The 144,179-nt window shown below is 42.1% G+C and overlaps 6 long non-coding RNA genes across 16 annotated transcripts; 2 read left to right on the forward strand and 4 right to left on the reverse strand.

Annotated features, from left to right (window-relative positions):
• Positions 1–2,224: 2,224 nt before the first annotated feature.
• Positions 2,225–11,522, reverse strand: LOC308471379. 2 transcript variants are annotated; one of them, XR_013982934.1, is made up of 3 exons: positions 10,416–11,522; positions 4,548–4,696; positions 2,225–3,803 (listed from the first exon to the last, which is right to left on the reverse strand). It is a non-coding gene; the product is annotated as an uncharacterized lncRNA (long non-coding RNA). The 2 variants fall into 2 exon arrangements; XR_013982935.1 differs by lacking the exon at positions 10,416–11,522 and adding an exon at positions 4,934–5,116.
• Positions 5,904–67,926, forward strand: LOC308471363. Its single transcript, XR_013982917.1, has 4 exons — positions 5,904–6,000; positions 65,026–65,066; positions 65,455–65,490; positions 67,479–67,926. It is a non-coding gene; the product is annotated as an uncharacterized lncRNA (long non-coding RNA).
• On the reverse strand, positions 16,489–22,160 carry LOC308471370. Its single transcript, XR_013982926.1, has 3 exons — positions 22,005–22,160; positions 19,818–20,055; positions 16,489–17,834 (listed from the first exon to the last, which is right to left on the reverse strand). It is a non-coding gene; the product is annotated as an uncharacterized lncRNA (long non-coding RNA).
• LOC308471360 lies at positions 49,108–59,863 on the reverse strand. The gene is made up of 5 exons (XR_013982915.1): positions 59,283–59,863; positions 56,708–56,901; positions 51,163–51,384; positions 50,586–50,750; positions 49,108–49,415 (listed from the first exon to the last, which is right to left on the reverse strand). It is a non-coding gene; the product is annotated as an uncharacterized lncRNA (long non-coding RNA).
• LOC308471358 lies at positions 66,100–77,015 on the reverse strand. Of its 10 annotated transcripts, XR_013982901.1 has the most exons (5): positions 73,341–74,091; positions 72,565–72,691; positions 70,676–71,005; positions 69,253–70,098; positions 66,100–67,915 (listed from the first exon to the last, which is right to left on the reverse strand). It is a non-coding gene; the product is annotated as an uncharacterized lncRNA (long non-coding RNA). The 10 variants fall into 10 exon arrangements; XR_013982902.1 differs by lacking the exons at positions 66,100–67,915; positions 73,341–74,091 and adding an exon at positions 75,231–77,015 and having other exon boundaries at positions 68,459–70,098; XR_013982903.1 differs by lacking the exons at positions 66,100–67,915; positions 73,341–74,091 and adding an exon at positions 74,625–74,670 and having other exon boundaries at positions 68,459–70,098.
• LOC308471371 lies at positions 74,681–77,223 on the forward strand. Its single transcript, XR_013982927.1, has 2 exons — positions 74,681–74,892; positions 77,022–77,223. It is a non-coding gene; the product is annotated as an uncharacterized lncRNA (long non-coding RNA).
• The last annotated feature ends 66,956 nt before the right edge of the window (positions 77,224–144,179 follow it).

Raw genomic sequence — 144,179 nt, forward strand, 5'->3', positions numbered from 1 at the left:
ATGACAAATGATGCACTTTAAAGATCAATTACTCTAGATTGGGCCAATAGTTGTTTTGCCATCAAAATATAAATCAAACTCATGGTGAGTAATGCAGCCTCAATGTTCGTCCAGATAGTGCCATGATCTTTGAGAAATTGGTAGCACTGACTCTAGTTGAAAGAGACCAGTGAAAATATTTGACAGGTGGCAACTGAGTCTAAGGTCATAAAATATGTGGCACCCTGAGCATGAGATAAGCCAGCTGCTCCACACTCAACTTTCCCTTCTAGTACATCTGTTCTTCTTTTGTGGCCAATGCCTAGGCAATGTGGAGGAAGGCAGTTGGGGAGTGTAGATCTTACAAGAGAGGGCTCACCCACAGGGTCTTTGACCAAATAGAATGTAAGCATTTATCAGGTGCATTTTCATAATTATCGCCTTGGTAATTATTCTCCCAACAACAAAAACATTGCATGACCATGATGTAGTTGTCCCTTATTTGTTCTTTCAACACAGTATTTGCTTCTCTTGTGGAATTAGATGTGTTTGTGTGTGTGTAAGAGAAAAGTCAATGCATACTGTGCCAGCAAGAGAGATCCATACATGGAATGAGATGAACTTTCATGATTTGCATATCCTTTGATGGTTGAAGAGGTACTTGTGCAAACTCATTCTGCGTGCATGATTTATTTGAAATTAGAGTCCAGCAGATTGACCAGGAGATACAATCTATTTAGTTCTTATGTTAGCAATATCCACAAGGTGGAATTCTTATATCAATCTTGTAATGTTCCACGTGAAGATGCTTTTAAGAATTCTGGCGTTCCTTGTATGCAGGTTACAGACGAAAGACTTAGAAGTTTAGTTTTGTTCCACCCAGCATCAAGTACTATGCATGTCCACCCTCTGAATGACACTGCTGATTGGGAATGGGGAACAAACAGGGAGAGGGATTGATGCAAAGCCCACCAAGGTCTTGGGTGCTGCTATGTATGCATCCTGAATACTTGAGCATCCCATGTGGCCATTGGACTTCCTACGAAGCCTAAGCATCTTGGATGTGTGGGATTTGCCAAACGTGTACAGGAGCATCTGAAGTAGGGTGGCCACTTACACATCAACAAAAAGGGCAAAAGACACAATTGCATGTGGTAATTTTTATGTACTAGAGGTGCAAATTTAGAAATAATTTCTATAATTTACATATAGCCACAATACATCTCACTAGCTCAGCCTGGGTGCTTGATCAGTCTGCTAATGTTCATTGTCAGCTTTAAAGCCCCTGTTCTCCTTTCCGAGGAATCTTTTCTTCAGATTGGACTTAGACTAGGTAGCCCATCAAACAGAAGACTCATTTGAACAGAGGACTAACAGCCCTTCAAATCAGAAGCCTGGCATCTGTGATATACAGCATGTGGCCATCCTAAACAGACGCCCTTCTTGGCTGGTCCATGTGCAGCAAGGAAGAGGGAGAAGACTTTGTTTGATCTCAGAGGAGTAGAATGCTCAAGGAGATATTTAGGGACCCTTTTCCGGATGTGCAGATTTTACACAAAATACGAAAAAGGGAGGAATATAAAAGACCCTCAGATGTGAAGGAAAGATCCAAATGAATCTGGAATCTTGAAAATCTCCAGAGTTGACACAAATCAGTAGTGCTGAGAAGGCTTAAGCACGAATTTGGCAGAGAATGAATTTGCATCACCCAAGTGGTTTGCAGCATTCTTTCCACAGATATTTATTACACCTTCACTCTACCCTGTTGGCATTCCAATGTGTTAAAAACAAACAAACAAACAAACAAACTACTAAACTTCACCAAAGTATGATATAGCACTCCTCTTACAAATCATTCATGTCATTTATATTTTGAGTTCAATAATATAATAGGCTTGATTTGCTCCTTTTTAATGCTGCAAATCAACATTCTTGATGAATATTTATTTATTCTCTTCACAAACTTTAATAAATCCTGTGATTAATCCATTAGTTTGAGCTGGCCTTTGCCTCACTTTCACACCTCACTAGGCATATTTTCATTTTTCATTTTTCTTTCTCTTGTCTCTTCTGATGTGCCACAAACACACTATGTGACATTCATACTGAGCAGGGGTCTAAATAATATGGACCAACTGGGCAATTCGCTCTTCAGTATATTTTAGAAATTAAATAATGCACAAGTGCACATATTTGTGTGCATCTATGTCTTTTGCAGTGATCCTAGATTTGTTTGCCATGCATTTACAGTTTTGCTAGGCATTTGTAAAAGATAGTTTTCTCAAGATCAAAGGGAACAGAAAGGAATAAAAACTTCCAGAAAAAAGATGTATGATTACAAACTGCCCTTTACTATACTTTCAGATCACCTCATCAAGAAAAAACAGAATCACTTGTGTAGTCCCTGAGTACCTATATGCGTCTAACTTCCTCTGATTAATCATAATCAGGATTATTGATTTCAAAGGAAAAGGAGGAGGGGGGAAATCACAAGATCCAGTAGCATGTTACCGGTCAACATGTGAGGCCTACAGCAAAATGTTTCATACCAAGCTGTGCCCATGTGCATATGTTGTTGAAGTGAATGATATCTCTAGACCTAAGATGCACACAAAGAAACATACAGTCAAGTAAGCATGCCTATGATTGGCTGGGTCCATCTTCTTCTCTTTCTCCTTATTTTGACATTTATTTGCCACCTGTGCATGGGCATGGAAATCAGGGGACTCTGGGGCACCCAACCTAGTTATTAACTTAGGGTCACAATATTTATTTTTTTATTTGTGTTAGGACAGGCTTCCTCAGACTCGGCCCTCCAGATGTTTTGAGACTACAGTTCCCATCATCCCTGACCACTGGTCTTGCTAGCTAGGGATCATGGGAGTTGTAGGCCAAAAACATCTGGAGGGCTGAGTTTGAGGAAGCCTGTGTTAGGATAACAAAAAGCAGCAGACCTTTATTTCATTTTTAGGAAATCAACTTTCAATTTCTTGTTATTTTATTCAAAAAAATTACACACACAGAAACACCATTGCTACAGTAGACCAGGATACCTCATATTGGCTGGTGTTGTTGCTGCTGTTGCTGTTGCTGTGTGTTTGTTTCATTTACTCTTGGCCTGGGTGCTTAACGCTGTGACAATCCGCAATTCAATGTAATGCGTTGGGTGTGCCATATCATCTGTCAAGACTTATCTTCTCAAGCCACATTTCTACCCATGCCTGTCCAGGACAAGTGCCTTCTTCCTGGGACAAGGGAGGCAGCCTGGCTGCCCATGGTCCTCCTGCAGCTCACATCCATGTGGCCTGTGCATGCAGGGCAGCCAAATGATGCTCTGTTGAGATGCCCTGTTGAGATGCCACCATTCTGTTTCCCTCTGGTGTGTTCTCCACGGCAACATTGTGGGGCTGAGAGAAGAGGTTCCCAGAAGAGAACGATCCATGGTCAGTGGGAATCCAGCATTGTCAGTGCAAAACAGAAAAGCTGCTTTCATCACTTCCCCCTGACATGCTCTGTATCTCACTATTGCCTCTACCAAGACTGAATGGAAGATAACCACAGCCCTGCCCCACGGGCCCAGATCATGATCCTGCAACAAACTGAGGTACCCACTTCAGGTATTGAAACTGGGGGAGTTTCACTTTGGGAAGCAGAGTGAGGTATCCATTTCAGGTGTCCATTATAGGGGAGGCATTCTTGCTGAACTTGGGAGAGGTTTTTATAATATTATGAATTCCAGCTGACCTTGATATTCCCCCGAATCTGCTGATACTTCTCTCTTGTTCATGGGCGGTGCTATTTTGGTTACATCAGCAATTCTCTCCCTGCAGATTGAAAACAGGAGGGATTATTTTTACTGCAGAAATCTGGTTGACAATCGCATACAAATACCACAAGCACAGTCTCTGGGATTGTTTTTATTGCTTTCCCACTTGTTAGTTGCTGGGCTCCTTTAGGAAGAAGTTGTTGTTGTTGTTTAGTCGTTTAGTCGTGTCCGACTCTTTGCGTGGGGTATTAATTAATTAATTAATACTCAGGCTAGAGCCCAGAGTCACAGTAGCCTAGAAAGCTGATGGGTATTCTAGAGTGCCTGGTGTTAGTACAAGCTTGTTCAAGCATCTTTTCCAGGAATGGAAGATTGGGAAGAGAGCAATTGGTAACTAGCTGCTACAGTTTTAAGGCAATCCAGGAACCTGACTTTCCTGAATGAGGAATTAATAACTGAGCAAGCATCCAATTTCTCCTGATCTGCCTACACTATGAGCATGCAACTGTTTCATCCTTCTCCTTACATAACATAACATAAAAATGTATTGATGTTATAGTTTATTAACTTTGTGGGTCGTGCTATGTAAAACAGCTTTTTGGTTGCTTTTAGGCTTTTGAAGGACTTTACAGTTTAGTTCTTCCTTATAATGAGGAATAACATTTATCTTTTAATCATGCTCTGTATGTTAAAAAGAAACGAAAAAACCCTTTAAACCGGCTCCTTACACAGTGTTTGTTTGCAGGCTTCACACCCACATCTATGAAACAATGACAGCCGTTTGAAGAAAAAAGCAGCATACTTTTTTATCTTGTGTAGGAGTCTTCCACAGGTAATTGGAGAATTTCCAAATGTTTCTGTATTGTGACTTTGCAGCAGATCCACCACTTATTTGTGGGTGCTATACTTCAGAGTCCCTAATCAACAGTTGTTAGGGTGGCCACTTGCACGCTGTCAAAAAAAAGAGAACAAAAGAGGGCACAGAATGACAGCTCGTATGTGCTGATTTATCCAGATGGATGCAAATTTACAAATAACTGCTATAATTTTAAAAGAGAAGAAATACAATGCATTTCACCATACTGGCAGAGGCTGTAGCCTGGTGACCTGCGAGCCAGTTCAGTCTGCGGTCCAGGTGCTGTTAAGAGGAAACTTTAAGGCCCTGTTCTCCCTCTGTATGGCTCTTACCTTTAACAGACGTGCCAATGGGGTGGCACAGGCAAGGCAGAGTAGCGTGTCTCTTTTCCTGTTGGCGAGTGTCACTGCTGTTTACAGAGAGGGGAAAGTGGAAGGTGCAGTGAGCTGGGTGGGACAAAGGAGCAGCACATTGTCTCTTTCGTGCCAGCACCACACTGAACTCTGCACTCTTCACCCCTCCCTCATCTGTTTCCACATAGGAGTTGCAGAGGAAAGGGGGAAATTGGCAAAAGTCGTTCTCTCATCCTGCTGCATTCACAAAACCCTTCACTGGATCAAAGAGTGGTGGAAGGACAGTGCTGGATATAGTCCAATATTACTCTGATCTTTTCTCCTTTGCTGCTGTTGGGGATGACAAAGACTCTCCTCCCTGGAAGAGAGGGGAGTGGTTGTGGGCGGGAGCCCGAGCACCACCCCTAGCAGGGGGCGGTTGCCCCCTGCCTCCACCTCACCTGGCTGGCGCCCACGCCCCCTCTGCAGGCATCCAACCAGGTGCCTCAGAGGGGGCGTGTTCAGCAGCCTTATGCTGCGGTGCCAGCCTCTCCCTGGCCTCATTCTTCGCCGTCGTCGCCTTATTGGCTCGGGTGGCGGTTAGGCATTGGAATAATGTGTTGTGGTGTGTCGAAGGGCTAGGTGTGGCCATCGCCTATGCCTTCAATTTTTGGGTATTCCGTTAAAGGAATCTGGCGGTCGTGTGTTCTGTCCGATGCCTGCTTGGCGGGAGGCCATGGCACGACCCTCGGTGACATCAGGGGGGAGCCTATAGTTGGATTAGCATCAACAGGCTCCACCTACTGGTGAATAAACCCACGTGTTTTAGAGATCCAATGCCTAAGCCAATACCTTTTCACTGCTGTAATCAATAAAGTTGTGGCCTTTCCATGCCCATTAACCTTATATCACGTGTCCTTGTGTATTCATTTCACATCGCGGGGGTCGGGTCCTCGAACCACAAGTGACACCAGAACCTTACAACAAAATAACAAGTCTCTGTATTCCTGTTCCCCATCTAAACTGGTGATTCCATCCAGAACATATTGGCCAGTGATTTTGTAGAGGTAAGGATATTTTGCTTGTTAAAATGAACGTAGGCCTCATATTGCTCATATTGGACTTTTATTCTATAACCAGCAAAATGATTGTTGTTCAGATAGGCTGCAGTTACTTTCTGTTATGAAAGTCAATGGAAATCTGCTGTCCTGGTGCTAAGTGTTGAGGGACAACTTTAAGGCTCCTGCTAGTCGGACCAGGCAGCCTGTCAAGTAGACTTTCAAATAGAGGACTGTCTTCATGTACTTTGGCCTTAGGTTCCCTGAATCAAGCCCCAACAAGGAAGTGAAATAGGGAAGGAACAATCTCTATGGAGCAGGTTCTTTGCAGAAATGAGTGGAGGAGACAAGGCATCTGTTCTCCTCACAGAGCTGAAGTTCTCAGAATGGTTTAACAATAAGTCCCTCTTCCCAGGGAACTCTGGAAATTGTAGGTCTGTGGGGATAATGGGGGTCTTTTAACAACTTGCAGAACCCTTAACAAACTGCTGCTCCCATGATTCTTTGCAGGAAGCCATGACTGTTTAAAGTGGTATAATACTGCTTCAAGTGTATAGTGCAGATGGAGTCTAAGCCAGCAACTATTTTTCGCACGTATGATGCTTTGCAACTTGAAAATTCTTTTAAGTCATAAGAAATGTGTGATAATTTTCCAAGTGTCGTCTCTAATCTTTTGGTTTTTGTTTTAGCCTGGTACTATCACAATCTGAAGCCTTGTTCATATAGCACTATCTTACTTTTACTAGGGTGATGATTATGTGAGGGATACAATTCTATGAATCTATGACTGCTTCCTGAGTTAAGTATTGTTTCCTGTTCACCTGCTCAGCAAAGTTCCTACCTAGCTTCCTGCTTGTGCAGAATCCCTTTTCCAAATGCTTATCCAGACATAAGCATGTGACAATAAAAACCTGTTCCCTTGGTAACTGTGTCAGTTTTGCTCTACCCGCAACACCTTTTAATTGCCTAACTGGCATGGGTGCTATCGTTTTCTCCTTAACTCTATAAATAGAGAGGGTCTTTAAAATTGCTTAAAATGGTAGGCTGCTCAGAAAATGTTGTAGCAATGTTGGAAACATTTCTCCAATGTAATTTTTCTGCCACTCAGTCCTCCTGTGGACATAGTCAGGAGTAGCTTAATTCATTGCCGCCACCAACATTTATAAATAGACCAATGCAGCAAGTGCCATCATTATCTAGCAGGTGCACTGCAATTCAGGGAATGTTTAAAAATACTCAAGAGGCATTTTAAAGAGAGACTCTGTGTACATTTCCATTCAGGAGCCATTTTAAACTTCTGGGGTGCAACCATGCAAATTATAATGGAAAAGCGGGAGAAACTTGGAGGGGCAGGTGTGAGATGATGGTAGATTGATGAAGATAAAGGTGGAAGGGTGGGAATGTGAACAGAGAGGATGGGGAAATGTGTACAGAGAAGACAGGAAGGTGATCTCCACACCAAACTCCTGAAGCTTATATGATTAACAAATTAATTCACTCCCTAAAGGTAAAGGTAAAGGGACCCCTGACCATTAGGTTCAGTCGTGGCCGACTCTGGGGTTGCGGCGCTCATCTCACTTTATTGGCCGAGGGAGCCAGTGTACAGCTTCCAGGTCATGTGGCCAGCATGACTAGGCCGCTTCTGGTGAACCAGAGCAGTGCATGGAAACGCTGTTTACCTTCCTGCCGGAGTGGTACTTATTTATCTATGTGCACTTTGACGTGCTTTTGAATTGCTAGGTTGGCAGGAGCTGGGACCGAGCAACAGGAGCTCACCCTGTCACAGGGATTCGAACCGCCGACCTTCTGATCGGCAAGTCCTAGGGTCTGTGGTTTAACCCACAGCGCCACCTGCATCCCTAATTCACTCCCTACATAGCCCTAATACCACCAGTTTACAGGCAACTCCCCATTTATGTACATTCTATTTACACATGACTGGGCACATGCATGGTGCCCGGTACCTGGAAATGTGAGCACCTGGTCAGCCAAGCCCCAAAGGAAAGCACAGCTTCCTCAGTTGAGATGTGGGAAAGCTTCTTCCTACAGGCAACTCCCCATTCTATGCCATTTCACTAATGCTTGTGGGGGTTCATAACGTAGCCCCCATGTAATTGGGGAGTTACCTGTGAAGTGTAGGTGGATTCAGGCATGACCCAAGACTGAGATTCAGCTCAGAAAGGATTTATTGGAACATCAGGAACAAGAACAAGAATGACAAACAGGGGCACTTGGCCCAGTTTATATACCTTAAGCCGGCCCAGACAAAACACACACACTGTCTGCAATAGGTTGCCTTAATGCTGCAATTAGCGAATCACAACACTGGCCCTATATCAGCAGGGATTGGCAGCCTGCCAGCTACTAACAATGTCGCTAGAGGGTCATAACAGCCCGTATAGTGTAAGCAACCGACAAGCTAATATACTCAAACTTCAGTAACTTTTCCGTTATTTCCTAAAATTTATACACTGCATGGTTGTAAAAGGCCTCAAAGCAGTATCTGTGTAAATGAACACCATACATGTAACATGAGTACTGCACAGAAAATAAATAAATAATATTATATTTTATTACTTCACTGACTTTACTCACAGGACTTGCATATGTGTTATACGTGTAACTTATAACAGTTATAAGAACTGGCAAAAGAGCTTCTTCTGTAATGGTGAAATAAAAAATTTCCACATTGAGGATATGTTTGAAATCTATTTGTAGACTAAAGCTCACACATCTTTCCATGGGTAATATCCCTTGGTTCTCACTTTGCACATTGCAGTGGAAGTGCAAGTCATCCACATATCCTGATATGTGCAGCTTTACAGCAGTAACGAAATATGAACTCTATGGATGTTTAGAAGCCAGTATATAGCACTAGTGGTTCTACTTAGTATCTTTGTTCTGCAGCCTAGTGAATCCAATAGGAAATATTTAAAGAAAACCTGGAAAGTTGCCCATTCATGAGCAGTTCTACCTTTGCCTGTTGGGACTCTTTGGTTGCAATCCTATGCACACTTAAAGTCACTTCTAGGAGCATAGGATTGCACTGTTTTGAGGAGCTCAATCTGCAGATGCTCTATTTGCCAAGGGAGCTTCAGTGATAATGTACAACTGCACAAATATAAGGGGGAAAGGTATATACTGTAGATAAAGGTTCACATTTGTTTTTCTTTAACAAGGCAGCTGAACTGCAAAATGTTGAAAGGATCACTGGCTTTTGCCCCTTGGGAAGAGGAGGTATTCAATTACAATCCACTGTTTTCTAAATGGGCATTACTCCGACCCTTTCCTACCATGGATCAGCAAATTTAACAATTAACTCTAGCATGGCAGCATTCCAATTGGGTTAAATACAAAGGTCACTGCACTGTGGGTTAAAGGTAAATGAAGTTATAATTGGCTCTAATTGGTGTTCCCATAAGCTTCACTTGATAAAATAGAAAATGGCCTTCTGAAACCAGAGAAAACTGAAAAAAGATCTTTCTTGAAGCCAAAACTGGAGTCAAGAAGAAAAGTATAAGAGAAACACATAAACACACATAGTTATACCAAATTTTACAAACAAAGAAAAAATGATTAACACAAATAGCATACGGTAGAAATATCAGCTTGGTATTACACTCTTTGGAAATAGATTAGAACTTGAATTGCAAATGGACTCCTTGAGTCCAACCTTTTGCATGTTTCTACAACTGTTCCAGCATCTTCATGTCATGCTTGCAGACATCTTTATAACACAGAGTTAGTGCGCCAACAGGCCTGGTACCTGAAGCCAGCTCCCTGTAAATCACATCCTTAGGGATCCTGCCATCTTCCATTCTGTGTATATGAAAAAGCCAACATAGATGTCACTAAGACAAAGTGTGAACATGCTGGGGATGTGTGCTTGGAAAAGTACATCTTTCTTTGAGACTCTGTCCTGCCGTGTGGTGCCCAAAATCTTCCTGAGACATATGGAAGGCATCGAGGCATCGCTCCTGATGGTTATAAGTTGTTCATGACTCACTTCCATAAAGCAGCGTGTTCAACACACAAGCCTGGGGGACCTTCATCTTAGTGTTGCCATTGCCATAGCTGCCCTGCCAATACATTTGTCCAGCTCAGCATCAGAGAGGTTGCTGGTTATGGTGTCCATGTGCATTCACACTGAGATTTGTGTGTATCTATATGAAGGCAAACGGCATCCCAGATGGCAAGACTGATGAGTGAATCATTATTGTATGTCTTTCAACTATGGTGTGAAGATGGAAGAAATGCTAGCTCACCCCATGAGGGAAAAATCTTCTGCATCTCCATCCTGTTTTAGAGTTGTTGCTGTTTTGAAAATAATATTCATTTGTGCTATATATTTTTATATTCTGCATTCTTCTACCCACCCACTACAAGAACAATGCAATGGGATAAAAAAAAATCCCTGTACTTACAAGAAGCAGACAAGTTACAGTCCTTACATTAAGAGTGGGGAAACTTTTGCAACCTGAGAGCCACATTCTCTTCTAGGTAACCTTCCAGGCATCACATGACAGTGGCGGGCAAGGCCAAAGGCCAAAGTAGGCTCCTCAGATACCCTCCTGATAAGTGTAGAAAGTCTCCATTAGATTATTTAAAGACACACACAAAAAGGGCCGATCAAATGGGGTGAACTTAGATGAGTCTTCAGTGGGAAGATAAAATTAGGAACTGGCATATTTGTTGGTTAAAATCCACAGAAAGGGCTGCCAGTCTGTACTGTTGAAACACTATATTTCTGAAAATGACTGAGTGGAAATTGAAACTCTTTCCTGCCAGATATCAAGCTTTGTGTTGAGCTAGTGTACTGCAGTCCTCCTGAATCGATGAACTTGTATTGGCCTGCAATTATGGAAAGAACAATGTATCTGTAGCTATTGTCTTAGCAATAGTTTGGCAATTCTAAAGTTAGTAAAGGCACAATTGCAAACAATTCCAGGAGAAAGAAAAATGGGAGACATTTTTAAAAGCCAATATGACTGCACAACAGGCATAACAAGGAACTACACACACACACACACACACACACACACACACACATTTAAGAAAAGGAAGGAAGGAGAACTTGCCAAAGTCCAATATAGATGAGCAGCGCAGACTTCTGGGACCATGTCAGGAAAGCTAATCAGGATCATGCTGAGAGCAACAAAAGCATCTTTTTCAGATATGTTCAGAAGAAGAGGAAGGAAATGATAGGCTCACTGTTCAATAATTAATGTGCAATTTTAATGTATGACAAAGAAAGGCAGAACTGCTTAATTCCTGTTTTTGCCCCTTCTCCTGAAAAGGGAACTGTGGTCAAATCCACACTATACAGTTAAAGCAGTTTCTTTGAGGGAAGCCGCCATGACTACGCTTTCTTGAAGGATACACTGTACCCTTTTTTGTATTCATTTACTCCAAAAGCCTGTCCTCCACTGATTTAAAAGCCAATAAGGTGTTCTTTGGGTTAAATGTCTATTAGGGGGGGGAAACATACTACATTATTATCATATCAGTATCAACCGCCTCAGCTTTAGAGTGCAAAATTACCGGCTGTGCAAGTGCATTCACAGGTGCAGTAAAGACAAGCTGTGTTGTCTTCGGAGATTTAATTGCTAAAGAGGGGCTGAACTCCCAAGCACGGCAACTCTAGCAACTTACATTTACATTTTCTTTTTAATCAAGCACTTTCCAAAAGGAAAGGAAAGAAATTGGGTGCAAAACGAGGATACCGATTTGCCAAACACAAGGGCACTTCCACATACAGTATCTGAAAGGCAGTATAGAGTGAGTTGTGAGGCAACGTGGGCAACCCCCACATCCCCAGACGCCTGCCTGCTCAAAGCACATGGGATAGAGTTCTATGCATGTTTCAACGCACATGCATAGAGTTCTTCCACATCAGGAAGGAATTTGATTGGGCCAGGATCCCTCCTCATCTGTGTTCTATGCACACACAGGCTTAACTCCTCCTTGCTCTCTCAGAACACACAAATGTCAGAGGAGTTTGGCTGCCAGTACAACCCATTTATCCCTTCTTTCATTGCATGGATGGGATTAGGTGAACTACACTATGAAACAGAGATTGCCCCTTATAAATAGGGATAGTTGACATGTGACTCCTCTTTGGCCACATACACACCATACATTTAAAACACTATTATTCTTATTTTCCATATAATTTCTATTGAAGTTTTAAAATTACAAGAAAATGGAAAAAAAAAAAATTGCAGAAGGAAAATAAGAAAGAGAAAACAGAGATAAGATACCAGGGGTGGGGGAACACACTGCAGCCCCAATGCAGACATGGAACATGAGTACAGCAGAATTTTATTGAGGTTGAACAAATACTTGTAGATATTTGGAAAAGAAAATACCACAGTAATTACCAATCTGTTGGATGCAAGGTGGGTCAAACAAAAATGTTACTCTTAATTCCCTTGCTTTCTTATTATGTGAAGACCATCTAAATAGAGATATAATAAGAATAAAATTTAAGATATATTAAAAGAGCATGGGTGTGCTGTATCTTCTTGGCTGTATTTTCCTCTAGCTCATACTTCAGCATAAGCTGGATAAAATATCCATCTTTATTAATAAATGATATGAAATTGAACCATCTTTTTTTACTAGACCCCCACAGAGACTTTCAGTTTGAGGGAATATGGGTCTCCTAACAACTCTCAGCACCGCTGACAAACTTCACTTCCTGTAATTCTTGTGGGGGAGCTTTGTCTGTTTAAAGAGGTATGAATGTGACCTTTCTCTTGTCCTATTTCCAACTTGGGCTATTGCTGATGCAGAGCAGATCCTAAAGGAAAGTCCTTTCCTAAGCTTGGTAGAGTGCCACTGAAACATTGGATAAAACTCCATTCCAAATCCTTCATAAACGTATTAAACCCAAGATAAAGCTAATTGGGTACATTGTCTGAAACTCTTGATTCTTGTTCCTAGCCATTCTTCAGGTTCAAAGGCACATATTGATTCTGCCTGATCTCAAAAGTTAACAAAATTACGGTAAAAAGCAATGATACCAAGTTAGTGTGATACTAGAATTCAATTTCTTCACTTTATCCTGCCCACTAATCAGCAAAAACTTTATTTTTTGCCTGAATGACTTTTCAAGGCTAAGAATTAAGAACATAAACTTTCTTCCATCATTGCCTATGGCAAAAACATTGCAGGGTTTATGAACTGAAATCTTTGCAAGCAATATATATGGAGCAATGATTGGTATATTGGATCTGCTGTAGCCGTTTACTCAAAGCATGGGTCAGAAACCACACAATGTATTTTTCTCATGCTGTGTATGTTTTAGGCACAACTCATTCTGGTACCCTTTCCCCCTCAAATTCTACAAATCTATCTACATCTACATCTATGTAAGACTCAGGAACTAACTTCAGAAGCTCTGTAACTGAGCTCTGCCTGTCATTGGCTCAGGCTTCAGCTCCTAATGGCTTCCATTCTTCCATGCTACCAGTTCCAATGGGCATTAGCTACTACTGTGTCTCTGAATATCAGTTTCTGGAGAATGAAAGTGGGGAGAGTGGTTTCGCACTCATGTCCAGCTTGTGGGCTTCCCATGGGCATCTGGTTGGCCACTGTGAAAATGGGATGCTGGACGTAGAGTGGATGAGCCTCTGGTCTGATCCAGCAGTGCTCATTATGCATTCAAAAGGAGTGATTCTGTTCTAAAGCAGAACTGGTCCAACTGAAGAAGGTTGAAACAAAAAGTTGCTTGGTTAGATAGTCCCCTAGTCAAGGGCAATCAATGAGATTTGTGCAAAACAAGGAGTTAAAAATTAGTTACATGTATCACCTGGCTTGCTTGCTCCACTGCATCCAACTATTATTGATTATTTTTGCAAACGAATGTACCACTTGAGTAAAATAGTGCCTGCACCATCAAGCTCATTTCTATGTGATCTGTCACTGAAAATGGCCAAGATCATGCCTATTCAAAATCTGATTTTCATAATGAGGCAAAGCTCTGAGTAATTCTAGTTTTGCATGGTACTTCCTTGGGGATTCAAAATGACCGTCTGTAATCCCCACCCCTTTATAGAATAGGAAAGTCCCCCCCTCTCAGAGGTTTCTGGAGTTTCACAGTCCCCCCCCCCTTTTCTGACACCAGCATTTTGTGGTCTTTTCCTCCCCCACATTTCACACGATGTGACATTCCTGCCTGAAATACAAACTGAACTCAGCAGATCGTTTTGGACATGGGCTGGCACCAAGCATATTGGCAACACTGACAACGAGGGGTAAACTTAATAGGGAAAGACTTTCAATGACTTCCCTAAATATGTATCTTTTATACAGACAAAATGAAGAGGAGACAGAAAATAATAGTGTGATGGCAAAACATCCCCAGGCACATAAAAAGCAAGCTCTGTGCTTGCTCAACTATGTCAGTGTGGAAATGTTTATAAGAAGGGGGACAATAACAGCCTACATCATGCTCTTGGCATTTTGGACATGCTCTAAACCCGGTGGAGGTTGGTGCCCATTGGAACTAGTAGGGAGGGAGGCAGGGAGCCCAACAGTAGGGGGTGCCAAAACCAATGACAGGCAGAGCCAACAAATTCTAGTCTTGCTCCCAACCTCTTCCCTGCTGAGTTCTAGAAGGGGCAGTGCTGAGGCTGAGGAGCAGGAGGAAGCTGACAGCCAATTCACCCCCTAGACTGGTTGTAAGGTTGGTATCCACCAAATTTTACTCAGGAGTAGGCCAGGGCTTTTTTCACTCCCTCTGTGTGTGTACTCAAAAGGGCACTTTAACCATGCAAACTGGTGTTGTTAATCTTCATTTTATTTATTTAAATAAATAACACATTGAAACGTATTTTAATAGTAAATTATTGTATCTTAAAACACCTGTCATTTAACATGTAATTAAAAATGTCCATGACATTTCCCCCCCTTTTACAAAATTCCAATCAGCATAAATCTCTGCAACAGGCTGGCATTGTCCCCTGTCCCTGTCTAAAAGAATGGGGACAATGGCAGGCCAGGGATCATAATAGGCTGCACCAATCCCATTTAGGGCTATTTTAGCTCAGCTTAGCTTAGTTTAGCTTATTTTAGTTTATATTTCTATACCACTTTATATTTTTACCAAAAAAAATCTCCAAGTGGTTTACAACACATTAAAACATCAAATAAAACAATCCAGAACACAATATTATTGAAGGGAGTCAAATAAGTATGCATTCAAAGTAACATACTTAACAAGAAAATAAAATATTATCAAAACCATAGAACATATCTGCTGCTGCTAATCCTGCCAATGGTGGTTCGTGTTGGCCGGTGGCTATGGAAATTCAGGCTCAACAACCTGGACCAGCAGTAAGCGACAGCCAAAATGGCCTCTGGCCTCTTCAGCAGCCTCAGCTTCTGTTGCTGGTCCTTCCAGGCCAGACAGAAAAAGGCCTTCAAGACTGTGAGCGGGTCTTCCAGGACTCATAGTCAAGATGGCTTGTATTACCAAGTCACCTGGTGTTTGCTGGTACAGAACTTAAGTCCTGCCTTTAGGTGCTCAAATGTTTAGCTGTTTTTACCAGTTTGTGCTGTTGTACTGGTTCATGTGTCACCCATTATAAGTTTATGCAGAGACACAGTTCTTTCAGTTTGCAACCAGTGTGGTGAAAGAACTGCGACTGCTGCCATAAGTTTTTGCACTGTGCCAGAAATTATGAGCAACAGCTGGCGAAGATGCACAGATATTGAACATCCTAAATCACTCCTGTGTGGAAGATGGGGCACTTCAGAAATTATTTACTATTGCTCATATGCTTCCTTCCTTAGTTAGATTTAAAGGTGCTAACATAAATTTCCAGACCAAAGGGAAGATATTGTTCCCCTCCCCCAGCTTGTTGACTTCTACATATTTTTTATAGAATGTACAATAAGGTGGAGAGCTTTTAAGTGGATTAGGACCCAGGAGACCAGGATTTAATTTGCCATGAAACTCATGGAGAGATCCTGGGTCAATCGCTGTCTCTCAGCCTAACTAGAGGGTTGATGTAAAGAGAACATGGTGAGAGGAAGAGCCACGAGTGCCACAATGAGCTTCTTGGAAGCAAGGAATTTAATCTAATAGTGAATGCCTAATATATCCAGACTAATTGGTTTTGTCCCTTGGTTTTGCCTACCTCATAGCAATTGTCACAACTTTTGCAGTTTAGGCTTTGGATACATTTTAGTCTTTGGTGGAGTTTCTGCCTGCCCTTCCAGACTGCAGGAGTATCCCATTAAAGTTGCTCCTGTCCAGGCACCCAGGCAGGGGCAAAGGCCATAGCATTCCTCAAGGCAGCAGTCCCATGAAGGCTTTCCTCCTTGTCCTAGCACCCTTTTGCCCTGGGCTGACCCCGAAAAGGGATACCCCAGCAGGTGGGCTACTGGTTCAATAGTTATACTCAATGCCTATGTAAAACCTCTACATTTGTAATCAATAAATCTGTGGTCTGATTTGACCCAGAGTAATGTTGTCCTAAACTAAGATGGCCACTGGTCCCATCACCTCCTGGGGAAGAAATGGAGGCACTGAGAGATTTTACTTTCTTGGGCTCCATGATCACTGCAGATGGTGACAGCCGTCACGAAATTAAAAGATGCCTGCTTCTTGGGGAAAAAGCGATGACAAACCTAGACAGCATCTTAAAAAGTAGAGACATCACCTTGCCGACAAAGGTCCATATAGTTAAAGCTATGGTTTTCCCAGTAGTGATGTTTGGAAGTGAGAGCTGGACCATAAAGAAGGCTGATCGCCAAAGAATTGATGCTTTTGAACTATGGTGCTGGAGGAGACTCTTGAGAGTCCCATGGACTGCAAGAAGATCAAACCTATCCATTCTGAAGGAAATCAGCCCTGAGTGCTCACTGGAAGGACAGATTCTGAAGCTGAGGCTCCAATACTTTAGCCACCTCATGAGAAGAAAAGACTCCCTGGAAAAGACCCTGATGTTGGGAAAAATTGATGGCACAAGGAGAAGGGGACGGCAGAGGACAAGATGGTTGGACAGTATTCTCGAAGCTACCAGCATGAGTTTGACCAAACTGCGGGAGGCAGTGTAAGACAGGAGTGCCTGGCGTGCTCTGGTCCATGGGGTCACGAAGAGTTGGACATGACTAAACGACTAAACAACAACAACAAATGTCCTGTCTGGGAGTCAGACATCAGGAGCGGGAGTGCCTGACCCATGCAAGTTCCTATCAGAACAAAATATAATCTAACATTTAAGAGTTGGGAGGGCTATGCTGGCTGAGGCCATGTCCCACTGAACTCAGTGTGGCCAAAGTCTGAGCAGACATACATAGGATTGCATGGCTGAGAATTCATTTTTCAGCTTTAATTGGCTCAGTTTAGATGCTTCCACACTACACCATTTGAATGCTGGTTTTTCCATTAGTGATTGTCTCTGCTGCCAAGGCATGCATCTCATTCATCTGATGCCAGGAATTGCTGCAGAAGCCCTGCAGCTCTGGAGGGTAAAGATGAATTTGTCCTAAATGTCATATCTGGGTTTCATGAAATGTGCACTTCTGTGTTAAGGGAATAACGGAATGGCATGACAATGCAATGATGTATGCAGAGAGAGCTCTGTTTCTGCCCAGGGATTTTGAATAAGTGTGCTTGCATCACCCATATATCGTATTAGCAATAAAAAAAGACTACCAATATACATCTCAAATTGAGACCTTGAGTAATCAAAGTGAGAGGATTTCCTGAGCCTTCATTTGGGAACTTCTTCAGTTAACGTGCTTCTGGGGCGACTGTGTAATTGGTTGACATTTACAAATTGATGTGGGTTTCTGTTGTAAGGCTTGAGTGGCCTGAGATCCTTCAGTACCTGTGTAAGCAAACAGAAACATTAAGATGACCTTGACCTCCCAATTGGAGGGAAGCAGGAGAGACCTTTATTGCTGGCATTTGTGCTCACGCTGGGCAACAGCAACTCCTGATGTGAAAAGATCACACTGAACGTTTGCTGAGGTAAGCATATGTAGAAAGTTTGTGCATCTTAGTTCATAGCTGCCTTCCTTGGCCTTGATCTGGAGCTGATGTTTGATCATTGCAGCAGGGCTGAGCATCGCGCAGAAGAGGAAGAAAGTGATCAGAGAGGGAAGATCACAGGATTGGGCTGCAGAGCTGCTATATTTGCATTGTGTGTAAAATGGCTGCTGAAGGACACCAGCAGCTTCTCTTCGAGCAGTGATTGATGTATGTTAACAGAGGACCAGCCAATCACACTAGAGGTACCTTCAAAGCTCAAACAAATAAATCCGCCCATGCCCTTTCACAAATGAGCCTCCCAGCTTTTCTTTTTAAAAAAATATGTGTTATGTCTCTCCATGGCAATGATATCTGCGATCAACTTGACAGAGTGACAAGGAAGGAATAAATGTCACCCAAATGGGCCTTTGTTTATGTATTACGACAGCTGAAAACATGTGCTGAATATTGGAGCAAGCATGAGCATGGATTTTTGCATCATGAGCTCTGGCCTCAGCTAAAATAACCTGGGTGGGGGATCACACTGTTGGATGCAGGAGTATTCAGCTTTTATTTTCTTTTTTTAGTTTACAGCAGGCATAGGCAAACTTGGCCCTCCAGATGTTTTGAAACTACAATTCCCATCATCCCTGACCACTGTTAGCTAGGGATGATGAGAGTTGTAGGTCCCAAAACATCTGGAGGGCCAAGTTTGCCTATGCCTGATTTGCAGAATGAAGCTATGGGCTTTAATGTCTGACTCTATAGCAGAGCTCATGAAACAGCTTGCAACCTGTTGTCATGATTTTTTGTGGGGATAAATGCTCACCCACCATTATTTTTCCATCTCTGTACCATAGCTTTCAGGCTGAACACTAAACCAGCTATATTCTACCAAGAGTAGACCCACTGGAATTAATGGACCCAAGTTAGGTAAATGTAAAGGGACCCCTGACCATTAGGTCCAGTCGTGACCGACTCTGGGGTTGCGGTGCTCATCTTGCTTTATTGGCCGAGGGAGCTGGTGTACTCTGGCGAACCAGAGCAGCACACGGAAACGCCATTTACCTTTCCGCCGGAGTGGTACCTATTTATCTACTTGCACTTTGATGTGCTTTTGAACTGCTAGGTTGGCAGGAGCTGGGACCGAGCAACGGGAGCTCACCCTGTCACGGGGATTCGAACTGCTGACCTTCTGATCGGCACCCACGTCCCAGACCCAAGTTAGTTTTGTCCATTAATTTCAGTAGTATGAACAACCGGCATGCCATATGGAAATCTTTGGCACATGCTTATTTTAATGTTGGGTACATATCTCAACCAGCATTAAATTTGGTAATATACAGAGAAGACGGTGATTAGAAACAATACCAGTAGGTGTGTGGGAGACGTTTGAGAAATTCATGGGATGAGCATTGGCTCACCAAATATGACAGATAATGTGATAGAAGGCAGGAATTTATTTCGTTTCATTTATAGATCACTTCCTGTGAAGCATCCCAAAGCAACTTCACAAAATAATAATAATATATATATATATATATATGTGTGTGTGTGTGTGTGTGTGTGTGTGTATACACACACACACACACACACACACACACACACACACAATTCCATATATAACAACAGTTAAAACAACTGCATATATTAAAAATCATGAAAAACCATAACATATACTGTATGAAAAAAATTTCAAATCTAATACAGATGCAGAGTGGGATAAAAATCAGGTGCTCCTTGAAAATAGCTGCATTGTACTCAAAGTAAAATGCAGCGCTCAAAGAGAATCACTCTTAAAATAGTTTAAACCTTCACTTTCAGCACATTAATAACTTACCATCACTGTCAGGGTTGTCTCATTCATCATGCTGAGTTGTGAAAAGATGCAGTTGTCAATGTGTTAAATTTCACAGGGATCTTCCAGATTTTGGGGAGGCAGAGTGAAGAAGAGGGAAGGCTCAAACCTGGTAGTGTTAGAACTCTTCCTGGAACATCAACGCAGATCCTTCTAATATATGCAGAGTCCATTGCCCTCCCTTCTCATGAACTCCATTCTATGTCCACAAACCTGGGATCTGAAGGAATGCCAAAAGGTTTGACTTTTACAGACTTGCAACTTGACATTTCTGTTGGTGCCACCGAGGGACTACACAAGCCATGTCCTACCGTTTATAAAAATGAAATGAAATAAATCACAGACAACTTGCAGAATCCATGAAATAGCCTTGCCCAATTTTTGACACCCACAAGTGGAGCAGCAAATTTCAGAGTCAAAGCACATTTGTACTGTAACGCAGCTGAAAAGATTGAGCCAACGACATGGTCTGAGATGCAATGTTTAAAGGCCTGCCCAGATTAGAATACAAGAAAACAGCAGTCAGTTAAATGAGGTTTTATATTTATACATTGGTGGGTAAAGTAAAAACGGGTGGGAAAGTGCACAAACTTGAGAGGATGAGCACAGGCCAGGCTTGCAACCCTTCTCACACTCTGCATTTCAATCACAGAGGCTGGGATTTGAACAGGTGGAACCCACCTGTCAATCATGTGACACCATGATTACAACATCAACAGTTATGTAAAATTGCAGTTGGCCCATAGGGTGGGACCCAAAAAGGTTCTCCATCCCTGGTCTAATGGGTTAGTATGTAGAGGTGAGGTCTAGAGGGCAGCTGGCTGGCTGGTGGGACAGGTTTTTGGTGAGGTTGGTGAGCAATGCAAGCTTGGGCAGAACCCGGAGTGAATACATAAATGGCAGGTAGTTCATTTCTGAAATGGATGTTTTGCAACATGTAAAAGAGAAATAACTGAGCCAGGAATGAAATGTTCTTGTAGGCATGCAGCATGGGAGGAGCTGTTCAACAGTGAAGCAGATGACCTCTGAAGGTGGCAAATTCTCCTTCCTTGGAGGTTTTTAAGCAGAGGTTGGATGGCCATCTAGCAGGGATTATTTAATGGCAATTCCTACATGGCAAGGGGTTGGACTAGATGGCCCTTGGGGTCCCTTCAAACCCTACAATTCTACGTTTCTATGACTTCCGGGAGCATGGCTACCTTATTTCAGCTGATGACTATTCAACCAAAATCGTATGTTTTATGTTTATAGCACCTTGCCTGTGAAATGGATACACTGGGATGACCCACTTTGGGACAGGTCCACCAATATGAACTATTCCTTTTGTAGAAGAAAAGGAGACAAGTTTGGTGCAAGTGTCAAACATGGGTCAGACGCACTCTTCCAAATCATCTAAAACTTACACAGTTTCACCGTTTACATCCCAAACTCTCCACGACGTAGTTAAAGAGGACAGCTTCAGTGTATGTTCTTCCTAGGATATATGCTGCTTTTCATCTTATCCACGCAAGGTAAAAACTAGATCAGTGCCCCCATGTGTCAGTGGTCAAACAGGAGCACGTGCACAGCTACAGACTCCTGTAGAATATTTGCACTTGCTGTTCAAGCTCTGGGCCATCTCTTTGTCAATGCTCTGGTGACAACCCATGCTTTCCTCCTTATATTTTGACAGCGAAGGGCATAATCACTCTGTTTTAGCATAGCCAATAAGGTTAGCATTTCAAAGAGAATATTTACATTGTTATCAAGACAATCAATTATGTAAGAAAGGAGAGGGGAAGAGAGATAGACAGCCATGGCTGAGCCCTTCCTTTGTGCTGCTGCAGTCTTCAAGCTTTAGTGCCTTAAGTTTTCTGTAAAGGGGCCAGCACTTCTAAAAATGAAGATGGAAAGGATAAGCCTCCATGATTGCTCTAAAGGGCCCAGAGGACAATACCAGACTGTTGTGTTCTCTCATAGCTGGCTGTTTGATTCTGACTCATTCTGCTCTTTTCCCTGTGGAGGCAAGTTTGACAGCTCAGCCGTTCCTATCAGCAGGAGGACAAGGCTCTGGAAAAAGAAATCCATAACTGTATACAATTATCTTCTCTTTCATCCTTGCTCATCTCTTGCTTTAGTTTACACAAGTTTTGTTAAACCTCCATCTATTTTCTGAAATTATTTGCTTACTATTTTTTTGTGGGGAACTACTCCAGCTGAATCTTTCCTTCCAACAGATCCGAGAAGACTTGCAATTTAACAATGTATGCATGCTCCATTAGGGTTTTGCCAAATGCAAGAGATCTTTTGGATTCAGCAGCAATGACACCACCAGTGGAGAGAAGTTCAGTGCTTCTATTAAGTAATACAGAATTCAAAACAGAGATACAGTCATTAAGTAGAATAACATAACATAAGCAAGATAAGATACTTCCCCCATTTGATTATCAGGAGCTCCAGGAAATAACAACAGAATGACTCCAGCTGACCAGCACACAGAACTCTGTCAGTCTGGGGCTTCAGTGAAGTCTGAAAGTCAGACACTGTCTGAGAGATTTTTATCTTTCAGACCCTTAGTGACAACTTGCTGTCCTGATACCTAAATTCCTCCCACCTGTTCCACAAATCATTCTTGGGATGGAGTGAGGGATGTTACATAACCTGTCAGGTAGGTAAAATCCTCCCAACACTTATCCCTGAAACACGAACAGTAAATCAAGACAATAAAGCAAACAAAAACCCCTCAACAGTCCTAAAGGGTATAGCCAATAAGCAAGGAGTAATAATGGTACAGACCACTTAAGCTATTTCTCTGAAATACAAAGTTCTTCTGCAATGGGTCTCTCCCATAATTACCAAAATATTTCACTAGGGCAATATCATATCACTTTGCTTGATAGAAGTACCTCAGTGAACAGCCACCATATCCTTAGCAGCTGGTGTGGTGGTGCCTTGGGTGGACTTTGTTGCAAACCTAGCTTCCCAACATGTCACTACCAGTTACTGAGTGGAAGGGGGCAACAGGGAGCTCAGCACAGTGCCGGCACAGCATTAACTGGTTCCATTGTTGTTGTATCAGTTGGTGTGCAACGTTTGGAAGCCAGGTCAGCCATGCAGCCATGTACTGCCATGACAGCTGTTCTTGTCCTATAACAAGACATGGCAGCTGTTTTTTGTTAAAACAGTTCTATAACAAATAAATCCCAGTGAGTTAAATGCTAAGGGTATGCATAAGACCGCAGCATATGTGTTTAAATGCTGGAAAATATGCATTATTCTTTCATTTTTAAAATAATATTCACTCTGCTCTATTTCTGTCCTCTGAAATGTAGCTAAATAATATTGAAAGCTGTCTGGTTAAGATTCAGGCTGAAATCTCAGCTAGGCCTAATTGCATTGGTTTCAAGGTAAAGGATCATTCATACAGTGTCAGGACTTTTAAAACAGGAAGGGGAAACTCAGGACGGCAGCCCAAAGCAGCCGCCCAGCCTTCTGTGTCTGCTCCTCAGGATACACTTCTGGCTCTAGGTCTTCTGCCTTGCCAGCCCTGTTCCACACTATGAGAGTGTTTTCCTGGCTGGAATGTGTCCTTGAACTTTTGATTGCCTGGATGCAGGATAGAGAGGGTGTGTGTGTGTGTATGTTTGTGTGTATACAAACTAATCTGCTCTGAAAAGGTAAAATTTACATTAATTACTCCACCCGCTTGGCCTCTGGTCCTGTCCACCACCTGCATGTGGCCCCTGAAAGCTTGCACAGAACGGAATGTGGCCCTCGGACTGAAAAATACCCCCCAATTCCTTTTTTTTAAATCATAATGATGGAGGACTCTTTCTGGCAGACTGCTATCAGGCCATGTCTACCTGGAGTAGATCTGAAGCCAGGACACAAAGAGTAAAGTAAGCCAAGAGTATAAGTGCCCACTATTACCATGTAGACACAAGTTCTTGAGCCTGATCATTCTTTTCCAGTCGAAACTTACAGCTCTTATATATTATTTGCCTCGTATTTTAAAAAACATTTAAAACCTTCTCTGTGACTAATGTACTTCCATATGCCAAGGATTAAAGAGTCATTTGGTGCAATACAATTGGTCTCTGCTGCATTCCAATTAATCTTTTATAACTAATTCTTCTTTGGGTTTAAAGATTTGCATTAGCTTGGATCATGTTTAAGGTTTTGCAGGTAGCTTGCTCTAATATATAGGCCATCATCTCAATTTGTTTTACTGGATCAACAAGTCATATTTCCAATATGTTTATATATTGTTTCATTTGGCTTTCCTCTGTAAAAACCACTCAGTGAGATTTTGCAGTCACTGAAATTCCAGTGCCTTTTTATTTTTTAAGGATGAAGTGTGATTTAGATTGACAAATAATTTCAGGTGGGAAAGCTTGTGTAATTTCTGAGTGGAGCACCACACTTTAAACTTTAATTCTTCAGAAACAGGTGCCGGTATCAAAGAGCAAATCTGTAATGGGGTCATCTAAAAAGCATTGCAACAGCAGATATGACTAAGAATCTTGCTCTTCTGTTATTATCTTACCAAGCCAACTATTCTTATTATTTTTCTGCGGTCTTCACATTTGATTGCCTAGTTGAAAACTGAACACTGAAGACACAAGTAAAATATTCTGACCTCTCTATTGACTGCTTGACTGCTCTTTCAAAGTCATTGATTATTTTGACAGGAAAATTAACACTGGGTTTCCTTTCATATCTCATAAGTTAGGTACCTTGTAAAAATTACTCTTCTGCTATGAACCGATGGGAAAGTGGTCTTTCTGATACTACGGCTAAGTTTTAAAAGGTACCTAAGACAGTTTGATTTTCAGTGCCCTGACCACCAGCTTTACCTCTGGAATGGATTTTTTAGAAACATAATTTTTTTTCTATTTGCATTAATAATATGTATTCATTTTTGGTAGCAGTTTCAAAAATTATGAAAAGCTAATGAGCACTCCCATTCTTTTGCACCTAGCTTCTGAATATGTAAATGATTAAACCAGGCCTATGGAACTTGTGCCCCACCATGATGAATACAGCTTGCCAGTCCTGTATCCCAAGCCATCAGAGCTGGACAAGAATCCTGTTTTTGCCACTTGACTAAAACTGTAAAGATGGGAAGCGAGATTGTCAAGCATAGCCAGGATGTGTAGCTGGTGGAGTGTTGCAATTTGTGCAGGCCTGTTATAAAAGTATTTACATTCACCGGTCTATGAAGGCTCTGGTACACAGAACTCTGTGTTGTGTGAAAAGATCTGTTGAAGACTGATGGAAATATGAAACTGCCATTCCACTCTGAGCCTTTCAGCACTAATTCTCTAAACAAGAAGGCAGCAGATAATACATGTGGTAAACTGTATCCATTTCATCATCAACTAAATGTAGTCCACACAAAAAATGTCTTCAAGCTTAAAAAGACTTTAGCAGCTTTTTACACACCCTCTGAAAACTAAATATGATATAAGGTATATATAAATGCTATTTTGCTATCATAATGCTAGTCCATGTTTAGATTTATGGTTGCAATCCAGAATGTATAGGTGATTATTGGGACAATTGTGCCCTAGACGCAGCCAGACCCATTTGAGTCAATGGAAATGTTGCCTCTCTTTTGAGAACGGATAGAATATGAAACCAGCTCATTTTGACAAGAGGTGGAAACTGAAAAGTGAAGTTGGTTTTAATTGCATTCTCATGTAGTTTTCAAGTGGGTAATCTTTCATATTCATGATTAAATACCTTTGCACTCAGGTCTACAGACAAGTCAATTAAATATATATAACAAAATATGGTAAGGTCAGGAAGACATGGGAAGCATAAAAAGAAAAATACATTTATGAGATAAATATTTTAAAAGAAGATAGATGCTTTTTTTCCCTCTTTTAGACACAGTGACACTTCAGCAGACAGGATAGATAGAAAGCAATGATTTTTAAAACAACAACAGGTATAAATGGATTTTAAATATTTTATTGGACTTCTTTTGGGGGGCAAATCAGTTATATTACCCATCCCTTTAAAATGACCTGGTTTAAAATCACATTTTAATACAAACTAACTAGTTAAAGTCTTCCCCTTCAAATTTTATTAAAATCTAATCCATAACTAGCAGGCATAATGGGAAAAGGAGGCATTTTTTTTTGCAGATTTTGGTTTGGTACTGTAGGCTCCCAGGGTCCTCATAAAATCTGGAGACCTGGAGGAACAACAGGCAACACAGAAGACAGGGGCATGGCTTGGGGGGGGCAGGGGGACTGTAGTCCCAGGTACACGATTTTAAGGGGGCATGAACCAGGCACCCCCACGCAGGGATAACCATCCTGCCCTGCCTGCTGTTGGGGGGTCTCTAAGTTCCCTTAAACATGCAGGGACAATATAAAGTTATATGCATTATCAAATTTGTATTTTCCCAAACAATATGCAAACTGAAACATAGCTGTCCTTCAAAACTCACAATCTGAATTTTGTGACACAGTTCTCCAACTGAACAACAAATGCTTACACTGAACAAAAATGTTTATATTAGGGGGAAGAGTGCATTAAAATGTCTATATCAGTGAAAATAACAAGCAAAAATGCTTGCAAAAATGTGTACAATTTGGCAAAACTGCATAAAAATGCATTTATTAAGAGAAGTTCACACTAAAATGCTGAAGAATATTCCTGACAGTTTGTTTGTTTGTTTTGCAAATTGCTGCAGAAATGTGGACAACATAATTTAAGTTTGGGAGGGAAATGAGAAACAGAGAACTGACATAGGCAGATCCTTCCATTTCTAGTTAAGACAGCAGGCTTTTGGGCAGAAGGATGCTTCCATTTCACGATGTCGTGAAAATTGTATTTTTAAAAGTTTACCAAATCTACTACTTGTTCCTTAATTATTAATTAAGTCAGCTAGCTAATTGTTCTCAGAGACACTGCTAAGTTAATAACATTAGAAAACAAAATTTCAAAGTCCGGGATTTGATTGATAGCTTATTTTTGAAAAAAATATATTTATTATTGTAGATTTTTGAGACTCTGGGCTTGGATCGATGTTGCTGTTGTTATATATGGAATATTGATGCACTAAATTTACCCCATAGCAACAAAAGCTCCCATTTGAGGTTCTCAATAACTAGGAGTGTTTAGAAAAACCTATTTATCATCTCTCATTCTTGTGAAGCAACTTTGCAATAGTTGGTAAATTTCCACAGGAAAGGCCAATTGAAATCACATTAATCCAGATGCTTGGAATTATAAATGGTGAATCCAATTCCTGCAGTGAAAGGGATGTGTATTCACACACAGTCCCTATCAGTTCAAGGCTTCATTCTGAGTGATTTCCAATGCAATTCGTTCCAGACCAAAGAGTTTAAGGCCAGAAGCAAATGTCTTTTAAATTTTGTTTGATTAATGTCCCTTGCAAAACTATTTGTCACCTCCACAGGCATCCACATGTTTTTCTTGTAGGCACATTTTCTCTGTAGTGTATTTGGAAAGAGCTGGTGCCAGTCAAGCCATTTCCCACAAATGCTGTTAGGCCGTTATGTGACTACCATTCAGCATGTTACTTTGTTTAACCGGAATTAAATGTCAGACTTCTAGATAATGTAGGTTTTCCTTTTATTTTAAAAATTTAACTAACTCTGATATATTACAGCAGGGAGTCCTGATTTAATTGGACTACTTTTCTCCAAAGGAAAGTCAAAAATTAACAAGGTTATATGAGACTTTTCAAAATCAACTCCCTATTTTCCCAATTACCCATTTTCTTCTTGAAGTTTGTCAAAAGATGCTTCCTGTCCAATATATGTTTCATGGAAAGAAACAAGCCAAACTGCCAATCATATTGGATACTAGGGGCTGCATACTTGCTTATGCTGTTCTCCAACTCCACCTGCTCCCCAGTCCCCCTATGGCAGGCATCCCCAAACTCGGCCCTCCAGATGTTTTGGGACTACAACTCCCATCATCCCTGACCACTGGCCCTGTTAGCTAGGGATGATGGGAGTTGTAGTCCCAAAACATCTGGAGGGCCGAGTTTGGGGATGCCTGCCCTATAGTAACACCATAAGCCTTTCCCTTCCCACTACTAAGCCTCCTTTTCGCCTTTCCAACCCCATGTCTGAAACTCCTTCTCGCTTCTATTCTGCAGCCCCCTTGCACCTTCGTATTCAGTTTCACCCCAATTTCTATGCATGTTCCTCCCCCATCTTTTTATGCCATCTTCCCATGCACACAGACATCGTAAGTTCCTGGATATTTCTCACCTCACACATTGCAACACCTAAGCTCCCTTTTCACCTTCCCCCAATTCTGAAACACCCACTCTTTCTTATTTTGCAGTTCCCTTTCTATTTCTGTTTTTATCTTCAGTCCCCTTCCCACCCCTCCTCTTCTTCTTTTCCCGCTGCATCAAGAAAGCCAGCATAATCCTAGCTCACACCACCCCTCCTCCCAGCTCCCTCTGTTATCACTATGATATCCCCACCCCTTCCTTTTCATACAAACATGGAGATCTCTCTGCCTCCCACAGCCCCCTTCAGGAAGCCCACTTTAATCCCACTCCCCACACTTCCACCAGCCGTGTGGTCTGTGCAGAAACATGTGTGTCCCAAGAGGTAGCCTTCAAGAGAGCTATTCAGCCAAAAGACAGTGGGGTTGCTGATTGCCTGAGCCAACAGAGCTTACTGGACTAGAGTGAAGACCACAGCAGAAGTCCTTCTAGAAGCATGAGAAATTCAACCGTGAAGGCTGCACATTGAGTCCTCAGAACCTACTTGATGAGCGTTCCCTGGTAGAAGTGGTTGAGGGAAATTGGCTATAGGGTTTAAATTGACAGAGGAACTGACTCTCTCACATCTCCTTAAAAGAAACAGTTACCTCAAAGTGTAACTATTATCAACAGTCACCAAGTGAAGTTCAGTGGTAACTAAGTGAAAGTCAACAATCAAACGTCACCATCTGTTTATAAGAACAATTATTTTAAAATAAAATATAATTGATTTTGTTCTCACTTCAAAGTGGAATCTATGCTGTTTTGCCCCATGCTTATCCATAGCTCCAAGTAGGTAAATTGAGGCATAAAATTGATGATAATAATAATAATTATAATAATAATAATAATAATTTATTATTTGTACCCCGCCCATCTGGCTGGGTTTCCCCAGCCACTCTGGGCGGCTTCCATAGAAACCAAAGATACACTAAAATATCACAGATTAAAAACTTCCCTGAACAGGGCTGCTTAAGATGTCTTCTGAATGTCAGGTAGTTATTTATCGCTTTGACATCTGATGGGAGGGCGTTCCACAGGGCAGGCGCCACTACCGAGAAGGCCCTCTGCCTGGTTCCCTGTAGCTTTGCTTCTCGCAATGAGGGAACCGCCAGAAGGCCCTCGGCGCTGGACCTCAGTGTCCGGGCACAACGATGGGGGTGGAGACGCTCCTTCAGGTATACTGGGCCGAGGCCGTTTAGGGCTTTAAAGGTCAACACCAGCACTTTGAATTGTGCTCAGAAACGTACTGGGAGCCAATGTAGGTCTTTCAAGACTGGTGTTATGTGGTCTCGGCAGCCGCCCCCAGTCACCAGTCTAGCTGTCGCATTCTGGATTAGTTGTAGTTTCTGAGTCACCTTCAAAGGTAGCCCCATGTACAGCGCATTGCAGTAGTCCAAGCGGGAGATAACTAGAGCATGCACCACTCTGGCGAGACAGTCCGCGGGCAGGTAGGGTCTCAGCCTGCGTACCAGGTGGAGTTGGTAGACAGCTGCCCTGGATACAGAATTGACCTGCACCTCCATGGACAGCTGTGAGTCCAAAATGACTCCCAGGCTGCGTACCTGGTCCTTCAGGGGCACAGTTACCCTATTCAGGACCAGGGAGTCCTCCACACCAGCCCGCCCCCTGTCCCCCAAAAACAGTACTTCTGTCTTGTAGGGTTCAACTTCAATCCATTAGCCGCCATCCATCCTCCAACCGCCTCCAGGCACTCACACAGGACCTTCACCGCCTTCACTGGTTCTGATTTGAAGGAGAGGTAGAGCTGGGTATCATCTGCATATTGATGGACACCCAGTCCAAACCCCCTGATGATCTCTCCCAGCGGCTTCATATAGATGTTAAAAAGCATGGGGGAGAGGACGGAACCCTGAGGCACCCCACAAGTGAGGGCTCAGGGGTCTGAACACTCATCCCCCACCACCACTTTCTGAACACGGCCCAGGAGGAAGGAGCGAAACTGCTGTATAACAGTGCCCCCAGCTCCCAGCCATCTAGATTCAATCTAGATCTGGCATCTAGATTCATAGGGGCAGAAGGAAAAGGATTTTAAGAGAGGTTATAGCTTTAGGAAAGATGCAAACACTGCTTTACAAGACACCCCTCCATAAATAATAGCAAAATAAATAGTTAATGAAGGACAGGTGGGGTCACCAAAATGTGGTAGCAATGGGGTGGGATGACCACAGATTTGGGTGGAATCAGATTCTCCACATATTGCAACTCCCATCAGCCAACCTGTGCAATAATCAGGGCTGATTGTAGTTGTAGTCCAACAATAGATGAGCGATGACAGATTAGCCCCCCTGCTTTACAGTAGACTGATTTGCATCGTATTGTCACAATCTTCACTGATTAGTTTCCCCATGCCTGCCTTTTGCCTGCTGTGACTGACCAGGGATGTGGTCAGTGTGAAAGTCTGTTTCTGTTACCAGTGGATATGAGACATCCTAAAAAAAAGTACTAATCCCATCTGTTGCTCTTTCTTTTCTTTCTTCATTTCCCCAAAAGCAAAATAAGGCACATGGTTGAACCTCAGAGCCAAGCCAGTACGTGACTGACTCCATTTTGAAATAACCTGAGACAAAGTGTTTTTGGAACTTAGGTAACTTTATGGGACTCTGCTAGCAATAGCACCTTAGCCAATCAGTGCAGAAAGTCAATTTTGGCAAAATAAGCTTGCACTTATTTTTTGTCTGCCCTTTTTTTCCTCTAGAAACTGCTTCTGTACCGATAGGAATTATCTCTCTTTGGGTGTCAGAGTGTTGAAGCCGCATTTGAAGATAAGAGCCTGCCTTAGACTGCACAGTCAGTTAGACTCTTTCTTGAAAGGACTTCATGACCAAAGTGGCAAAGTTGAAGGAAAGGACAATGTAGTCCTAATCCTTAAAGCAGTTTTTCCCCACCCTGTGTGTTTATTTGGGGGCATCAATATTGGCCATAACAAATATGGTGGTGGAAGATCACCATTGTCCCTTTAAATTTATTGTTATTATTGTTATCTTAAGAGGAATGGCTGTGAGAGCAAATGCAGAACATTAGGAAACGCTGCTGTTTGGCTCTGTGCCTAACACATTGGGAGTGGAGGTAGAACATGGCCATTGTGGCTAGTAGGCACTGATAGTCTTATTCTCCAAATTTTCCCCATCCTCTTTTAAAGCTCCTTTCAAAGCCCATTAGCTGTTCCTGACACCTTGCCTATGCAAATCTTTGTGCTGCAACTGAGTGGTGGTCCTCCCCAGCAGTGAAATTAAAATATAAGGCAGTGCCATATGTTCCTTAAGAATAATTACCACAAATTATGCATGTGATTTAAGCACCACTACTCTGTCTCTCTTCTGACCAAATCAGCACCATCATCATCAACCTGGGTTACCACTGATAAACAAATATTGAAATAAAATCCCTGTCCATCTGATGATTACAGATCAGGAGGAATATCTTGGTAAAACCCTACGGCTCCATTTGCTATTAGCAGAGAACAGTGCTCACCCAATATATCTCCGTTATTCATTTCCATGGTAATTGAGGTGTTGTGTATTTGTTTAACGTTTGTTTAGTGGCAATAAAATTAAAACTCACATAACTGCTAACTAATTGGGAAGAAACAGTGAAATGGAAATTAAGGTTTTAAAAAAGGTGTTCCTTTACCTACCCACCAAAGTTTGAATCTTTCTTTCTTTCTTTTTTATAAAACCTGCCATGGACTATTTTTTCATGCTCTTGAGCTAATGAATAGGGAGCGCTGAGGAAGATCAAGCTCTGCCATAAAATAATGAGGTTGTTTCATCCAAGAAGGCACTCTCCCCCCCCCCCAGAAGCTGCTGTCTACCTCCTGCTATGTGATGTATGGAGCAAAGCTGGCACTGGTGCTACGCTGAGAAGCAGAAGAAATGAAATTGTTTTAATCTTGTGGACCATTCCTTTTAATCATCTCCTCATCTCTTTCCCTTTTGTCAGACAGGACTTAAACTGGGGGTAATTTGTTTGGTTGGCTTATCTGCATCGTAAGCTAACCTAGCAAGCACAAGACAAATGTCCCATAAAACAGCTGGATTCGTCTTAGCTTTGAAAGTCTACACCCCCATTTTATGCAGTAAACGTTCCCTGCTCTTACTGCCTACTTTGTTTGTGGACATTGATCACAAGGCAAGGAGAGCCTTCTTCCGTGGCTTTCCATAGCATTTTTAAAAACAAAAAATGGCAACCTTTGGCCGTATTAGTGGTGCATCATTATGCACAGTGCTGAGAAAGTGTATACAGTGAGGTTTTTCACCTGCTGTCATAGTACTAGAACCCAGGGTCATTCGATGAAGCTGAATGGTGGGAGATTTATAATAGATCAAGAATTTCTGCTAGAATTGTGTTGCTTCCCAGTGTGATGTACTGTGGAGGTGGCAAAAAGGGTCTGGCCCAAGGGCTTCAATCACCCTTTACTCACTTTCTAGGGGTCACAAGCCAGTGTGACCACCCACACTCTTGCAAACACCCATATGCATACATCACCCCTCCAGACTCCTCGAACAGTATGATAACCAGGGCTTTTTTTCAGCTGGAACCCACCAGAACTCAGTTCTGGCACCTCTCAGGTGGGCTCCATTGCCATTCTAAGAGAACAAAGAAGAGTTTTGGCACCTGTTTCCCCAGAAAAATAACACTGTTGATAACTAAGGAAGGGATAATTTGCATCCAAATCAGGGTTCTGGCTGGGCCATCTACCTCACTATGTATAATTTAGTATATATAATCCCCCCCTTTTGCTATGAAAACCAGTGGGGTCTGGGGGGCAGCCAAATTTGCCTGGGGACATAGCTGTCAACTTTCCCCTTTTTAAAGGGAAATCCCCTTATTCCGAATAGGATTCCATGCAAGAAAAGGGGAAAGTTTACAGCTATGCTTGGGGATCTGAATTGACCCCTTGGGCCAGGGTTAGCCACCCCTGTTAAATAAGAATGGCTGTAAAGACAGCACTAATCACCAGAGAGTAGCATCAATGAAGCTTCATGGCCCATCTCAGCAGAAGATGAAATTGCAAAGATTTATGTAAGAATTAGGTGCCATGTGCATTTTGAATGGAGCAATATATCAGTGACAGAATTTGTACAAATTCTTCTGCAAGTCTAAATTGAAGTGATATTCTGTGGTGAATTTTTGATCAGAAAGGAGTTTCAACACCATGTCAGGCATTTGAAAACATATCCTGATGTTATGGATCATTCAAGTAGCTGAGAAATTTCACTATCTATACCTTTCCTTCCATACAGTGGTACCTCGGGTTAAGTACTTAATTTGTTCCAAAGGTCTGTACTTAACCTGAAACTGTTCTTAACCTGAAGCACCACTTTAGCTAATGGGGCCTCCTGCTGCTGCCGCGCTGCCAGAGCATGATTTCTGTTCTCATCCTGAAGCAAAGTGCTTAACCTGAAGCACTATTTCTGGGTTAGCGGAGTCTGTAACCTGAAGCGTATGTAACCTGAAGCTTATGTAACCCGAGGTACCACTGTATTTTGAATACAGACGTAAAAGCATCTTGAAGAATGAATAGCGTGACACTGAGGAAAGGTCACATAGTGAGCTTCATGGCCAAGTGGGGATTTGAACCCTGGTTTTTCCAGGTCTTAAGTCTGGCACCTTAACTATGACACCACATTGCCTCTAGATGTTGTTCTTTATATTCATGCCTATACAGTTTTTCAAATGGAACACACACAGGTGATGCTTAATTTTGAGAGGGAAAGTATCTTTTTTTGTTTTACATGTTACAAAGATGTCAGGTAAAAATTCAGGACTGTGCTGCATTTGAACACAGTTGTTTTCGTGGTTTTCAAAATGCACAGAGATACAGAATCATTTCATCTCTTCAAGCAACAGTCTCTTGTCCCTTTTTGCCTTGTGTTACACACACACACGCACACACACGCACACACACATTATTCTATACATCCTATCTATACATTATTATTTTCCTCCTATTGGCTATCTTTTCCTCTCTCCGGGATGATTCTATTCAGACACCAACACAATGAAGTCTCTTGTACCAAGTGTTATCAGAGATAGCTTGCTGAGCTGTATAGATAATCATTGCTCAATAGAACACTCCCAAATAACAAGGGGAAATAGACTTTTGTGGTTAAAACTCAAGCCAAAGGGTTGGGGGGGGGGTCTTGGCTAGTTTTGTCAGTAATTTACAGTGTGATTTTATGCGAGGGTTTTCAATCTCAAACGAGCCTCCAAAATATTCTTTCATGGGAACCTGGAAACAAAGTTTTATGGTTTTTGTTAAAGTCAAACTATTCACATTTATTAACTTAATTAGTTAAACTTAATTAAACTTTTTGTTTGAAATGCTCCTGTTCAGAGAGTCTCTTCCAGACAGTCTACTTTATTCTCCCTCAGCAATCAGTTGCCATTCTGTGTCCACTGAACATGCTCACTCCTCCCAGAGCTGTGTTTGGGCTTCTCTTAGTCCCCTTCCCCCGCTGTACTTGGGGTTCCTGCGAGCCTCTAATATTTGCCTTGTGTGTATGGGTGGTGCTTTCTTCAGCCCGAACATTGCAGCGACCGATGCCAATAGACACCGGCACACTTAGGGATCTGCAGAGTCTGCGCAGTTCACGTGACAGACCTCAGCAACTCAGCATTTTGGCTAATCTACTTTATTTACATATAAACACACATGGAGTACTGCAACATGGCTCCCTCTCTAGCATCAGACAGCAAAGAGAAAAAGAACAAAGGACAATAGTCCCACTTCATGGAACACAGTAACACAAACATCCTGTCTCCGTCACTTCCCACTTTGTGGAGTCAAAACATACACCGTCATGTGAAAGACAACAATCCAATGACTACAATCATGGAGCAGGAATTCTAACATCGGGACCCAGTGGCTTGCCATCCCTTTGTCCCTTGCCAGTCCCACCTGCCATCCTAGCTCCAAGTCACCCCATACCAACCTTGCCTCCAGCCTCAGCACTGCCTCCTGCATTGTCAACACCTGTCCTTCCATCAGTTTCTACAGATGAGCCTCTGCCCACACAGGAGACATGATACACTCTGGCTGGATCTGAGCTGCCACCTTCTCCATCGCCTAGGACAAAGAGACACCAACACTGGTGCAAAACACAGCTCAAGCCCCACCCATCTGGAGGAGTTTGCCCAATGCAAACAAACACCACAGAAACCTAGGAGTCGTGTCACTTGGCAGATCCATGTCATAACCTGCTTAGCCACTTGTTGAAAATTTGACCCTTTCTTTGCTTATGTACTGCACTAATCTGAGCATTTAACGTTCTGGCAGAAAACCTAATCAGAGTTCAAGTTTTTCATCAAGTAGGCGCTAGGACAGCACCCATTTGTCACATCTACTGCATTTTGGATCTCATTCGAGATGCTCTTCGTGCATTTTTAAATCCTTAATGGACTACGCCCTGCATGACTTTGGAAACACTGCTTCCTATATAACACTGTGCATAGGACTGCTAACTTAGGAATGACCCACAGCAAGTATTTGGCAAATATTTATTAAAAATCAGAGGCACAGATAATTTCCCGTGGAAGATTGCTAAGAGGTCCTGTCAACACACTTCTGTGTTAAAATCAAGAACGTTCAAAGACATTTCTAGCAGTGAGTTCAAGGAGAAAGTCAGAGGACATTAAGCCCTTTGTGGCTTAGGGTCCTCATATTTACGGGACCGCCTCTCCTGGTATGTCCCACAGAAGACCTTAAGGTACATGAATAGTCAGACTATTCTCCACCAGGGCCAGGGCCTTCTCAGTGATGGCTCCGACCTGGTGGAATGCTCTGTCCTATGAGACTAGGGCCCTGCAGGATTTAACCTCCTTCCACAGGGCCCGTAAAACAGAGCTATTCCGCCTGGCTTTCAATTTGAATTTAGCCTGATCTTTTATTCCCCTCTCCCCTTTTTATGAAGATTACCTGCTCTGGGACCCCACAGCTAATTCTCCCCTGGCCTCCTCGCTGGCCCAAATAGGACTAATTTAGCCAGCTAGCCCTGGTGACCATCTAATGTTTATTGGATGGATTTCCCCCCCCCCCCAATTGATTTTTGAACTTTGAATTTATTGTTATTCATGCTTTTATACTGTTTTTTATGCTGTTTTTTGTTGTATCACAATTAAGTGTTTTAAATTTGTTGTTGGCCTTCCTGAGCCCGGTTTTCTGAACCGGGGAGGGTGGGGTATAAATAAAAATTTATTATTATTATTATTATTTATAGGGAAGAGGAATGTGGAAAGAGGAAAGGAAGCACACAGACCTGAAGGAAACATGGAAGATTTACATCCTCAGTTCTCTTTCATAGTAGAAAAACATAAAATAAAGCTAAACGTTCCCTCAGTTTTCTTAAAATGTGCCTGCCATTTGTATTAAGATACATTTTTAATGAGGCATGAAAATACATCTTGCCTGAGCTGTTTTCCTGTTTATACAAAGGAATGCTTTATCAGCACTTTCCTGGCTATGCATAAAACATTGACTTGAGAGCACACTAGGTATACGGTTTCAAACAACCAAGAAGTGTATTTGGGTCCACTTGGGAAATTTCATTTTGTACAAATAGGGTTTTTTAAAAAAAACAGAAAAGAAAAAGGGGGGGGGGAGAAAAAGAAAAGAAAGAAATGTTGATGCATTAGCCTGGAACAGGCTGTGTGAAACATTATCCATGGTACTGATAGTGAAAAAAGAGAAATTCAAATACTGGAACTGAATGGTAGTACCAATAGTATTAGTTTGAAAACGGCATTTTTGAAAAGCAATAATAAGTTTATTTATGGTGCTCTGAGGAGAGAGTCACTCAATTCCTTGGATCAATACAGTCTGGGGAAATAGTTATAAAATGTCAATGTGGCACCACAAAGGAAATATCCATGAAGCTCCTCTGTCTTTCTCCCCCACCTCATGGATGGGCACCTAAGTGATGGATGAGCCCTTCAGCGTACTGAAACAAATTGTTTTGATCCTTCCATTTTACTGAAAATATTCTTTGTCCTTCATGGTGTGTCTTGATTCCTTCTGTGCCCCATTTGATTGATTCAGAGACCATCCCCACCACCCACAATTGGCTTTATTTGCTTTTGAAGATGATGTCACATGACCCAATTGGACTGGCCTTGTGGACATGTGTAATGGCCTCCTGTTCAGTTTGTGATTTCCTGAAAGCCTTAGGTCACCCACAGTTCTAATCCAGAAGGAATGGCACAAAATGAGTAATTGACAGGGAAAACTGGTGCTGTACTGAAATCTGCATCATAATTTATCAAGTTTTCTTCCCCTATAAAAATAATAATATAAAAACTGCTTCATCTGCCAGATTAGTCAGCTTCTGTACATGGAATTGGCAGGGGGAAGGATCTCAGCTGCCTCAGGTAGCAAAATCTCCTGGGCCAGCCCTAGTAATGCTCAGGCAAAGAGACAGTGTGCTCCCCTTTTAACCCCAATGGCTTTATGCATTTGGTATCTGATTTCTAAAAAGAACATCCAGTTCAGAACAAAATACTGTGTTATTCAAAAACTCTCTGCCATCCTTTCAACCACCCACAGTTTGCTAAGCTACATCCTCCAGGTCCACCTCAGTAAAAGCATAGGCAGAAAGGATATACAGTTTGCATTTTCTCGTATAGAATCCCTCCGCTTAATGTGGAATCTGTTGTTCACAGGGGATACCTTAGAAAACATTAATATCACACTAATAGCTTTGAAAAGGCAATATGTAAGAAAGGGAGGGGTAATATATTCTTGGCTAAATAGCTATTATCTTTTAACTGTTGAAAATAGTATAAAAAGACCAGTGATATTACAGTGGTACCTCAGGTTAAGTACTTAATTCGTTCTAGAGGTTCATACTTAACCTGAAACTGTTCTTAACCTGAAGCACCACTTTAGCTAATTGGGCCTCCTGCTGCTGCCATGCCGCCGGAGCACGATTTCTGTTCTCATCCTGAAGCAAAGTTCTTAACCTGAAGCACTATTTCTGGGTTAGCGGAGTCTGTAACCTGAAGCATATGTAACCTGAGGTACCACTGTACTAAAGTTTGTCATAACTTCTCATAAACAAGCTTTTCTGCTTTGGTGTTAAACCAGCATGTTGTTTGTCTATGTACAAGAATGTATATAAGGAGCAAACTACATGTACAATGGCACCCTGTCAGTTTTTTGCTGTTGAGAGAAGCTTTCATTTTGAGCAATGGTGGTGTATGTACTTACCGTACGCCTGCTGTTTGACTTACCTGGATTATGTTCCCAAGTTACTTTTCACCCTGTGGTGTTCCCAATGCACAAAAAATTACTGGTATTCACTTCCTGGTTCTGGTTACCTACATAATTCATTTAGAAATGGGGGATATTTTAATATCTGTAAATGAGGTAGTTTAATATAATTTTACATAAATGATATTGTGCCTAGACTTGGTGATGGGACGGATGAGTGCTAATACACTGACTCTGAATCCTAGCAGTGCTAATACACTGACTCTGAATCCTAGCAGTGCTAATACACTGACTCTGAATCCTAGCAAGATGGAGGCACTGTGGATGAGCAGTTCCCAGGTCCAGCTAACTAATCAATCGTCTACTTTGGATTGGGCTATATTCCCACTGAAGGGACAGGTTTGTAGTCCAGCAGTGCTCCTGGATCCATCTGTTACCAAAGGCCCAGGTGACCTCATTGGCTGTGAGTACTTTTTACCAGAATCAGCTGGTAAGACAGCTGTAGCCATTTCTGGACCGGGATATTCTGACTGCTATCATTCATGCACTGGTAACTTCTAAACTGGATTCCTGCAGTGCACTCTGTGTGGGGCTACCCTTGAGTTTAACTCAGAAGCTGCAGCTAGTGCAAAATGTGGAGGCTCGACTGTTCACTGGGACAAGATATCATCAATGCACTATCACATTGTTGAATGAGTTGCACTGGCTACCACTTAGCTGCCTACTTGCACAATGAAACTCCTATTGTGCAATGAGACTTATAGTTTCTAGTCTCCCCTCACTCCAGCCCCTGCACATCCCCTGAGTTGTGAAAGTGAACCGTCAAAGCATATCAAATCCAAATGTTCTTAAAAGAGTATTGGCAAATCGTAATACATAAATCCAACACATCTACCTCCAAAATTATATACAACATGCAAATTTATCTAAAAGAATTGCTGGTTTTTCTAAATATGTAACTGTGATTTTTGGCAACAGTGCAGATGAGGAGCAGCCTCATATTTATGTACATTTTTAAAGCAGTGAAGAGAGATATTTTGAAAAAGAAAGAAAGAGGTGGCTGGCTAATCTTCAATTAGCCTTTCTTTTCTCGGCAAAGTTGCTTAATAGAGACTGTTCAGCTCAGTTCCAAATATAAAATTGTATATATCTATACACACACACGCATACACACCCGGAGGATAGTATTTAGTTATATTCAGTGAGTCCAGAGAATCTAAGAAATGAGGCAGCAAATTCTGGCTAGTGTATATTTACAGCAACACAAGGAAATTGAAGACTAGTGTTATTTAAAGGCTCTCAATTTAAAGAACATCCTTTCCAAAGCAATTCTCTAACTCAAAGATGCACAGCTGTAATTTCCATGCCATTCATTGCTACTGCTCTTTGAACCAGATAGGGAGGCAGTTTGTTCATATTATTTAGCCAGCTGGTGCAGGTGTGGTGGCAAAAAAAGTTGGTGGAAGGCATGAATGGCAGATCAGAAGAAAAACCCATGTCTCTAAATGGGATATTCTGAGTTTTAATTATTCCAGTAAGAAGCAGCCATCAGCCAACAAAACAGATGGCAGTCTTACTGCCCACTAGATTTAAAAATATCTCTGGGGATTTGAAACAATGAGCAGGCTTTCTGCAATTAATCTAGCAACTAAGGATTGTATCTGGAGCACTAATTAAAAGCCTAGCTTTGAATAAATGAGTTTTCTAAAAAGGAAGCCTGGGTTCTGAAATTGTGTTAACTTTTTGTCTCCTAATAGAGATTATATTATAAACAATTTGCCAGAGAAAGTGGTGGAGTTCTGTTTCACTTTTTAAAATCATCTTTAATGAGCAATGTAGCAACTTTTGAGCATTCAGTCCTTTGGGATTAAACAAATGGCCCTGACATTGCTTATCAAAAATTTCCAGTTTCCATAACACAATTAATAAATAATGTTAAACCCAGGGTTATGGCATAACTCCAGGGCTATGGGGTTTGACCAGATGACCCTTAGGGTCCCTTGCAACTCTTACAATTCTCTTACAAATAATAGTAATAATAAATCATACTGGAACAGGACAGCCCTATTTTCATTGGAGAAATGTTGAAGGGTATGCAATTACTGTTTCAAGAGCATAAGGATTTCTGCATGTGCAGCGGAACTTCTTCTCATGTGCCAATGTGTCACATGTTCTCTCCTAGTTTGCCCCAGAGGATTGTGGGAACACCGAGAACAGATTTAGGGGACAAGCAGGAGGAAGAGAGGGGGAAGAATGTTCTGTTGCTCAAGCAGAGATCCCTGAGCTGACAGAACACTTGTGGAATGCTATGTTGGATACAATTCATGGCAGTCAATATGGTTGCCTCTATATGATTTTGGACTACAACTTCCATCAGCCCCAGTCACCTGTAGTACAGCAATAACTGGAGGCCACCCCCTTGGCTACCTTTGGTCTACACCAGGCATGGCCAAACTTGGCCCTCCAGCTATTTTGGGATTACAATTCCCATCATCCCTGTCCCCTGGTCCTGTTAGCTAGGAATGGTGGGAGCTGTAGTCCCAAAACAGCTGGAGGGCCAAGTTTGGCCATGCCTGGTGTACACTAACAGTGACTCTCAGAGTTTGGGGTAAGGGGCTTTGTCAACCCCACCTGCAGATATGAGGGTTTGTATCAGGGACATTTTGCATACAAATCACCATCTCTTTCATTGACCTACAACTTTTCCCACTAAAAGAATTTGAAAAGGCAATCTTCATTCAATCTACCAGCCAAAGTGTAATGCAATTAGTATTCTTGGATCAAAGAACACTACAGTAAAGTGCAGACCTTAAGTATAATGAGTAGCAAATCATATAATTGTATAATCTGCTAGCTGTCGATTGCAAGTTCAGGGCAGGTGACAATTCTCTATACCTCCAATCCTCATAGCACTCACTGCTATTACAATGTTATGATACAAAAGTGAAACAGAAAGGTGGTGATTGATCACCCAAAGCCATGTTGCGACGGCTGTGTGCAAATCTGAAGCCAAATCTCCAAAGACCTGCTCCGCACTCTACCAGAGGCAGATGTTTTGTGGTAAAATGCCTGCACCATTCTACATAGCAAAAACACAAAAATGCTGGAACTCCTAATTAATTTTGAGGCTGCAAATATTTAGCAAAACATTTGAGCTCTGCAGTGGCAGCCTTTTGAATGTTCATCATCACTGTTCGCTGAAATCTGTTATCAGGATTGGGTGACATTTTGCTGAAAATGTTTTGGCAGCCACTATCCTTGCTATATCATTCCCCATCAACAGCAATCTTTGCAGTAACAGAGATGATACTCACAAAAAAAGCATCCTTTTCACTGCTGTGTGCTATGTTTCTGACTTACCATTCCCAAACTGTGATAAAGCAAACATTTATGTAACCAGCACATTTTGCCCATGCGTCTATTGTGCTTTGTACCCATTCTTCTTGACCGCCTAAGGAAGTAAGCACTAGGCAGCCTCCAGTTACAAGCAATAACGCAGGTCACAACCACACCCAATTCTGAAAGCATCATTAGACCACTGCGGGCCTTTAAAACACATAATGCCTCTGTGCATAGGTGCCAGTTGCGCAGAACATGAACTGAACATTAAAAAACAAGCATTATAAAACCATCACAAACAACAACAAAGAACATTTCCATACCACACACTTAAAGCAGTACTAATAAAAAGGTAAAGGTAAAGGATCCTTGGATGGTTAAGTCCAGTCAAACTTGACTATGGGGTGCAAACAGTTTTCTGGGTCATGTGGACAGCATGACTAAACCGCTTCTGGCACAAGAGGACATCATGATGAGTGCCAGCGTGCATGGAAACCTATTTATCTACAGTGGTACCTCAGGTTACATACGCTTACATACGCTTCAGGTTACAGACTCCACTAACCCAGAAATATTACCTCGGGTTTAGAACTTTGCTTCAGGATGTGAACAGAAATTGTGCTCCAGTGGCGCAGCGGCAGCAGGAGGCTCCATTAGCTAAAGTGGTACCTCAGGTTAAGAACAGTTTCAGCTTAAGAACGGACCTCCGGAACGAATTAAGTACTTAACCCGAGGTACCACTGTACTTGCACTGGTGTGCTTTTGAGCTGCTAGGTTGGCAGAAGCTGGGACAGAGTAACAAGAGTTCATCCCATCATGGGGATTCGAACTGCTAACTTTCCGATCGGCAAGCCCAAGAGGCTCTGTGGTTTAGATCCCAGTGCCACCCACTCCCTATACCACTTTAAGAGCCACTTTAAGAGCCAAAGACTCCCGAGAAGTGAAGGTTGTTAAGGGTGTTGTTAAGGGACCCCTTATTTCCCTGACAGAACTACAGTTCCCAGAGTGGTTTAACAGTCAGTCCTTCTTCTCAGCTCCCAACATCTTAACAAGCCTTAGTTCCCAGGATTCTTTGGGGGAAATTATGATTGTTTCAAATGGGATCATAGTGCATCAAATGTATGGTGGAGATGTGACCTCAGATCATGTACAAAATATATATAATTGAGTCATTTGATGGGTTCCCCCACCCTCAACACATCTACAAGTACTGTCCTTTGTTGTTATTTGTGTTTGTCTGTTAACAGCAGATGCTCAAATCATGTTCTTTGCAACTGTCCCCTGTGAGCGGAGTGACTAGCAGTGTGGCATATGTGCATATTTCTTTCTTTTCTTTTTTCTTTGGTCAAGTCAGTTTCAGAATAGCTAGCATACCAAAATCTTCCACCCTCTACAATGAAAGAGTATCTTTATTTTTTTTTTTAAGAAAAAAAATCATGTAGTATATGAAAGATCTATAAGGTCGAGGGAAATTTTTTTTGATGGAAGCAGCTATTTTGGGGGGGAATAGTAAAAGAAGTCACTAAAATGTAGGGAAAGAGGAAAATGAAATTAATAATCCATTCTAAAGAAATTATTATTTCAAAACACAGCTGAATAATTCATTGTTGAGACAAGAATGAAATGCTGAATATATTGACACGCACATGTTGAAACTCTAACTTCAGAGATCCTTGTAAAATGAATGGAAATTAAGTACATAGGGACATTGGCTGTGTTCTCATACAATGCTAAACCATGCTAGCTACATGATATGTTAAGCATCACAACCCAATCTATAGCTTACTGGGACCATGCAATTATGCTGGTTATTGGGGGGCTGCTAATGGGTGCTCTGCTTCTCTCTAGTCCTATTTTTGTTCCTCTGCTGAACAGATCTGAGCCAAGTTTGGTTTAGCATGTCATCAAAAGCCAAGCTCTTAGCTAAGCTGTCTCATCACCAACCACAATCTGTAGCCAGTATGAGAAAGCTCATCTCTCAAAATTACCATAGTTCGACTTACCATGCTGCGTGAACCAGGCCTTTGTAAAATGTCTGAAAATAAGCTTTGCTTTCTAAATAAATCTCATTTTAACTGCTGTAATTAAATGGTACTTGTTATGAATAAAATACCCCCCGAAAGGGAAAAGAAAAGGCATGCTTCCTGCCATCATCAAAGGCTTATTATATAAGAACCTACAGTATTAGTCACTTGCAGTCTGAAATAGCAAGCTTAACAAGGAGAGAAAGCCATCTATTTTAAAGTAGTCTCCTGATAAGAGAATATTCTTCCTTATTCAGAGGTTCCTTGTTTGGAAATCATGGTCACTGTGATAAATTTGAATGAAAGCAACCTAAACCTACTGAAAGATAAACTTTCATTATTGAAATATACTTGGAGTCCTGCAGTGATTTCATGCTCTTTATTGCAGCTTGTAAAACAGTGATTGAATTCCCCCCCCAAAAAAACCTCAAGCCTTTATATACATCATTTGCACAATGAGTCCCATCTGATTGGCTGATTCTGCTTCCCTCCTGGAGCCTGATTGGTCTTCTCCTGCAGGCCAATCAGTTGTTGCATTCTACGATCCTATCAGCCTAATAGGCTGATTAACTTTCTCCTGAAGCGTGATTGGTCTTCTCCTGCAAGCATTCTAAGATCCTACCTGCCTATTGTTCCAGGATCCAAGCTTAGTACATAACAGTTATGAATGATTGTTCCATTGTTCCATAAATAATCAACTTTCTGTGTTTTGTACCGCAAACATTTGGAAGAGATGGAGGGAGGAGCTAGCTGGTTGTCAGGAATTGCACAAAGGTGCTTGGGACAAGTCCCACCCTTTCAGTTAAGCCCCACCCTTACCTTATGACATCAGGTGTAGGGTGAGTGAACATGGCTTTCCCAAAACTGCTTCATTTGCCAAAGGGGAGAGTCTTGGTGGGCCAAAAATTTCTAACAAACCAGAGGTTCCTCACCCCTAATTTACAGTAGAAATGGGGGGAGGAGGAATCACCTCAGGCTCAGAATAGAGCTGAAGGCTACTTGCCTTATCTCAGCCTCACCCCGCTCACCATACCCCCCTCCACGTCTTTCCTCCTTTTCTTCCTAATGTAATACTAATGTCTCAGCAAAGGAAATTGATCTGTAGAAAACGTAATTTGAAAAAAGAGACATTGTGCATACTTTTGTAAACCAAGAAATCTTTAATAAAAATATATTTAAAAAATAAGAAAGAAACAGGACAACGTGTAAAAGAAAGATCAGGACAGTTAAAAACAAATACCTTTCACTCTATAAGACTAAAAAGTAAGGGGAAATATCTGTGCATCTTATGGAGAGAATGCAGCGGACGGCAGAAGGATCCCTCGGCTGCTGCTGCAGTCATGAGCTGAGGGATGCCTCCACAGCCAGAGCCATGGCTCCTGTCCACCGCTCGCTGGCTTTACAGTGAGGCGGGAGGAGGGATGGACGGGGCTGCCATCCGTCCCTCCTTCCGGCTCATTGTAAAGCCAGCAAGAGCCACTGCCGCTAAAACTCTCTGCGCAGCTCTCGCTTTAAAGCAACAGCCGTGCAGAGCGTGCCTGCGGCTCTTGCTGGCTTTACAATGAGCTGGAAGGAGGGACGGATGGCAGCCCCATTTGAAAGTGACTTTGTGCAGGTAGCTTGCAGCAGGATCAAGCCCAACACCACCCCCTCCCCAGTGCTGCCACCTCCACCCCACAACACCCACCCCACCACACAGGTCCAGGTCCCCACCCTATTCCTGCCCCTGCACTGCTTCCAGCCCCATCACCGCAATGGTACCCACACCTGTGGCTGTGCTGGCTGCCACCACAACACAGCAATGAGGCTGTGTGAGGAATGTGGGCGATGCCTCAGTGGGGCTGGCAGCAGTATAAAGACAGGGGAGGGGAGAGGCTCAGATCCACTGCCTGAATCAAGTGTCTTCGCTTCTGCCCTTGCCTCTGACCCCTGCACTGTATGTTTTAAGACCCACCCTACACTTGTGATTGTAATCCGGCTCATTGTGAAGCCAGTAAAGCAAGAGCTGCTGACACGCTCTGCACAGATCGTGCTTTACACGTGTGTAATTCAAGCAAAGGGAGAGCCGCTTACACGGCTCCTGCCCCGGCGCTCCTCCTCCTCTTTTTGCTCTGGTTCCGGCGTCGACTCGGAGGTGAGGCAAGGCAGCTGCCCGCCACAGGAACACACAAATGTGAGCTCTCCCTCTCTCTTCAGAATATTGTTTTTCTTGTTTTCCTCCTCTAAAAACTAGGTGTGTCTTATGGTCCTGTGCATCTTATGGAGCGAAAAATACGGTGGTTTAATATAAATTAGAGTTAAGTGATATTAGCTGAAACACAAAATATTATGTAAAGAAGCTGACAAATGTTACACCATTCGCTATAAAATTACCCATTATGTATTTTATCTGCAAACTATTAAGTCCAGTTTTTTTATTCAGCAGAAATTGCGTTATAGCCGCCTTTCAATTTATTTACCAAAATTAGAAACTTTATTCGATATCTGTGTCTTTAAGCATTTAAATAAATTATGTTGGCTCAACAAAAATGGAGTCTGTTAAATGCTTTGCAGTCTAATACCGTTGCCAGGAATTCAGTCAGATTGAAATATTTGCTGCTATCTTGGTTTGATTATTTAAGAAGAGAACTGGAATTGATTCAAGTTCAATAGAATGACTAGACAGCAGGAACTACAATAATCTAGTAGCAAAACTGGAGGATTGATGTAACTGATCAGATAATAACAGGATTGCAGAGAGAAAAAGCCCTCAAGTGATTAGCCAGCAGGAGATTGGACTAAAAGGGCAATTGAGCTTGCAGCAGTAGGAAGTGGGCAGCTCATTCATTGGAAAATGTGAAACAAAGATATTGAAGGAAGCTGCAGTACCAATATCCAGAAGTGGGGAGGGGGGGATTTCTCTGAGGAAGGCTCAGGCAGGATATAGAACAATTAGATACCAAGAACCACTCAATGGAAGAAGGTGGAAGAAGGTTGAAACCGGAGATGTAAAAGTTAAGAAAAGCATCAAAAGCAATAGAAATAAACAGAAAGCAAAGCACATAAAGGCAATTGAAAAGCTGCAATATTTGAGTGGTGAGAGTATTAATCAGACCTGTATGTATGGGAGCTTTTGAATAAAGACTTAAGTTTACCATACATAGGTCTATGCAAATACCTAGGACAAGATCCAACATCACACAGGTTGTCTGTGGGGCAAGTGGGGCACACACCACAACTGAATACCACTCATATAGGACTGCAGTTTATTTTATTCATCCATCCATTCATTCATTCATTCAACTGATGGATTTGTTATTTCTTCAACCAGTTCAACTAAGATTTTAATTGATGAACTGATGGGAGTCAGTCTTAACTTGTGAAGTTTCTAAGTTTCAGAATGGTGTGTGTGTGTGTTCAGAAAAGTCACTTCCTCCTTATCTGAACCAAAATTCTTTTGAATATTGCCTAAGTGTCAGGTCCTACCAGTGCTTAGTCTCCAGACCTTTTCAGAAGAAGAGGAATAGGGTCCTGCAGTGGCCCTCAGCACTGAAGGAGACCTGATTAACATCCTCTCTGGAACAGCCAAAGGCTGTTCCCTGTCTCCAGTGACTCTCCATTCTGGACTATTGCCTGGCAGTATCCCCACCCTTCTCCCTAAACCTTGGGATTTCAGAAGGTCAGATCTTGCTTGTCAACCCAAGCGCCCTTCTCCAACCAGCCTGCTCAGGAAGAGAAGCCAAGGCCCAGCCACACACTCTGGATCTGGAAGGGAATCCCCACATCTTCAAAGAAAATGGAGACTCTCAAATTCTACCAGTTCACCAGTGAATCCCACATCCAGTGCTTTTCTTTGTCCCCTGACCTTCCTGATGAAATGTGGGGAGGGGGAGGCAAGAAGGCTTCTGTGGGGAGTAAGGACTGGGAAAATGCTCTTGTACAAATAGAACTCTTCTCGCACTTCTCTGGGCCCAGTTCTGTGTACGTGGAACATCTGCCCAAGGACTTTTCTTTGAACTTAGGTGCAGTTTTAGAGGCTGATGGTTTATTAATATAGAATTATTTAGTAGAATTATCATAAGCCACCTGGTGAATGTATATGTAGTACAGTGCACAGATTCTGAAGATGATGATGATAATGTGTGTGTGTTTGTATGTGTGTGTGTGTGTGTGTGTGTGAGAGAGAGAGAGAGAGAGAGAGAGAGAGAGAGAGAGAATAACAACATTGATGACAAAAGGTGTGTTTTGGTATCAATAAAGAATAATATGACTGCATGAAAAGGTTAACAGGTTAGACAGACAAGACAGGCTACCTTGCTAAATATACTGAGCTTCCCTATTTATTTATTTGTTTTGCTGTCAAGTTAAAAGTTTTTTATTTACAAAGAGCTTTTAACACTCTTGAGTTTCAGATTTAAAATGTGATTGCCAGCCACTGAATTTGGTGTTGTTTTCTGACCTTTTCTTTACTGTATGAAAATATATCCTTTATGAATTGTACATTGTTTTTAATAGATAAGCAACTTACCTCACATACAAAAAAAGAGAGCAAAGAAAGAGCAAAAGAACCAAAGAAAGAAGCTTAATTTTTTAGACCTGAGAATAAAGCAGCCAAAGGTCCTGATTAGAATGCAGCAGAGCTAGACTGCAAGAGAGAGGGGGCAGGGTGGCGAGAGAGAATGTACTGTAAGAATAAAGAATGGGAAAGGGCAATCAATTATATTCTGACAGGAGCCAATCAAGGGTGATGGCTGAGCAGTTAGCCTGGTAAAACGGCTGTAAAAAGGACTACTAATTGCACAAACAGCTTATCCAAAAGTGACAAGCACAGAAGGTGGAACAGCTGATTGGACAATGCTAACAATGAATTAATCAGTCAAATGACTGATCAGAGATCAGTTCACTTGGACAGGGCCTGATAAAAGAGTCCAATGGCTGAGGTATGATCTCATATCAAAATAGCTCAAGCATGAGCATGGCTGAGCAGCCAGGTCAATTTGTCACGCCAGAAATAGGATTATTATTATTTTTTTAAATGTAACAGATCAGACGCAACTCCTCATACAGAGAGCATACAGCCCTGGGCTGGGGAATCTTTCTTAAGAGGGCTGTATTCCCTTTTGGGTGACATTTGAGGGACTGTATGCCAATGATGGGAGAGGCAGATGAGCAGGACTACTGATGTGACTCAGCTTGTGTGTGTGTGTGCGCACACACACACTTCATCCGCCATCTGGGCAAACAAGAGGCATTGGAAGCATCCTCGCCAGGAAAAACCATTAACAGATGGGGCAGGCCAGGGTGGTGAGAGCTGCTGACCTGGGGAGACTCCTGAGGTCTGGAACGCCATCAAGTATGTGAGTCACTGTATGTGCACAGTTGATGGTCAGAAATCACGTAAGCATTGAGAGTAGGTTTTCTTTTAACTGGCCATAAAGACAAACAAACAACAGCAAATCTTTGTAAATGTGTTTATAGTAATTTGTCAAAGGAATAACAATTATGCAAAACACTGCAGGAATAGAGGATAGAGGGAGAGGGAGAGAGAGGTTTTATTTGGCCGGCAGAATTTGCCACCTATTTTGTAATTAATGGTATCGTTTTCATGCAGCAGGAGCACAGTTATGCCAGGAACAGGACAGTGAAGGCTTTCTCTTTTGAAACAAGAATTTCATTCCAATCCTATGCCTGCCTGCACATTCCTCCTTAGGTATGTATCTGATTGCAGCCTTTCTCATTTTGCCCTGCAACGAACGTTTGAGCTCCTGCCCAAAGGATAACAAGACACTCAGTTGGCTCAAATTCACAGATAATAAATAAGCAACTTATCTCACACAGGAAAAAAACAAAACAGAAGCTCATCAGGGCAAAAGAGCCAAAGAAACCAAAACCACTTCCCACTACAGATGCTAAGTCATGTTTCATGAGTAGCTCTGCATACCACAAAAGATCTTTCTGTACATGCTGTGAAGACATGGTTGCAGATTGAATAGATCAGGGGTAGTCAACCTGGTCCCTACGGCCCACTAGTGGGCATTTCAGGATTCTAGGTGGGCGGTAGGGGGTTCTACGACACAAGCTGAATCCTCCTTCCACTGAGCACTGGTGGGCGGTAAGGGAATTTTACCATCAAGAAAGATGCATTAGTGGGCGGTAGGTATAAAAAGGTTGACTACCCCTGGAATAGATACCACATCACAAGGCATTTCAGGACTGAGGTTTAAAATCCTAATTCCCACTTCTCTCCCAGCAACAACAACTACTACTGGCAGTTTATTCTTTAGCAAGCACTGGTGCCCAAAGCTTTTAGCCTGAGGCATCTCAATTCATAGTGACTAAGGATAGGGCCAGGCCTGGCTCATCCAGTTGAATAAAGCAGCAATATCCTTACATCTTAATTTGATGATAGACTTGGCAGCAGAAAGCCTTTTCGGCACCAGAGAGCGGTCATATTTTAGCAAAGAAGTATAAACCAGTGAGCGCCATGCAACGCTGTATCATTTGGCCTCATTGTTTCTGAAAGGAACATGGCAAGCAACCTGCTGAAGTCCATACAGGACAGTTTGAGACAGCACCATATGCATGGTGGCACTGTGGTCTAAACCATAGAGCCTAGGGCTTGCCGATCAGAAGGTTGGTGGTTCGAATCCCCGCGATGGGGTGAGCTCCCGTTGTTCGGTCCCAGCTCTTGCCAACCTAGCAGTTCAAAAGCATGTCAAAGTGCAAGTAGATAAATAGGTACCACTCCAGCGGGAAGGTAAACGGTGTTTCCGTGCACTGCTCTGGTTCACCAGAAGCAGCTTAGTCATGCTGGCCACATGACCCAGAAAAACTGTCTGTGGACAAACGCCAGCTCCCTCGGCCAGTAAAGCGAGATGAGCGCCACAACCCCAGAGTCGTTCGCGACTGGACTTAACAGTCAAGGGCCCCTTTACCTTTCGATGTCCTTGTATATTCTTGGGCCAGTTTGAACAAAATAATGCAGCAGCTGTAGATGGTGACTGCTAGGCCTTGGTCCATAGCAACCTCTGTGTTTCCACCTCCATCATTCAGCCCAGACACTGAGGTCTAGCCCAGAGGGCCTTCTGGTGGTTCCTGCACTGTGAGAAGTGAAGTTACAGGGAATCAGGCAGAGGGTCTTCTTGATAACGGCGCCCACTCTGTGGAACACCCTCTCATCAGATGCCAAACAGATAAACAATTATATAACTTTTAGAAGACATCTGAAGGCAGCTTTATTCAGGGAAGTTTTTAATGTTTGATGTTTTATTGTGTTTTTATATTTTGCTGGAAGCAGCCCAGAGTGGCTGGGGCAACCCAGTCATATGGGTGGCATATAAATAATAAAATCATGTTTATGATTATTACCATGCCAAACCAATTCACCTGTAGCCTCTTAAGTGCAGCATAATGTTGATGTAAGATGGAAGCATTTGTGCTGAAAAGTGTACCACCTCCACACCCCAGTTTTAATATTCTGCATGACTGTATTTAAATGATAAAAAGTCCCACCCTTAGCTAAAAAGCCATTGCTAAAATGTTGCATCTGTTTCGGTTTCTTCTTTGATCTAGGTCAGGGGTAGGATCCTCAGTTCTGGCCTTCAGGACTTTTCCCAGGCAGTGCTGCATCTCCAGACTGGACCCCTTCTTCTGAGACCCCACCCCTCACTGGTCCATGCTCTGCAGCCTCTTCAGGTGCCTTTGCCTTTCCTTGCGATAGCACCTCTTGCTTCCCTGGGTGGAGAGAGATGTGTGTAGGCACCTTTATCATCCCTTGCAATGCAGCCTATTATACAAGGGTTACTCCATCCACTTTTGCCTCTGGCCTTGTCCAGCACTTCCATGCGGCTCATGGAAGATTTCCCAAGAGGCAATGCAGTTCTCAGGCTGAAAAGGGCATCCCACTCCTGCTGTAGGTTTCTCAAGCCAGCATACTGTATTGGGTGATACTTTCATGAGCACAATGACCCTCTCCTCCCATCCAGCACACTCACATGTACCCTCCACACATTGGGATGGGGGGAACATCATCCAGTCCAGTCCAGTGTGTGTCCCAAAGTGTTAAATCTCTGCTTTTGAAATGCTCACCATGGCAGTGAATCCGTCCTATCTGCATGATGTGTTGTGCTTGAGAGCCTTCCTAACTTCTTAGCAAGTTTACATTAGCTCTGCAAAAGGAAACTTTTGACAATGGGTATTAGTTTAATTCAAACATATCTGACATAGCTGAAGTTTAATTTACTTAAACATAATGTTGGGCTCTCGCACGATTATTTCAGTGCTGGGAATCACAATTTATAGATGAGGCTGAATGAGCAGCACTCAGCTTCAGCTCAGGACGAACTTCTAGGATCCCTAGCAAACGGAAGTCTCTGGCAATTGAGTCAGCTCCCACAGATGTAGCACATCTCAAGAAATGGGAACTTCTCAGCTGGATGCTCATTTACACCCTATGATTAGAAAATGTACTTATCAGTTTCACTTTCATTGAAGCTCTAGCAAGAACAGGGTGATAGCAACATTAACAAAGTACGTTGCGTATTTTTAGTCACTTGTTCTCACGCGGCACAAGAACACCCTTGACAAGTAGCACCTACTTTGCCAGTCTTCTTGGGAATGTAACTGCAGTTGATTTCACATTGTGTCACATGCATGCATGTATTAGTTCCAGCAGTGGATATGTGAGGGATAGTGTTGCACACCACTAAAGACAATTATCCATTGGGTATCAGATTTGCACCATGCACTTTCTTTGAAGGAGATTGGATGGCACATGCCAGCACAACAATAGCCTAGAGATACAGGTCAACCATTTGAATCCTAGTCTGCTTCATTCAAGCCCAGCACTCTCCCCACCCCCCATTCCACATTGGCATGCCCATCCACTAGGAGCTTGTGGTAGTTGTACAGCTATATTCTATGCAACAAATCACAATCAAAATGCATGTGCTAGCTGACTGGGAGGAGACAAATTTATTTCTGAAGCTACAGTGGTATCTCCCTGTGGAGATGTGGAGCAGTGCCTCCAGGCTTGCTCTTTCTGTGACTATGAAGTTTTTAAACAGCCACAAAAGAAGAAAATTAATGACAAGTTTAGGGTGTGAGGCAGGGGGATAATTTTGTGCTCCATATTCCCCCAATTCACCTCAGAGTACCAACTCAATGGTGGTTTGGCTCAAGTCTACTCACAATATCACCGAGTGTGAATAGATTCAGGTAGGTAGCCGTGTTGGTCTGACACAGTCAAAATAAATAAATAAAATTAAGAAATTGTCCAGTAGCACCTTAGAGAACAACTAAGTTTGTTCTGGGTATAAGCTTTCATGTGCATGCACACTTCTTCAGATACACTGAAACAGAAGTCACCAGACCTTTATATATAGTGGGAGGGTGGGGTGGGGTTTTGCTCAGAGGGGTAGTAGGAGATGGGTGATTGGCTCAATGGGTATGGTAAACCTGTTGACGACTGTTAATGACTGCAATTAGTCCTACAGGAAAAAGCAAGGGATAGTATGCAGATGACCAAAAATAGCTTTAGACAGTCCATCAACAGGTTTACCATACCCATTGAGTCAATCACCCATCTTCTACTACCCTTCTGAGAAAACCCCCACCCCACCCTCCCACTACATATAAGGGTCTGGTGACTTCTGTTTCAGTGTATCTGATGAAGTGTGCATGCACATGAAAGTTTATACCCAGAACAAACTTAGTGGGTCTCTAAGGTGCTACTGGACATTTTTAAATTTCTTAAATTTATTTTGACTGAGTGTGAATGAAATCCATCCAGATTGAGAGCAATACTTCCTGAACATACAGCTTCAAAGCAACCACTCACAAACTGTTGGAAGTGAATGCTTTTAGATGTTCTGGTGGAGAAATGTTTGTGAAATACAGTAATTCTAGTTTAGCATTACTATTATCTCTCACTGGATGATTTTTTTTTAAAAAAATGAATGGACAGGGCACAATCAATGAGGCTGAAATGAATACTTGATTTTTTTGAAGCACAACTAATCGTCAGTGGATTGCGTTCAGTGCGGCTGCACTGAATTTATATATCCTTTGGAAATATTATGCTTGTGAGCAATGAATTTGGAAGAAAAAATATTTCCATGAAACACTGTTTTCTTAATTCTTCAGATAGGAAATACATTTCATTTTATGTTTTGTCAAACATATGAGGTACGGTTCAATGCTGAACGCATCATTTCCATAATACAAGTGTTTGCAAGTCACTCATCTACATTGTTGTTTGATGAATACATGAAGAAGTGTTGCCTCTTAAGAAATATGGTTAGCTTCATTATGTCTCTGAGCATTTGGGAACTGAGGCAGGAAAGTTCCCATTTTTAAAAAATTGTTCCCTTAACTCCCTTGAATAGACATTTTCTTGCAGCAAACCTTTCATTTTCTTCCTGGACATTCATCACTGCTTTTTGAAGTAGCGCTTTTTGAAGAACTTGCATCAATCTGCAAGTGATTATTATGATTTCCACTGCACTTGCTTACAAATCTATCAATTTCTTCTGCACACTTTTCCTGGTCAGATAGCCATAGCCGGGGGAAAAAAATAGCAGTCTCAGCTAATAACAAATAAGCAAAAAGCAAACTCAGCTTGAAACGAACAGCAGGATTATCAAACCTGCACACTCAAACATCCCAGCCAGGACGTGCCTGCAATACCCAACTCCTTGAAGCCTCTCTCTTTCCATGCACCACTTCACATCCTCGTGACAGTCCTATAATTGCTTTCCCCAAATATGGAGAATAGGGGCTCAAAACTTTGTACAAGTCATACAAGACTTATGAGATGATAGGGTTGTTCACTAACTGCATTTGGCAGCCTGATGGATTTCATGAAATAACGCGAGTACCAAGGTCACCATTTCAGCTTCCCTGGAGAAACAATGAGCACTGGGTTGGGAAACAGCACCTTCCATTCCCGGTGACATTGCCAAAACTTCTTAAATTTTATGTGGATTTCTTTTGTAAAACAAAAATCTGTAGGACTGCTGCAATGTCCTGTTGTCAAGAAAATGCTCCAAGTGGAGAATTTGGTTTTGTATTTTTCCTGCTATGGAACCCACCCAAGCTGAAATATGTTTGCTTTCATGGGAGTGACATGCATGGAAGAAGCAGGACCTACTACTCGATAAATACTTTGGTTCATTCAGTACTATGCCAAGAGAATTCCTTGCAAGTGAGATTAGGCCTGCAAGATGCATTCCTATCAAGTGAGGAGTGAAACAAGGCTATATCTGGGTGCCTTTTCTATTTAGTTTATATATTAATTATTTAATTCCTGGTAAGGCTTCCCCTTACCAGGAGACAGTGGCGTAGCGTGGGGGGTGCCAAGGGTGCCGGCTGCACCGGGCGCAACATTGGGGGGGGCGCGAGTCCAGAGGGAAGGGACAAGTTCCTTCCTCCGCCGGGCTCCCCGCCACTACCGCCAGCCTTACGCCCTAGCGCGTGCGCGCTCCCCGCCGCCGCCGCGACTGCGCTCCACTCACTGCTCGCAGGAGGAGCAGCCGCTGCAGCAGCGCCGCCGCTGCCACCGACGCCTGGCCGGGCACGGGCAGCCTCCGCACCCCGCCGCCGCCGCCATCCCCTCGGCCCAGCCACAGGCGGCGGCTGCTTCTGCTGACTGGGAGGGAGGAGAGCTCCGAGGGGCCTCGCCGCGCCTTGCGCTCCCCAAAACCCTCCGAGAGGAAGCCGGCGGGCGGGCGAGGGTCTCCCGGCAGAAGGGGGCGCCGCTGGCTCCGGCTCTCAGCGCAAGTCTCAACCGCGGGGGGGGGCGAGGACGGAGCACGGCTGGAAGCCCCCGGACCCGGCTGGGAGGAGGAGAGGCTCTCGCCAAGCCCGGATCTGGAGCTCCACCTACAGCCCAAGGAGAGGAGGGGGCGGGGAGGCGCCTGAGGGGAGGGGGCTTCGGCTGCCTCGGCCCGCGGGGGCTCCGCAAATAATAAATTTAATAAATTCCTGCTGAGCCTTTGGGGGGGGGTCCTTGGCTCCTTCGCTCGCCCCCAGCCCCAGTGGTGTAGCGTGGGGGGGTGCAGGGGGGCCGGGCGCAACACCTGGGGGGGGCGCTTGCACTCGAGTGCTAAAATCCACGGGTTAGGGGGTGCAAATTACTTGCCTTGCCCCGGGTGCTGACAACCCACGCTACGCCACTGCCAGGAGATGCAGGTGGCGCTGTGGGTTAAACCACAGAGCCTAGGACTTGCCGATCAGAAGGTCAGCGGTTCGAATCCCCGCGACGGGGTGAGCTTCCGTTGCTCAGTCCCTGCTCCTGCCCACCTAGCAGTTTGAAAGCACGTCAAAGTGCAAGTAGATAAATAGGTACTGCTCCGGCGGGAAGGTAAACGGCGTTTCCGTGCGCTGCTCTGGTTTGCCAGAAGTGGCTTAGTCATGCTGGCCACATGACCCGGAAGCTGTACGCCGGCTCCCTCGGCCAATAAAGCGAGATGAGCGCCGCAACCCCAGAGTCGGCCACGACTGGTCCTAATGGTCAGGGGTCCCTTTACCTTTACTTTTAAGGCTTCCCCTTCTTTCCCCCTTCCATTGGAAATCGTGAGTTGTCCATATTGCTTAATGCCAATCACCAGGCTTTGCTCTCCTTTAATAAAATTGACCTTAAAAGAAAGCTAACCAGATTTGGGCAGCTGTGTAAAGAAGAACAGCCTGCAGTAAACTATACAAAACTTAAGTTTGTTATATTTGGCAAGAGGGCACTTAAGTTCTGGTTGTACATTAGATGGGCATCCCCTTGAACATTAGTCCAAACTAACATTGCAAAACTTATTTTTCATGCCTCTGGCACTAGCTGCTATAGGCATCAATTGCAGGCTGGGAGGATGATTTTGATGATGACTTACATTTCTAGACTGCCCATCAACCAAGTTCCTTTGCACACTTTACAAAATAAATGAAATGAACAAATACAATGCAACCTATAAAACAATTTCAACACAAAGAACACAAATACAAGAAATGCAGATTAGATTAACAGGATGCACACATAAAACCCAGCAAACAACAGTATATGATTGATTACCTCCACTTTCCCACATCCATTCACAGCAGGGATTTCTGTCCTAGGTTCTTATCTTCAAACATCACAGTGCTTCAGGGAATAAGCACATGTTCTGAAATAGCTGCACGCACAGCTCAAAATTGGTCACCTCCACCCATTTGAAAAGGGTTTCTTGAAGACTGCTTTGACTGTCAGAGGCCTCTCATTATGCTAGCCTACAATGTAGGGGTAAGAAGTGGAAGGCAGTTAAATATTTGTGTTTAGCATCAAGAAGATGACAGTGCTGTTTCATTACATTATTGTAGATTAGCTATATACACTTGGTACAGCTGTTACAAAGTTAATTAATAGCAAGAGGCACACTTTTTTTTCATACATTTCCCTCGATCCAGTGGAAATAACTGTCAAGGAAATGTTTAATCAGGTTAGTGCTTTTCATGTGCTGCGGTTTACCATTTAAAAGAATTTCTAGGATACAGTGAATTAACAGACCACTCAAAGGTGAGCTGAAACATGACCATGTTGTATTCCTCCTTCCTTCCTGTGAAATTGTTTAGAGGTGGGTGCAAAAGAAACAAGAAGTATTTCTTCTTGCTTAAAGGCTTCTATCTGAATAGGAGGAGTTCTTGTGCCAAGAGATGCATTAAAACAACATCAGTCGGATCTGTTTAAAGGATGTGCAGACGGCAGGCTTCCAGGCATCACATCAATGGCTACTTTGTTGTTTTGCCCACTGCAGTTTGCATTTTCATACATTATGTTTACCATTAAATTGGCAACATGTTAATGAGCAAAGATTATGCAGCTTATTGGAATGCACCCACTTCTGAATTCCCAGTTTTCCTGCAATGGAGTTTTAAGCTATGTTCTAAATAACTTAGGACGTGGGTGGCGCTGTGGGTTAAACCACAGAGCCTAGGACTTGCTAATCAGAAGGTTGGCGGTTTGAATCCCCGCGACGGGGTGATCTCCCGTTGCTCGGTCCCGGCTCCTGCCAACCTAGCAGTTCAAAAACACGTCAAAGTGCAAGTAGATAAATAGGTACTGCTCCGGCGGGAAGGTAAACGGCGTTTCCGTGCGCTGCTCTGGTTCGTCAGAAGCGGCTTAGTCATGCTGGCCACATGACCCGGAAGCTGTACGCCGGTTCCCCCGGCCAATAAAGCGAGATGAGCGCCGCAACCCCAGAGTCGGTCACGACTGGACCTAATGGTCAGGGGTCCCTTTACCTTTATCTAAATAACTTGTTTTGATATGTTCCAAGAACCTTGCATCTTGATGGGTTTTAAAGAGCCAGGGTTAAGCTGCTTGGTTTGGGCCTTTGCATGTTTAGCTGTTAGATTAATATAATTTTTTTCCATATTATATTGCTACCAGGCTTGAGCCCTTTAGGAGAGGTAGACATTGATTGAATCATATCGTAAACATTATTTGCATTCTTGGCAAATAGGTGTAATGCATTTCATAACTTTTGACCATAACGGCTGCCATGCTGGGGCAGAACCACCTTCCTAACACCAGCATTGCCAATCCAGTGCTGGGGCATCCATGCAGCCACAACCTCATTGCCCTCCTGCCCTCCTACCCAGCTCCATGCAAATAAGCTATGGCAATACTAATGCTGAGAGGGAGGCTCCGCAGCACCAGGCTGACCATTCTGAGTAACATATTGGAAGGGATGTTTCTGATGCAAGACAGGGACTATGAGTAACATCTCAGTAGGAGTATTTCTAGGACTAAGCAGACGCCCCCATGTTATTTTTGCTATTGGATGCTGCATGTTGCGATATAATCTTGTTAAAATTTATAGAATCAAAATGTACTTTTTGTATGTTATTATATTTGTGTTTTGCCATGGACCATAAAGAAGGCTGATTGCCGAAGAATTGATGCTTTTAAATTATGGTTCTGGAGGAGACTCTTGAGAGTCCCATGAACTGCAAGAAGATCAAACCTATCCATTCTGAAGGAAATCAGCCCTGAGTGCTCACTGGAAGGACAGATCCTGAAGCTGAGGCTCCAATACTTTGGCCACCTCATGAGAAGAGAAGACTCCCTGGAAAAGACCCTGATGTTGGGAAAGATGGAGGGCACAAGGAGAAGGGGATGACAGAGGACGAGATGGTTGGGCAGAGTTCTCGAAGCTACCAACATGAGTTTGACCAAACTGCAGGAGGCAGTGGAAGACAAGAGTGCCTGGCGTGCTCTGGTCCAAGAGTCGGACACGGCTAAACGACTAAACAACACAAATGTTATGAAATTGTGTGTGTGTGTGTGTGTGTGTGTGTGTATACCTATATATTATATTTTCTTTTTTATAAAACATTTCAAACATTACATTAACAAACCAACAACATAGTCTTTGCTCTGCCGAGCGTAAGACTTCCCAGCACCCCTCATCTGGTTTTCTATTATCAAATAAACACACTCGCACTTTAAATTATAGTTTTCTGATCTTAATAAATTTGACATTATCTCCTTTTCTCTGATCATGAAAAGTTCCTCAGTTTATCATTGCAGGATTTCTTCTTCACATTTTTGCAATAATTATTCATATAACAAATAAATTTATTCCAGTCTCTTTGAAATTTTTGGTCACCTTGGTTCCAGATTCTACCGGCCAGCTTGGCCAACTCCGCATACTCCATCATCTTCATCTGCCACTCCTCGATTGTTGGTAATATGTTATGAAATTGTTGCTATGCTATTGCTTTGCTACATTATGAAATTGTTACTGTGTTGTTATGAAATCGTTACTATGTTAGCACTTTGCTACATTATTATGCAATTGTTACTATGGTATTGCTTTGCTATGTTATGAAATTGTTACTATGTTATTATTTTGCTATGTTATTATGAAATTGGTTTTGTGGTGTTTCTCTGAAATGCATCCTTGTTTCTTTGCAGTAAACCACTTTGAGCATGAATTTGTGTGTGGAAAAGTGGCATACAAGTAAAATGAATGAATCAATGAATGCTGTGTTTTGACACTGAGATTGCTAAATGCTAAAGAAAATGAAAGTATCTGATAACTAGCAGCAGTATGGAAGTCTAGCTACCCAAGTACACATTACACTCAATGCATACCATACAGCTGCTTTATTCTTTTTTTACTTCTATTAATCACAGGTGTGCAAAAGGGCATCCTCACCAAATCATGGTGAGGAGAGAATTATGTCTTCCAGCATGAATGGAACTAACACTATCCCTCTGGTTGTGGCTAGAATATTTGGAAAAATCTTTCTCATCCTTGCCCTTGAAGCCACCAGAATTGTAACAGTAGCAGGAACCATACCTAACTTTCTCTGGAATATGCCCATTTACATTATTTTCAGTAGCTCTAACTAGAGCTTGTTTGTACAGCAGCATGCTGCTTCCTCTGTTTTGGCATTTCAGGTGTTCAGCACAAAAATAAATATGCAGGAAACAACATTTGAAGGTATAAGGGGGGGGGGGGAGTTGATGAAATATGAAGCATTGCTTCTTTCCTATGTATAATGTGCCACCTATGCTGATCACCCAGCTATTTCCTTGGAGCCACAAACTGAATCAGACTGGAAACTCTGCTAATGTCCTTCCCTCTCATTCGAGAAAAATCACATTTGCAAATTCATAATTCATAGTCACACAGGATTTTCCCAATGGAAGAAACTGCTAACAGGAATCCTAAACTAGAATTAAAACTCAATGACTGGTGGCTATGTGCTGATTCTAGGATCCAATCCATACCTAAGGGGACTAAGAGCTGTGACTCAACAGTTAGAACCTCTGCTTTACATGCAGAAGGTTCCAGGTTCAGTCCCTAAATTTAATCTTCATGTGAGGCTGGTTTTCTGGATCAGTTTTTGTCTGGAAAGCCCATAGGACATATATTAATTGCAACACTTTCCATGGGCTGAGATGAAAATTAATCTCAATGAGTTCATTGCCCTGATCCATGACCTTTGCAGAGAGTAGACGGGGCTTGTGTGACCTTGTTCCTACTTCTTGATCTCTAATTGGCTTTTGATGTCGTTGATCATCATATCCTCCTGGACAGGCTCTGGAGAATGGGGTGATACACATGAGTAGCACTAGGGGGAAGCAAAGGGGGCAAGTGCCCCCCAAACAAGGGGCTTGCCCCTATTTGCTGGCTTCTGTCATTAACATATAGTGCTATTTTCTTTCAGAGATCTTAATGTGTGCGACACAGCTCACCCACCTAAAAATATACTTTGTCTCTTCTAAGCCCCTCCTCATTTTTTTTTTCCTGGTGCCACCACTGATTCTACATGAAACTCCTGCTGATTTGGTTTCCCTTCCTCTTGTTTTGCCTTCCTTGTTAGCACCAAGATGAGCAGAAGCTACAGCAGCACACTCCAGAGTCTTGTGACACAAACTGGCAAATTGTGACTACGCAAAGTGTGTGCTCCCTTTCTAACCACTTGACATGAATGGAAAATGCCTGGTGAATTCTTTTCCAAAGCAGCTGTTTCAAAGATTTGCAAATCTCTCCATGAGTTCTGAAACTTTGTTCTGCCCTCTATTGAGTTAAAGCCAGAAATCCCCTATGCATATGCAAACATATATTCAAATGTGTGACTTTCACACTCAGGTAGACATGATTATTTATATTGTTAGTGCTTATCAATTGTTGACAGTGTGCACAGCAATATATATACATATAGAATGTGACAGTGAAGCATTTCTTCAAAGCCCCTCTAAGAAAGAGCTTGTTTTAGGAAATATTTGGATCTCTTTTCTGGTAGTTCTATCCACATATTTTTTTTACAATGAATTACTGGTGAAAGTAATATCAGGGAACGCTTTAGCTCTCATTGTGAGTTCCTCCAAAATGTATAGCGTTTATTCCTCCTACACAGTTATAACTAAGGCAACCAGATGTGAGAGAAGACAGGGCTCTTGAGGAAAAGGATGTAGCAGAATGGTAGTGCATCTGCTTTGCATGAAGAAGCTCTCAGATTCAAATCCCAGCCTCTCCAGGGCTTGAACCATCCTCTGCCAGAAACCTTGGAGAGCCTCTGTAAACCCTACTGAGCTAGTGGGACCAATGGTCTGATGCTGCCTGAGACAGTGTCCTATGTTTCATAAGGTACTTAGCTGCATTCCATGACCACTGAGCATACACAGTCCTCATTGGGCTGCTTTGGAAGTCCCCTCTCCCCAAGGATTTTTTGACTGAGAGTATTTCTGCTAACCTTGGAGTTTTCTCCAAGTCTGATAATACTTGTGGGGTTGGGCGGGATGATGCAATCATTAGGATCCATGATTGGAAAATTAGTTTTTTAGTTTATAGGATGTGCTTACTTTTTTAAAACAACAACAACAGCTTCTGTTTGCATTATTTTTAATTTTGTGTTGTTTAATAGAAAATAATTATTAAGCATTATATCATAGAAACACAAAGCTATATTGGTTTTTACTGCGGATCTAATAAACCCAAGGTCCATTTAGACCTTGCTGGTCTCTACAGTATGCCGGTATGTTTCCTTAGTGGACTAGATTCAGCTTTTCTCCAAGGAGAGGGGTGGTGGTGAGTTCTCAGAATCACAGAATTAATGCATTTTCTTCCATCTAGGATAACTTTCATAACACTCTATGGATTGCCTAGTCACAAACTGGGAAATAAACATTAGGTTTCATTTGGTTTGCAGTTTGTTTTTAAAGTGTGGGTGACATATGCAAACCCTCCCTTATCCCCAAAGGGGAAAAGTTTGTGCAAATCAGGAGTGACTCTTATATCATGCAGCACCAGCAATGTGATACTTTTTGCTCACAGTGTGGAAGAAGAGAAAAATATGTCTTCTCTCTCATCACACCACAAATGTATGGACCACTGAGATGCTGGAACTTGAAAGAGGAGAGGGAGGAAAGCCATTCACCGTTTGGTACTATTCATTTAGGCACACCTAAACACACTGATTAATGGTGTTAGACATACCAAATTCTGCACAGACCCAAACTGTTGAAGTGAATATAGCTTTCATGATACATAAGATAGTAACTAGCCATGTGCTAGTTACTAACTAATGTCCAAGACAAAGAATGGGGTTATTAGTTCCTAGTCTGTAGACTACTTGATTATTTTGAAAATATGGAAGTTAGCAGAGCTAGGCCCCTGCCATTTAGATTATGACAATATTAATTTTGTTACTGGGCATCTCCTGGAAGAGAAGATAGGTACATTTCTGTTCATTACAGTTTTATCTCAGCCTTCCTACAAGGATCTCAGGATGGCAGGAATTTACCTTTTTATCCTCACAATAATCTTGCTAGGATGAGAGAAAGTGATTGGCCCAAGGTGACCCAATGAGCTTGATGCCTTTGGAACCCCGCCCTCCCTAGTTCTTTAAACATTACATCACACAGCTTCTCTGTTGCTCTCTCCTTCCTCTGCCTAAGCCACCTTAAAATGCTAAATTCTGTTTTGTTGTTGAGAAAAACTCATCACATCTATCTCGACAGATTCCCCGCAGACCTGACTGTGTGCAGTGCTACAGAAAGCAAGGAGTGAAGCTCTGCCATGCTTTAGATCCTGCTGATAGGATGCCGCAAGGCACTTGTACGCAGAGAGGAATTCAAAGGAAAAAATAATAATAATCAGACAACTTAGGAGCAGCTCATAACTCATTCTAATCAGTATACCACTGTGTTGGAGATGGCTATTACAAACAAATAAATACTATCAATTATTCTCCCTTTTTGTATTTAGTATGATGCTCTCAGCAGTGATTGCCTGTATTATGGAATTACAATGGTAACCTAAGGGCTGTTAAGAGATGCTGATGCTGTGAAAAAGAGGAAGTGCTGCTGTAACGAGAGGCCTCATGAGCAAAACACAGGTGTTGGCACATCTGTATGGGGTAGTGATTCCTAAACAGTAGTCTGGAGAGAATCACCTCTACTGTTTTTAGAGATGGCTGAATCGTTTGGTGGTCATCCTGAAAAATCAGTGGTGCCCTTTAACTAATCCTGCTGTACATCTGAAAAACCCTGAGGAATGTTTGAAGCATTCAAAATGAATACTTGAATGATCCCAATTGATGTCCCCCCTCTCCTGGCTGTGACCTCCTACTTGAAGGAAAAATAAATCCCTACCTTGGTTTGGACACAGACAGGAACCTCTCCCTCAGGGGGGTGGCATTTAAAACGTATTTTTACATGCCACCCCAATCTCTGAGCAGTGTGGAATTTCAGGTATAGCAGGAGCACTTACCAGGGTCTGTGTTCCCTTTTGGACAATGAGGCACTGCAGAGTCTGTGATGCCTTTAAGATATATGGTATTATTTACACATATACAACCTGTGTCTACTAAAGCAAACAAAACCCACCAATTAAAAAACAGCCCAGGTACACTAAAAGCAGCAGCTAAAATTAACCACTAACACACATGAAATATCCTGTTAGATCTTTCTTTCATCCTTTTTAGCTCTGCATTTTACAGATGAAATATCCTGTTAGTTCTGGGACCAGTATACAGTATGTGGCTTCTCTGACAGAATGGGATGAATCTATTTTTTAAAAATCCATTCACGTAAGGAAGCCCACTCCACTCTTGTCTTTGTGTGTGGGGGTGTGTGTGTGTGTGTGTGTGTGTGAGAGAGAGAGAGAGAGAGAGAGAGAGAGAGAGAGAGAACTTTAAGTTAGGAATGTATGCCTGCCTCACTGTCTGGCCCACCAAGAGAAACTATCTGTCTGGGCCCATGAACCTTACTTGTGCTAAGCCAGACAGACCATTTCTCCATCTAGCTCAGATGTGGGGGACCTGTAGTCCTTCAGATGCTCTTGGACTCCAGCTCCTTCCAGTTTCAGCTAACATCGTCAGAAATTATGAGAGTTGCAGCACAACAACATCTGGAGGGCCACATGTTCTCCATTTCTGATCTAGACCACTATCGTCTACTCTGACTAGTACCAGCTCCTGCTACCTGAAATCTTTTTAATTTGCATTGACAGGGATTGAACCTGGGTCTCCCTGTAAACAAAGCATGTATTGCACTGAGCTGCTGTCCTTTCCAGTCACTGTGATCACACTGCTGTTTCTTTCTTCATCCTTTTCAATCCCTCCCTTATACACCTTCACTTTGAGTCCCAAGACCAGCCTTCTCTGACCCGGTGCCATGTTGTTGTTGGACTACAACTCCCATCATCCTTGACCATTGGGGCAGATTAGAGTTGCAGTTCAAGAACATTTGGAGAGCAGCAGCTTAGGGAGGACTACCCTCGGCTAAAGAGCTGGAACCCAGAACTTCCTGTTCTCAGCTGAGTGCCAGGAGATTTTGCATTTTGTTCCTGCGGTTCTTACTAATTCTTACTACTTATTTTTTCACAAACTTTTTAGATAAGACAAGTTGTAGAAGAACCCTTCCACAGCATTTCTCGGTAAGTTTTCATTAAATGGGGTCATTCATTTGGATGCTAACCCATGCATCAAAAGCTCCAGGTTTCCAACAAGGATTTCTCTTGTCCAAAAATAATTCTAGAGATAAGTCATTTTTAAAACGAAATCCAAGCAGAGAGAGCCATAAATCAATGTAAAATAGAGCAGAGTGTATCTTTTTCATGAAGAGTAATTTGTGTGCTATGTATAAGGGCAAAGAAAGGGTAATTTCTATTCCCTGGGCAGAACACATGCATGCCCCTAATCTTGAAACAAAGTGATCTATGAGTTTTATCAAGTAGCTATCTCTAATCTGTTTGTAGTGGCAATTAATACTGTATGGATAAAATGTCCTAAATTAACTTGAGCTGTGTTGATTACTCCCTACAGTGAGACTTGATTGGAGGACGTGGGAGTATTGAACAGGTGAGTGCTTATAATATAGGAAGTGCTTTGGATAAGATACTCTTGATAGTCTTTACTTGCTGTTCAGGATTAGATACTATAACTTCATTAACATTTTGAAATGAAACAAGAGTTGGAATTAGTTCATGTTAAAACTTCCCATTTTCTAACCCCTCCAGTACTTTGCCTTTCCAACTCACAGTGAGGGGGTAGCTGGTTGTGTCTACACAAAACCTGTTGAGAAAATTAGAAACACTTAATAAAGGCACATGGGACACAGGTGGCGCTGTGGGTTAAACCACAGAGCCTAGGACTTGCCGATCAGAAGGGCAGCGGTTCGAATCCCCGCGACAGGGTGAGCTCCTGTTGCTCGGTCCCTGTTCCTGCCAACCTAGCAGTTTGAAAGCATGTCAAAGTGCAAGTAGATAAATAGGTACCGATCCTGTGGGAAGGTAAACGGCGTTTCCGTGCGCTGCTCTGGTTCGCCAGAAGCAGCTTAGTCATGCTGGCCTCATGACCTGGAAGCTGTACACCGGCTCCCTCAGCCAATAAAGCAAGATGAGCGCCGCAACCCCAGAGTCGTCCCCGACTGGACCTAATGGTCAGGGGTCCCTTTACCTTTACTAATAAAGGCCCATGGGGAAGTGCTTCCATTCTTTCTGTGTTGCTGTTGTTGGAAAATAGGTTTTGGTATAATGAAGATGGCAGAGGGATCTGTAAGGCCTCCAGGCCTCACCATGTATCTGGAGCAGGCCAAGGCCTGAAGCTCAGAATGGTGTGAGCTTTGAGGCTAATTCATGAACTGAGTATCCCCAAATAACTCATTTTAGGAGATAGCATTCTGACTGATTCAGGAACCCATTGCTCACTACTGAGAAGTTAGCACATCATGGTGACATGGAGGAGGAAGAGAAGGGGGGAAGTATCCTTCCTCCACTTTCCCTGCTGCTACTTCTTGACAGGTAAGTAAAGGGAAGTGTTTGGGGAGTCAGGGACTGGCCAGGAAGACTTTTAAGCAGACTAGCAGATGTCTGGGGCTAGTAATTTCTCTTCTCACTTGAAGTGAGCTTTTATGAGTCCCTCAAGTTTTCATTCAAACCCATCTCCATCAGCATCTCTGGTCCTTTGGGGATAACATAAAGTCCCCTATGAAAGGTGGAGATGAGTTTGGATATGGAGAAGAAAATAGAGTCACAGATTTGGGGTACCTTGAAATTAAGAGAATGGTTATTAGATCAGCTAAAACTCATATGGGCATAAAAGCAGCTCATGCTACTCTTCTCTCCTAGTATCTTATGAAGAATCTTTGCTAATCATATAGTTCAAAACAGAAATATCCCCATGTTTCTGCTTTTCCAACAAAAATTGCCAGTTGCCTTTCGGAATATGAGTTTCCTTTAAGACGTTACACATAATACGGAATTTAGAAATCACAGGTGGGATATATACTCCACGAAGGTCCCATTAATAGTTACTTCATCATTAATTATTGCTGAAGGCAAGAGTAAATTTTAAATGATTTCTTTCTTGTGCAAAATTAATACATGTCCTAGCACAGTCCTTCAGTCTTGGAAAATATAGGAACATTTTTTTTCCTGGTGTGAAGCCTTTTAGTAACTCTTTAAAATGGCTTGGGAGCCGGTGGACTCTGGAGCAAGTCTTTTCATAAGTGCCTGTTGTATAACAGATTGATGCAAGCTTAAATTACACAATGACGTAGATGAATAAGGGCTTCAGTCATCAAAGCTCTTTCTTCTGGTGAAAGTCTCGCTTCCTTAATCACTGAGATTGTAATGAACGGACTTCTTATGTCTGCCTCTCATCTTATTTGCTTCCACTTAAAATGGTAATTCCATCTGGTCCTTCAGAGATGTGTCCAACTAAAGTTTTAATTTCTGCTGAGGCCCGTTGCCCTTTGAACGATAAATTACTAATAATAAAATAAGAAGAAATGAACTCTTGACCTCTTATGTAACCCAACCCCTGATTTTTATTTTTATTTTTAATAGTTTTGTAGAGGTCAAGGAGAAATCTACCACCTACTCAACTAGTTCCTTTTATGACATACAAAGGAGCAGCTGTTTGCTTCTTAGAAGATGCACTTGATGCCACAAGAATTGCTCTGAGGTTATATGGACAAGCACATCTAGTTTTTGTACCTGCTGTGAAAGTCTTACTTACAAGGTTCCTCACTTTGGTGATAAACACTAAAGAAATACTTGATGCTTGTTCTTTGCCTAATTTGACTGAATGTTTATGCTGCAGTATATATCTTGTTCTCTTATACTTTCTGTAGTGCAGAGGTAGCCAGCATGTTGTCCTCCAAAAGTTGTTGGTGCTGCCCAGTGGTCAGGGATGTTGTTGGATTCCAAATCCCATCATCTGGAGGGAAACACATTGTCTGTTCTTGCTGCTTTGCACATGTGTCACAGAAATTACTTTAATTCTGCAAATGGCTTTCAAAAAACCAAGAATGCGCCATTGCATAAAATGCAGGCAAATTTAAGATCCCTGGATATTGTACAAATTTTGCTTTCTTCACCCAGTCTCTGGAGTATGATTAGCCTTCAGGTATTAATAAAGCAGGTGGCGCTGTGGTCTAAACCACAGAGCCTAGGGCTTGCCGATCAGAAGGTCAGCGGTTTGAATCCCTGCAGCGGGGTGAGCTCCCGTTGCTCGGTCCCAGCTCCTGCCAACCTAGCAGTTCAAAAGCACGTCGAAGTGGCGGGAAGGTAAACGGTGTTTACGTGCACTGCTCTGGTTCGCCAGAAGTGGCTTAGTCATGCTGGCCACATGACCCAGAAGCTGTCTGCGGACAAACGCTGGCTCCCTCAGCCAGTAAAGCGAGATGAGCGCTGCAACCCAAGAGTCGTCCGTGACTGGGCTTAACAGTCAGGGGTCCCTTTACCTTTACTATTAATAAAGAAGATGGAGAAGATCTGCCTTGGGTTTGCAAACTAATCTAGTTAAGCACCCAACTACACATATCTTTGCTTAGAATCTTTATTGATTAATAGTGACATTTTCATGTTGAATCAAATGATCACATCCCTTCAGATAGTGAGAGCATCTGGTTACAATTAAGAATTTTATATAAGAATACATCTGTTTGCTTTGTTAAATAGTTTAAGGCTGGAAATCAGAAATTAATTTGGCAGACCATTCATTGGTTGTGTTTGGACAGAGTTTTATATTTTAGCCTGATGTGCATGAGCAAAGGCCTACCTGCATCCTCCAGTGTGGACACAAGGAAGAGATGAGAAGCTTTTACATACGTTTTCTTTTGTTTTTAATTAACTGCAGCTTATCATTATGTGAGAAGCTGAGGAAACTGTGGTTAGATTAACCAGGAATGTTGGAGAATATGGATGTAAACAGAAATGGGAACAGAAATTGTTGATGTTCTCTTATTCATCCCATATCCAGAACAAAAACCAATCCAGTGAATTTGATCAGGGTTTGATTTTGGTGTGCAAATGTTACATAACTGATTATCCCTCCCGCCACCATTTGCATTGTGTCTCCTTTGTATCAAAATGAATGGGGTAGAATAACGTGATGGCAGTGTAATTTATGTAATTCCCATAATCTCACCACAGCAGACAGTAAAATGAATACTGTAGTGTTGGGCAGAAGATGTTCTGTAGCAGAGCAGAAGCAGTGCTGCATGTGATGAATACAGGGCAAAATGTAAAACAATGCCTCCTTACATTGTTGCTCTTAACTATAACATACTGAAACAAGCCAACAAGGTTTCAGACAAAACACTAAACTGTACTCAACTGAAAATGACAGTGATACATTCTGATCCACTCCTTACATGCCGGAGAAGGGAAAGTGGGACTGCATCAGCCTGGGGCTTGGTCATGTAATGTGATGTCACAACCAGATCATTGAGACAAGAAGGAGAAAATATGTTTTTCAGACATTTCTTGACGAAGGCTGCAATCCTTTATACATTAACCTGGAGCATGTCACAATGAACTCAGTGGGGACAAATTCAGACAGCTGCCCACAATTAATATGCTCCACTTAGTCCCTTGTGTATCAGTGGATCAGCTCCAAAAGGGAAGAACTAAACATAGTGGCCTGATAGGAAACACAGGGAATTGTGCTATGGAAAATCCTCTTAGTACTATTATAGGGCAGGGATGTCCAACAGGTTGATCACGATCTACTGGTCAATCATGGGGGGGGGGTATCCCCCCATTGTTGACTGTGGGTTGATCATGGGATGCTGACCCCCCCCCCCCCGAGAAAACTTTTGCTTCCTAAAGAAAAGCTCAACAACTTTGGTAGATCACTGCCAGTTTTTTTTATAGCGGAGTAGATCGTAGTCCCTTGAAAGTTGGACATGCCTGTTATAGCTATGATCTGCTAAGCAATGTGCTAGTCTGCCAAGGGCTTTAGTTCTTCATATTGGGGGGGGGCAGTGGAAAGGCAGAAGGATAAGGTAGAGGTGTAAGTGTGATGCATTATTGGAGCTGTGCTTTTATATAAAATGTTGGAAGAGTCTTCTATAACATTATCTTTCCAAGAGTGGTACATCATCTGCTTTGTAGACAAAATATCTCTGGTTCAGTCCCTGACATCTCCAGATACGGCTTGGAATGCCCCTTATCTGAAAATCTGAAACATGAAGAACCACTGCTAGTCAGAGTATTATTATTATATACAGTTTACAATACAAAACCATAAAATGAATACCATAGTAGCAAAAAATACCCCCCAAGTTTAAAAAGCCATAGCTTGCTTAATTAGTCAAAGGCCAGGGAGCAGAGGAATGTTTTTGCTTAAAGATATGTAACAAAGGTACTAGGCGAGCCTCCCTGGGGAGAGCATCCCACAAGTGGGGAGTCATGGCAGAAAAGGCCCGTTCTCATATTGCCACTCTCTGGACGTCTCATAGAGGAGACACATGAATAAGGGTCTCAAATTATGATCACTGTGTCCAGGTTGGTTCATATGGGGAAAGGCAGTCCTTGAGGTATTGTGGTTCTGAGCAAAGTAGATAATACTGAGCTAGATGGACCAATTGTCTAGTTCTGTATAAGGCAGGTTCTTCCTAAAGGATTTAGAATGAATTTAATTTAGAATTCTGTGTTAATTTTATTGTTGTTAGCCGCTCTGAGCCCAGCTTTGGCTGCGGAGGGGAGGATATAAATAAATTATTATTATTATTATTATTATTATTATTATTATTTACCTATTATTTGAATATTAGTCTTTTTGTGCGATAACAGACAGTCTTCCTCCTTCCTGACAATCACCTTGGAAACAGTGCACCAGTGCAAACTTTACTGCCAGTGTAGACTTTGGTGCGCACATATAAACCTATAGCTCACCAAACAGCCTGTTTCGTCCATGAAACTCCAGGTGTATAAGAAATTTCAGTGAGTCCATATGTCATTCTAACTTATTAAAAGATAATACACATTCTGTTCCATTCCACATTGTCTGCCTTTGCAATTGCTTTTCCAAATGCCGCTATAGAAGTCACACTTTTGTATCTGCTCCTCTTTAAATGCTACATCTCCTGTGTGGGGCAAAACAATTTCAGGAAGAATAGTCATTATTGAATTTACCACCTTCTATTGTCACAGGGATAGTTGTAATACCAGTCATGTAAGCCTACAAAATAAAACCTTGACAATATAACAAAGATAAGCAAAGAAATATCTTACTTTATTAACCTTTTTTGTACATATGCTTCTCTGTGTCTCTATTCCTTCAACAGTTCCATACATTTCCTCAATATAACACCTGGGGTGACTTACTGACTTTCAAAAATATCCATTAAGGCTGGAATTAGATGCTTGGTGACAAAACACAGAATTTCCAATGCAAAGTGGAGAGGGTGTTCGTAGTGGAAAAGTAGTAGGTAGGAGGGGTTTAGTTAACTCTTCTCTCATATATTGCTTTTCTTCCGCAAAATACCTTATCCCGGGTTGTTTTTCTCTCAGAAATAGAGAGAAGGGTTTGCCAAGAAAAATAGCACCCAGGGAAATGTTAAGTACCGCATAATGTTTCTATCCTGAAAATGTCCTCTATATTATAGGCGAACATTACCTTGGGAATCCTATATAATACAGGTCACCTGCAACTCAATCCACTGAGCCAGGAAGTGTCTCAACAATACACTTCAGCACAGGGGCTGGATGATCAGGAAGTGACTGTAGCTATTGGTGGACCATGTGTTCTTCATGCAGGCAGTTCCTGGTTCAATTTCTGGCATCTTCAAGTAGGAATAGCTGCTCACCTGGGGCTCAGGAGGAAGGTGTGTTTGCCACACAGTGCAACCATGGCTGGTTTTGCATGGCTGGGGAAGGGAATGGCCACCTGGTGCCATCCACCTCCAGCCATGTTGGACCCTCCAGTCAGGGCGGGCCTCACCCACAAGTCCAATCAGGGGAGGCCATTCTTTTGGTTCACCCTGCATCAGCTGCAGATGTCATGCACCTGTCATGGCAAATTCCTCTCTCTGAAACCCCAAAGAGCCACTGCCAGTGAGCATTTAGAAAATACTGAGCTGGAAGAACCAGTGTCCTATCCCAGTTTAAGGCAGTTTAGATATGTAAGGTCCTGCCAAGTCTCCAGTGATTAGGTAGCAGCAGTGTTTCAATTAGTGGTATCAGTGAGATCAGTGAAGCCGTCTTGCCTGGACTCTCTCTCTCTCTATCTCATGCGGTTGCCTCATAAATCTTGCCAATCTTCATCTCCCACTCTGCTGCAGCTTGGATTTTTAATTGTGGCATTTTCTCTGTCTGTTGTTCCATGCAGCACCCTTGGAGGAAATGATTGCTCCTCCAGTACACCTCCGAGAAGACACACAATCATCACCTTTGCACAAGCCGGAGTGATAGCCACACTTTCAGAAATGGTCAAATGAATTGCCCAATAACTGCCAGGAGGAACTAAAACCTAGCCATTGCTCAATCAAACTAATGGTTGAATCATTACTAAATGCAAACAAAACCTCTTTACCTATACAGATAAATGTAAACTAGAAGGCCTGGTGGATTACAGCGAAATTGCTTAAGAGCACATTTCTAAATGAATGTAACATTAAGAGATATTTAAAAGTCAATAGCTTACCTACAACTATATGGCTCTCTTGGCTGAATCCAATATGTGAATGCTCCACACAGCTTGATTCTTACCTGCTTAGCATTAAGATGCCAATCTCAGATGCACTAAAGCCACAAGCCAAGCCTTGATAATCCTGTGATAAAAGGAAAGTATAGTTTTTGTTCTTTCTCTATCCCTTTCTGTTTTTTGAGATTTTAAAGTACAAAGCTCTCTGGGGAGGGCAAAGGGCCATGGATTTTGATTGTTTACATTTGAGCTCATGGGTTTAGTATTGTATGGGAGCAGGATGAATGTCATAAGAACTTCCAAAAGAGTAGCCATATTAGACAGGAGCGAAACGAAAAAATGTTTGCACATCAAACTAAGGAATTGCTCTATGAACGTCAAAGGATTGTGTCTTCTCATCAACTTGGGACAGAATAATGTGGTTGTTTAGTAAGGAAAGGGGGGAGCAAATAAAACAAACAGTTGTTATGGCTGAAATTTGAATTGAGTGACTGGTGTAGGAGGTCTCTAATGGCTTTTCCTCTCATTTTATTGTTGAAGATTCCTCCTGCAAGTGTTTTTATAGAGTGGCTGGGAAAACCAAGCCAGATGGATGGGGTATAAATAATAAATTATTATTATTATATTATTATTATTATTTTATCTCAACTGGTGTAAATAGAGCTGGTGGTCGGATTCTTGGTGGGAAATTTGCACTAGGGAAAGATTTAAGTCCTCTTCTGTGCCAGCCCAAAAGGGAATCACAACACTACCATAATGGGTTTATCTACACTTACCTTTCCTCTGGAATTTAAAGCTCTGTGTCTGAGTTTGTGTTTCTCTCTCTGGTGCTTTCCCTGTGAAAACCCACTCTTTACTGCTGAATTGGAGCAAACAGAAATGCACAGAAAACCCAATTTCTCATTTGTTGTGCTTCAGCTCTAAAGAGCACTCAGACACAGAGCTTTAAGTTTGGGCCTGTGCCTAGAAACTGCAGGGCAAACAGTAAGAGTGGATAAGCCCAATGTGTGCTTCTGCCTTCATCTTGCTCCCAAATCAATCCAGGTTTCATTTAGAACTCACACAGACCCCATTTTACTGTAAATAGCTGCACTTGACTGTCTGTTCATTTCTGTTAATGTTAATGTTTAAAGCCGTAAATGTCTTAAGTCTCAAACATCTGAAGGACCACCTCTAGACTGTCTTAGGTGCTGAGGTCTTGGAGGTTCTGCCACAGTCAGAACACGAGAATGGGGTGACCCGAGAGAGGGCATTCCTTAAGGCAGTGATGTCCAAACTTGGCCCTCCAGCTGTTTTTGGACTACAACTCTCATCACCACTAGCTAACAGGACCAGTGGTCAGGGATGATGGGAATTGTAGTCCCAAAACAGCTGGAGGGCCAAGTTTGGCCATCACTGCCTTAAGGTGTGGAATCCCTCCCTGCAGAGGCATGCCTGGCACCTTCACACACACACACACACACACACACACACACACACACACTATTCTTATTTGAAATTGTTTTAACTGATTTTAATGTATTTTTATATTGTACTTTTACCTGCCCTGGGACCTTATGGTGGAAGGCAGATAAAAAAAAAAATTATCCAGTAAATCATCACCACCATCATCTCAGCCCCCCCAAATAAATATAAGTTTCACAATTCATGCCTGATGTTCACCACTGAGTCTTAAGTATATATTTGTGTGAATGGCTGACACAAAGGTGAATAGGGAAGAAGAAAAGGAGAGGGTATTGTACAGGTGAGGGAGCTGAGCATTTTGGCCAGTATAGGTTTAAAATTTTGATTACAGACAAGCAGCCCTAGGCCTTGTGGGAATTAAACTCTCATTCCCTTTTACAGAGTTCTGCAGAACAGAGCCCAGGTCATTTGACTCTTTAATTAGTTCCCTTTTCCCTCCTATAAAAACTATGCAAGACAGTAAGTTTAAATAAATAATTTTTGCTCAGTGTGCTTGCACTTGTTTGATTAAATATACAAGCCAGGTGTTACTTATGGTACTAATACATATTACATAGATTTGTATCTAAGATAAAAACTGTTACAGATGGACTAACTCTGAGGCAGGCTGTTAATAACTGCCATAACTGTACCAACTGCCATAACTGTACCAACTGAAATAACTGCCTCAGGCTTATGACATCACAGAGTACTATGGCCTTGGTGAGCATTAAGCCTTGACTTAGCATTTTGCATGCTTTCATCCCAGAAGCTTCATGTGTTGAAGTGCCTTTACAATACAACTCATGGTGACATTTTGCATTCCCTCGCTTGCTTGGCAAAGAACCTGATGACAGATGTGAATGAATGAAAAAGATGTCGAAGGTGATGAGGCCTTTTCGAGAGGCATTCTTTCGAGAAACCAACAGCTGAGCCACAATACATGTCCACAATACAATACAATACAAGCCGCCCTTAAACATCTTCATTTCAGTGAGGGGATTCAGCAGCCAATCTTATGTGGTGGTTTAAGGCAAGTCATTGTCTCTCAGCCCAAACCATATCATAGGAGCTGTGAGAATAAAAAAATAAGCATTGTAAAGCATCTTGTACAATAAAAATCAACACAGAAAACATTATCTATCTATCTATCTATCTATCTATCATCTATCTATTTCAGATTTGCATCCCATCCTTTCTCCGAAGAGCACAAGGTGACTTACATAGGGGTTATCTGTATTTTATCCTCCTCTTAGGCAGTTTAGAGCTTGTTCACACATTATACTGAACACCGATAACAAGCTGTCTCTACACATGTACAAATGCTTGTGTGGAAGAGTGTACACTCTTTGACCTGTTCAGTTGAACTGTTGTGTACACAGGTACAGAGAGTACCACCCATTAAACATTACATGTGAATTACTATATGTGTGTACAACTTAATTGTTTGTGCACATAGTCCATACCATCATCTAATGTAACTTGTGAACATCCCCTTAGACTAAAAGGTGTGTCCTAGACACATTTGGTCAAAGTTGCTCTCTCCATCCAACATGGCTACACCATCACAATGGCTTCATGTTAGCCTGATCATGTGCCCTACTTAACAGAGACTTTGTTTCTGTTTGAATGAAGTCTGGTGTAAAGAGAAAGAAAGGAGAGAAGGAACTTGGAGTTTCACATCAACAGCATCTAGGAAGCAAACTAAGGAAGCACACTGGTCCCATGGCCACAGCCTATTTCATTATGATGAGTTCTGCTGTATACCAGGCATAGGAAAACTCGGCCCTCCAGATGTTTTGGGACTACAATTCCCATCATCCCTGACCACTGGTCTTGTTAGCTAGGGATGGTGGGAGTTATAGTCCCAAAACATCTGGAGGGCCGAGTTTGCCTATGCCTGCTGTATACTCTTTCACCCTCTTTCTTTGGTGATTGATTTCTTCTTTGGAGCAATGTGTAAGCGGCAACCCTGATAACATGAGTAATTATGCTTTCATAATGAGCCCAAAGCGCACAAGCATGATCTGTACCAGGCTAGGGAACCAGCAGCCCTCAAGATGTTGCTTTTCTCAAACTCTCATCAGCCCCAGACAGCATGGCTGATGGTCAGTGATGATAGGAGCTGTAGTTCAACAACATCTCGGCCACAGATTCCCTAGCCTTGATCTATGCATGACAACAGAGGTGGAGAACCTCCAACCCACAGGCCTAATTTAGCCCAGCATGGATCCCAATTTGGCCCACAAGGCCATTTCCCCCAAACCATTCCCAACTGCCACACATTGTGACTTCACATGTGACATTAGCTGTGGGGTAGGTAGAGATGCAGCTAGCTCTTTGACCAAGTTCCCCTGTAGAAAGCAGGATTGAAGTCATCTGGGTTAGAGGACCATGCGCCCAATCCCCTCTCCACAATACTGTTCCTCATCCCTTATCAGAACATTTAATCAAAGGACACCCAGTAAGGACACCCAGTAACCATCATAGCTGAACAGGGACTTGAACCCAGATTTCCTCAGTGGATGCTTTCCATTCCACCCACTACATCATCCAGGCTCTCATAAGCAATGTGTGTGTTTGTCTACACAATGTGGATCCTGTTTGGGAGAAGCCAAATTACTAGAGCATAGTAACATTAGAAGCCATTGATGAGATTGCTCAGAATTTGCACCTAAACCTGCAGTGCTGCGTTTTAAATTTTTTAGATGTCATGCATGCTGTTTTCTAAAACCTTGTTCTTCATTTAAAAGCAAAGACATGTTTCATGAAGGATTATCCAAAGTCTTCCCCTGCCCTTTCATAACTCCTTATTGTGTAAGGACATTCTCAATCATAGTTGAATGGAACCAAAACAATAGCCAAGCAGCTTGTTGGGCATAGATTTAGACAAAACAACTTTGCCAAAATCTACTGGGAATCTACTGTAGAGAGGGCAACCACCATCCTTCCAGTTCTTGCCAGCACAATTCTGCTGGCACTCATGTTGGCTCTGATTTGAACTCTTTGCACAGGCCTATTGCCATTTGCCTTGAAGTACTTGAAAACAATTGGAACAGATGGGAAGGGAGCAAGATCTTCTCCTGACTGCTGCTCAGCCCTGCAATTCCATGCAACCAGGATTGGGACAGTTTCAAAAACAGAGAAGACATAAACGGCACATGGGGAAGATGCTGTACATAGTGTTGAATAATACAACAATTGCCTCCATTCACAGCTCCTTCACGTGCAAGAGACATTTTGTTGGATGAATGGCCACAGATGAGATGGAATGACAAGTTATCTCTTTATTGGGCATGCCTGGTTCCTTCTCCCCCTCCTGCCAAGAGGAAAATGTCCATTGGAAAGCAGAATGCAAAGGGCAAATGAGGATAAACAGTGAATAACACACACACACACACACACACACACACACACACACACTTGGACATCATGCAGGCACCAGCATTGCCAAACTAGGCTACTTATCCTAGATTATGAGATAGTTTAATTGAAACAAGATTGCAAGACTTGCTTGGTCAAATCAATATATTTCTAGTTCACCATTGTGTCTTAATAACAGCCAGTCTGATGCTTCTGGATGCTCAGAAGCAGAACATGAATGTGATAGTCTTCCTGCTATTTGTCCCTGGGAACCTGGCATTTAGAAGTAGACTGCCCCTGTACATGAGAGTTTCATTCAGCCATCGCTGCTCTTGGCTAAAGGAAAACTCCCCCACTAATATGGCTGTGTAAGTGAGAGAGAGAGGGAGAGGGAGAGGGAGAGGGAGAGGGAGAGGGAGAGGGAGAGAGAAACCAAACCAAAAAAGAAACATTGCTTCTCTGTTTTAAAGGTTCTGAGAAAGAACTCCCAATGAATTATTCTAGATTTATGTCTATCTTTCCCTCTATAAAAATAAGCTTATTGGGTTAGCGCCAATAAGGTAGGCTTTTAGTACACTTCAGCGGAGGCAGAGAGAGAAAATACTTCTGTAATGCATTCTGTCACCTATTTAAGAAGGAAAATGGCTTGCCAAATATTCATTGATTCCTGTCTGTATTTATGCTTTTTAGTTCTGTACTATTGCTTTTTATTGGGATCACTTTACTTCCCCTCCCTCCTGCCCTCCTAGTAATCAGCATCAGCCTTCGCTTCAGCACACTTCTCTTGGAATATTATATATCTATGTGGGTGTGAGCAAAACATGGGGATTTATGTGTGTGTGCCCAACAGCCTCGTGGAATGTTTTTTTTATTATCGGAAACAGCTCATGAACTGTGACGATAACAGAGCCAAAGGGACATATTTCAACAAAAGTTTCAAACATCAGAAGAGAAGGAGCCATATGTCAGTGGGGAGAGTGGGGGGCAAGAGTTGATTTCAATGCAGGAAGAGATTTCAAAAAGTGATGGCGCTGAAATTAGGAAACATGGAGCCTTCTAATGGTCAATTCTCCCCACCTGGCGGGAAAAGGAACCAATTACAAGCCGTGCCAAATTCCAAATTTGAAGTCTGGCTTGCATCTAATTCACTGACCTTATATCCAGGGGCACTGCTACCACAAATGTCATCCCGCCTCACTTGCCTTTGGACATTGCTCTCCTGAATGCTGTAAATGTCCAAGGCACTAAGGGGGACTCTGGTGAATGTAATTCTCCTGGGTGTCTGAGTCCCCAAGTGTGACCGGTGGGTACCCAGGAAATTACACTTCCCAGAGATCTTTGCACCACATGTATGGTGACCCACAGAAAGTCCTCCAGCCACACCTCTTCTCGTTGTCACCCCTACCAAGTAAGTGGGAAGGGGGCAGTGGGAAATGTTTCACTGGGCTTCATGGGCTCATTTATGTCATTGGAGGTGTAACAGGGTCTAAAGTTTGGAACTGAGATTTGAGGGGAAAGAGCCATCTTCTATTAACAGCCTCTTTGATTTTTGCTGAGGGGAATGTGCCCATCCCTCATCGGTTTGCTTGGATTGTGATTACGTATGGTGAATTTATGTAACACAACTGTGTGGGGCTTTTGTTTGCGTGTTAGTTTAGATTGCCCTATCCGGGTAAGGCCAAAACACTCAAGTGTGGAATCATGAGATGTCTGTGGCCACCGTGGTCAGCAAGAGCAAGTCCCAAGCAAAACCCCACAGAACAAACATTCCATATTTTCTCAGGCATTATTCTCTGCAGCTTTGGTATAAATAAACCAGCCTTCCTTCCTATCAGAAAAGTTGCATCCTATCAGATATCATAGGGGTGGGTGGAGATTCAGCACTCCAAAGATTCCCTTTGGCTCCCTACAGCCCAGCAACGATTCCACACTGCAACAATTCCATTTATGCTGGGGGGAGGGGAATTAAGCAGCAGGTATTTTCTACTAAGGTCATTACTTTAAGTGAACCCCTAAGCATGTCTGCTCAAAGGTTAAGTCCCACTGAGCTCAATGAGCTTACTTTCAGGTAAGTATGGGATTGCAGGCACAATCTCTCTGCTAAAGTTATGCACATCTTTTGCCAAGTTTGCCTGACATTACTTCTAGAAATCATATACCGCAGAGCTGGATACACCAATCTCCCAAAGCTTAAAATGCCATTTTCATAAGTGCCTCATCCATCTGACGATGTCACATGTGGGAACAGCAGCACAGTCAACATAGCAATTCACTGCATAAAAATGACTGCCTTTGACACAATATGAAGAGAAAAAAATGTTAATGAAACCAGCTCTATAAACAACATTTCTGAACACTGAATGAAAGCTGTGGGCAAATCACTCTTCCCGCCCTGTCCCCGGTGATCTCTATTTTAGGGAAAATGTTGCAATAATTAATGTATGCTACAAAAGAACTGAATATTAGGACACACTTGATTGCATTAAATTTTGACTTTCATTTTGCATATCTATTCAATAACCATTAACCAGAGCGAGGGGGAAGAAATATAATATGTTTATAGTAAATCATTAAAAGTGAAGGGGGGAAAAACTACAGCAAGCCAGAACTTGCCACATCTCTGGAGTTAAAAGCAGATTTAAAAACACGAGACCCATAAAAGGTGACTAGCACAGACCACGTTGCTTGAGAGCAGGGGTAGGCAACCTAAGGCCCATGGGCCGGATGCGGCCCAATTGCCTTCTCAATCCGGCCCACAGATGGTCCAAGAATCAGCGTGTTTTTACATGAGTAGAATGTGTGCTTTTATTTAAAATGCATCTCTGGGTTATTTGTGGGGCATAAGAATTCGTTCATTTTTATTTTTCTTCAAAATATAGTCTGGCCCACCACATGGTCTGAGGGATGGTCGACCGGCCCACAGCTGAAAAAGGTTGCTGACCCCTGCTTTAGAGAAAGAATGAGCACAGCTGTGTGAGAGACAAAGCTTTAGTTTTGGGCAGAGACAGCATAAAAAGGCTGACTCCAACCCCTCTCCTATTGGGCTTTGCAGCCCATGTGGCTCTTCACTCCAACCCCCTCCCATCAGAGGTGAGTTTCTCCCAGCCCACCTTAGCAAGGAGGCATGGGATGGAGGCAAATTCCCACCCCAACCTACAAGCAGGAATGGCTTTGTCAGAGATGGCGCCCCAACTACAAACATAATGCATGACTTGGCCCTTGAATACTGAAGGCTTATGCTTTAACAGCTATGAGGAAGCTTAGAGAAGCACAGCCTTCTGTCATATAATATTCACATCTCTTGGACAGTGTGCAGTAGTAATAACCAAGGAGTGCATGTCCCTTAGACTACGAAAAAGTGGAAATATTGAGCTACAAAGAAAACAACAACACTATGCATGCTTATGGCATTGTTTATTCTATTTTAATAATTATTCACCATATAATACGGTCTTTAGGGGGCAATGAGTAAGAAAGTTACCCCACCCACAGCCAGCAATGAGGGAAATCAGGAACATCAGTAAAAGACCATCTCCATGATCATATTTAATGCAGACTACCTTGCTTTATTTTACAGAGTGTAATGATGATTTCTATTACAGAAAAGTAGTGCTGTAACAAAAGCAATTACATAGCTTAACTGGTTAGGATTTTGTAATTTGTTTTTCTTTAGCCTCCCAGTTCCCTTAATTTTTTATTGTTCTACGTTCAGACATAATTCTGTAACTGATTTATTGCAATTTCTTCTTTATTTTTTTTTGCCATGGGAGAAGATTCATTATTCATCCACTTTACCCATTCAGGAAACTCTCCCACATACTCATTAATTTGATAAGTAGATGACTTTCCTGTGCCGAGAAACTAGCCTCGCAAACACTCCACAGCCACTGCCTGCTTTAATCCTGCGGGAAAAGCAAATGACGCGCAATAAACCATTTTTGTATAATCAAATATTGATTAAGTTAATGAAAAATTTGACAAGTCTGTTTTTGATGGCATTAGAATTATTAGCACCTGTTTCACTGGGCTGAGGTTTGGGTCCCCCCCCTTGTTGTTAAAATTAAGTTTTATTTTTCCAAAACATTTGAAAATGGAGGGAGAACTGAATTCATCTAAGCCAGGGCTGGGGGGAACGGACACTTTTCAGACCAAGGGCCACATTGTCTGTGGGTAACCCCATCTGGGGGCCACATGCCAGAGTCAAGAGTGAGCAGAGCAACACATGCAAATTTTACCTTGGTATAGTAGGCCAGTTTCTATGCAAACTCACATGTCCCTCTCTATTCCCCCCCATCTAGGCTAGCAAGAAGCATTTTCAGAATTCAAGGACACATTTTAGCCAAGTAAAAACACTCCAGTAGAGTGTGAAGTAGCAGCTGAAGAGGGAATGTAACCTGAGGGAGAGTCTCGGGAGCCAGATGAAGAGGCCTGGAGGGCTAAATTGGGCCTCTGATCCTGAAGTTCCCTGCCCCAATCTAAACTTTAAAATGTTCATTTTATTCAAGTGCGTATCACTTATAAAAGTCTATTCAGAAAAAAAATTCCCAACGAGTTCCGTGGGGCTTACTCTCAGGTACATGGGTAGAAGACTGTAGCCTGTACAATGCTTTCTAAGATGCTTTCTAAGGTTTGGATGCTCAAAGAACCACCAGAGGAGGAGACAGGAGCAGCTCATTTATTTACTGTGTAACCAGCATCTACCTTATGAAGAGATTATATACCAGGGTCTATTTTAGGACATGTTTCAGATGATGGGAGATCTACGTGGCAGTGCCATTGGGTGGTAGACCCACTGAGGTGAAAACATCTACCTTTGTTATGGTTGTTAATTTCACTGGGTTTGCTCTGTGTAAAACCTAGTTGAATGTTGTTGTTTAGTCATTTAGTCGTGTCCGACTCTTCATGACCCCATGGACCAGAGCACGCCAGGCACTCCTGTCTTCCACTGCCTCCCGCAGTTTGGTCAAACTCATGCTGGTAGCTTCAAGAACACTGTTCAACCATCTCGTCCTCTGTCGTCCCCTTCTCCTTGTGCCCTCCATCTTTCCCAACATCAGGGAGTCTTCTCATGAGGTGGCCAAAGTACTGTATCGGAGCTTCAGCTTCAGGATCTGTCCTTCCAGTGAGCACTCAGGGCTGATTTCTTTAAGAATGGATAGGTTTGATCTTCTTGCAGTCCATGTGACCCTCAAGAGTCTCCTCCAGCACCATAATTCAAAAGCATCAATTCTTCGGCGATCAGTCTTCTTCAGTCAACCTAGTTGAATACCACCCATAATATCTATACAGGAGCAGCCCAGTAAAGGATCCCTGGACAGTTAAGTCCAGTCAAAGGTGACTATGGGGTTGCGGCGCTCATCTTGCTTTTCAGGACAAGGGAGCTGGCATTTGTCCACAGACAACTTTCTGGGTTACGTGGCCAGCATGACTAAACTACTTCTGGTGCAACGGGACACTGTGATGGAAACCAGAGTGCACGGAAACTCCATTTACCTTCCCCCACAGCGGTACCTATTTATCTACTTGCACTGGTATGCTTTTGAACTGCTAGGTTGGCAGAAGCTGGGACAGAGCAACGGGAGCTCACCCCGTCGTGGGGATTTGAACCACTGATCTTTTGATTGGCAAGCCCAAGAGGCTCAGTTATTTAGACCATAGTGCCATCCTTCCCGGTACAAGAAGTACCAGTGGAACCTGCAGCAACATTTGGAGTGCTCCTGGTCAGGATTCCAATCACTTACTCCATTCCCCTCCTCACTTTTCCATGGCCTTCCCCACCCCTCGATCCCTAATTTGACCACAGTCAGACAGCTTTCCATGACCACTGAGCATGCTCAGTCCCCACTGAGCTACACTGGGTTTTTCTAATATTATTATTTATTTGAAATAAAAGAAGACATAGGAATAATCTCATGGGATGTTCCTCTGTGTGAATCCAATTGAAATGTACAGGAGCTGTGAAAGAAAGGAATCTGGTAGGGCTCTTGTGCAGCAACCATTCATATTCACAAATAAGCCTTGCTGGGGAGGATCCTCTTCCTAGTGCTTTTTATTTTTGAGTTGAAGTGGGAGTGAACTAAACCTTAAAAGAAGTAGAAAATGTACAAGCGCTATTCTGGAATTTCCAAAGACAGCAATTTTTCAAAGTGATCTCTAGGTGGCTGCTTAGTGTGATACCACTCTTTTGCCCACATGCCGCCACACTAACAGCTATTTCGGCCAACATCTGGGGTTTCATTGAGTACCTACAGTACACAAAGGCACTGCCCCCAAACTGAGTTATCTGTAATGCAGCACTCCCCAAAGCTCATTACATTCCTCTCCTGATATTGCTGTCCTTATCATTGAGTCACTGATAAATTGTATCAAGCTAAATTGAGTTTTTATCATATTTAATTTTATTTTGAGATAATTCCTTTTACAGCAAACTTTATCTTGATAGAACACTTCTTTATCAAGTGGAGCAGAACAATTAGAGCCTATCTCCTTAGCTCATCGGGCAACCAGGAACTTCAGAAGGCCTAAGGTAGTTTAAAATCCTTGGCTCCGTGATGGGGGGTGCTCTTACCATAATGGGACATTGATTTTAGCTCCAGCTGGATATACTGCTGCTGAAAAGAGTGCTAGAATGGTAATATTTAAAGAGTGGGAGGTTTTGGTTAGCAGAGATATATAAGCAGGTTTGAGCAACCTGTGGCCTTCCAGATGTTGTTGAATTCTAATTCCCACCAGCCAACATAACCAATGGTCAATGAAGAACGACATTTGGAAGGACCCAACCTGTCAATCTCCCAATAAAGTTATTGCTGCTAGTATTCCATATTCATTTTGTGCCAGTGTTAGCCCTTTTCAGTCATTTGAGTACATGTACGAGTGCTTAAGCTGGAAAGGGGGTGCACATGCAAGCCACACCCGCAATATCACACACATGTCTGGCTCTACCTCAGACCAAGACTTCTAGCTACATTTGGCTGGACACACTTAGAAGCCTTCCTGTGGTTGGGATCCCTTCATGCCCCTGGAACATTTGGTAGAAATGTGAAATGGTTTCCACACACTTCCTATGAATGCACACCTGAAGGAGTGGGGATGTGGCTTGTAGGTGTATGCAACTTGGATCTCCAGCAGAGAGTCTCTGGTGGTTTACCTCACACAACACCAGCCTCACTGTCACCTTGTCCCTCCCTCTCTATCTCCCAGTAAGGAGCAGTGACAAGATCAGCTGGAGGTCAGAGCACTGCTGCCCAAACTACACCGTCTGCTGCTGTGTCTTTTAGGGCCTAGGATTGCCATGTGCCTTCTTTTTCCAGGACACATCCTCTTTTTTAGAGATAACTTTTCTGTCTGGGTGGATTTTTTAAAATTTGCCAAAATTTGCTATACTTTCTGGATGAGAGATACCTGTAGACATAACTGGTGGTTGAAGACTTGCTTTCCTCTTCTCTTCTCCTGTCTCCCTCAGCAATAAATCACAGCTTCTATAGCCTTCATATAGTAGGGGTATTTAAAATAAGAGTTATTATAGCATCCTCTTTTTTGCTCTTCAAAATGGCAACCGTCTTTTAGGCTGTAACCCTGTGTCTTGCTTTTTGTTATGGTTATTCTACATAGGGAACTTTGGGAGTCTTTGTTGACTAAGGGCATGCCAGGCACTCCTGTCTTTCACTGCCTCCCGCAGTTTGGTCAGATTCATGTTGGTAGCTTCGAGAACACTGTCCAGCCATCTCGTCCTCTGTCGTCCCCTTCTTCTTGTGCCCATCTTTCCCAACATCAGGGTCTTTTCCAGGGAGTCTTCGCTTCTCATGAGGTGGCCATAGTATTGGAGCCTCAGCTTCAGGATCTGTCCTTTCAGGGAGCACTCAGGGCTGATTTCCTTCAGAATGAGTTGTGCCTAAATTGTGTAACATACCACCCACAGGGATTGTGTTTCTTTGTCATGGTTTCCTTGCTCACTATCCACATCCCTCTCTCTTCCCTTCTCCCCAATTTAATCTCACACTCTCAAATAGTATAGTTGGATTCCATCTTTTTTTAAAACAAACAAACAAACAAAAACAAAACAGTATTTGGTCACGAGCAAGCAACCATTTCAGCAGAAAGTTCTGCCTCACCCCACCCCCAGCACACTTAGTTCCCCAAACTTTCAATTCAGAAGTTTCTCAAGAGTTAGATACAGTTGATTTGTTGCTGACATTGCAGTGCCCTAAGATTTAGTACCTGAGCTGTTTCAAACTCCTGTATGATGGTTTTTATTGAGTGCCTCGGTGTTTCAAATTTCTACCGCTCAGCTCATACTAAAAGCCAAAATAAACATTCAGGCCATGTACGCTGTGTACCTTTAAAGCACTTTTGAATCACATTCTTTTACTCAAAGAATTCTGGGCACTGTAGTTTACCCCACACTGAGTTACAAATCCCAGCAATCCTTAAACTACAGTACCCAGATTTGTTTGACTAAATTTGCTTTAACAGTTTAGCCAGCTTTATGAATATGGAAAAAGGATTTAAATGAAAGCAGGATGGTGCTTGTACACATGCAACACAAATTAAACTACTGAGGATCAATTCTGAATCTTTCACAAAGGTCAATTTTGTGTGTGAAGAAAAAGCATTTTTAAAGGACATTTTCCTGGAATATTAGCTAAATAATCATACTGTAAAGCAGCATGCCAAAAAATTAGCAACTATACCACAAAAAATGGTAAGTGTCGAAAGATCCTTAAACAGATAGCTGTTGGGCATCATTGTAAAGCAGCCATGGGGGGTAAATAAAGTTTGCTTTAGAAACAGTAGCAACCACCACTTAAAAATTTTTATGAGCCTCCTTACCTATTTTTTGAAGAGGCTATTATCACTGATGGGTCTTTTGCAAATAAACGCAACACAGACACAAAACCCTAATATTTAAAAAATGATACTATTACTGGACTCAGAAACAGGATGATCCAGCATAAGCAATTGTTAGAACAATATGTTTATAGTAATAATTACTTATACTGTACTGGATTATTATGTTTTTGAGTATCATATCACACCATTGTGCTTGTGTTGGGTTGGTTTGGTTGAAGAGAAGACCTTTGTTGTGCAGAATTTAGATTTTGCAAGGAAGCCATATACACTGCATTCTTTCGAAGGAAAATGAATAAAAGGTCTGCTCAGTAATGACTGCAAGCCTACACACAAGAATTTGAAAGTAAGTACCATGAATTTAAATGGAATTTAAGTACAAATAAATATGCATAGAATCAGGGTGTAGAGGCCCACAACCACCAGGTAGATGGAATAAAAATATTTTCCCCATGACTGTTCCTGCAGAGATATCTTTAAGATATAATGACTGAAATAACCCCTGCGGTCTTGCTGTTTGGGGCATTGTATGAGGTGGGTCTGAAACAAAGTAAATCACCATGTTGTCATTGACTTTCTGAGAATAACTAATAGCACAATACTAGACATGTAAGTCTCACTGTCTTTAGGCACAAGACTTACTCCCTAGCATGTGTGTTTAGAACCGGAACCTTTAAAAAATCAAACATATCCCTTTATTCATATGCAGATTATACTTTTGTTTCTTCCTACAGTTATTTCTCTTGAAGAGAAAGCAACACATATGTAGAGACGAGTTGCATGCATATTTGTTTCATAACTATTAGATGTCCCCCCTCCATTGTTACTAAATTAAATCACGTAATTCTTCTTATCTCTCAATATAAATTAGGATTAAACCAAAGGAATGACACCATGCCCTAATCAATGCAAATTAGAGCCAATCCCCACCTTGGTTCCAAAAATCAATTTTAAAAGAGCATGATTTATATTTTAAAAGTTCTAAATAAAATATTGATTTGACCCTTTGCAAACTGAGGAGACAGTGAGAGCTATATTAATAATTGACTTAAAGGATTACTTTTCAGATCAGTATACCATATCACTCATTAAGGAATCTTCTAACAACAGTATAAGACTTGACAGATTGATTGAATTTTTAAATACCAATCTTCCCTGAATAAATTGCTAAGTGCATATTGAAAATTATGAGCTGTGTGGCCAACAAAGTGCCTTTTGCAAAGTTAGAAAAAGGAACACTGCAAGAATTTTGGAAGAGGATAGAAAGGATGGAACTTACTATCATCAGGTATGAGTGTCCAAGGAACTGCTTCGCCGTCTATAAACAGTAAGGTAAAAAGGTAAAGGACCCCTGGACGGTTAAGTCCAGTCAAAGACAACTATGGGGTTGCGACGCTCATCTCCGCTTTCAGGCTGAGGGAGACGGTGGTTGTCCACAGACAGCTTTCTGGGTCATGTGGCCAGCATGACTAAACCGCTTCTGGAACAATGGAACACTGTGACAAAAACCAGAGCGCACAGAAACAGTGAGCAGAACTAGTCCAGTTTCCCTGCAAATAAAGTGAATGAGCTGACGCTCTGCTCTCAGGCTTCACAGCAGCCAGAAACCATCAGTGGAGGAAGTGAGCTGTAAATCTGGCCTACCTCCAGAATTCCTCCTTTTCTTGAGAAAGCCAGCCTTTTTGCACCTTTGGTTGGCACCCTGCTGACTGACTTACTGAGAGCCCACACGGACTCAATGTACCAGGGAAGGGGGGCTACATCAAGACTTGGGCTGTTGGGGGTGGTGGCACCCCTGAAGGGGATGACTGGCTTCAGGAGGAGGCAAGGGCCATCCCATAATATAATTTTCTCAAATTGTTTAAAATGTTCAAAATTGTTTTAATTGCCTTTTAACTTTTTTTTATGGTTGGGGTTCTTCTTCTCATTGTTGTTTTAATTAAGATTGTTAGACCACACCCCTCACAAAAATGTGAATTCTCAGGGTTGCCTAGGATTAGAGAACTGAACCAGTTTTAAATTTGTGGTACAGTGAGAGCAAAAGATTTCGTCTCTGCCCATTCTGTTTTTATTGCCAGGCAATGGAAATATTTTTAGGTTGAACAGATGCAACCAAAGACAGGGCTTCTGTCCCTTGAACAGTTCTGCAGAATGAATGGTGAAGGAAGTACCGGTAAATCTCAGCACCACATTTCCGCAAGAATAAATGCTACTAATCATGATCGCAGGAAGCAATATTCTTTTGTACATAAGGCATGGAAGGCTGCAGAGGTTAGATCACCGGACAGGAGGTGTTTCACGTCTTGTTTTCCAGAATGGCCCGGCAATATACAGTATTTAGTCTTCTGCTAGTTCGTCTTCTGTATTTCCTTGCATTTTCTTAACTGCTCACACATTTATGATTATTGCAAGATAATTGCAGCCTATCATTTTGGCTTCCAGGTGTGTCTTGGGAGACCTATGCATGGTAGACAAAAATCAACTTTGATGTGCAGTAGACATGGGGAAATTTGTAACTGTTGAATTACCATATAGCGCTGCTTCTACAGATACTGAAGGTTCAGAGGGTGAAGTTCCGCTTAGCATTAAGTAGATAATTTCTTTGGTGCAAGCATTTCCGTCTGCCCAATTGAATGATCTCTCCACTCTGCTCCCCCCCCCCCCACAATGTGGGATCTTCCAACTCTCCAGAGTGGCTTTGTGGGAGGCACTTGGACATGAGGGAGGAGAGGGTGAAAGCCCTAATGTCTTAGCAAGAGTCCTTGTTCTGGCTTTCGCTAGCAGAACCAGTTAGTTGAGTCTGGCCTGGAAATGAACACGTGTAAGTCAAAGGTGCAAAGTGTCACCACAATGCTACCCCCCACCCTCTGCCATGCATGTTGAGCATATAACAGTTAGATCACTTGGAAGTAAAAATGCAGTAACTGTAGATGCCATCTTGCTTGTGGGTGACAGTAATTGTGAGAAACCCAAACTCAGAACGATGCCTCCCAGTGCAGGGAAATGAATTGTCCGCCTAGATTAGGGATGGGTAATATTTTCAGTCTGTGCAGCATATTCCCCTCATGGGCAACCTTTAGGGGCCACATACATGTGATCGGCAGGGCCAGAGTGGGTGGAGCAACACGTGTGATTGAGACATTTGTACAGTTAAAGATAGAAGTTTCTACTCCTACCTCTGTGTCCTGCATTTAGGCAAGCAAGAGACATTAACACAGTTCAAGGGCACATTCCAGCCAAGCAAAAGCACCCAGAAAGGGTACAGAACAAGACACTGAAGGATGTGGCCTGGGGAAAGGGGGTGTGGCCTTGGAATAGGTATGGCCTGGAGAAAATTCTGAGGGCCTGAGAGGGGCACATTTTATCCCTGGACTTGAGGCTTTCATCCATGGCCTAGATTTAAAAGCAGATAATGATTAGCACTAGGTCAAGGCAGCATTGAATATGTTATGCTACCATGAACAATTTGAAGAAAATCCAACAAACAACAAGAACAAGAACAACAACAATGAGTTGCATATTACTAAACATAACAGTAGTCATGCTGACCTAGAACTCTCTCTCTCTCTCTCTCTCTCTCTCTCTCTCTCTCCCCCTCTCTTTCTTTCTATTTGGAATTAAGGAATCATTAAGGATCATTCACAGAACATTTATGCTGATTTGGCCAGGATCTAAAATCTGCTTTTTCAGATGGCTGATTGAGAGTAAAATTACTAATTGTAAGCTTTTTATGATAGTTTTAATTAGGTGTTTAAAAGCACGCAAGTTTATAAGCACACAAACCCCAGACATGAATTTGGCTCCAACCACTAAATGAAATTTTATTGCTTCCTGTTATCATTAGCTATAACGTTCTTGAAAGAATCTTGTTTTAAAAAGCCCTGCAACAGTAAAAATAAAATATGGAAGTGATGAGAAGGGAGACCAACTGTGTGAGTTGTGAGAGGCATGACTATAGCTCAAGTCACTGTTCTGTGGTCCCTTAATAGACAATTATGATAATATGCACATAAAAGAAAAAGGGGAAATGAACTAAATCTCATTGACTCCAAGCACAGCTGCTCTCACTGATTGGCCCTTGATATGATTGTACAACAGTGGCATGGAGAGAGCATGTGATGGCCCTTGTGGAAGAGGGATCCCACACAGCATTTGTCTCCTGAATGGTTCTTCCCTTGCTTTGGAGAAGACAACTGCTCAGTGGTAGAGCAGGTAGCAGGCCTGGAAAGACCTCCATCTGAATCCTTGGAGAGCTGTTGTCAAAGAAGACAATACAAGGCTACTTGAACGAATGTCCTGATTCAGGATAAGGAAGGTTAATTTGTTCAGTTAGGAAAAGGGCTATACAGTATTAGAATTCACCACCACCATCGACAACACATCTGCATTTCTGCCTAGCCCAAGTCCAACTGTGCTAGCTTTTTCATCAAGGTTACTACTGCCTTTTGGACATGCTCAGTATCCTGGATGATTAGTAGCTCTAAGACCCTTGATGTCTATGAGCTGCTCTTTTGCATCAGCTTCTGTAGTTAGAAGAGGAAAGTGTTGGTGTTCCTGTGAGCTATCTTACCCACCTTATAAAGTGAAGGGCTGCTGGACTGCTGCTCTCCTTGGCGAATTATTTCAGAAGTTTGTTGCTCATGATAAGAATTTCCCTTCTGGGTCATTAACCAAGTCTGGATATGAGACTGGGGTGGGGAAAATTTGCTGTCCCTCCTTTGAGAATTCTTCCCAGTAGCCTGATTTACATTTAACACACTCTAGTGAGTGAGTGATGCATGGAAGTGAGAGCTGGACCATAAAGAAGGCTGATCGCCGAAGAATTGATGCTTTTGAATTATGGTGCTGGAGGAGACTCTTGAGAGTCCCATGGACTGCAAGAAGATCAAACCAATATATTCTTAAGGAAATCAGCCCTGAGTGCTCACTGGAAGGACAGATCCTGAAGCTGAGACTCCAATACTTTGGCCACCTCATGAGAAGAGAAGACTCCCTGGAAAAGACCCTGATGTTGGGAAAGATGGAGGGCACAAGTAGAATGGGATGACAGAGGACAAGATGGTTGGACAGTGTTCTCGAAGCTACCAGCATGAGTTTGACCAAACTGCGGGAGGCAGTGGAAGACAGGAGTGCCTGGCGTGCTCTGGTCCATGGGGTCACGAAGAGTCGGACACGACTAAACAACTAAACAACAACAACAACAACAGTGAGTGGAATACTTATTTTTGAGCAGGTTGTCTGAAGCATCAGAATTTTATTTTATTATTTTAATTTTTTGCAAATGAGCAATAGCAGTTCCCAACAAAGCAGGATGAGTGCAATTTACTACTGTCTGCCAAAGAGATGGCAAATCTCTTTGGGATGGCAGGGAGCTTCCAACCTTTACAAAACAGGAACAACATCTGAAATAGGGCTTGTTGAAAATCTTCTGATAAAAGAGCCCTAAATAAGTCAGGAAGTGTCCAAAAGTTTCTTAAAATGACCCCACTGTTAGGGACAGATTATCTGCAATTTCTGGTAGACAGGTAATAATTTTTGACAAGTCCACAGAAAATAGACTTGGGCCTAAGGCACTCTTTTGCACCCACAGGGATGGCTTGAGGGAGTGATTAGCATGGATATATGGCACTAAAAAAATGTCACCATGAGCCATCCGTGTATCTTCTTCAAGATAATTCTGCAACTTGCCAACTGGAACTAATGAAAATCCAATATTCACTCATAGAATTCTCCTTGAATAAATTGCATAGGGATCACCTTCTAAGAACTGTTCTTCCACTGTCTCAGAGGGGATTATTCCTAGCAAGAGAGTAATCCTAAATTCCAAAGGAGGGCTGCTGAGGGATTCTTGGCTGCTGTGTACCTACCACTCCTCCAGCAGAGGTCCACCATCAGATAACTCCTCACTGAGGCAGTGTAAAGCTCCACCACCATTACTTTTCTGCTAGTGGCATTTAACAGGTGATAGAAATGAACATATGTTGAGAGAGTGTCAGAGGATGCCATGGATCTGTAGGATCTTAAGTCCCCTTGGTCTCTGAATACTTCAGCCAGCATGGGTAATTTTCTCTCATTGGTGGTGATCATAGAATTGTAGAACTGGAAGAAACCATGAGGGTCATCTAGCCCAACAATGCAATGCAGGAATTTCAACTAAAGAACCCATGACAGATGGCCACCCAACTGCTCCTTAAAAACATCCAGTGAAGGAGAGTCCACCACCTTCCAAGGGAGTCCATTTCATTTGGAAGGTGGTGGACTCTCCTTCATTGGAGAGGAGGAGAATGCCCTCCTCCCCCTTCTCCTGCCTTAACAACCACATGCTAACAGGGTTTTGGATTGGGTGTTAAATATGCCATGAAATTCCCTGCTTCTCTCCAGTTGAAATTGCAGTTTCTGTGCCATTATTATAGTCTTGGAGATCATTGGCTGTGATTCTCTACTCAATATTAAGATTGCATTTTCATAATTTGGTTATTTATTGGCAAATCTTCTAATTATTGTATTTAATAAATATGACCTTCCCACTATACTGGTTTCTCAAGTCTTCTTTCAAGGTATGTTGACAATTGTGTGTTAAGCCTCCTGTTTGCAAATGCATTTCCTCCCATTGAATTTGGATCTAGGATTTTAGCCTGATGTTTTTGTTGGCTTGTTGGAACAAGCTTGTTGGAATATTAGCATGGTGTGCATGTGGGGGGGGGGGAGACAACAACCATGCTGTGTGTTCCATTGACTCATTTCCTGGTACCATGATGCATAAGATATACCGTACTTGAAATATGAGAAGTTCTGAAAGACGACTTATTTCCTGTGTGAACCAATGTTCCAGAATAGATTTGAGCTAGTTTAATTCACAGCTGAAATAGTGGGCAGCCTGGGTGATTGATGAGTATTAATTAGTCTTCTGTGGCTTTACAAATCTCACATCCCTATGGCTTGACACTAGCTGACACACAGAAAACACTTTATATATTTATATTTGCATGTTCCTCTTCTTATTAAGAAATTAACAGCACCTCACATTTAACCTAGTATGTTGTTTATAATAGGTCAATTTGCTATCAGTTTATTAGTACAGTCCTGAGATTATTGGGAAGAAAATGTAATTTCTTTCCAGTTTTCAACTATACTTTAATAATCCTATTTCCTCTTTACAGTGGTACCTCGGTTTATGAACTTAATCCATTCCAGAAGTCCGTTCTTAAACCAAAACCATTCTTAAACTGAGGCATGCTTTCCCTAATGAGGCCTCCCGCCGCTGGTGCCCTTCCACCATTCAGCTTCCATTCCTAGACCGAGGTAAAGTTTGCAAACTGGGACACTACTTCCGGTTTTGCAGAGTTCGTAAACTGAATAGTTCATAAACAGGGCTGTTCTTAAACTGAGGTACCATTCTTTTGTTAGCGCTGTGCACTATGATGCAGTACTAGGACACCAATATACCATATTACTTTCTGTTTACAAAACCATCTAAATTTTAAAGATGTGTGAGCTTTACTCATATCAGTCTGCTGCTGCTTGACACTCTTATTATTGATCATACCAGATTGAATGCAAAGCAGAAGTGGCTCATCCAGTGGGCTAAAGCTGCAGTGTTAGCTTCCTGGCAATGGGGATGCTGCTGTTTACAGGGAGAAGCAAGGTACTGGAGAAGTTGATGTGGTGTGGGAACAGCAGTGGAAACAAACTGGTTTGCTTGCACTGCATCAACCTACCACTTGCACCCAGGGCCGTCTTTAGCAGATGGGGCACCAAGGTGCAAATATCCACCCAACGCCCCCAAATTACCACAGATAGTATTGGGGTGGCTGTAGCTGCACACTGCCAGCCATTGGGGGGGCACAACTCTCCCCCATGCCGCTGCGGGAGAGCAATCCTCACAGAGGCTTGGGAGGGAAGCTGCACACCCACCAGCCATATGGTTGGCGGGGCACAGCTTCCATCCTAAGTCTCTGTGGGGATCGCTCTCCTCCCGAGGAGGCTTCGGAGGGAAGCTGCACGCCTGCCGGCCTTGGTGGGGCGCAGCTGGCATGCGTGCAGGGAAAGGGGAGGCTGCTGGCAAAGCTGCACAGCTCCCCCACTTGCTGGGGCGCCCCTGAGAGGCCGGTGCCCTGGCGCAACGCACTACTAAGCCCTATGGGATGGACGGCTCTGCACCTTAGCCTAAGACCTACAGGTCTAACTTTTGTAACCAACACAGCCTTTTGAAAGAAACAAATTGGAAAGTCTTCCAACCTCGTCTAGCACAACGTGGAAGGCTGGTAGCGTTCATGGTAAAAACGGTTCTTGTGCCGCAACAGTCATGAAGGGTTGGGGAGATAAGATGGGCCTGTTGTCATATTGTGCGCTGTAGTTACATAGGACAGTAACATACCTTGTGTTTATCTATTAGGAGAATGAGGTGCTTTCTTAAGAGTCACCTCTGTGCTTGCAAAACTTTTGTTTGGACAATCTACAAATAAAACTGCAGTTAATTTATGCCTTGTGTATAATGAAGCATACACTTGAGTGTTTAGATAATATTCCTAACAATTTGCTTTGTATTTTTAGTCCCATCCCTTGTCCTTGTGCTCTTTACCAAAACAATTTAGCTGATAGAATCAATAAAAAGATGTACACATTTGCTGATAACACAATACTAAGCAGTTGATCAAATAACCTAGGATGACACCAAAAGGATTATGCAGGATTTAGACAGCCATTTAAAAATGCCAAGTGTCTGCTGGCATTCAGCTTAGAGGCATGCAAAATTAGTTGAGGCATTTTGAATATCAGCTGAAGGACATAAAGGTCCAGGACGGTGCCTAAAGATAATGCTAACACTTCATAATTGTTAATTGTTACACAGAAAAAGCAAAGGACTTAGAATATACTCTCTCCCCACTAATCATTAGGTAGAAGAAAAATAATGGCATTTACGATGTGTAGCTTTTGAGTAGATGAGACACTCTGTTCTCTAATAATGGGTGCCATATTAAGGAAGATATAGTGCTTGAACTAGAAGGTGTAATGACAATGGGAGGAAATGTATTAAGGAACTGGTGAGCACAAACTTATTCGTTGGTTCCTAACTTTAGCTGTGAGCTTGTGATAAATGGTAAATCCAATAGGACATAATCAGAGGCAGTGCTTAACTGCATGTATAGTAAATTGCAGTTAACTTGTGTTATTAACTCCATGTCATCAGATATAACCCCTCACTGGGAGTTTTACAGCTGTGACCTGTGAACACCACATAATGGAATTTTGCATTCATATTATTATTATTTTTACTTTTCACAGGTACAATGAGTTGTGTATATAAGCCTTGGCACTGCAGTCTGGGGTGTATCTGAGAAGCAAAATATAATGACCTTTGCATAGCAAACCTACTCAGACTACAGGAAATGGTCTGAAGGAGCATCAGGCCACCACCTTGCTGAAGCTAAGCAGGATTGGGGTTGGTCAGTGCTGGATGGGAAACCTCCAGGAACCCACAAGTATGCCACCTTCAGTTCCACAGTGGAAGAAAGGGGGTAGATATAAATCAATATTAAGGTATAAATAAATGTTGATATATAATAAATGTGAAGATGTAAATAAAAACCGAGTGTGGTGGACCTTTTGATATTAACATGTTGTACAATGCAATACAACTAGAATTTACCACCATCCTTTGTAATGGTGTTTAAGCTGCTTAATGAAGATGCCAGATTCACCTCAGTGGAGTGGGAGTTCCACAACTTAGGGACTACCACAGAGAATGCCCTCTCTCAGGCTACCACCCACTGAGATTCTGAGGCTGGTGGAAGAAGCAATAGGGCCCCTATTGCTGATCTTAGCACCCAAGACGGTCTATAGTGAAGGAGGTGGCCTTGCAGATATTTTGGGCCTTGAGTTATTTAGGGTTTTAAACATTAACATGAGGAGCTTACTTGGGCCTGGAAATGAAACGGCAGCCAATGCAGCTGTTTTAAAACACCCATCCTCCCTGCACTGACTGCCTCATAGCTTTTGTTACCTAGTGAATGGCACCCACTCTTTCTAACCCCAGCAGTGAAGGCACAACTATGCCTCTGCCAACCCTGTGATGCAGACAACTATTTTTTCACATGGTTACATTCAAAATGCAATATATTTTCTTTTACTTAAATTACTTTGTCAGGAATAGAAAGCACTTCAACACCATTGTTGTTTACCATGGTAACTTGAGCAGATTGTTCTTCACCTCTTTCAACCTGAACTAACATTCAGGAATATATTATTTGAAGCTGATTCAGGCATCTGTGGACCACATTGCTTTCTTACAATTCTACTATGTGGAAGATTGCTCTGTAAATCTGTCTTAGGCTGCATTCACACAGCAGTTTATTTCATTCCCCCCACATTTCCCAAACTGTTAATTTCCACATTACATTTGAGCTTTTGCGTGATGTAAAAGGCACTTCAGGAAACTTAGCTGAATATAGTGGAAGTTTAGCATTCATTTCCATGTTTATTGGTTCTAGAAAAAATCTGTTTGCCACCCCTGGAAACCACTGGAGTAAAATGACAAAATCTGAGGGAATCTACCAGCATGCATTTCTTTTCTGCTGTTTTCATGGGTGAATCATAGGGAATGGAACCATGCATGTGTGGAAAGGATGAGGGAATAGTGATGTTGTCTAGTGATGGCCACTGTTATGCCACTGGTGTGAATGAATTTTTTTATGACTTGCCAGTATATCGGTTCAGTGTGAAATTAGCAATAGGAAATGGCACAGAAGCCCTAGCATTGTAATCAGGAAAACTAATGCAACATTCCCCATGTCTGAATGCACCCTTGGTAACTGGTATTTATCCCTTACCTGTTGCAAATGGCTGTTTTGTCTCATAAACAGGGTTTCCTACAAAAGGAACATTATTGATCATGATGATCATAAATGCGGTTAATTAACTCCATGATTGTGTATATTGTAACTTAGATTCGTCTGTGTTTAAAACTCCTTTTAAACACATTTAATTTCCATTTGTATTTAATTTTCACACCTGAATGTTGAAAAACTGCACATGAGTCCCCACAACTGCTTCAAATTCCTGACTAGTATGTGTCCTTCCAATCTGATGCAAACATTTTCAGACATCTCATGACAACACTGCCATTCTTCTGTTTAAACAGGGCAAACGGGTCATCAAAAGAATAAACAGGCACAAATTGGGCGTAAAGATGGCAGCATCCAGGGTGGGAATGGGGGAACCCAGTGAGAAACATTTTGAGTCTTGTCAGATACTCTGCTGCTCACCTGAAAATCACTAGTATTCAACAAACAACTAACTTCAGGTTTGGACTCCACTACAAAATAGTTGATTTTATTTGTTTAGAGCTGAGATGAAACAGAGGAGTTCTCAGCCACCTTTGAGATTAAGTAAGCATAGTGAACTTGGGACTATTAGCCATGATGATTATGTTGTTTCTCCACTGTTGTAGGCAATATGCCACTGTATGCCAATTGCTGGGAATCGCAAGTGGGGAGAGAGCTCTTGGACTCTGGTCCTGCTTGCAAGCATCTGAATAGGCATCTGAGTGGCTACAGCGGGAACTAGATGTTGGCATATATGAGCCTTTACTCTGATCTGACATGACTCTTATTAAGTTCTTAAAACAAGATTGTGTTATCACCAACTACTCCAGTTGTGGAGCCAGTGTGGTGTAGTCGTTAAGAGCAGTGGACTCATAATCTGGTGAATCGGGTTCGCTTCCCCGCTCCTCCACATGCAGCTGCTGGGTGACCTTGGGCTAGTCACACTTCTCTGAAGTCTCTCAGCCTCACTCACCTCACAGAGTGTTTGTTGTGGGGGAAGAAAGGAAAGGAGATTGTTAGCTGCTTTGAGACTCCTTAGGGTAGTGATAAAGCGGGATATCAAATCCAAACTCCTCCTCCTCCTCCTCCTCCTCCTCCTCCTCCTCCTCCTCCTCCTCCTCCTCCTCTTCTTCTTCTTCTTCTTCCTCCTCCTCCTCCTCCTCCTCTTCTTCTCCTGTTCTGAATGGTCACTCCGCACATTTTAGATACATTTGGGCTTTACACAAAAATGATATTGTGGATGGCATGGGCCTCTTTGTCCCACACTTGATTGTTGCTTTTGTTTTTTTTCTTCCCTGTATTCATAGATGCAGAAACCCATAGTGTTGCATTTCTTTCACTTTTCCAAGCTCTGAGAAGTTTCAGGGATGCAGCACTTATAGAGGCCTCATTTCTTTTAGGAAGAGGTCACTGGAGGCTTATGATATTTGTTTACAAATGCAGAGGTTGAGCACACTCCAGCAGAAAATCCCACTGCTTCCACATCAGGTTTCCAGAAAGAGGTAGCCAGCATCGAACAATATTTCCACAGCTTCCAAAGCCTCAAACCCAGCTCAGCCCTTGTTGTCTCCATGACATTGCATAAGCTTGTCTTGCCATATGGATGTTATACACGCAGCTGTCGTGATTTGTGCTGATCTCCAGACTGCAGTGCCAAATACTAATTTGCAGTTCCCGCATGGAAACTGCTGAAAAATGCAAATGTGTGGCAACAGCTCCACTCAGGGGCTGTAACACTAGCAAGGTACTTAACATGTCATTTGCCCTGTTTACACTGGAAATGTCTGCTGCAGCCCCTCCAAGTAAATGCCAGGAATGTACTATGCTGGCATAAAGACTTCATGAAGCAAAAGGAAAATAGCTCTCAAATGTTATGGTTTCTATGTGGAAGCATATTTTTGATTGGACTTCATGTGGGAGTTGTAAGTTCTAAATTGATCCCTTAGACCAATTCACAGTATTTCATGAAGATTCTAAAGTTCTCCTATTCTTAGCAGGGAATTCTACCCCTGCCCAGTTCCACTAGCTCTGAGAAGTCTGTGCTCATACTAACGTAAAGAATAATTTATGGGGGATGGCAGAGGAGGGGAGAAGCTGCTTGGGCAATGGCAGGGCCAGACCACCCATGAGCCAAGGTGAAATGACCACCTCAGGTAGCAGAATCCATAGGGGCAACAGAGCCACCTTCCAAGGAATGCATTGCCTAATGTTGTTGCTGTTGCTGACAGGTGGTAAGAGCTGCAGCATGCTGCTTGGAGGCCACTGTCAACATCATCATTTATTTGTATACCACCTTTGTATGTTAAACCATAACTTACTCCAACAGTTACAAAAATATGACAAAAACCAAGTACCATAAACAATAAATGAAAACTTCTGAATAAAGATACTAAAAAATAATCCCCACATAATTCATAACTGGTCTAACAATAACAACACAAAAACAATGCCAATAACAGCAAAAAATAGGCATGTCCAAAATTCAGTACTGACCCTAGTAGAAACTCCCAAACCAGGCATCCCCAACCTGCGGTCCTCTAGCTGTTTTGGCCTACAAGTCCCATGATCCCTAGCTAACAGAACCAGTGGTCAGGGATGACGGGAAGTGTAGTCCAAAACATCTGGAGGGCCGAAGGTTGGGGATGCCTGTCCTAAACAATATCCCACCTTGATAGTGTCCAGGCTATCTGAGCAGCAGTTCTTGCAGGACTCACAGGTAAGACAGTATCTGGTCCCCACCGTAGTAGTAGCAGGCCAGATGGAAATAGGCCAAAAAAGCAGGAAGTGGGACTCACAGGTAAGTTGCCTAATGCAGCTCCTACAGCCTCCTTGATGCGGGGAAAATCTTTTCACAGAAGCAGTGCCCATTCAAACTTGGTTGACAACTATAAATTAATAACCAATCAAGAATCTTTAACTGCTAGAAACCTTTTTTTTTTTTAAAAAAAAGTCCTTCCTTAATAGGTTACTTTTTAAATAAATATATGTATGCATTACTGAGAAACAACAGCAACCATTCTGATAAAAGGTGAACACTTAAATATAGATAAAACCATCCTAGTTTTAGCTGGACATGACATGACTTTCTTCATTACTCCTTTGCCCACTATCCCCACCTTCCTGCTGGAGCAACTGGAATTTGTTTCATACCAGGTGATGGATGGTGATGGACATGGCTGCCTCAATCTCTTCCACCCATTCTCTGAACTTGTTTCCATAATCTTTGCTGGACCCCTTTCAAATCTGGATGCCTTTTATTTAACAGAAGATAAACAGAAGATAAAATCAGCTGTTATGCATTATTTATTTATTTTAAGTATTTGAAATTTTTAACGGGGGCAGGAGGTGGAAGCAGAAGAAACCCTAAATGCCACAATTGTCTATCTGAGAAATTAAAATATTCTCAAAGGAGTGCTGTGTGAGTTGGATTTGCATGGAAGCAGATTCAAAAAGAAATGGCCTAAAAGGGCACAGACTTCTTTGCATGCTAATTGCTTCTGCACTGCAATGATAAAGTTCCATGTTTTGCTAGTGCAGCATATAATTGGCATCCTTGACACCAGAAATGTTTTCAATGAAAATGGCAAGCGACTTGTTTTGTTAACTTTCATGGGGAAGGGAGAGTAGGGGGAATAGTGGATGCCACTGGTCTTTTGCCAGTTTTGCAGTGTGTGTACACACTTCTGTGTGTGTTAAATGGATGGATGTTGTAATGTATAATGTGGACATTTGTGAGGTCCATGTAGGATTCTGTCTTGACAAAAAGAACAGTTAAATAATATTTTACTGTTTGGCACAGATCTGCAAAAAATTGCCTTTAGGTCTTTCTGCTTGTCTCCTTGATGCCATGTTCTCTGGCTACATTCCTCTATCCATCTCAGAGGCAGACTTGGAGGGAAAGAAAGGAGGTAGCACCTGGGGAGCCATTCCTCCCTGCTCCCAGATGTTCCAGGCCCAAATATGTGGCTTATCAGATTCCTCCAGCCTGGAGGACACCCCTTCAGCTAAATTATTTATTAAATTTATATACCATGTTTTTCTTCCAGGGAGCTTAAGGTGGCATATATGGTGCCCCTCCTCCCCATTTCATCAGCTCTTCAGAGTGGATGTCAGCTCTTCAGAGTGGATGGGGGTTATTATCATTAGCATTATGAGTATTAGTGTTGTTAAAAATTTGTATAACATGCTTCATCTGTAGATCTCAGGGCAGTTCATAGCAATACACACACACACACACACACACACACACACACACACACGATAAAAAGACAAAGTTCAGGTCACCCAGCCAGCACAAAGCATCAGCAGGATAGTGAGGCAACAGCTTTTCTTGCCTGAGTCCTAGCAAGCACTGGTTACTGTGAGCTCTCCAAGGTGCTGACAAGTTGACTGTTCATGACAGCTTTGGTATATCACTGGCCTAAAATACATGTGTGATTTCCTACACAAAGGCAGACAATGCAAAAGGAAAATGCACAGTCAAAAAAGTGTTGGGTTATTAAAAAAACAAAATATAAAATAAAGTGAGCCGTTTTTGTCTCCTTCTTTTTATCATGACTTTTACATTTGACCTGGAACATTCTTTTTAGATAACCATCTAGTCCAAGTTCTGCCAGGGTGCACAGGGTAGCATTCTAGGTAGCAGTCCCTGAACTATGGAATTTTCTTGCCCTGGTGACTTCTCAAAGACCAAATGAATTCCTTCCTGAAGTAGCAGGAGACATTTTTAGTCCTATTGGTTTTTCCATGTTCGGCAATCAAGAGGGATATAATAGAAAAAAATAGGATGGAATGGGCTATGAATCCAATGAAGTAGCTGAATTAAAAATTTCCATTAGCAATGTTCCTTTCTTGTCATATTTCCTCAGAGAATACATGCTCTTCCTATGAATATTTCTCCACTTCCTTTCTAGTTGATTTGTTTTTAATGGGGATGCCACATACATTTTGCAAAGCAAAATGCCTGCAATTTTGTGCTACTTCTCAGTATGAAAGCCCCATAAATTTGAAGAGTACTTGGCTGTGAATGATTTGCAAAGGATTGCTTCCCATGTTTTTATTTACCATGAAGTATGTGAGCAGCCACAATCCAATAAACCTACTTAAGACAGGTGCTTGAATTAAGCTGAGTTATAGTCCAATTCACAGCCCAGATAAGTAGGGTTATTTGGATCCGTTCATCAGTGGTGCTGAATCAGCTTCAATACAAATACTCCACCTTAACTGGGCTGCAGGTCACAAGACCTGGCCAAATCCCACAACCCAGTTAAATCAGAACGCTTCTTGGATCTTATCTGTGCTGTCAATTCAAACGCAGTGCTGCAGAGCTGGAGAAGTTACAGGAAAAAGCAAGTAGAAATATCAGGGGAATCGAGCAACTTTCTTATGAATATATGCTGAAGAAGCTGGCACTTTTATGTTTTGAAAAACAGGAAGAGTCAGATAATGACTTGCAAAATTTTGAAAGGCGTGGAAAATTAAACAAGGAACAGAGAAGGGTTGCTCATACTGCTTTTTAATAAGCACTAAGATTTGTTCACAAGTCAGTCCTTAAATTGTAATCAACTAAATACTCAGCCTTCATCCAGAGTTGGGAAGGGAGTTATGAAGTATGACACCCATCATCCCTGACCATTGGCAGTCCTGATTCAGACAATGGGATCTGAAGTCAGACACTTCTGGAAAGCAACCCTGGTTTAGCATCACATCAGAAATAACCAACACATCTAGGTAAGGGTTGGGTAGTCTTCTAATTTACTCATAACATTTTATAACTCATGCTTAAGAACAACTTTATTCATCTTTCGGCAATGATTACATTAGGAATGTATTTTAAAATATGCATTGTCAGAAGTGGGAAGTCTGAAATGGCTAATCTAGTAGGACTTGACAATAAACTCTAGGTGCCCCACCAGACAGCCTTTCTTTTATTGTGCATTCCTGACTATTTGTGCTCATTTTGGTCAGTTTATACATGATCCAGCTTTTAATACCATTTGTGCCTGCAGAATTTTTGTGGTGGACATTTCCTTTCCTATGATTGCATGTCCTGCTAAAACACGGACTTAAATACCACAAATGTTTGGGTTTATCTTTTGTCCTGCTCTTATTGTGCTCTAGTGCATGAGTGCCCTTCCAGGTGGCAATAATGTGATAACATTGGGGAAGTACTGTAGAACAACTTAAAAAGCAGAATGGTGCATGAACGTTGCAGTATAAATCATTTATTAAAAAAGGTAAAGTTAAAGGACCCCTGACAGTTCAGTCGCAGACGACTCTGGGGTTGCGGCGCTCATCTCGCTTTACAGGCCGAGGGAGCTGGTTTTGTCCGCAGACCGTATTTCTGGGTCATGTGGACAGCATGACTAAGCTGCTTCTGGCAAAACTAGAGCAGCGCATGGAAATGCCATTTAGCTTCCCGCCGGAGCGGTACCTATTTATCTACTTGCATTTTTGGCATGCTTTCAAAATGCTAGTTTGGCAGGAGCTGGGACCAAGCAACAGGAGCTCACCCCTTCACGAGGATTCAAACTGTCGATCTTCTGATTGGCAAGCCCAAGAGGCTCAGTGGTTTAGACCACAGCGCCACCCGTGTCCCTATAAATCCTTTATTAGAGCACTATTATTGGGTACCGTATTTTTCGCCCTATAGGACGCACTTTTTCCCCTCCAAAAATGAAGGGGAAATGTGTGTGCGTCCTATGGGGCGAATGCAGGCTTCACGCTGCTTGCGGAGAGTTGCCTGCATGCTGAAGCCTGCGCGCGCTGAGCTCAGCGCGTCCAGGCTTCGCGGACCTCTCCGCAAGCAGCGGGAGCCAGCGCTGGGCTCCCACGGCTTGCAGAGAGCTGCTTGTTTGGGGGCTGGGGTCGGGGGAAGCTCGGGCTTCCCCCGCCCCAGCCCCGCACCTGGGGGGGAAATAAGTTTTTTCCCTTTATTCCCCCCCCCAAAAACTAGGTGCGCCTTATGGGACGGTGCGTCCTATAGGGCGAAAAATACGGTAAATGACATTGCAAATGCAGTTGTGCATTGTTGAAAACTCAAATAATTCATTGTTACCTGGGCTTGCTTCCTTTGTTGCTTGTTGTGAGCAGCTAATGGCGATAATCTGATGAGCGGTCTTGCTATATAGAATGTGGTTGTTTTCAACTAAGTTTTATTCAGAGTAGGTATGTCAGTGGGTCTACTCTGAGTGGATCTTACACTGAGTACAACCCATTTATTTTCACTGTGCATTTATTTCCATAATTCAACAAATATTGAACCACTGAAGGTCTGAATTATTAGTGTTTGCATCCGTGGCTGGTAGACAGCATTAGAGGTGGAGGAGAAATTTGTTGCTGTTTTACAGTGGGTCAGACTCATAGTTGCTGGCAGATCAGAAAACAACTCCCAGTTGGATTGTGCATTTCTCCAGATTTTAATATGCTGTTTTCTTGTACAAAATATGCACACAAAATACTGTTTTATTGAATAGATATGTATTGCAAGAGAAGGTGCGTTGAAAAATGTTCACTTGATGTAAAAGTTCCATACAAAGTGCATACAATTTATGAGCAGACTTCTAATGAATTCTACATGACTGAGCACCAGCAAAATTGCAATGGAATGGAAGTAGGAACATCATCCCTAGATAGTGTTTGGTTTGGTGAGTCCGAAGTTCTGCAGGCCTTCTCTGCTTACACATAGCTGCTATCTGGTCTGAACTGAATAAAAGTCCTGTGGATCTGATAAGGTACCTTCCCACCTGTTAAAACTTCAAAATGTGTTCCAGGAGAAGTTATGAGAAAAAGAAATTCTTGTGCATATTTCTAATGTGTGATTAACATAGAAGTATGAACCAAAGACAAATAAGTTTATTGAACTCGGATAAACTGCTTGTAGATCATCTAGGCAGCTGTCTTCTGCTTTTGAAAAAGTTCTTTACTTAACCAAAGAGACCTGCTAATTTTCTGCATCTTGAGTGAGATTAAACTGCTTGTTAATACATGAAAGAAATACAATAAGCAACAACATGTCTCCTCTTAAGAGTTTAAATTATAGGGTCCCCGAACAATGTTATAAATCATAGAAGTATTTTGCAAGAGCAAAATAAATGAGCTTTTACTACAAGGATATATCAAAGACAGTCTCTTGGCATTTTATTTGCCCATTTCATTTCCCCGCAAAAATAATCTTTGTGATAATGTTCTTCAGGCAGCTATTTCTGAGTTGATGAAGTTGGTTTTATAATCAGGAAGGGTGATCTTAAGAGTCAAGTGCAATCAGAAACCGCTAGGCAGGAAGTGATTAAAAATGGATTCAATGACAACTTTAGAAATACATATCAAAATAAAGATGAATTATGAAAGTATTTTGCCTCAGCAAAATCATAACATTAATTACACTATTTCATTATTTATATATTCTATTTTCACTTTTTAAAAATCTACTTAATTAGTTTAGGATTCATTCCTTCGCATTCTTTGCACTGGAAAATATTTTGCTGTGAACAAAATTGCAGTACACTTAGGTGGCAACAAAGGTCTGGATTTTTAGATATCATTGGAAAACTAATTTGCTGGTTTCCCAAAGGCAACTGTAGAGAGAAGAGAGGGGTGAGGCAGGGGAAAGTTCTGCACTGTGCAAGCACAATGACAGGGGCAATCTGGTGTTCCTGCTAGTGCATTTTCACTGTGCTGACCTCAAAGCCACCAAACATCTATAGGGGAAGGGGGTTGCAAGTCCCTCTGGTTTGGAAATTAATACTGCCTGCCTTTGAAACTTCCAGTTCATGAATGACTCTCTCCCTGGTCATCTCCGATTAGTACACTAAGGTCAAGGAAGATCCCTGGCACCAAGCAAAATGCTAAATGCTAAAAACGCAACCATTTGTCAACAAACTGATCAAGGCCCATGTAAATGTACAAGAAAAAAAGATTACAGTCCTCCTGAGACAGGTGAGCACCATCAGCCTCAAACTGATGGATGTTAATCTTCGTAATATATTGAGGTACAGATATACAAATTACCATGCGTAATGACCCATCACCCAATGCAATCATTAGTTATTCTCTAAGCCTTGTCAGCTTTTGCTGTGCATATGCTCTACCTGCAAAACCATCTCAGGAGTATCTATGTCTTCATCAGGGAGAAACCTGGGAATTCTTAGGAAACTAAATCCAGAAACTCATCCTTTATTTTCTAGAATAAATCTTACTTTGATTAACCCTTTCTTTATTTGCCTTGCCTTATGCAAAGCGACAGCCTAAAGCACCCTTGCTGTGCGCGCTCTCTCTCTCTCTCTTAACATACATTGATCTTCTTAAATTAATGCAGAGGACTAACTTTTTCTGAAAGTGTTGTTTGTGCAGCACCTGGAAAACTAGATGCTTCATAAGTATTATTATTACTATTTTAAATAATATACATGAGGCAGGGCTGGGGGACCCTTTTTTACCTGAGGACTGCATACCCTGAGACCTTCGGGTATAGGGCAGAATATAAATTCAATAAATAAAGTAATTAATAAATGTCTTTGTGGGTGACCTTTTGGGGGGCCAAGTAAGTGGGGCTAGAAGCAAAAGTAGGTGGAGCAATGGAGGCCGCTCTTTTTACAGAAGGCCATACCAAAGTCAAAGGTTTCTACAGTAGTGGACCATAGGGCAGGGCAGCGGTGCTTCTATGAACTCCTGGCAGAAGAGTCACTGTTACTTATCTGGAGAGAGAGGAAGGGGCAAATCAGTGGCAAGGTCACTGCTGTGCATATTGGCTCCCTGCCAGTAAGCAGCAGTAAGCCACCTGCTCCTGGGCTTCTACACACTCATATGCATCTCTCCATGCAACCAAAAGACATTACCACAGTTCAAGGATAGATTCCAGCCAGAAAAAGGAACCCAGGGAGGCTAGTGAATCACATTATCTGGGAAGAATCCTGGGAGCCAGATAGAGAACCTAGACAGCTGCATTTGGCCTGTGAGCCTGATGTTCCCTACCCCCAGTGGAAGCTGGTCCATTAGGGCAAATGGGACACTGACACGCCAACATCCATCTGTCCTGAGCCAGACATCCACCAGCCAGTTCCTTGGGTGGCTCTGACTGTCAACCTCTTCCTTCTTAATGTGTGCTGCCCTTCTAGGATTCAGCAGGGAGGAGGATGGGGTCAAAACCAGAGTTAGTTGGTTCTTCCTGTTATTGCCTGTGGCTCCACCGATGGTTGGCCTCCCAGCCTTCCACCCTACCAGTTCCAATGAATGCCACCCACCACTGCCTAGCCTCTAACATAAAGCTTGCAGCAATAATATAAAGAGTATTTTGAAATCCCTGTAAATTAATTTTAAAAGGTATGGATAGATTTGTGCCACCTTTATTTCCCCCCTTTGTGTTCCCTGGCGACTTCCCTGGATTTGGACAAAGACGCTGAGCAATTAGTTGCACTTTAGCAATATGTTCAGAGCTCAAACATAAACCAGAAACAGCAAGAGGTGGCATCTGAAGCTGGAAAAGAAAGCAATGAAGGGGATAGGGGGAGATTATTAGCTGCTAGCCAGGGTTTGATCTTACAGGGAATTCACCTAGCCTAGTTCACGTGTATTAAATGCTTTGTTCCATAATACTTTTGAGAATGATAGACTTAAATATTAACTTGAGAAGGAACTGGACCTGAATATTTTTTTTTCTTTCTTGAAAAAAATACTTCTTTACTATCCTAAAATATTTGTTAACTTTGTGCCTACAAATTTACTTTATTTAAGCAAGCTTGTTAGCATTTTAATGGCTTCATTGAAAAACAGTGTTTTTCATGGGCAGCATTTATTCAGCACACATTATCCAAACAATGCACCATTCTTTATGGATTATGCAGATTCTAATTATGCAAAGTCCTTCAGGGGAGAAGCATCCCTCATGGTATTCCAAGGGAACATCTCTCAGGAAATCAAGGCGCTTCAAACAAGACAGAGGCAGCCACAATGTGGAATATTACGGATCATGATTAGATGTGCCTTAATGAAATGTAACATTTTTTGAAGGCAGGCTTCCCTCTGACTTGAGCATATTTTGAAACTGGTATCCCTAAGCAACATGAAATTCTTTGAACTGGAATCACCCCAAGCAGTGTAAGATTTTGGTACAAGGCCAAAGCCTTACATACTGGGGTGTGAGGGATGCCTCTTCCATGTGATGTGAAGAAACTTTAAGCCTATACCAGATGAACTCTAATCAGTGAGCAGGGGGTGAGCAAGATAGTTTACCTGCATGGCCTTTATCTGTCAGGGTAGAATCCTTCAAATTTTAGGATTAAAAAATCGCTTCTCTCTTCTTTTTTGGCAATGACATTATTCAGCCTATTTGAGTCCCTGTACTGACTGCTTTACACACACACACACACACACACACACACACACACACACTGCATTTCCAAAGCTCTCTGAGTGTGAATATAGGTTCATGCAGATGTCTCATTTTAGGTCACAGACAATGGTTTGCTCAATGCCTCTGAATCCACAACTGTTGCTAATCCCCAGTATCCGATAATCAGAGGTTTATGCTGTCTCAGAAAATGGTGGCTGCTCTTTTGACTATTAGAACTTTTAAGAGAGGATGTATTGTGTACCCTGTGGTGAAATTCCTCCTTTTCTTTCCTCTTTCCTCAGATCCTGCAAGGGGGTGGGGGGAATAAGACCACAGAAAGAGCCTGGGCACGTAGAAAAAGTTAGCTTACTTGTGGGTTACTGATTGTGGCTTCCATATGTAATCTGAAAGGAACTGTGAAAATTGTTTTCAATGCTTTAACTTCTAGTTTGGGGGGAACTATTCCAGCAAACACATTTCCTAGATTCAAGAAGACTACTGAGCAAGGTAGGTCTTTGGACTGAATGTGGCGAATTGCACATGAATCCCTAAACTAGCACCCGTGGGCAAGGCCAGCTCCGTTATTAGGCAGAGTGAGGAGGCTGCCTCAGGCAGTAACTGGCTATTAATGCGTTATTGAATTTTTACAGCCATGGATGAGAAAAGATACTTGTTGAATTTTCTACTTTGATGGCAGGGCAGAGGGGCATGTGCTCTTCCACCTCAAGTGGCAAAATAGCTTGGACTGGTCCTGCTGATGGAAGATTCCAGAACTCTGAATATGCCTCTTGCTTGCATGGATGGGCAATAGAAGAGGATATTTGAGTATCTGTAGAAACTAATCTACTGTACAAAGGTAACTTTTATATTCATTGCTCCATCAACTTTTGCCTCTGGCCCCACCCCTGGCATGCGGCCCCTGGCAGATTGTCCAGGGTTGAATATGGCTCTTGTGCTGAAAAGGCTTCACATATGGTATATGGCTTACCATATTGTTTGAATGAGGTCATTGTGTCAAGGAAAATGTTGCCTTGGTTGAAGGCCCTATCTTCCTTCAACCTAATCCTGAATATGCATGCCTCTTGCAAATCATACCTCCCAAAAACGTATAGTAAAATGTTGAATTATAGATTATGTGTTCCAATGAATAAAGCTACAGATGACTAAAGGGAAACTGTTTTTCTTTCTTTAGAAAAAGTCCACTGTAATTAGAGAAAGTTCATGAATGTACATTTTCAAATAATCCTCTCACTCCATTTTTTTTATTATTATTTTAAAAACCCACTATCTCAGTAATATCCTCCTGATTAGCTAATACTTTGGATGTTCCAGAGAGCTTTAGTGTTTTCTTCTGGGAACAAACATTAACTGAGTGGTTAAATATCTGCTCTTTTATCCAGCAATTATAACCACCTACCTTTTCAGTGCTGATTATACTCATTTTCCCCCTCACATCATTAGCTTGTCTCAAGAACTTTCCCTCCAGTTTATGGAGAGAACCAATCTGAAGTTTCCAAGGATTCTAATTATGCCCAGCACATACTTACTACTTCTTAATGCGTTTTTTGTATTTTAAAAAGTCTATAATTTAAATATGTGGAGTTATGCATTAGAAAAGGATTGGACAAAGCCCACATTAGAGTTCCTAGATTTGTACCCAGGCATTCTTCCTGTTCCTTTTATAATTGTGAATAAGCAAGGAATGAAATAGGTGTGGCTTCTTCTGATCGTTCCTTTGTCCCTTCATCTGCCACACACTTGCTGCAGTGAGCAGGAGTCCAGTAGAACCTGCCCTACCAATTGGCAGAGTGATGTGATCATGTCAGGAAGAAGATTCTGGGGAACAGGGAGCAGCAATGAGGTGCTGGGAGCCAGAGTTTTGTGTTTGGCCTCCTAAACTATTCGGCTTATGGTGGAACAGACTGTACCTTCACTGATGTTGAGGTGAAATTCAACTGCTAGTCCAATCAGCTTCTGTACATGGAGGGGGAGGGAGGTGTCAGTTTGCCTTTTATCTCAGGCAGCAAAATATATTAGGCACATCTATTCCCATTGACTATGCAATGTGTTGCAAAAGTGAAGAGAAGAAGAAGAAGAAGAAGAAGAAGAAGAAGAAGAAGAGGAGGAGGAGGAGGAGTTTGGATTTGATATGCCGCCTTTCACTCCCCTTCAGGAGTCTCAAAGCGGCTAACATTCTCCTTTCCCTTCCTCCCCCACAACAAACACTCTGTGAGGTGAGATTATGAGACTACCGTTCTTAACCACTACACCACACTGGTGCAGTGTATGTTGTACATTTGCCTCATTCTTCCTCATAGAAAAACAACAAGCCAACCTCTTTTTATATATAAATTGACATCTTTTCATTATACCCCTACATCCTGTCAGCAGGCTCAGAGGCAGGGCTGTTTTTCAGCCAGAACTCACTGGAACTCAGTTCCAGGATCACTCAGGTGGACACCATTGCCATTATAAGAGAACCTGGGTTCATGGTGAGTTTCAAGACCTCTTTTTCTATAAAAATAGCTGTTCACAGGTCACAGGTCACCCTCTATGACAAGATGTGCTTCATTTTTATTTATATAAACAATTTCTCAATTTGCATCTATACATATATATTAACAAATGAAAATTATATGCAAATCTGTGCTCTCTCTTTTTGGTGGTGTGTGCGCATTGATGCATTTCCTCATTTTGGAGTGATGCATAAGTGGCCACTCCAGAACCAAGTTGCCACCAACTAAACTGAAGCATAGCCCATCCATCAGCTACAGCAGCATATCAAGTGCTCAATAAAACTCCTGTTGCTTATCGCCACCTGCAGCGGCCAGAACAAGGGAGGGGGTTGTCAAGCAACTGGCAAATGAAAATACATGGCTTCTGGCCTGCTTTTAGTCGGGGAAGCCACATGTTGTGCAGACTGGTTCTATTTCTGTCTTTCATTATTATTGATGACTCATCATGAGTCATCAATAAGCCGATACAGAAGGGATAAAGAATTAAATCAGTGCCTCAGACTACACATGTAAGTGACAGGCCTCAAGTTTGAAGTGGTTCATTAACAATGCATGTCATTTCCACCCCCCATTTTGCTGAAATGGGGGAACTGCAGGGAGATTTCATAAAGCAGTCCTCTGACCTCAGGTGATGTCACATAGCCTCCAACATTTTCCCCATGAAAATAGGCACATCCCATTCCATAATGATATTTTTACTATTTATACCACACACATCTTATTGGAGTGCCCTAGCCACCATGGCCAGCTTCCAACATATATAAAAACATAATAAAATATGAAACTTTTTTTTTTAAAAAAAGCCTTCCCTTTGCAGGATTGCCTTCAGATGGCTCGGGGGTCAGATAACTCCATACCCGCCAACATTTCTGCAATGAAAATAGGGACGTCCTACGGAAAAGCAGGACATTTCGGGATCAAATCAGAAACCAGGACAGCTTCTCTAAATCAGGGATGGCCCTGGAAAATAGGGGCACTTGGAGGGTCTGATGTTGCCTTGCCTGACAGTGCTTGTATCAGAAAGGAGCAGAAAGGGCCCAGTTCACAACTAGTTGTTCGATTGCATGGTTTATTTAAAACTAGGGGGCATCAAGAAACAGAACTTGTGGATTTCATTAAAGGTCCCCTACTTCCTCCAGTTGGAGCATTGCACCTAGAAAAGCAATCAGGGCAAGTTTACTTCCTGGTCTGAGCGTTGCAGAAACCCACACTTTTGCTGGCTATAGGCAGCCTTCATAAAGCTGGGCATGAGATACAGGCCTTCCATATACCAGTGCTTAACATCAGTGTTTTAGGCCCACTTACAAAGAGACAGCTAATAAATGTGCCTTAAGATGATGGGATTCTTTTTTAAAAATGTAGCAAGCCAGATGAAACATTCTGCTTCTGCTCATGCGTTGCAACAGCAAATTAAGACAGGTTTTCTAATGAATGTTTAATAACTTGGGGATTTAAGGTGTCTGCATTTTTCTCTGTGTAAGGCTATGTCTCTTGCATACAAACGAGAGCAAAAGAGGCCTTGGCAGGATGAGTGATGCACATTTGATTCCCTCTTATAATTCAAATATTATTTATGGCACCCTGCCTAGTCATTCCACCACCACCGCCTGCCTTTCCGCTGCCTGATTCCATGGTTAAAGTGCTTTTGGCTGCTCACTCTTCAGCTATGGAATTTGCCAGGGAAGTCTTTCACAGCCTCCTTTCTGACCTATGGTTTCCTTCTGTGGCAAGGCAGAGCTGTCCACTGCTTCTCATCACCAGGCCCACATTCTTCTGCTGGTTTGCCTGTATAATTTTTGGCACTGCAAAACAGACAGCAGGTTGGCAAAAAATAAACCCACACATATCTTCTAACATTGGGAGTACACAGATTGGACTGGCCTTTTGCTCTCTCTGGTTCCCTGTGGTATTATAAGCATTAATGGATAATAATTAACCATTGGAGAATAATATGTGGCTGGAGCACATTTTGAGCTTTTTAGGGCTGTATAGCCAAGGCACAAATGATTTAGGATAGTGTGGGATGCTTCTGCTGGCTCCTGCAACATTTCTGGTGACCTAGGTGTTCAACTATAGCTTCCCTAACCAAGCACAGTTTCATTCAAACACTAAGGGCATAAATAGAAAAGATCAGTGGGTGATAACTATATTTCCTTCTCAGCCAGGTTCGCCGTCCCTCCCAGAAGGAATATGGGTGTGTGAACCTAACTCAATCTACCTGCTTAGAATAACTCACACCAATACCATCCATTCCAAAACTAGGCACTGAGATGAAGTACTTGGTATGGACTTCTACTGCTATATTTTGGCAGCTGTCATAGACACAGAAGCCCCATCAGATAGGGATGGGGAGGAATTGATTCAACACTTCTCCTAAGCCCTAACTCAACTCTAACCACTGCTACAATGAGTGATGTGGAATCCCTGACCTTCCAGGTGTTGATGGGCTACAACTCTTGTCATGTTTGAGCACTAGCCATGCTGGCTGGGATTGATGGGAGTTGGAGTCCAACAACTGTGGGAAAATTCTCTTTCCCAAAAATAAATAGATGGGGATCTATACTTTAAACAACCACATAAATTAGGAGGTGAAGTATCCCACAATCACTTCACCCCTAAGCCATGAAAAGCGTTATTTAAAAATGTGTGCCTCTCAGGTAGATTCTAAAGGCACAGGATCCTCACTAGAAATTAGAAGAAGCCAAACTTGTAACTTTACAATTCTTCTACACTTTTTTTTCTAATTCCAGTAGCTGTGCAACAAAGTAAATAGCACAGATGGTTCAATTGACTTATGCTTTGGTCTAGGGCTTCACAAGGGGGGGGGGGGGCAGAGCAGCCAGGTACACTTGGCCTGGGCCTTGGAGGGCTAAGCAAGCCAGTGGTGCCCACTAGGGACCAGCTGCTTTTTTGTTTGAGTTTTTAATTTTATTTTAACAAGACTCGCACCTCGGGGTCTCAGACAACTCTGCATGGGCCTGCTTTGGTCTGTTCCATAATTACATATGTGTCTCCCGCCCCCCCCCATCCTGTCCTGTCTCTGAAAAGCTCAGCAGCACTACTAGAACCTTTCTGAGCACATTCACCATGGCTCTGTCAGAATGAAAATTAATGTAGAGCTTCTTCCTAAACTATGCATCAAATCAAGCAGTACCGCCTTATCATAGTTGACTAGAACATTTCCCCAGCAAAATCAGAATCACAAAAACTTGTGGAAGTGTTCCTCAACACCTGGAAAGGAAAGCAAGCCCAAACATGCTTCCCATTTCTCATTAATGTACATTTCTGTTTCCCTGTCATGTTTTAGAAAAGGTGCATGACATTTCTTTATCTCTGCATTTTTCAAATGGCTGCAGACTCTGTCTGTGACTATTAAACATACAGAGAAGATTCATTCTATCTCTAAAGTAGAGGTTGCAGCTCTTGCCGAAAATAAAAATCGAAGCAATGCACTGAAATGAATCCACTGGGGAAAACAAAGGCATTTTTAATGTATGTTGGGAAGTGGAAGAAATTGGTCAGAATGCTTAACTGAAAGTATGTGATGCTGAAAACAGAAAGCATTATTTAAGGGAGGATTGTTTACAAGGGCAGAAGTATGTGCTCTTCAGTAGGAATAGATACAGCCGACTGTCTCCAGGCTCTGTCAATTTCTTATGTGCTTATTTCTAAGTCTTTTCCACCCCATTTCTGCATTGGCCTGCAATTCGTTCTTTAAAAAATAAATAAACCCATACTTATGTATTTAAACAAGTGCTTTTTTTTAATCACAAACTTTTCTGTGCTTTTCTGAGCCGAGATCTGTATCACAAAACTTGGAGAAGTGTGAAATCCGAAGGAGGTGTGAATTAGGTCTGATCGCTTAAAAATACAGACCAAATGAAATTCTCCTTCATCCCGACTTTACTCTTGGGGAAAAGTTAGTGTAGCTTCTGTAAAATGGAAGTTATGCCTCAATAACTTTATAGGGTTCTTTGAGACTGATTATATTATAACACGTGCCACCTTTAAGTAAAGATGACTAACAAATGCATTATACTTTTCATAATACATTTCTTAGTCATCCTTTTAAAATGTTTCACAAGACTCCTGTTTTAGTAAAAGCAGAAGTAAATTAAAGGCTTACACTGCAGCCTCCAGACCTTGATTGTTAGGAGCCTAATTTTAAATCATTATTCATTTTTAAAAATGAGAAGGTATTATTACCTCTCTCTTTTCTATTCACTCCAGACATTGGGTTGTACTCGGCATGGTGCTAAGTGACAATTTCATCAGTGCAAGGATTCCTGCTTGCACAACAGAACATTCTCTCCCTCTCCTCCCTCTGTGTTCCCCTTAATTCTGCTTTAGGTGTTTCCCCAACTTTCTGGAGCAGATTTGAGGAGGCTGCAGGGTGCATGCAGGGGGAGGAGAAAAGCAAAATCCTTGCACTGATGGGAGACAACCAGTGGCTGGTGTGGTGGGATGGAGTCAGTGCCGGATTTATGTATAGGCTAAATACGCAGAAGCCTAGGGCCTCTAAATCTAAGGGGCCTCACCAGCCTGCCCTCTCCCCAGTGCCGCAGTCTCTCATCTCCCAAAATTGCAAACCCAAGACTTCATGCAAGGGCAGAGCAACTCAGGCCCAGCAACTAATAGACTCAGGGCTGGCCAGTGGGGCCCAATTTGAAGCAGTGGGGTGCAACTTGAATTTTTTTTTTTTTTTTTTTTTGGTAGGGCCTTAGTTCACAGCCAAAGTCTGCAAAATCTTATAGATATAAATAAAATCCATCTAGATTGCTCTGGTGCAGGGGGCCCCTTAGGAGCGGCCCGCAGGGCACAATTTGGCCCAGTTGCTCCAATTGCCTTAAGGTCAGCCCTGATGAGACTGTGCAGGGGTTGGACTGACAAGCCCTGCACCTTCTAGGTCCCTGGTATCACCATTCAGAGTACAGACTCAAGGAATTGTTATGGAAATAAAGGGGGGCACTTATTGGAAATCAGTTTTGTCACCTCTCACCCCCAAACCCCAGGACGATGAGCCCAGCCACCTTTTATTCACAGGAGCATAAGCACTACACTACAGCATGGCCATAAACTTGTACGTTCAACCGCTGAAATATACACCCAATATGTAGCAATGGAGATTTATGTTACTGCTTTATGAATGAACACTGTGTTTTATGGATGGACTCTGTATTTTGTGAATTACCTAAGAGCCACCAATAGGGAGCTATAGAATCTGACAGCTAACCAATTGCGTACTACCAAACAGCGACCCCTATTGCTGAAAGCAGGTAACCAGCAGGGAATGCTTCAGCTCAGCCTTTGCACTGTTGACTGAACACCCCCTGCTGCGCAGATAATGGAGAAAGCTCATAAATTGTATCCCTTCTGGCATCTTGGCCAACTCTATTATGCTGGTGTAAACCCTGGTGCACCAGAAGCACAGAATAGCAGCAAATAAATTCTGCTCATATGTCAGCAACTGATAAGACTTGTCAACCAGTTCTTCCAAAGTCTTCCTAAATTATAAAGCTCCAAAATACAGGCCAAAAGACAGCAGGTCTGGGAAGAGTGAGGCATACAATGGGCACCACCAGTGAAAAGGTCCTGCTCCATGTAACTCCTGCCCTGTCAGTTGATAGAGTGCCCACTTGCCCTCCTTCTTGACATGGAATGCTCTCTACTGGAGTCTCCAGGTCCAGTACAAAGATCATAAGAAGGGACAGCAGGGACCTTGAAGTTCCCAACAGCTGTTAATCAAGCAAGCAAGCACAAAGGTCACCTTTGTCACAGTCAGGATGCCTATGTCCTGGCCAGGCCTGCACCCAATCTTGTTTTGTACAAATCTTGTTTGATCTCAGTAATCAAAATTATATTATCAACATATACAAGCAGAAAAGTTGTTTTCCTTCATTTGCAAGGAATCGTACAAAACAAAGTGGCACTAATAAAGAAAAGTTCCAGGGTGGCAACAGAAAGCAAACTAAAAATGCTTTTGCAGTTCATCAAAACTATCCAGCAATATCAAGTTATAGGAAAACTGGTGTTATTAACAGTAATCCTTCTACTTGGTTAATTGGTTTGGCAACTTCCATGCACATGACGTGTGATGCTAATTATTTCCCCCAAGAGTTAAACGATAACTAATCAGAGGCAGCTACATGAGAGCTATGAGATTCAGGTGAGGGTCAGATGCCTTGTCAATCCCAGCAGGTATATAAGAGGACGACACGGCCTGCCCAGGCATTGAACTCTGCAATTATAGCTACAAATTAACATATACTAGCTTACTAACATATACTAGCTTACTGTGATCCACACGACGGTCACCTCCAGACTTGATTATTATAACCCACTCTACATGGGGCTGCCCTTGAGACTGACCCAGAAACTCCAGCGGGTGCTGAATGTCGCAGCGAGACTCCTTACAGGGTCGTCGCCACGGGATCATATTCACCCGGTGCTATACCAGCTGCACTGGCTCCTGGTGGAGTACAGGATCAGGTTTAAGGTGCTGGTTTTAACCTTTAAAGCCCTATACGGCCTCGTACCTACGGGACCACCTCTCCTGGTATGTCCCACGGAGGACCTTACGGTCTTCAAATAAAAACATCTTGGAGATCCCGCGCCACAGGGAGGTTAGGCTGGCCTCGACCAGAGCCAGGGCTTTTTCAGCCATGGCCCCGATCCGCAGGGCCTACAAGACAGAGCTGTTCCAGCAGGCCTTTGGCTAAGGCACAGTCTGACCCCCTCCTTTTGTAATCCACATAGAACTCTAGCCCAATGGTTGCCATTAATTTGACTCTGAATTGATTTTAGAATGTATTTCATTTAGATGATTATGATTTTATGTAAACTGTGTTATTTTTACTGTTGTTAGCCGCTCTGAGTCCAGCTTCGGCTGGGGAGGACGGGATATAAAGAAATTATTATTATTATTATACTACTGAGCCTCTTGGGCTTGCTGATCAGAAGGTTGGTGGTTCGAATCCCCATGATGGGGGTGAGCTCCCGTTGCTATGTCCCAGTTCCTGCCAACCTAGCAGTTCGAAAGCATACCAGTGCAAGTAGATAACCAGGTACCACTGTGGCAGGAAGGTAAATGGCATTTCCATGCACTCTGGTTTATGTCACGGTGTTCCGTTGCATCATAAGTGGTTTATTCATGTTGGCCACATGACCCGGAAAGCTGTCTGTGGACAAAAGCCAGCTCCCTCGGCCTGAAAGTGAGATGAGTGCTACAATCCTATAATTGCCTTTGATTGGACTTAAACGTCCAGGGATCCTTACCTATACCAGTCTCATCCAGGTAAGCTGCAGAAACAATGGTGATGGAAGGAAAGCTCTGCAGCTCAGCTCCATCACACCAGCTGCTACTGCTAGGACATATTAATTAACTGAGCCTGCCAATACATGCCAATTTGTAACTATAATTGCAGAGTCCAATGCTGTTGTAATTCATCGCTCCTCTGAAATTCAGAGCATCCCTCGTGCTTTCCTGACAGCCATTAGTTGCAAATGTGTAAACCCAATGACAGTTTTGCTTCCTCCAAAACACTGAACGTGAATGCTCAGCTCTGAGGCTCTCAAGTTTTGGCTTGTGAAAGGACAACCTCATCTCTTTTTGCAACACAGTCACATAGTCATTGGGAATAATGCTCTACTAGAGCTGGGGAGTGAAATAAAATGAAATAAGAAAAATGAAATACATCTGAAAAGCAACAGATACCAATGACAAACAGGAGTTAAGAGCACTGTCTTGCCTTGCTTGTGGACTTTCCAAGTGGCCATTGTATATTGAGCCAAATATAGGCCATTGGTCTTTCAGAGCAAGACAATGATTTCATGGCCTATGTTCTCTGGAAAGGAAAAAGAAGCATGTGAGATGAAGTGGTCCTCTGACAGAGCTCATCAATATCCAAAAATATTTATGACTAGAAGAAAGTAGAAGGACAAGTGTACAAAAAAAATCCTCACAGAAAGGCTGACTTCTCTCTGTTAGAAGGGGTTACTAGACTGCTCCATTTTTGTTGGTGAAGAGTTTCTGGTCTCCCTTCACTACTGTTGTTATTCAGGGATGAATGAAAAAGCATTTGTTTAGAATCCTGCCATCCTGTTATTAGCTCACATTTTCCAGAATTTAGACCTGGTATTGTGGAGTGGAAACCTGCTAGGGCTGGACCCAGGTTCAAATTGTACTATTCTGGAAGAAATAAGATGAAATTGTTAACTCAAATAATCTATTTGTAGTCTCATTAGAGCTTCTAAAAGCACTGTATATCATCATGTAAAATAGAAAGCAAATCTGAGGACTGTGTATATATCCGTGTGTATGATCCCTCAGAATAGAGTACTGGCCAAAGTATCTTTCTAAGTTATAGGATTAGTAGTTTTCTTTATTTCTTTTTATTCTTATGAGAATAAAATTGTTGAGTGTAGAATTCTTCCTGATAACCTGGTTTTTCTTTTCTTTTTAAAAACCAGAGACATTTTTTTGAAAAGTCTTTGTGCCTGGGGGGGGGGGGGGATGCTTGAAAGTATGCAGACAATATCTATGCAAGTCTTAGGGTGATGGCTTTAAGATATTCAGTTATTGGGTCAGTGCATAGCTCCTGCTTTTTCCATGTGATCAGCACAGCCCGAGTAAAATTGGTAAAAAAAAGTCAAAACTGCAGACTAAATTATAATTAGGTAAATCATGCAAATTAGTTCAATGTGCATAATAGTTTAAAATGTTGACTTTTCTTATTATGTGTTAAGGATTACCTTTGCATGGAATGTTAAGGTTTTTAATTCTGACCACATACTAGGATTTTGGTACCCAGTGAAACCAGGTCTGAAGTGCTCCATATGCAGCCCAATTTGGTTCAGTGTCTATCTGAGTCCGCCTCCAATTCACTATTTGGTAATAATAATAATAATTAAAAAATGCTTATAACTCCCCTGCCTGCTTTTGATAGAAGTCGGTGGAATTTGCAAGCATAGTAGCCCTTCTAAATTACAGGCAGATGGGTCCTGAGGCTTTTGAGCTGGAAATCTTTAAAGTTTGTTGTTGTTTAAAAAGAAAATATCTGTAAGCCCTTTTTTATTTTGTCCCACAATTAGATGAAATTTGCAGACAAGGCTTTGCCTTCTGAATGCATGAATCTTGCCAAATATGAAATGGATAAATGCAGTGTGTTTTTGGGGTGGGGGGTCTGTAAGGGGCTTTGGATGTACAAAAAGGGAATTGCAATACCCCTCTCAACATGTGCGGGATGGAATTGGTTTGAAAATTGCCGCTAGGTAAATTATTGAAAAGAACAAAAAGGGATTTGCTTTCCAGGTCAAATCACTCCCTCTGATTACAGGCTACTGTCAGTCACAATGGAACTCCCCTTCCCTTTCCTGACATGCTCATTAGGCTTAGAGAAATAGATTTTGCTTTTACAAAGGTGCTCCCTCCCACAAGGAACTGGGATTAGACAGTGCTGGTCAAATCATTCCCTTAGATTTCAAAATAGACCTGTCAGTCACAAAGGAGCACCCCTGCCCAATCCTGACCCTGGAAAGGAAACATATAAGGGCATTTGGCCTGGTCCCCCCCGCCAATCCCCTTGCTCTGTATATGGCACTCGATGAACAATGCTACTACCATTTGAGTGTCAAATTATTCTTGTCTATTCTGGCCCTTAAACTTCGTTTAAAATCCACTTTCCCCCAGGAAAGTTTACTTGGCTTATAGTGCAGATTGTTATTTCCCAGATTGGTCTTTCCCTTCACTTTCTAACACACAGTGTGTCTGCCTAAGAGGCCAACTATGACAAATATTCCCTGTGCATCAGACCAGCTAACACAAGTGCTTCATCTGAAGCCAGCTTGTCATCTTCTCCCAAAGCAAGCAGACACAGAAGCAGCAGCATCAATCAACAAGAAAGGGGAAAGCTTCCCCCTGGAACACTAGAAGAGCTTCAGCCAACAGAGTTCATTTTCATCCTGACAAAAATCTTGCAATGATTCGCTCCATGGGCCTTCAGTCTTCTGCTAATCCAGATGGAGCTAGAACTGTGTCTGAATAAAGCTGTACCACCAGATTTTTAAACAAACTTGCTCGGACTCTGATTACTTCTGAATGATGATCATTTTTATAAAATGCATTTGGCTATGTCTGTTAAGGATCCCCGACATAGGATAATACATAGTACCATTTCAACTTTGATTACTAGGTTAGAAAAAAGTAAGCATGTGTACCTCTCCTATAATGGTTCAACCTGTTTGTGATCTCTGTCCCAAGAAGTGTTGCTAGTGCTTAAAGCTATGAACTTCCTCAATATTTGCAACTCTCTTCTGTTCCCCCACAAAAAATCCTCTGCTAAAGTTATTTGCTTGAGCATCATTCTCCAAATTTGCCTGAGGATCATAAGAATCTGCTTTATACCAAAGCAGACATTGGTCCATTTAACTTGGTATTGTTACACCAAGGATGGGAGAGCTTTTTAAGCTCAAGGGCTGCCTCTGGGAAACATTCTGAGGGTTATAAGAACAAAATAAAGAATTGTCTGTGGTTTCAAAAAATAATACTCTCCAGATGACCTTTCCTTAGCATTCTTCCTGATTTGCTTGCACAGAGCTTCAGCAGAGGTTAGACTAACCTGGTCTTTATTGAGCATTTGTTCTTATTTGCTTGCAGGGAGGTTACATGTCAATAGGCATTTATCATGATTTGCTTGCAGGGTGTTTACAAATCTTCCTGTTAAGAATTCAGTCATTCCTTTTATTCCTTTGGTCCATCACTTTCCTAACCACAAAATGTCCTTAAAAAGAAGTGGATATGTTGCACCAGAGTGTTTTGACTCACTTTAATTGTTCAAACCCACATCTTTGGTATGCGATTGAATCCATTCCAGAGAATACTGAGTCGAATACTGACCTTGGACTTAATAATGGGACTTAGGGGTGCTTCTATGAGCTTCAAACAGTTGACTGTTTCCTGCAGAAGGCCCTATCTGCACTATACATTTAAAACCGTATCATACCACTTTAAACAGTCATGGCTTCCCCCAAAGCATCCTGGGAAGTACCTTGTTAAAGGTGCTGAGAGTTGTTAGGAGACACCCATTCCCCTATAAGCTCCAGACTTCCCTGGGAAGAGGGATGGATGGATGGATGAGACCAAGCATCCCCAACCTTTGGCCCTCCAGATGTTTTGGACTACAATTCCCATCATCCCTGACCACTGGTCCTGTTAGCTAGGGATCATGGGAGTTGTAGGCCAAAACATCTGGAGGGCTGCAGGTTGGGGATGCCTGGATGAGATCCCTTAAGGAGAAGCACCTGCACAAATAGCCTCATGACATATTTGGTGCCTTTGCTAAGGTCATTAGACAAAGATTGCATTTCACTCCATCATACACAGTCCTGCCTAAGTTTTGCAATTTGTCATTCAAGCACTTCCACGATATGTATAATGAAGTCTCATATTATCCTAGCCATAGGCTAATGGCTAAAAAAAAAAGTAATTCAGTCAGTACTGGAGTGATAATAAAAATAGAGAGACATCACAAATGGAGAAGGAAATTGACTTCCATATAAAACATCTTGGCTCTGTACTTTCTTTGGTCATTTATTTTGCTTTGTGGTGTCTGGCAACTTGGCAGAAGAGGACAATTTTCTAATAGTTCTGCTGGCTGAATGATGACTAGCCAGAGGATGGGCAGGAAGCCAAATGAGAAAACAGTTACTGAAATGCAAAACCTTCACCATGGCATCACAGGACTCAATCATATGTAGATGGAACAGTCCCCCAAAGCATATGGCCCAATCAGTCTTGGCAAAAACCACAACTATGTCTGTTCAAGCCACCCTTAGCTAGATTCACTACTAACCAAACGGTGAGTGGACTATGGTGAATCAATGGAACAGCCGAGTTAGAGCTGAAACACCATCCCAGCAATCAAGTTTATTGCAAAATAATTAACAATTGTGGTTCAAGGACCCGATCCCCGCTTTGTGGAATAAAGACACACGGACACAGTGTATAAGGTTAATGGGCAAGAAAAGGCCACAACTTTATTGATTACAGCAAGTGAGAAGGTATTGGCTTAGGCATTGGAACACGAAAAATTGACTCCACCCACTCGGAGAGGGGTGAGCCTAAAGAGGGGTTATTCACCAGTAGGAGGAGCCTGTTGATGCTAATACAACTATAAGCTCTCCCCTGATGTCACCGAGGGTCGTGCCATGGCCCCCCGCCACACAGGCATCGGACAGGATCCACGACCGCCGGATTCCTTTAACGGAATACCCAAATTTGAAGGGGTAGGCGATGGCCACACCTTGCCCTTCCACACACCAACAACACATTCCAATGCCTAACCGCAAGGTGAAAAAGTGAGGTGGAATGGCTGGCGCGGCGGTATCTTAAATCGCAAACCACGGCCACACCAAGCCTCCCGGTTGGGTGCTTACCGTGGGCATGGTGCGCCAGCCAGGTGAGTGGGGCAGGGGGCATAACGCCCCCTGCGTGATGCAGAAATCACGTCCCGCCCACAACACCTCCCCTCCGGGAGGAGGAGAGGCCCTGTCACAAGTTTTCATTTCCTTTATCTCTTTTTGTGGATGGTTCACAATTTTGTTATGTTGAGGGAGAGCATCAGAAATATTGCCATCCTCTCACAGGGGTGACACTGTTTCCCCACAGGATCACTGTTGGTGGTGGCTGAGCATTTCAGTGCCAGGAATGTGGGCTGGAGGTTTTGCTTTCTCCACTGTGATATCCTCCTCCGGTGTGTCACTTTACCATTCCCTATAAGAAGGAATGACACCTGTACACGCTTACCTAGGAGTAAGTGTCATTGAGTGCAGTGGGATTTTGAAATAAATACGCAGAGCACTGAGCAGTTAGCTGCCCACAGTTTACTGCTTTTCTATTTTCCCTCCTGCGGTGTTGTTTTTACTCTAATTAAGTTGTCCCCCGCAAGATGCACTTAGACATTGCATAGTTTTAAGACAAGCTCTAATTACATTTTCATTTGTGAGGGAACAAAACGCTTCATACATTAACCGTTCTGAAAGGCATATATTGTTGTGACAAAACTCATCTTCATTTGAACACATCAAAATGGATTTTCAACATCAAGTGCTTGCAATAACACCTAACCCGCGACGGAAGAACAACATACCCCTGTATTTGGTGTGCAGTGCATGTTGTGTTTACACACTGGCTTTCTTCAAAAGCTGGGAATGAAATGATGACTTTCATATGTGACTGCAGTACCATACTACTAGGGAGAAATGCAGGGAACCATGACTAGAATGCCACAACTTGAGAATGTTTAAATTGGATAGGAAAGGGTGGGGGAGGGAGAAGAGAATGGGTTCCTAAGGGCTGTATGTTATTGAGGAAAGAATGAAAGCCGAACACGTCAAACGAAGTGAGCAATCTCAGGGGCCAAGCCAGAAGCTTTCAAAGCCAGGGTAGGGCATCGAATGAATGACAGTGCAAGGAACTTTAAAAGGAACGTGGTGTGACACGAATCTATAAAAAGGGCTGATGCGGAGGAGAATCTTTCTCTGTGTCTGTGTGTGTGTGTGTGTGCACGCGCATTCCTTCCTGCAAGACAGCTTTCTTTTCCTCCCTTCTAAATAAAAAAGGTAGCATCTTCGGCAGATTGGAATGGGCTGGAAAATAGCACACAAGAAAACACAGCTGACAGGTCTTTAAAAAGAGAAAAGTGTAAATATGGAAGAGGTGGGAGAGAAGTTGCTTTCCATGCATGCCTTTCTGATTTCTCCACCTCAGGTCTCCTGTTTTAATTGCTGTGATAGATGTGTGCAGGACTTTTTTTTCAGCTGGAACTCGCCGGAACTCAGTTCTGGCACCTCTCAGGTGAGCACCATTGCCATTCTAACAGAACAAGGGAGGTGTTCATAATGGGTTCTGGCACCTTTTTCTATAAAAATAGCACTGTATGTGTGAGTGTATAAAATAATGGGTGGTATTCAGCTCAGTTTTACTCAGAATAGACCCAGTGAACTTAGTCATGGTCATTAATTTCAGTTAGTGTACTCTGAGTAAAACTGGGTTGAATACTACCCACTAGGAAATAAATAAATTTATTCTTCTAGATCCTGGGTACAAGATTCTGACTTAGGAATTATAGCTATTATTTTGACCATTCTGTCAATGTTGGAAACCTAATGATGGCAGCAGTGAGGTTCATTCTGTACTTCTGCTATACTACTCCATTTTCATGAAAGTAAACAACATAGTGTGTATGCAGGAAGGAAAGTGATGGTAAACAGTGAATGCAATAACATCAAGCTTATTGATATGCAGCCCCTCTGTTTTGCAAAGGCCACATGTAGGAACTAATATTTTTCTCCTGTTGTTTTCTTTCTCTTTATATCAGAGCTAATATTAGCATTTTTATCCAAGGAAAGGTATTGTATATATTTCTCTCTGCTACTGAAAAGCTAGTTGTTTTAGGTGGGTGTTTTTATGAGAGTTATCTGCTTGAGCAAAACTCAGCCTTCCCATGGTCCCATGAGGACTAGTTCAGACCTTGACTAGTTTTATTCATAAGGGGGATGTGGAACAGGATTTGTCTCCTAAGACTGAAATAAAAGTAGAAATGGTAGGCTAAATGTAGAATGCCTAAAATATCCCAGCCATATCATCTGAAGTGATTGGGGGATCTAGAATGGAGGGAAGGCCTAACCAACATAAAGTGGTATGCCTGCTTCCATTGAGCACAACAAAAAGTGCCAAAAACCACGGGGCGTTCCAGGGATGGGCTCAGCTGGCATGGATCTGCTGGACCCTGATCCGGCCCCACAGCCATCACTTGATGGCATTGGACCTGATTCAGGCTTGCTCACTATACCAGCTCTATTCTTTGGCTGCCCTCATGAACAACGAGGCTGCAAATACAGTGGTGGCTACGCTGCTTCATCACATCCTGCTGGGGTTCAAAGAATTTTGTGGGCATCCATCTATCTGTCTTGTTGAGAAACAATGGAAGAGTGTACCACTGGGGTAAAGTCAAATAGCTGGAGAGACCAATATGGAAGAGATATGTTTGATTGCAGCTGGGACAGAAGAAGGCATCATGTTTTGCTGTTACAGGTGTACATGGCATTTCTTCTCTCTGCGCTACTCCCAGCAGTCATTCCTCCTCTGGTCACTGCTGTGGATTCATGAGCTGACTCTGTGTCTCCAGGCACTGTAGCCACTTGCATGGGATTCCCACACGGTGGGGTTGATGTTGCCAGCTTTCATGTTGCATTTGCAGGCGAATTAATAGCACAGAGCTGGTCTGTCAATGAGCCTAGTGTGTGAAACCAGCTCCCCATAGAACACATCCTTGAGTATCCTGCCATCTTCCATTCTGTATACATGAACAAGCCAGTCTAGACAGAAATGTGAATATGCTGCGAATGTGGGCTTGGAAGAGCACATCTTTGTTGGGGACTCTCTCTTGCCACGTGATGCCTCAAATCTTCCTGACACAGCACATATGGAAGGCATTGAGGCATTGCTTCTGGTGGGTTTGCCCATTACTCACCTCCATAAAGTAGTGCACTCAACACGCAAGCATGGTAGAAATTCATCTTGGTATTGGACGTTTGTTCACGTTCTCCAACATCCTTTTGGAGAGGTGAGCCATTGCCATGGCTGCCTTACCAATAAGCTTGCCCAGATCACCCTGGAAAAGTTGTTGGTTATGGGGGACCCCCCCATGCTGATGCATGGAGTGATGGCAATGTCCTGACCCAATGTCTTGGTCTTTGTCAGTCCAATGGTGAGGCTGAACTCCATGGAGGCTTGGGCAAAATGGATTGTGGGTCTCTGTACAGCTTTGTTGGAGTGTGCTGGCACAGCTGTGTCATCTGCAAATGAGACCTTATGGATAAGAGCCTGCCACACTTTTGTCTTTACATGGAGATGTGCCAGGTTGAACAGAACCACACACATACACCCCAGTCGCTCCTTGAATGGAAGTACACATCTTCTTTAGCTGAGCTGAAGGCATATGTGAGCAACAGGGAGAAGTATGCTATTTATAAATAAAATAATTTTGAAGGAAAGTGGAATTGCTTGGTAGATGGAGCAAGGAATAAATGTGTGAATGATGGAATCTGAAATATTTAGTTTATGGCTCTAGGATTGGTGGGTGGGGATTTCAGCTGAATTTTGGCTGGTCTCAGTTGTGCTTCTGTTACATCAATTGCTTTACTTACTGCTCTAGATATTTTTGCACATGTATTTTTCGCTCATATGTATAATCCATTGCAGGGGTTGTAATCTTAAATCTCCATAAACAGTCTTCATTTCACTTCAGGCCACAGTGAATCATGAGTTTTGTAATCGAAAATGACAGAAATGCTTCATTCATGTATTTCATTTCATGCTATTTTATTTAAGGTCACATTGAATCATGGGTTTTGTAATCTAAAATTACACTTTATTGTTTTTGCACATGCATATTTCACTTTAGGTTATATCTGACATCATGAAATTTAACGCAAAAAGCTTTAATGCAAACATGTTAGAAAAAGATTACTAATTAAACAATCTAAACTGTGGGAGAGTGGCTATTGGTATGCATTACAGTGGTACCTCAGGTTACATACGCTTCAGGTTACATACGCTTCAGGTTACAGACTCCGCTAACCCAGAAATAGTGCTTCAGGTTAAGAACTTTGCTTCAGGATGAGAACAGAAATTGTGCTCTGCAGCGCGGCGGCAGCAGGAGGCCCCATTAGCTAAAGTAGTGCTTCAGTTAAGAACAGTTTCAGGTTTTTTGAATAAACATTCACAAACTTTTTATTGATAATAATCAGGTAAATAGTTTGAGGAACTATACAACTTTGTAACATGCAGAAAACAGCATTCTTAGAGAAACCAAAGACTGGAACTGAGGGAAGTCGGGGGGTGGGTGGGTTTTGTGTGGGAGGGGGAAGGGAGGAAAAATGGGGGGGGGAACAAGGATGATAGGTTTTTGGATAATATGTCTTGTTATAATTTTGAATTAAAAAAAAGAACAGTTTCAGGTTAAGAACGGACCTCCGGAACGAATTAAGTACTTAACCCGAGGTACCACTGTATTATTATTATTATTTTAATTGTAAACTGCACTGTGATCCTCAGATGAAGGGCGGTATAGAAAAGAAAGAAAGAAAGAAAGAAAGAAAGAAAGAAAGAAAGAAAGAAAGAAAGAAAGTACATAGTGCCCACAATGCTGTTAAGTGTGACAATGAGGAGGACATCTGGTCAAAACAGAATGTGTGGCACATTTTCCAAACAGGTTCCAGAATGTCTAGCAACAATGTGTTCAATTTAAAATCTGAATGTTATGAAATTCTGCAGCAAAACAAACATGTATGGATTCCTAGGGATGTCTCCCAAATAGTATGCTCCATGCATGCAACTCACTATGCATGCATGCAAAATGCATTGGCTTCTCTGTAGCCCCAGATACGAAAGCAAATACCTCAGTCTGCATCACCTCAAAGTTAATTCTGATCCAGGCTCATTTGCACAGTGGCATGCAACAAGCTGGAATGTTTCCACAGGCTTTTCAGTCTGTTTAACGTATACTCAGTGGTCCAAGAAGCCTCGATCGCTTTTCCAGTCTATTAGCACAGCATTCTAGAGTTTGGGAAGCTTGTGCAAACTGCGCAGGCCATTAGCATGAATGTCAACAGGCTACAGCAGCTGTTCAAGATTTTGGGGTCATTAGCATGCTGACTTGGTTCCTGGGCAAAAGTTTCTTCTAATACTGAACAGCTGCTCCAACTGTTAATTCAGCTTCCCAAATTGCTAATATTTACATTTCCAAACCGGATGAATGCCATGAAAGCAGTAGATCTACAATGTGCAGGAAAGCATATTGCGGGAAGAAATGCATTGGAAAGCTTCAGGGGCAACCACTGACGATAGGTAGTTGCATTAGGAGTCTGGAAATAAAGAGGGAATACACAAAGTACGGGATATAACTAGGGCCACTTTATGCATTGTGACTTAAGAATTTATAATATTCAGAATGATGGGTGAGGGCGTGGGGAGGATACCATACGTAAGAAATATTCCAAACTTCTATCAGGCTCCTAAGCCTGTTGTGACTACTTGAGCCTACCCTGCTTCCACCTCTTTCTCCCTGGCACACTCGTTTGGGTGAGGAGGTAGGTTTTCCTGACTCTCCTTGGAGCCCTACAACTCTAAGTGCCTCAAAATAGTTTCATAGCCTAATGTGCAGATCGCTGAAATCACTATCCACCTGAAAAGTGACTCAGGGTATTCACCATTTTTATATATTCCCTTTCTTATGCACACCTGCCAAGTGACCACAACCTATCAAAACAATCGGCCTAGTTATCAGACTCCCACCACCAACTGCTCCTGACATGCATGACAGTAGGTAAAAACTGGTCAGCCAACGACACAGGACAAAAAATTCCTCCTTGGCCCCCAACTATGGTGCCCAGCTAATCTCACACTTGGTCTATCTGCCGTGACTGTGCAGAGGAAGGAGGAGGAGGAGGCAGCAGGTGGGCAAGGCCTTCTATATCCTCTGTCTACTCCTCCCCTCTGCTGGCATGCATCTTGGGAGCACACCGGAAGCAGCTTCATGCCCTTCCAGTTCACAAAGCAAACTTAAAGGAAGCAAAAGCCCACCTCCAGCTAAATTATGTGGTGGCTGGGCCATCCCATCAGCAGTGAGTCCCTCCTTGCATTTCCTACAGTTCCTCAGCCAGCCAGTTCCTCTGGGTGGGTAGGAAGGTCTATGTATTCTTTCTCACTTTGTGTCTCACTGGTTCCAGCCTGGCGAGTCTATTCCATTGTCAGCATTGCCTACCCTCCATGGGTTGTAGCCAATGATGGCACTCCGCTTGCAGAAGGAAGTGCATGCAGCAAATCACCCCCTCTGTCTCCTCCTCTGCACACCCCTACAACCCTTCATATCTCCCATCCCTTCGGAGCAGATTGGGGGCAGAAGAGGTGTGAAGGGGGAGGAAAAGGCAGGGAAGTCCTGTTGCACAAGTGAAAGTTGTGACATAACTCAGCCCCAGATATTTGTTCCATTGAGGCATGGACCAAACTATCTGGATTTATGTCTATATTTAGTCAGTGCTATTTTTCTATAAAAAGAGGTGCCAGAACCCACCATGACCGCCTCCCTTGTTCTCTTAGAATGGCAACAGTGTCCACCTGTGAGGTGCCAGAACTGAGTTCCGGCAAGCTCTGGCAAAAAAAAAAAAAAAAAGTCCTGCATTTAGCACATTTTTCTTTCATCAGTGAATTCAAGGCATTGTACATGAGGTTTGGCTCCCATACAGACCCAGACTTCCTTAGCTTCAGCAAAAGTGGCTTAATCCTGTGCTCCCAGAGCATGTCTTGGGACGTTCCTACCTGGAGATGCTGGATTTCTATTGGATCAGTCACAGCACAGAGCTGCCAGGAAACTATTCATTCAACAAAATGCCAAAAATAAAAGCTTTTTTAATATATATAAAAACATATAAATCTAAAAATAACAAGTGAAAGAATACTAAATATGTATGCTTAGTTGTTAAGTTAGAACTTGCACAGAAATCTGGAGGTGAGACTTACCTGGGCTTGTTCCTGGCATGTGTTATGCAACAGCATGTATTTTCATGGCTATTATGAAAATAGAATGTTCTGTAGCATTATACGAAAAGGCAGCTAGAATTATGCAATGGAAAAACAATACACTAAGTCAATAGGATGGCATTCTGCAAGTTAGATAAAGTCATCAGTCTCCTCATTGACCACATAATGATTTCTATACCCCCAAACTAGCAGTTTCCATAATGTCATAAAATCCATTAACCCTCTTCATGGCAAAAATGAAATGCTCAAAGCCTATAGTCACTTTCGTCCTAATGCACATCCAATTATTTTAAAGAAAATAAGCGTATTACAAATAGTTGAAAGAACTATACAAAGCACATGGGGAAATGTCTAGAATAAGGGTGGGGGGGAGTGTTAGAAACTCTCTATTGCCATATATTACACTTAAATGGGAAATCAGCAGAATGGCACATTGTGACACAGTTAATGGGAAATGAAACTCATGATCAGAAATGAGAAATGTAAGTTGCTTTGGGTGCTGCAGACTTGAATGTAAATCAGCTTCATGCTGCAGTTAGTGTGGCTGAATGGTGCAGTGTCATCTAGAGAGCGGTGTTGATTACTGATTAAGTAAGAAGAACTGCAGATGTGCGTTGACTATAAATAAAATGTCAGAAAGGCTTTTTTTTTTAGAAAAGGAAAACTTTATTCATGGACACTAGGAATGTCCAGGATTTCTCTAAAATCTCAAAATGGCAAAGAATTAAAGTCCTTCCTACACACACATGCACCGACCCACCCACCTGCACAGTTCAATGAATAGACACCCAATTAAATTTTCTTGGGACTATGAGTGATAGAATAGAAAACCTTCATATTTAAATGAAAATACTAGTTATTGAAAGTTAATCTAATACAACCACAATCAATTAGCACTTTGGGGGAAAATCATTTATGGTACTCTGTTTTGGGGGGCAGCTAAAGTGAAATATGTTACAGACTGAGAAAATCTTGGTTTGAAAATCCAAGGCACTTTCTTAATGGCAGTAAAGCCAATACTTTAGCAACTTCTGTTCATCATCTGAAAGCTATGATCAGTATGCCTACTTTATTCAGTCATTCATTTGATTTATTTGTACCCTGCTTTTCTCTCCAAAAGGAAGCTCTATGTGGGTAACTGCAGCATACAAGTGCAATATATATTAAAAACAAAAGAAAAAACAACACCACAAAAAAACAACACACACACAACATGGGTAGTATTCACTTAAGTTTTACTCAAAGTAGATCAATCCATAATTGTATTCCTGATGAAGGGTAAAATGTTATTCAGTCCCTCTCCCATTCTCCACCACATGAGCTCCAAGGCTGAGCCACCCCCTCACAAGCCTACAAACTCCTCCTTTCCTTTCCTCTGCCCAATCGCTCCCACCAGGCTGCTTGCTCCAGAGATTGTAGCAAGTATGCAGCATAGATCTGGGACATTTCATTTACCCAAAGGATATTGGGGGTTTCATTATGATGCACACCTTTATACACAGTCCCACTTGCAAATGTTGCTGATTGAGAGAGGAACCTGCTTGACCCCAGCCCATAATATCTGCCTACCTCCAAAGTGAAAGTGGGATTTGCTCACTCATCTTTATCCTTCCTGTGGCACCAGCAATGATGCTGAAAGTGCCACAAAAGAATGCTATGTATAGCACAACTAAAAATTGGGATCCTCTAGCCACCCACTGCAACACGCTTAGTCCCTTGCAGGGAACATGCACAGGTCCTCACTGGCCTCTGAGCTCCCCCACTTTAATTTGTTTGTTCTTCTTATAAACCTTGGGGTTCCCTAAAACCTGATACTTTGCTTTTAACAGGAAAGCAACAATCAAAGGAACTTTTGATACAGGGCAACACTCTCGCAAAGACCCAAGAAGTCTGAATTATCAGGCTCATTTGCGTCATAGCTATTATTCAGATTTTAATTGCAAACATTTTCTTTTTCACCTACTCTTGACAATTGGTATAATTGTGAGCAAATAAATTAATCCTTACCTGGATGTAAGCACCATCTATTTATTCGAACATTTCTAGACTGCTTTTCAGCCCAAACATGGCCCCCAAGGCAATTTACAATACACTATAATAATGGAATCATTAAACAATTTACAACGTTATAACTAACATTATGCAAAGATTAAGAGACACAAGAGTATAGAAATTAAAACTTCAATATCCTAATTAAACACTGTTGGAATCCAAATAATATTGTTACATTATGGGAGAACAGGGATCTCCCAGATTCCTGTGTGCCAGATTCCCCACCCCCCTAGATTCTTGGGAGTTCAGATTTAATCAGAGATTGAGCTGAGCTTGTTTTTCCGCCAGACAGAGGAGCAGAGGAAGATGATGGCATACTCTTGATGTGTCCCATTTTAACCGGGACATCACAGAAACAACATTAGCCACCACGGTTGTCGGAGCCAGCCGTTACAAATGGCGCAGTTTAGCATAAAATAAAGACACAGAGAGCCAGCAATATTTTCAGGATGGTATGAGCAGCTCCTTTCACACTTTTCTCTCCTCCCGTAGCTTTTTTTATTATCCTTTGTCTCTCTCCAGCTGCATGGCCGTTTGCCAATGTCTCACGTTACCTCATCCCGTCAAGGCTTTTATTGCCCCCATCACCATATAGGGTCATCACTGCCCAGAGGAAACACAACTCCATTTAAGGTCAATACATTCCAATATATTGTAAAGCTCAGAGTGCTGGTCAGCCGAGGTCAGGGGGCACCCTGCAATATTACAAGCCTTTACCGTGGCTTTATGACTCCCACACACGGTTCCATGACCTTGTCCCCAATGTTCCGAATCTTGCCCTTCCAATCGGTGGGCAGGATTCAACCCCAACCTTTGATGTTTGAACAGTTGTCACTTTAGTCTAAACCAGTGAGCAACCTTACCTACCTGATTGGTCCAAGGACTCCTTCTCACCCTGTTCCTGCCATTTTCCTATAGGTCATAAACCTCCAGGAAGACACATCACTGATGCATTAGCTGGCACTGAGCAAAGGCAGTCACAGCAATCTCCTAGCTATCCAGAAGCAATGGGACCTACTTCTGAGTAAACATACAGAGGCTTGCACGGTCAGATATTTTTTAAAGCTGATGAGTGTATGTATCACAATACTCCGCAAGCTAAAGCATTGATGGTGGTTTAAAATTATTTGTCATTTCATTTGGCGACGAAAGGTTAACAAGAAAGTTAGCTGAAAGAGTGAGAGTATTCAGCATTGGAGATTATATGCATGTGTAATATCACTTAAGTATGTGTGAGAAAAAGGAATGACTAGGATGATTATCACCACATAAGAGAATTCTGATTAAGTGACACTTGAGTAATTAAAATTAATTATTCACAACATTTAAATTGTGAAGTGCAAAGTAAGTGCCTGATTAAACTGTCAGCTACAGAGTCCTAGCTTGATTGGCGTGTATCAAGGCCCTACTTTAAACAATCTTTGTTTTTAATAATGGACATGAAATCATCCATCAATAGTAAAAAAGAAAGAAAGAAAATGAAATAAAATGAAATAAAATTTCTTTGTCTCAAGAGTATGCTTTCTACTGTGCAAACAATGACTAGGTTTAATGTTTAGCCTATAATAAAAGCATTATGCGTGATTAAGTTTATGTTTCATTTATACTTACTTTTATTTTCTGAAAATGTTAATCGTTTCAGCAAATAACATTTACGAGACTGAAACAGGCTTAATGAACAGTAGAACTATTACTGAAAAGTATTTGTACATTTGCTATTTCCAATTGCGGTTGAACAAATTCAGAAACTGAGGGGAGGGGTCTAGGAAAGACTCAACTAGAAGTGTTATGAGACATTGGATATAGAAGACAAGCCCTGTAATCGAAATCAATGCACTAGACTGGCACAGCCCAGTCTCTATTCCACATAGCACACCAACAGAGCAAGCCTCAGCATCACCCCACATTGTTTGTATGCATGTATAGGACTGTCTGCTCCCCGCCCCCCCCCCCAACCATTCTTCCTGGACTTTAACTTCTGCTTGGAAGGCTTTTCTGCTATGCTTACTCCTAGACTAGTAAGCTATGTAGCCACCTGGTCCTTCTCTGTGACGGCCCCTTAGCTATTTGTGTGGCGATCACACAGGGTCCCCGGATGTTTCACTGTCTATTGATCCCTGTGCCACCACTTTATTTCTCACTGCCACCACCCAGGCCCTACCTGGTACAATACTGAGTCCCGTCAGGGTTAAATGGGAACATAAACTGCTGTTTATTTATTGCAGTTTAACAAGCGTGTGGTATCGATCAATTACAATCATGAGGTGCCTATTCAGACTTATAACTTCCGCTACCTGCTCTCACTCACTAAACCACCTCTCAGATATTTCCTTGTCTTCCTAGCCCCTAACTGTTCCTGACTCAGCTTATTTCACTACACTAACTCAACCTACCCACAGACTCTATCCCAATTCACTCCCACTCCAACCAACCACCCAACTCCCAACGAACTCCCCTTTCGCCCCTCCCAGAGCTGGTTTTATAGTCCCTCTGACTCCAGCCCCCTGGGTTCTGATTGGGTAACTGGTTTAACTATTTCACCTCCAGCACTCTCATATGTTAATGTCACAATTTGTACCTATGAAAATTCGTATTTTCTCTGCGTGCCACATTAAAAACCAGTCAAAGCTGCCAACTCAGGTAAAACAACACTGGGAGTCTCTTTAAAAAGCAAGCAAATCCACCTTAGAGGATTTATTAGACCAGGCAAAATGTCACAAAATGATGTTCAAAAGATTGAAAACTGGGTCACATCCACACTCTATGCTGAAAAGCACTCTTATCCCACTTTAAACAGTCATGGCTCCTCCCCCCCAAAAATAATAATAATAATGGGAACTGTAGTTCATTAAGGGTCTGAGAGTTGTTAGGAATGCCTAACAGAGCTGAAGTTGGAGCACCTTTAAATGTATGGTGTGTAGATCATGTGAGCAGAAAAAACGGTTTGGCTATATGAAGAAAAATAGAGAACTAAGAAAAGAGAGAGCGTGTCACTCAAGGGCTTGGCAGCTTTATGAGAAGCACATGTGGTAGAAAACTTTAAATGAATCAAACTGAACACACACAGAGCTCATGTGTCAGGTTACTCTTTGATGGTGATGGCAACAAAATAATTTTGTTTTTCTTTGCCACCGTTGCATGTGATTTTGGCTAAAGGGCATCACACAGGGTGCTTCTGAAATTTGAAAGCCTTGAAGTCCAGGGTGCTGGACTTGAAGGGCCATTGGTGTGATCCAGCAAGCTCATCTTATGTTCTTAGGGAGAATTGTTGGCCTGGAAATAAATCACCACTCTCATATGCTAGAAAGGGGGAAGAAAACAGCTGTGAAAAGATGAGTGAGGGTGTAAGTGGCAGGCTCTTGTTATATTAGGAGGGAGACATAAACCTATTAAAGCCATATTGATAGGCAAAGGACACTCCCATCATTTCTCTCTTTGGAAATGTAGGAGCTAAGGTTCCATGCATATGCCCAGATCTTTCAGGCGGAATGTGTGTTTTACATGTTTTAGGCATGAGACTTGTGAGGATGACCTGTGTGTGTGTAGTTACAGTAGGTAGCCATGTTGGTCTGCCGTAGTCGAAACAAAATAAAAAAAAATCCTTCCAGTAGCACCTTAGAGACCAACTAAGTTTCTTATCAGTATGATCTTTCGTGTGCATGCACACTTCTTCAGATACATTCTTCAGGTGTGTGTGTGTGATGGAAACAGAGGTGGTGGCCACAAACTGTCACAACCTTGAACATTATGACTCTATAATGTATAATTACATGTTAAAGTGTTGAGAGTAATCACAATCCCTAGAGCTGCATCAGGGTAGACAGAAACAAATGAATATTTGCAAACCATGGGAAACTGACCCTTAGATTAAATTAAGCGGATTTAGTCCCACTAGAAGTCAACAGCACTAAATCAGCTTAAACCTTTCAAAGTGTGTGTTTGTTTTTTAAGAGCAAACTTAGATAACCTCTTGCCTTTTAGCTGATCTGATACTTACCTTCCCTCCAATAAACTTCTAAGGCAGCCTTCCTTAACCTGTATGCCCTCCAGATCTTTTGAACTCCCAGCATCCCCGACCATTGATCATGTTGGCTGGGACTGAAGGGAGTTAGAGTCCAAAGTATCTGGAGGTCACTAGGCTGGGAAATTCTGGCTTAGACAGGAAATGTGGCTTAGACAGGAAATGTGATTTTTGCTGAGATTTGCCTGGGTATTTCAACACATTCAGCTCTGGTTTAATTTAAAACTCTCTTCAGCCTTCTTTCTCCCAATTGCTTGCCTAGTATTTATTTATTTATTTTAAAAAATATTTACATTTCCTGAATGTTTGTGCATTCACATGGGCACAATATGCTGAGCCATTCCCCCTGCCTTATAGATGCCTTCCATTTGCTGCTATAAAATACTTTGCTTTGGTCTTCTCTTCCCTCTCACTTTGGATTGCAGGTGTCTGATGTTGGGGAGAATTGAAATAATTAAACAATGAGGTTGAAACCATCAGGGGAAAAAGTGACTGATTAGTTTAATTCATGCCTGTGCCCACCAGAAACTTGATATTTATATTCCAAATGTACACCAAGTTCATAAAAAAAATATTATTTCAAACATTTCTTAGACTGCTTGGCAAAGTAAATTCCACAAGAATGTATGTATACAATGTCAGATTACTGTACAGTTTTAATTTTGTTGCTCTCGTTTTCAGAGATTCAAAATTAGCTTAAAACACTATTATTTTGCAAATGCATGATTATATAAATCATCTGCTATTACTTGTTCACTGGAATGTATTTGTTAAAGGTGACACCATTTATCTTCATTTTCCAGTTCATCAGAATGCTTAGATATATAGATATGCTGGTGTGTAACATCCTATCTTCAAATCCTAATTAAAGATGTGTCCTGTTTGGCATTCACATTAAAAAGTATCAACCTGAAATACATATAATTATAAATTGAATGGGCCCTTGAATAACTCCAGTGCCTTAGCTCTTAGAGATGCCATTGCCTAAACTTTATTTTAGAACATTTATATACTGGTCATGTGTACAGTGTACAGAAAACCAAATATGAATATAAATATAACATATACTCCCAACAGCTTCAAACAGATGTTAAATAGCACTAGGTACAAAATAATGCCCTCTATAGCATAATTGCCAGGAGCTCAACACATAGTCCCCCTGTGCTACTTTCTGGAACCAGCCCTACAGGTAAAAGTTGAACCATTGAAGAACAGGCACAAAGATGATCCAGAAGATTATTTATTTATTATTAGATTTTCTATCATTGCCTTTCTCCCAGAGGAACCCCAGGTGACCTCATGGCTGATGATATCAAAACCCATTGAGAGATCAAGGAATCTCAATGGAATCAAGGAATCAATGGATCAAGGAAGAGTAACAGGATCACCCTCCCCCTTTCTCTCGTCTGATAATATTATCCATCAGGATAAGACCGATTCAGTCCCAAAGTCAGGCCCAAATCTAGTAAGGGTCAAGATAATGGATTTCATCCAAGAGTAGCTGATCCACCACTACCCTCCTAAGCAAACGTTTAATGATAACATCCCTGGTCAGAAGATTTGGGACAGATAAAATAAAATACTTCTTCATACAGTGCATAGTCAGGCTATGGAACTTGTTCCCCCAAGAGGCAGTAATGGTCACCAACTTGGGCAGTTTTAAAAGAGGATTAGCAAAACTCATAGAGGAGAGGGCTATCAGTGGCTACTAGCCATAATGGCTATGCTCTTAATTCCTCAGTTGAAGGCAGCAATGCTTCCCAATACCAGTTGCTGGAAACCATGGGAGGATAATGTTCTCTTGTGGTCAAATCTTGCTTGCGGATTTCCCACAAGCATCTGGTTGCCCACTGTTAGACTAGATGGGCCACCAGCCTGAACCAGCAGGTTATTCTTAGGTTCTTATGGCTCTGGAAAATTTAGAGATGGGCAGATTCATTTGAGTGTGATTTGCTATATAGTGGTACCTCGGGTTAAGTACTTCGTTCCGGAGGTCCATTCTTAACCTGAAACTGTTCTTAGCCTGAAGCACCACTTTAGCTAATGGGGCCTCCTGCTGCGCCGCACCATCAGAGCACGATTTCTGTTCTTGTCCTGAAGCAAAGTTCTTAACCTGAAGCACTATTTCTGGGTTAGCGGAGCGTGTAACCTGAAGCCTATGTAATCCAAGGTACCACTGTACATACAAAAAACATTGATTAATTAAGAGAATGTCTCTTGGCTTTCCTCCTCAATTTCCAACAATGTCCACCTACCATGTTCTGGGAGTGGCCATGACTTTCCAGCACCATACTTTCTGGCACGAAATGAAGCCTTTGTGTTGCACTCCAAAGAGGTACAAGGGGGATAACTAGATCCCCTCCAGCAGTGCTGGTTGCGGCCCATGAACTACTTTCTGGGGTTCAGTGGTCTATGCATTGCATGCTGATCTCTAGGCATTTTATGCTGCCAGTAGGCTCCTTCAGACTCACTGGAACCTCAGTGAGTGAAACAGGGCAGATGGTAGCCTCCAGGGCAGCATGACAGGTTGGCCTGCTGCACAATTTAATTGAAGAGCAATGATGTGAACCATATGCTGCCCGCTGTCGAATCATAAGCCTTCTGAGACTGGTATCACACGTCCCTTTTGGCCTGTGATCCTGATAAATATTGAACAATCCCCACAACATAATTCTCCATGACTCTTGTCACCTAAGAAGCTGATCCTAGTGTGTGTGTTTTTAATGCCTAGCCACACTCCAATAGAATGAAGCCACTGATATAGCCCCTTCAAATATTCAAATTAGTCAGTCCACAGTAAATCCATTCATAACAATTAAACCCTTATGTATGCCTCTAGTTTCTGCATTATTAATTTTTATTGTTAATTATATATCTGTGCTTCCCAGATTTCTTTCTTTAATGTTATTAATATTTGCTGGGCTAAGTAAGTGCCTCATTGTACAATCTTAAGCATGTTTACTCATCAAATTCCCATCAAGTTCAATGAGGCTTACTGCCAACTACTAAGAGTAGAGGTATCATAGAATTCCAATGAAAACTGAAGCACAAGTAGAAATTGTTTATTCATACCATGTCTTGAACAGAAATCAATCCAGCAAATAGGAATTATATTTACAGTTGTTGTTGCTTTCAGTTTCCAAGCAAGACCACCGCTGCATGGTGTTTCCTTTACATTGAAATGAATGGAGTGCCTTACCGTGATGACAGCAATTTATGTAGGTTAGGTAAATTATGTAATTTTTTCACTGCAGCAGTGATAGTTTGGGGTGGAATATGAACTGCAGCAGAATGGAAACCGTGCTGCATGCAACAAATAAAGGTCAGAACAGAAAACAATGCTTTCCTACTTCTGAAAGGTTGCTTCTGAAAGGTTGCCTTTGTGTACAGATAATGGTCAGAAAATGATAACCGTCAGCATCATTTAGGAAGAAGATAATGTGAAACCCATTGTTGCATGTAACAACTGGCCTCATCTAACTGTTACTGCACCTGTAGCTACAAACTTGCATAAAGGCTACACCACAGGCTCTCTGCAGATTTATTTCTCTTGCTCCCATTGCATGGAATAATGGCACAAAACTTCAAAGGCACGGGGTGGGGGAAGAGTCAGAGAACAGCCAAAAGGAAGAAAAAATCCTGTGCTTCACTAAGAGCAAGAAGTGTGTTACTTTAGATGTGCACATTAATAGCCTCTCTGCTGTCATTCTACAGCCCATTGCATGAATGAGTGCAAAGCTTCTCCAGAAGTAATGGAGTAATATCCATTCCTGGTGTATTAGAAAAATGGGTAGCCAATCATGCACCAGACTTTTACTTGGACCCTGTTCATGCATTACCTCTGATAGTGCTCCTTTTTGTCAGATGGAAGACTGGGTACATGAGTGCCATTTAATTGCACTGGTATACTTTTCATACAATTCTTCATCTTCAACAAAGGGGGGAAATTTATGAATATCAGATATTGGTGTGCAGCACCAAGTTTTTTTACCTGAGGGGAATGGAACATCCTCCTCAGCTTTCCACAGGGGAGCATGGCAATGCAATTCCTGTTTGGCTACAGACTTTAAATTATTTCTTGTAATGCAGTTAAAACTAGGACTTTGCAACCAATTTCTCAAAATTCCAAACCAAAGCAGGCCAATTTGTGGCAGTTCTAGATTAAGCTGAGGCAACTGCAAATAACTACAGAGTGGGTTGGGGGCACCTAAATCAATTTGCAGCAACTAAAAACCAGTCTCTATAAAGCAGGGGTCAGCAAACCTTTTCAGCAGGGGGCCGGTCCACTGTCCCTCAGACCTTGTGGGGGGCCGGACTATATTTTTTGGGGGGGGGAAATGAATGAATTCCTGTGCCCCACAAATAACCCATAGGTGCATTTTAAATAAAAGCACACATTCTACTCATGTAAAAACACCAGGCAGACCCCACATCCGCGGGCCAGATTTAGAAGGTGATTGGGCTGAATTCGGGCCCCGGGCCTTAGTTTGACTACCCATGCTATAAAACCAGACAGACTGCCTCCAAAGTGTTGCAATTATTAGTTACACCACCATATAAAGAGAGCAACAGGGTGGGGAAAGGAGGAGGAAAGCAGCTGGCATTTGCCCATTGAGTGCTCTAGTTTCTAATCCAGGACTGGAATCTCACCCAATACTCTCTAATCACAGTGCTTGTAGGGGGAGTGGTCTAAAAATGCAGGAAACTTGCACTGTCTTCACTCTTTTCTAAGTTCTGTCTAATAATCCTCCTCTATCCTCATTTTACACTTCATTTTTACTTACTCCATTATACCATATCTGCCAAAACGGCCTAATATTCTTTTCCAACCTCTTTCTAACATTCTTTTATATTGCAGTATTTCTGAAGATAAATTTTGAATTTTTTCCAATCTTCTTCCATCGACCCTTCTTCCTGGTCTCGAATTCTGCCGGTCATCTCAGCCAGTTCCATATAGTCCATCACTTTCATCTGCCATTCTTCTCGGGTAGGCAATTCTTGTGTCTTCCAGTATTTCCCAATGAGAATTCTTGCTGCTGCTGTCGCATACATAAAGAAATTTCTATCTTCCCTTCGCACCAATTGGCCGACTATGCCCAGGAGAAAGGCCTCTGGTTTCTTCAAGAAGGTATATTTAAATACCTTTTTTAATTCATTATATATCATCTCCCAGAAAGCCTTAATCTTTGGGCACGTCCACCAAAGGTGAAAAAATGTACCTTCAGTTTCTTTACATTTCCAACATTTATTATCGGGCAAATGATAGATTTTTGCAAGCTTGACTGGGGTTATGTACCACCTATATATCATTTTCATAATATTCTCTCTTAGGGCATTACATGCCGTAAATTTCATACCTGTGGTCCATAACTGTTCCCAATCAGCGAACATAATGTTGTGTCCAACGTCTTGTGCCCATTTAATCATAGCAGATTTCACTGTTTCATCCTGAGTGTTCCATTTCAGCAGCAAGTTATACATTCTTGACAAATTCTTAGTTTTGGGTTCTAACAGTTCAGTTTCTAATTTTGATTTTTCCACCTGGAAGCCAATTTTCTAGTCCAATTTAAATGCCTCCATTATCTGAAAATAATGAAGCCAGTCTCGCACTTTGTTTTTTAGTTTTTCAAAACTCTGCAATTTCAGTCTATCTCCATCTTGTTCCAAAATTTCCCAATATTTTGGCCATTTGACCTCCATATTGAGCTTTTTCAAGGCTTTCGCTTCCATTGGTGACAGCCACCTTGGAGTTTTGTTTTCTAATAAATCCTTGTATCTTATCCAAACATTAAACAGTGCTTTCCTGACAATATGGTTTTTAAATGCTTTATGTGCTTTGACCTTATCATACCACAGATATGCATGCCATCCAAATACATTGTTAAAACCTTCTAGGTCCAAAATGTCAGTGTTTTCAAGAAGCAGCCATTCTTTCAACCAGCAAAAAGCTGCTTCTTTCATAATAAAGTTTGAGGTCTGGCAGGGCAAATCCACCTCTTTCCTTTGCATCCGTTAGTATTTTAAATTTTATTCTGGGCTTCTTGCCCTGCCAGACAAATCTAGAAATATCTTTCTGCCACCTCTTGAAACAATCCATTTTGTCCACAATTTGCAAAGTTTGAAACAAAAACAACATTCTAGGCAATACATTCATTTTTTACCGCAGCAATACGGCCCAGCAGTGAAAGCTTCAAATTTGACCAAATTTCTAAATCTTTTTTCACTTCAGCCCAACATTTTTCGTAGTTATCTTTAAATAAATTCCCATTTTTTGCTGTCATGTTAATCCCCAGGTATTTAACTTTTTTAACCACTGTTAAACCTGTCACATTCTGAAACCTCTCTCTCTCCACTGGTGTTAGATTTTTCTCTAAAACCTTAGTTTTTAACTTGTTCAATTTAAATCCTGCAACTTGACCAAATTCTTGAATCAGTTCTAAAACCCTTTTAGTACTAGATTCTGGCTCCTGGAGCGTCAGTACTAAATCATCTGCAAATGCTCTCAATTTGTACTGTTTAGTTCCGACCTGTATACCTTTTGCATGCCGTAAACTTCATACCTGTGGTCCATAGCTGTTTCCAGTCAGCCATCATTATGTTATGTCCAACATCTTGTGCCCACTTAATCATAGCAGATTTAACCGTTTCATCCTGAGTATTCCATTTCAACAGCAAGTTATACATCTTTGACAAAATCTTCGTTTTGGGTTCTAACAGTTCTGTTTCTAATTTTGATTTTTCCACCTGGAAGCCAATTTTCTTGTCCAAATTATATGCCTCCATTATATGATAATAATGAAGCCAATCTCGCACTTTATTTTTTAGTTTTTCAAAACTCTGCATTTTCAATCTGTCTCCCTCTTGTTCCAAAATTTCCCAATATTTTGGCCATTTGGCCTCCATATTGAGCTTTTTCAGAGCTTTCGCTTCCATCGGTGACAGCCACCTTGGGGTTTTATTTTCCAATAAGTCTTTATATCTTATCCAGACATTAAACAATGCTTTCCTGACAATATGATTTTTAAATGCTTTATGTGCTTTGACCTTATCATACCACAAATATGCATGCCATCCAAATACATTGGTCCAAAATGTCTGTGTTTTCAAGAAGCAGCCATTCTTTCAGCCAGCAAAAAGCTGCTGATTCATAATAAAGTTTAAGGTCTGGCAGGGCAAATCCACCTCTTTCCTTTGCATCCGTTAGTATTTAAAATTTTATTCTAGGCTTCTTGCCCTGCCAGACAAATCTAGAGATATCTCTCTGCCACCTCTTGAAGCAATCCATTTTGTCCAAAATTTGCAATGTTTGAAAGAGAAATAACATTCTAGGCAATACATTCATTTTTATCACAGCAATACGGCCTAGCAGTGAAAGCTTCAAATTTGACCAAATTTCTAAGTCTTTTTTCACTTCAGCCCAGCATTTTTCATAATTGTCTTTAAATAGATTCCCATTTTTTGCTGTCATGTTAATCCCCAGGTATTTCACTTTCTTAACCACTGTTAAACCTGTCTCATTCTGAAACCTCTCTTTCTCAATCACAGTTAAATTTTTCTCTAAGACCTTTGTTTTTAACTTATTCAATTTAAATCCTGCAACCTGACCAAATTCTTGAATCAG

The sequence above is a fragment of the Podarcis pityusensis genome (assembly GCF_964106645.2).
Source record: "Podarcis pityusensis genome assembly, chromosome: 2".
NCBI classification, from domain to species: Eukaryota; Metazoa; Chordata; class Lepidosauria; order Squamata; family Lacertidae; genus Podarcis; species Podarcis pityusensis.